General features: G+C 39.2%; 6 protein-coding genes across 7 annotated transcripts; 5 read left to right on the top strand and 1 right to left on the bottom strand.

The window, feature by feature from the left end:
• Positions 1-24,987: 24,987 nt before the first annotated feature.
• On the top strand, positions 24,988-30,854 carry fgf8b (fibroblast growth factor 8b). Its single transcript, XM_084715964.1, has 5 exons — positions 24,988-25,826; positions 25,919-25,955; positions 26,559-26,739; positions 29,357-29,463; positions 29,749-30,854. Exons 1-5 carry the CDS (start codon positions 25,768-25,770, stop codon positions 30,043-30,045), a joined length of 681 nt encoding a protein of 226 aa, XP_084572090.1. The 5' UTR covers positions 24,988-25,767; the 3' UTR covers positions 30,046-30,854.
• Positions 30,855-33,934: 3,080 nt separating this feature from the next.
• dpcd (deleted in primary ciliary dyskinesia homolog (mouse)) lies at positions 33,935-36,441 on the bottom strand. The gene is made up of 6 exons (XM_084713930.1): positions 36,285-36,441; positions 35,566-35,646; positions 35,336-35,460; positions 35,058-35,191; positions 34,796-34,898; positions 33,935-34,312 (listed from the first exon to the last, which is right to left on the bottom strand). The coding sequence occupies exons 1-6, from the start codon at positions 36,346-36,348 to the stop codon at positions 34,208-34,210; spliced, it is 612 nt and encodes a 203-aa protein (XP_084570056.1). The 5' UTR covers positions 36,349-36,441; the 3' UTR covers positions 33,935-34,207.
• A 1,454-nt stretch (positions 36,442-37,895) lies between these two features.
• On the top strand, positions 37,896-45,249 carry poll (polymerase (DNA directed), lambda). Its single transcript, XM_084713918.1, has 8 exons — positions 37,896-38,038; positions 38,196-38,493; positions 39,593-39,710; positions 39,804-40,142; positions 40,320-40,493; positions 41,858-41,986; positions 44,275-44,443; positions 44,546-45,249. The coding sequence occupies exons 1-8, from the start codon at positions 37,924-37,926 to the stop codon at positions 44,905-44,907; spliced, it is 1,704 nt and encodes a 567-aa protein (XP_084570044.1). The 5' UTR covers positions 37,896-37,923; the 3' UTR covers positions 44,908-45,249.
• A 2,644-nt stretch (positions 45,250-47,893) lies between these two features.
• Positions 47,894-69,032, top strand: wbp1lb (WW domain binding protein 1-like b). 2 transcript variants are annotated; one of them, XM_084715961.1, is made up of 4 exons: positions 47,894-48,159; positions 57,636-57,738; positions 65,424-65,585; positions 67,537-69,032. In XM_084715961.1, exons 1-4 carry the CDS (start codon positions 48,073-48,075, stop codon positions 68,379-68,381), a joined length of 1,197 nt encoding a protein of 398 aa, XP_084572087.1. In that variant the 5' UTR covers positions 47,894-48,072; the 3' UTR covers positions 68,382-69,032. The 2 variants fall into 2 exon arrangements, with proteins under 2 accessions (XP_084572087.1, XP_084572089.1); XM_084715963.1 differs by lacking the exon at positions 47,894-48,159 and adding an exon at positions 55,021-55,158.
• Positions 69,033-73,656: 4,624 nt separating this feature from the next.
• as3mt (arsenite methyltransferase) lies at positions 73,657-82,231 on the top strand (the record flags this gene model as incomplete). The annotated part of the gene is made up of 10 exons (XM_084715960.1): positions 73,657-73,701; positions 73,978-74,105; positions 74,917-75,067; positions 76,999-77,135; positions 77,227-77,296; positions 77,414-77,495; positions 77,576-77,707; positions 79,550-79,689; positions 80,864-80,986; positions 82,110-82,231. Coding segments are annotated over 10 exons (1,116 nt in total), but the record flags the coding sequence as incomplete, so codon positions are not given.
• Positions 82,232-84,586: 2,355 nt separating this feature from the next.
• cnnm2b (cyclin and CBS domain divalent metal cation transport mediator 2b) lies at positions 84,587-143,644 on the top strand. The gene is made up of 8 exons (XM_084715959.1): positions 84,587-86,585; positions 128,472-128,615; positions 131,131-131,268; positions 133,409-133,578; positions 135,734-135,827; positions 137,669-137,731; positions 140,949-141,127; positions 142,078-143,644. Exons 1-8 carry the CDS (start codon positions 85,088-85,090, stop codon positions 142,357-142,359), a joined length of 2,568 nt encoding a protein of 855 aa, XP_084572085.1. The 5' UTR covers positions 84,587-85,087; the 3' UTR covers positions 142,360-143,644.
• Positions 143,645-144,179: the final 535 nt, after the last annotated feature.

Raw genomic sequence — 144,179 nt, 5'->3', positions numbered from 1 at the left:
ATATGTGGAAACTAGTTGAGATGAGTTACGAGGCTGGAAACCTATACTTTCTTCTTTTTTTCAGGGACTCCTTGTTAAAAGAGACCTGCTACTCTCCACATGTCACCAGAGGAGAGGTGCTCCTCAGTGACCCACATCACAGATGTTGAAGGTGGAAGAGTCCTTTGTGTGAAGTCTGAGAAAACTGGTGTTTGTGTGTCCTACACCCGCCATAAGGCCTGCATTCTTAGGTGCTTAACACATCGACGACTGTGTCCTTAAACTGAGACGCAGCAAAGCCGGCTGCTGGCTCACAGAGTTAGTGTATGTGTGTTTGTGTGTCTTAGAAGGGGTTTAAAGAGGCGACAAGGAGATAGTGTCGCTGATTGACACGTGAAGAGCGACTAAAAAATGCTCCCCTTTGGAATGCGACAATCTCCCAGCGTCCCATGTTGCTCTGCGTCCGACTGTGAATTGTTAAAAGCATTCCTGGCAGTTGGGGTGAGGGTGAAAAGAGGGTGAAAGGAGATGGTCTGGTGCTAAAAGAGGAGTTTGTTTACCCCTACAGAGGATGAACTGGATCCTAACAGGCCTGTAACATAATAACACACAAAAGATAAAAATGGAGAACAAAAAAGGGATGAATTTTAGCATAATTTTTCACAGCATTTCATTTAAAAAACACAAAAATCTTTGCTTCCATTGCCGCTCATCCTCTCTCTGTTAAAACAAGTCAGCCCCACATTTGGGATTTTACAGAGGACAGGGGTTCAAAAGAGGCTTGGTGGTCTCTGAGCTCCTGTGGTCACATACTCCCCCACCCCAGCGTCCCAAACCCACCCACTGAGGCAGGCGAGGTGATGGTGGTCGCGCCCATGAGTTGAGGTCCTTTTGGGGCGGCAGGTTAAACCGACCACACGACAGTGGCAAAAGGCCCCCGCTTACACGGTCTAATTGGTTCCACAGGTTGCAGACTACAGAGGAAAGAGGGGAACAGGGAAGAAGAGGAGGGTGGGGGGTGAGGGGTAACAGCAGGGAGCGAGAGACAGATAAATGGTAGGAGGAGAGAAAGAGGGATAGAGGAGGGTACAGGAAGGAGAAATCGGGCAGTGGGGGGACATAGAAGACAGAGACAGAAACTGAGATCAGATAGATGGAAAAGACAGAAGAGAAACAAAGCAGGAAGGGGAAGGGAGAGATGAGGAAGAAGGGAGAGATGGAGAGGTGAAATTGGAAGACAGGGAGAGGAGCGGAGGGGTCCAGTTTCCATGATGCAACAGTTGGGTTTTACAGTGACTTTTACTGCAGTATTGAGACTGATTTGGTCAGAGAGAACTGGATGAAGATGGCAGCTTTTAGTCCCAGGTGCATCACCAAAAGACTGATTACATAATATCATATTTCAGATAAACAGATAGCCATGTAATAGGTTAACAGTCAGGTTTCAACAGGTGTTTGCAGGATTTTTTTTATATACGTGTACAATACACAATATTTTTTGAACAAGGCTCAGTGTTACGGTGACCAATCCACTGAATTTAAAGCAACGTGTTCTCATCCCAACTCATGATATACCGATGACAGTTTGTCATCAACCCTCAGTGTGTGACACTGAAGCACAAAGTACACTTTAGCAGCTGTTCCTGACATGGCCAGAAAGCCTTTTTAACATGTGATTAAAACAAAGCCCTTTTAACACGAGTAACGCAAACAGTTGCAGTTTGGGTAGGTTTAGGCACTGAAACTACATGGTTAGGTTTAGGATAAGACCATGTGTGGGGCTGCAAGAACTACATCATTTTACATACATCACGAAAGCAATTCACAAAACAAAAGTTACATGATTAACTGTTTCCCCGCTATAGATATCACGTCATTTTGGACACAAAGCTTCCCCACCACTGACGAGATGTCTGTTCTGTCAATTGCTGTTTTCACTACCAGGCGGTACGGGACACTGTGACGGATCTTCTGACAAAAATTTGTCACTTGAAGAAGAAGAGAACCACTGGACTTCAGCAGCAGCAGAAGATCATGTTATGTAGCATGAAAACACTGGTGCTAGGCTGCTGATCCGTGGGACAGAGAGCACTGTGACCCTGTGTGCAGAGCAGGGCTGCTCGGGCTGCAGTCCTCGGACCTCCACTGCACCTGGAACACAGCAAGGCTGCTAACACTCAGCCCCCTCGGCCAGAGTGTTTCAGCTGGGGGGTTGGGGACACACACAGCTAATGGTAGCCACACTGGTGCCAGTGATGTCACACACATTATATGAAGTGATAAAATAAATAAATAAATAAATAAATAAACACATGAAGTCGACATTCTGCTTAAAAATGTCCTTCACAAAAATGCAGTTTTCTCAGATTTTTTGGTCTAAAAAGTGGACTGGGATCCAACTAGCCAACATTCAAATGCTTATAAAAAATAATGAATGAAGCTAAAACAAAATGTTTTCTTGTGTCTGAAACTAGTGGATCTCCTCTTTGTTTTAATATAGCCCATGTTAACATATTCATAGGACTGAATATTCTGTGGGTGTTTGGTGAATTTTGTCAAAAATGCTAGTGCTAGCTGCCAAAGTTTTTTGAAAACACTGGTGGGGAGTTAAAGTCGTGATGCACATAATGTTGTGTACCTTACAACTTTTAATAATGCTTTAGTTTCACACAGGACACAAAACTCCAGTTTCGTTGCAGTCTGCATTTATTTGAATCATCCATCTACCCCACCTCCTCCATGTGGGATTTTCTTTATGCGACATCAACAGTTCAGGGCATCGCAAACAGCCATGGATGGGTTTACACTGAAGTCACTTAAAAGGCCTGGTGTGTCATGAATGGACAGTATTTTATCTCCTCAGTTAAAATCCTGTGTTTGTTTGAGACATTGAGACATCTATCCACCCCACCTCCTCTGTATGCAGACTTTCTCCCCGGATGGTCTTATATTAAAGTCACTTGAAAGCCTGCTGCGTCTCTTTCAGCCTCTAACGGGTATTGTGTGCATTCCCGAGGGGGTGGTGACAAAACATCGGTGTTTGACGAGTTGGGAATAAGAACGGGCTGTGTCCTTAGACGTGTTCACATGGCCACTATGCCGATCCTGTAGATGCTGATATATTGTGCATGTGTGGAACATGTTCTCCCAGGAGACTCAAGAGAATAACAGAAGTACTACTTGTCCATGGCTGTCCATGTACACATGCATTTGGCAGTACAATCAAGGTTTAAGAGCCAACAGCCATGCTAGCAGCTTTGTGAGGCTGTGCATTGAGCTAAATGCTAAAGTCAGCAACATGCAAATATGTTCACCATGACATTGCTAACATGCTAATCTTTGCCACCATATTCATCATGCTAGTCCAGATTGTTAGCATGCTAACATTTACTAATTAGCTTAGTGTAAGTCAGGACATCACCTACACAATCAATGGATGTGTAGTCTTCCTAATGCATCCTCAGTCTGATACTTTTTATGACAAACTGTGATTTTCTTAACGTGTAAAAGAAACTTTTAAATTAATAAACAGGTTAAAATAACTTAGTTGTTTCTCGCCAGTGACTACTATTTTTTTCCCAAGTAAATGGTGGTCATGGTGGTCCACCGGAAGGGGAGTGACTTGTGGTAAAATGTAGTAATTATGAAATAATGGAGAATTTTTTCCAGTTTGTGAAATAGAAGTGTGTTGAAGCACAAGAGGAGAGTAGAGGGATTATTTTGTTTTATTACGGTACTTTTGATTTGTGCCTTAAAAAACACATCTCTTTTTGTATTCTCCATTACATGTGATGCTGTTTATGCTCCCCTGTCTTGTGTATGTTGTCTAGTTACAATAAGTGAACTGATGAGATTTTTTTGTTATCCCATGTCAATCCCATAAGACGAAATTGTTATTTTAACTTGTTCTGCTCCACAAGGAGGTCAGAGAGCAGGGGGTCAAAAACAGAGCTGCATCCCTGGAGCTAGCAGACCCTCAGGAGGGCAAATACTTGTTGTCATTCATGGACGCTTGAACATGGGCTTCTGGATTGAAAACTAACATGGTCTGAAAATCCATTCTTCCTACATGGCCAAATTTGATCCAATTCCACATTACACCTGTGAGGCTCTGCCTGATGATGATGCCTGTGATTTGATAAATTTATTTAGATATATTGTTCCTAATCCAAGTCATAATTTTGCTTTAATGTGTGTGGTCATGCAAAGCTGTAAGAGCAAAGCCAAGGGGTGATCTTGTCGTTTATTTGGTCTGTCTGCTTATCTCTTCTTCAGTCTATGTGACAATGAACAAGTCAATTCAATGACCAGAGAGCCACAGCACAAAGCCTAAAAGCTGTGATGCCATCGAGACGTAAAATCTGGAACTGTTCAGCAGATGAACGAGTGACTTTGTGAGTCCTCAGAGTATTTATTTCTTTTTATACCCCAACGAGCTTTAGTCTGTATTATTGGTAGTTATGGAGCAGAAAATGGTATTCCCAGAAAAATCACCCTGGGTGCTGTCACACCGCAGGAAATCTTACAAGTCATTTAATCTAGTTAAGGCTCTTAAAATATTATTTTTCTTAAAAAGAAGGTTGAAAAAAAAACTGCCAGTGGGGAGAGTTAATTTAACATACTTTGACTGAAAATACAAATAAAAAATGCTTAAAATTATATCAGGAGTTTTGTTATACGAATGTCTTTGATAGTACTGGAGCATTGTTTTACAGTAGATTGTTTTTCACTTCAGCTAATTATCTGAGACACTTGATACCAAGTGGAATTACCTGATTTTATATTTCACATCTTTTAAGAAAAATATGATTTCCTTGTTATGATATGCCTTTTTTTATTGCAGACACCTTTACCATCTTGCACAGTTCTTTTTTTATGGAGCAAGTCCAGTTTTACATCTCCATGACATCTGTCCTAGACTGTCTAGACCATAGTAATAACACGTATAAATTCCTAAAGTGACTGGCATTCCCATTTGATGTAAAGTGATCTGCTGTGTGCTTGCCAGGACTGAGTGAACAAGATCACTGTTCCTGTTATACAATTTATATGAAGGAGTCACTAAGTTTCAATGTTCGTAATCCTCGTGCTGTAAAAATGTGCACTTTTGTCATTTAAACTTAAAAAGTATATATGGAGCTTTTTTGTTCCCAGCTTTTATCTACTAAAACATCCCATCAGCAGACAACCAATCCAAACTTCTTTTTGTAAATTTGTTATCTCTAAAGCTGTAAAATAAGCCATTTTCCTAGAATGCAAACTTTCAGCCAAGTTACAGCACAGCTGCAGTCAAGTCTTGTCATGAACAAACTATTATGGTCCAGATGTATCGAGTAGTATGTATCACAGATGTGAAATGGTGTGTATTCGTAGATGTGTTATGAATGTGTCAAATATCTAGTAAATCTAAGCCTTTACCACATCTTTTAAATTAAAAAGAACTTGAAATAATGTAAAATCTGGTTTCTCAACTATGTGTCGGGACTTTAAACGGGTTATTGGACTCTACCCTGACACATTTATAGAGCCAAAACCCATCCCGTTCAATTTAACGCAGTAATGAGAGCAACACTGCAACTAGGTTGGCTAGCAAGACAGCTGGCTGTGGCTGAAACTAAGGCTAGCAATCACACATTTAAACATCAAGTCAGTCTGTCTGGTTTAATTCAAAATGCAATAAATCAATTTATATTAGTCTTTAATATGTTATTACGGTACCAGTGTACAATACCTTCGTATTTAGCTGTACTACTTAATGCAGAAAGAAAGTAATTTCACTAGTGAGGCTAATGCTAAATAAAAAATGCAAAATAGATTAACAGCAGGCTAACCACAGCCATCATATACTAGCAAAACTTTAAACTGCATGCAGATGTAGTCTTTCGTTGAGGTTCATCTGGACATTCAGAAGTTTTCTCACCATTTCATCATTGCACAAAATAGGCCTCATACAAACAAATGAGGTAACACCACACACTAACATCAAACAAAGGAGACAACGGTGCACACTCACACTGATGTTACTTGCCAAAAAGTCTGGTTTCACTGTCTACATGACAACACTCAAAACAGTTTGTCAGTGTTTCCAAAAGCTCCATTTTCAGCAACTGAAAACACTGTTTGTGTCTACAGGAAAGCAAAACACTGAAAAAGTGATCTCTTTAAAAGAAATACCTGTATATATGTGGAAAAGACCTTAATTACAGTCATTTGCTTACATGTAATTTGTTACTTCCATTCCTGCTTCTTGGTCATTGAAAGAATAACCGATGAAGCTGAGAAGATTGATTGGCTTACCACCATAAAGTTTGCACAAAAAATATCAAGCTACAGTCAGCAACCACTTAGCTTAGCATAAAGACAAGGTACAGGTCAAACAGCTAGCTCTGTCCAAAAGTACCAAAATCTGGCTTCAGCTCTGCATCTAAAGTGCACTAATTAACATGTTACTTCTTGGTTATTTATTTATTTATTTATTCATTCATTTATTTATTTATTTGACAGAAATACTTCGCTGGTGGTTTTATCTGCCATAAAAGTACAATTTGTTGTTTTTACACTTCAGTTTTTGAATGAAGTTATCAAAAAACAGTTTGATCTTTAGCGTTGGAAACAAGGTGTTTCCCTGTTTCCAGTCTTTATGCTAAGCTAAGTTAACCGACTGCTGGCGGTAGCTTCATATTTAGCATACAGACACAAGAGTGATATCAGTCTATTCTTAACAAGAAAACTAAGTAACAATTTCACAAAATATCTCTTCCACTTGCTTTTGTATGAATAGTTTACATACTGTGATGCTTTACTGTCCTGTTTCCAGTTCAAATTTGTTACACCCACTGGTGAAAAGCAAACTATTCTGCAGGCTGCAAGCAGCAGTCCAGCCTCAGACAGTGATTCATCTTTGTGAGGATGCTTTTCTGGTTTGGACAGGAAATGGTGTGCACAGTCATCAGTTAGCTCAGTTTGACGCTGTGAGACATTTTATCAATCAAAAGTGGATTCAAGGGATGAAAGATGTGCAAAATTGAGAAGAAGTTCGAATTTAACTGTATATACCAAGATAATCTTTGTTGTTAGATATCATCATCCATGCCTTTAAGTCCGATATTCTCTTGGACATGAATATTTGAAGTGTTTCAAGGGTTAAGCCCTCAGCTGGATGGAGGAGATAGGGGCTGAGAGCAGCCCATGAATCCTGCAGTCTCTGCAGGCACAGCATGGTAAAATAATTAAGCTTGCCTTTGAAGGGGACTAAACAAACACAACAGCACTCAACACCAGCCCATCCACTCTCTATACTCTTTTCCTTTCTGCCTTTAAGTGGGCTTTCCTTCTCTGCTTTCTCACTCTGTTACCTGCCACACTGAGCCCCTTGTGTTAACCAGCTGCCCTCCCACCCATATTTCTCATCCCTTCATCTTCCTTTTTTGTTTCACCATTTTTGCGGCTTCGCTCTCAGCGCAGATTCTCCCGGGGAGGAAGGGTGGGGAGGAGGAAGCAGAGAGAGAAGGGCCAGGTGATTCACAGGTCAGTTTTTTACATCTTCTAAAGTTGGCTTTAAACTTAAGGGGGAAAACTGCTGGAGTACTTAACTAGTAATCCATAAGTGTTATGATACTATTAAAGTCCCCTCTGTTAAGTGGCCTTTAAAACACTTAACAATAGGGGAATGGAAAACATGTGACCTGATTCTTCTTGGTATTATAGGTCCTGTTGATGTTGTTTTTACACCACAGAATGGGAATGTCCCTGCTGTCAATGAGTGTGTTTTTGTAGTTTCTGATATTCTGCGCATAAAGAAGCTAATTATTTCTACTTCTGTCTCGTATTTTAAAGGCCAGCGTGCAGAATTTAGTGGCATGTAGCAATGAGCTTGCAGATTGCAAACACTTGGTCTCACTTACCCTCCTTCCGTGTACGGTGGCAGTAAAACTTGCTCAGCAAAGGCCACATCTAGAGCAAGTGTTTGTATTGATATGGCGCACTCTGGAGGAGGACCTGCACCCTCTGCAAACATAAAGGGCTCATTCTAAGGTAACAAAAACACAAAAACAATTTATTTTCAGGCAATTATACAATAATGAAAATATACCTAGGGATATTATCTTTTTATCTTATTATCTTATGACATTTCTGCCATGTTCTGCCACTAAATCTCTACTACTGGACCTTTAAGAAGAACATGATGATCATGATGAATCAGATCTAAGATGCTGCACACTGTATGATTAAGGATATGAACAGCACAGTAGTATAGTCTGTTTCTAAATAATGCTCTTTAAATACCCATGTACCTGCATATCAAGATTGACAGCACTCTCAGGTCTGGACACTAAATATGAAGCTACAACCACCAGCTGTTGGTACTTTAGCATAAATACTGGGAAAAGGGGGAACACCTTGCTTGGCTCTGTCCAAATGTTTTCCACCACCAATCAGTTCACATAATATGTCATTTGTTTACTATATGTAAGAATTGGCCACCTGTAAAATTCATACTCCAAACAAACTGGGAGTGGCACATCACAGAAAGTTGAGGAGTCTACCTCTATCACAAGAAACAAGGAAATGCATAATCCCTCCCACAGGTCTTTCTTCTAACAAACATCCAACTTATCAAACATACAGTTTTAACACCGTTGATAAAGCTGTACAATTAGGTATCTTGATAAGCTATTACTAAATAGCAACATTAGCTTAAACGCGCCAAGAGTCTGTAACGGGCAGTAACAGGACCCATTTGCAGCACACAGGAAACCAGGAACACTTGGTAATGACCTTTATTTTCATACTTGAGGAACAGAGACACCAGCAGATAAGGCAGCACAAAACAGTTCGTCACTCAAGCATGAAGAGAGTCAGTTCAAAGTTTCTGTGAAACCAGAAGTGGGTGTGTGAGTAGTGTTGTGTGCCCACAAACCTAAACAGTTCAGTCTTTTCACAGGTGATGGTACCAGAGAGGAGTAGGCAGGAGACGTGGTCGACGAGGCAGAGGATCCAGAAGAGGGTAAGTAGACAATCCAAGCAGACGAACCGACAGGAAACAGGCAGCAGGTAGGTTGAGGCAAAGCGGTGGATCGAGGAGCTGACAGGTACGTACAAACAGGACGCTCGCATAGGGAGACATGTGGCAACACATGGGGAGAGTCTCTGTGCCACAGGCAGCCACAGTTAAGCAAAACGCAGCGCTCATTGTAGTGTCATTGTTGGACGGTAACACCGGGCAGCCACAGACAAGCAGGAACCAAGGTCGCCGAGGCAGATCTCGTTGTTGGGGACAGAAGGCTGGTGTGTTTACCAGGGGTCAAACAAGACAGGTAGGTCAGTGACTCAGCAATGGGGAATCAGTCTTGCAAGAGTGACAAAGAACAATCTGGCAGAGAGTGACTGGGCAGGAGAGGCTATATACTGGCTTGATTGGTGATGAGCTGCAGCTGCGTGCACAGGTGAGGGCGTGGCTGATGTGGTGGGAGTGGAAAATTACTGTGAGAGGAAGAGCAGGAGACGCAGTACTGTGACAAGTTTTTAATGTTTGAAATTTAACTGCTAAATTCTTACCTCCTTTAAACTGTACAAAAACTGAAGTGAAAAAGTCTCACCTTGTTAATTTCTGTATAAACAAATATATAAAATATCATTATACAAACCCGTGGTGTGAAGTGTTAGCTGTTTCCCCTGGCTTCCATTCTTTATGCTAAGCTAAACTTTCCTAAGGGAAACCATACATGGCTTACATATGATCTTAATTGAAATAAATCATGTATAAAAACACACATGGTAATTGTTAGCTAGGAGGTTCAGCACACCACGCAAAGTCAATCACATGAAATTGAGCGTCTACGTACTTGACTACTCTTATCCCCCCTACACACACACACTGGCCAAAGATAGACGTCCTAAAACTTTAAATTGCCGTAAGTGTGCACTTATGGCAATCTAAAGCAATCATGAAACCAAGTGACTACACCGATTCATCCAAGCAAGTATAACGCTGTCCAATGCAAACAAATCAACTAATAGAGACAGTGCACAGTGTGGCTGGTATGTACAGAGTGGCAACAATAGGATTATAAAGCCTAAAACGGGGCAGTTATAAAACAGAGAAGCTATTTGAGCAGTACCCATGGGGATGGTATGGATTGTCACCAATTGCTCATTTTTTTTATGATATCCACCTCTTGGAGAAGTGTGAGGAATTTTAAAACCAGGACGGTGATCTCACCACAGAGTGGACTGATGGTGATGATGCATGAGGGACATTACGTTCGGCTCCAAAACTCCAGCTCCTCTGTCTTATTTTTCAGAAGCTGAGGCCGAAAAACATTATGCCAGAGAGCAGACATTTGTCCATTAGTCTTTGTTTCATGCTGAAATAATCTCAAATGGATTTATTAAGCAAAGAAATAGCTAATAGGGTGTATATTCCAGCAAGATATACATTTAAATGCTAATTATTTTAGAGCTGCGAATGATTCATCAATGCGCAGAAAATAAAATGATAAAACTGTTATTTTTTTATTAAGAAGCTTTAAACCGGCATGAAAATGGAAACGAGGTAACATCTACAGGGCCAAGCCTACTGAGAATTTAGATTTTAACTTCTTTCAGCCCAATTTCTTTGGTTTTCTGACTTTACATTACATTTATTTTGACAAACCACAGATATCACCTTTTTGATTCTTCTTCCATATCAAAACCTTGTACCTACATCACCCACCATTCAACTTGACCACCATATGCTAGTAGAGCTGTTTTGCTCAAGCAGAGATGAGGAGCAGGCTACAGAGGTCCGGTCTCACTTGTTTGTCACTCCACACCCACAGATTTTTCTTCTAGTCTTCAGACCCAATGTCATCTGAGGTCATTTATCACACTTTGTGCAGCTCCCTCTGGAGCCACAAAAAGCTTTATACAACTTTACTTTTTTTTTTTTTTTTTCAAAGGCCATGCAATTGTACTCCACAAGACTTATAAACCAACTGTGATGTTTTAAAAGGATGTTTTTTTAATGAACAACTCTACAGCTAAGAGCCAAGTATCAAACCACAAACTAAGTGATTAACTGATGACCAACTCAATCCTCTAAAATATTGTAATATAAGCTCTGTTTGCCAGAGTCTCACCACTCTCATCAACCCTCATGTAAAATTGTAGGAAGCTGTTTTCAGTAAATAAGCTCATACAAGCCCACGCGTACATGTTTCCTGTCCAGTACATAGTTGGACAGGTGCAGTTAGTCTGTGCCTTAGCAACAAGGTTCCAACAATGTTGTTTTAAGATAAAAGTCTGAGACAGATTATTTTGTACAGTGTTCACTGTATTAAATATGACCACAATAAGTATTCACTGTTTTTTTTCCCCAGGGCACTGTAATAAGTAACACCAATAAACATTTACCAGCACCTGACCGATTACTGTTGTTATTTAGTTGAGGCTTAATGTTCATGGTTTCTCTTGACTGTCCCTCAACATTACAACATTAGTCCAACATCGTCCCAGCCTGTAGGAGTAGCAACATTAACAACATGCTAACACCTAATTCAATATGATAATCTACAAAATTCACACCTAATGACCACAGCAAAAAGGGACCACAGGTAACCTTGGTCTGTTACCAACCCTAAAATCCATATATTCATTTCCAACAAAAATACTTTGCATAGAACTTTTGTCCTCTGAGGCTGAGGACTATAGTGAATTGTGTTTGTACTTTGACATGGTGTCAGTTAGTTTGGAGCAGAGTAACTTCAGTCAGTACCCTGTCACGCAAAAATAAATTACATCTGGTTTGCATATGTTTCTCCCATCCATAAAAATAATGGATTAAAAAGCACTTCTCTTCTTATGAAAGTAACAACAGTGACTGTCGTCCAATGAGGATTTAGTTGGACAAGAGCATATCGGCCAACCATTCGACCAACTGACCACAAGGTGTCAGCCCTCTCTTAGAAATAAAGGTGCTAACTGGAACCATAAAGGGTTCTTCGGCTTGTCCCCATAGGAGAAGCCTCACTGGTTGCCGGTAGAGCCTTTTCTATAGGTTCCACTGAGAAACTTTCAGAGAGTTACGCATAGAACCCAACATACAAGGTAGAACCATCTGTGAAAGGTTTCATCCAGAACCCCATGAGAGATTCTACAGAGAACCCTTCCATGGTGTAATAGCTCCACCCAGAACCTCTCTGAGGGTTCTGTCCAGAACCTTTCCACATAGGGTGCTCACACAGATCCACTCAGGTTGGTTCTACTGAGGATTTTATCTCGAACATACCCAGGGGGTTCCACCTAGGATGCTGAGAAGAACCCATCCAGGGGGTTCTATCAGGAGCCCTTTTGTATGACAAGGTTTTATCTAGAGCCCACCTAGGGCATTCTACTGGGAACCCTATAATGTTACAAAACCTTTTACAACCCTTGACAAAAGTGTTCCTCGGGGATTTCAACAATCCTTGAAGAACTCTTTGTATTAAAAGGGTTCTTAATGGAACCCTTAGACTCACAAAGCACCATTGACAAACACTTTCTTCAAAACAAAAAGCTCTTGGAAACAAATGGTTCTAGGTAGAACCTCAGAACTTCAGGAAGAATTCGTTTTGAACCCTTACTTGTAAGAGTGTACATAACTAAAACATTTTACCATTTTATTTTGAGGGGAAAATGTCTTAATGCATAATGGCCTCCTTTTGGGGTTGTTTGTTTGTTTGTGTGTTTGTTTACAGATGTTGTGCTCTTCTGAGTTTATGTAAAGCTTTACAGCTTTCTGCTGTGCTGTACATACACTGCTCTGATGGAGCAGGATGCTGATAACTCTGATATCTCTGACATTTTGTTAGTAAAAATCTGTCAAGTGTTTACTTCATAGATCATCCTGCAGACCCACAGTCAATCTGAACCTTTTAGGATGAAATGAAACAGAAAAGAACTAATCTTGCAATCGGCCCACGCTACACCTACACTTTTTTTTCATTTTTGTCAGGTTAGAATATTAAAGTTTAATTTCCTGAATTAAATTTCTCACAGCTGAGCTTGGCCCTGCTCCTGTCCTTCTTTCAGTCCATCACTGACCTTCACTGACGCCCAGAATCTGAGTTTGTTTTCATGCAATTTGATGGTAGTGGCAGTGGTGAAAGGGAGCAAGTGAAACCTGCCTTACTGTGTAACGGACATGTGAATCTAAACCTGAGTTGTTTCAAGTTTGAGAGAGACCAGCAGGGAAACTTTATGGAGATAAGTAAATAAGAAGACTGAATGACAGACTGAGAAGTAGAAGCAGTATCAACTTAATATCGCTTTAAAAAGCAGAGAGATAAAGAAAATGAGAGGGCGATATAGATGGAGAGAAAGAGGGAAGGAGAAAAAGAGCAAGAGAGGCATGGGGAGGTATGATCCCCAGAGGACCACTGAATTTCCTTTCTTTCTTCTCTGTGTTTTTCATGGTCCTCTCACTCCCAGGTCTACACAGCTGTTTCAGGGCCGGGGGCTTCTTTCTCCAGAGCCCAGATGAAAGAGCCGCCCTAAGCAGCCCTGCAGGTAGGTCTGTTAAAGCCATTGCTCTGGCTGTCCACTGCCCAACGCATGAAATAAAAAAGGCAGAGAAGGAGAAAGAGAAAGAGGAGGGAGTGTAGAAGAGGGTGAGAGGGGGGAAAAAAAGAGGATAGGGCTGGAGAGAAACTCAAAGATGAGGGAGAGAAGGAACAGAAGGACAGAGATGACAGACAAGGAGAAAAAGACGGAGATGGAGGGAGACAACAGAGAGGGGAGGGGAGGATACCTGCCCTCAGCCACCCCAGACCTCCTCCTCCTCCTCCTCCTCCTCCTCCTCCTCCTCCTCACCACCCCCTGATACCAGGAATGATGTCTGCTTTTATTGACTTTGTTAAACCGTTTTCAATGCTACTTCCTATGTGTTTACAAGACAGTAAATCACGCTCCATTCGGGGTGGGGGGTTACGGGGTGAAATACGGGGGGAAGCATCCAAGTCGCTGGGAAGGGAGACCACTGCGACGGAGCCAACGACAACTTTGCAGCTTTCTACCTCACTGCCACACACCTTTCCTCACCGGGAATTGATGGGGACGCCACTGCGGGCCTGTTTGTCTTCATCGCTTTCATACGCATCCATTCTGACAAGAGCAAATGAGTAATTTAAGACCTAGTGAACCATAAAATTTGTTGTTGAGACACTTAGAAACAAGCCTACCAGGAGAAACAGCCAAAAAGAACCGCGATACTCAACAGTTGTTAAAGGCTTCAACAGAGAGCCTTACTTAAAATCATGAGGAACACCACTCAAAGTCGTTATGCAAACACATTTGGGTTATGGCGAAATTGGGTCCCCTTAATCACTTCTGCACACCGGGGTCATTCCCAGACAGTCGTTTCATCCAGTTAAAAAGTCATTCAAGCTCTCCGCTCCGCTCAAACACGAGTAAGTACTTCAAACGTCATTCGGTGGCGAGAACTTTGACTTGATTTTCCAAATTTTCTCACAGTTAACAATTTTCTCAGGCACTGGCACTGGGACGCCACCACATACACACACACACTCCTACGCGCAGGAACACACTCACCAAATCATCACTGTGTGACTGAGCTGCTCCGAGTGACTGAAAGGTAGACAGACACCCCCACTCATCCCCACCCTGGTTACCTCATTTTAGTGGCACAGTACAGGACAATTACTGTCCCTCTCACGCTGTCTTTCCATCAGTCCAGATTCATTTCTAAGGTGACAATAAAAAATAAGACTAGAACAGGGATAGTCAACTTGCTTTGCCTGGGGGCCCTCTTCACAAAATCATAGGATGGCAGCGGCCACAAACATAAATAAATATTAAAAGGCTTATAACTTATCTGATTGAAATTCATTATTTTCAAATTAAACGACTTATTAACTGTAAAGGCTAGTTCACCCAAAAATGAAATTTCAGTCATTATCTACTCATCCTCATGCTGATTGAAGGTCGGGTTTAGTTTTTTTAGTCCACAAAACACTGCTGGAGTTTCACAGAAAAACTGCATTGCTTTATTGTTTTATTTTATTGTCTGTTATACACCAAACACCTTATCACAAGACAAATTTAGTTACTCTAGTAGAAACTCTAGAAGAATTTTTCAGTGTAAGGAAGGGAACTCATCAAGGTACCAACACGGAAATTGCTTGTTTTCACTGGATGATTAAAAAAAAAAAAGGTTACCTCATTTGAATAAAACATAATGGGTAATGGGCATTCTAGAAATATGTCAAATAAAACTAATACAAATATGCAACTAAGTTAGGAATTAATTCACTCATTTTTTGTAATCGCTTATTCCCAAAGGGTCGCAGGGGCTGGAGTCTATCCCAGCTGACATTGGGCAAGAGGCGGGGTTCACCCTGGACAAGTCGCCAGTTCATGGCAGGGCTGACACATAGAGACAGACAACCACTCACACTCACACCTACAGGCAATTTAGAGTCACCAATTAACCTAGCATGCATGTCTTTTTATTTCCTGTAAAACTTGCATGCTTCTGTCAGCTTGAACCAGAGAGTTTCAACCAATGATATCATGGCATCCAACTGTCAATCAGTCTTTAGCTTTGAGCTGTGCTGCAGAGCTAAGGCTGAGATTCATTCGTTAGCTAGCAACAATATCGTCGGTGTGTCTTGAAAGATGTTCACCACCTCAAACCTTATCCTGTTTCACCAAAATGGCGTGGTTACAGCCCGCTGGCTAGAACTGATACACTTTGAGGGAGGTGGCGTCTGTGAAAGCCGATTATCTGCAAGACATTTTACAGTGACCTGCTTCAGCAGCTAACATTAGCCTAATGGAGGCTGTGAATAAGTCATCTACATGTTTCAATGGTAATACCTCGTTAATAAGGGCTTTTCTACAATAAGCCAATCTAAGTACAAAGACAAAGCAAGCTGTCCTTATAAACAATTTATTAATAATTTATCAGGTCTACAGTGCAAAACTTTTGTCTCACCCTTCTGGCATTGAGAGTAAAAACAAACACACTCTCGACACATGCTTATGACGTATGCCTCCATTATACTGCTAGTTTCTGTAGCCTGCTCCGTCACTACAGTCGCTCCCTCTTCAGCTCTGGCAAACCAATCATTGCTGGTTGATGTAAAATGCATCATTACTGGTGCACCAGTGCAGGAGTGTCCCCACCATATGTAGACATCGCACTGGCATTAGAATTATACGTCGATGTTGCCACCAAATTTGACAGGGCAAGACTCGCCTGTGAACAAATGCATTTACACAGATAGAGAACTACAGTTACACTGATGAATCGATATATTGTTTAATTACTTATTAATTGGTTATTAAATGAATCAACAACTTGTTTGATAATCGATTAAACGGGTTGAGTAATTTTTAAAGAAAAAAGTCTATTTTCCTCACCACCCCCTGATACCAGTATATTTTCTTTACTCCTCTGTGACAGTAAACTGAAATATGTTTGGTTATGAGTAACACAAAACATTTGAGGACGTCTTGGATTTTGGGAAACGGTGATTGACATTTCACCATTTTCTGACATTATGAAACAAACAACAGTTGGTTAAGTGAGAAAATTACTGACCAATTAATTCAAAATAATCAGTGCAGCCCTATAAAGAGCAATATAATGGACACAATTTTCAACCATTTAAATGGGTAATTTTCATATTCAGGTGTTCATGATCAATATGGAGTAAGTTAGATAAAAACTAAAACTCTCTGTGTGCCTCTGTGGACATGTCAAGTTGCTGTTTACACCATGTCTGTCCAGACTCATTATAATATGTGTACTGACGATTATGAGGGAATTTAATAAAAAGGTATTAAGGGTGTTTTTTGGCCAAATTGAAGTTATCACTATATTGGCATATATGATTTTAATGAGTAGTTTCCCATGGGAAACTGGAAAATGCTGTCTTCACTTAGAGACAGAGGAGGACAGAGGACTGATAGAGAGCTGAATATCATGATATCACAGTGAAGGTGACCTTTACACTTTTGGAAAGAAAATGTCATCACCTCATCATTTTATCCGATTAGTTATTTGTGTGAAATTTTTTCATAATTGGTGAATGAATTTTTGAGTTATGTCCAAGATGTTTTGAGAGGTCACAGTAATCTTGACCTTTTGTCCAGAAAATAGCAGCTCCCCTCTGTGATATGATGGAGATTTTGACGCATCAACAACAGGCTGAATTTGTCAATGCAGTGTCTACATATATATGTCTATGGTCACGACTGCACCAGAACTCCAGCATACTGGGAAATAGAGAGAACTTTACCTGGCAATCCTAAGCTTAATCAGTATTGTGTGAACTTGTTTAACAAGAGCTTGAATATATCACATATGAATCGCACTAAACCCCATATAGCCTATATGACAGAATCTGACAGCATTGACAAAACAAGTCATTATTGAGTAAGTATTCTTAATAGGATTTCAGAGTCTGTCTTTTTCTAAAAGGGTTGATGACACATCTTATACTAAGGGCCATTATTTGCTACATTTGCACTCAATCAAATGCTGTCTTGCTTATGACACAGCAGAGCGTGGAAGAAAAGCACCACTTTACAGCTTTAGTCACTGATTTGGGTGAAACGGAATTGTATTTTATGAGGAAAATATTTTTGGTTTCCCTCTGATGTCCTCCAGCTGCTCTGGTCCAACTCTCCGTTATTTAATTGCAGAGCTTTCCTGATGGACACATGGATTTAGCTTACTTGTTGCTAAAGTAGCCAACCATAACTGTCAGCAGCCATTAGCGGGGAACAGAGCCGGGGTCAGCAGCCCCTCAGTGAACACGACTGATTACAATGACAAACAAAGCCTCAGAGACTGACGAGGAATACAACACTGTGGACCTACCAAAGTGGTGTCCTGTCTGGGTTTGGCTCCCAGCACACCAAGGCTAACTGATCTAATGGCAATTAACGGTTAGCTAACTTTACTTTACTGTATCCTATTACCTGTCACCTCCTTTGGTCTCGGAGGCCATGTTCAGTGGGAGCTCTCAGTCCAGGAGTCTACAGGGCTGCTCTCCCTCATAGTGTTATATGGGCAGCTTTAGCTGCATGGCGGTGGGGAGTAATGTACTGACTTTGACTACTGCAAATGCCAATCAGTGTCTGTGATAAGTCCCTAAAGTCGACTAAATTTAAAAAATGTCATGAGTGTTTTTAAGTCCATCAGTAAGTACCATGTACACCACTAATCCACCAGGTCATCCTGCAAATGCACCTGGAACAAGTTATGTTTTGGGCTTCTTGTCTTTGTTGGACAGGACATCTTAAGAGCAGAGAGGAAAGGGGGTAGAGAGTGGGAGGATGACATGCAGCGAAGGGCCACAGGTGGGAATCGAACCAGCGGCCGAGGACTAACAGTCTCCGTACACGGGGCGGACACTCCACCAACCGAGCCACAGGGCCGCCCCAAACTGTACCTTTCAATGATGTTGAAGTTGAGAGCCAGCACACTCTCGAGCCAATTCAAGGTAAGATACTGGTGTGTGCGTGTGTGTGTGCATGTGTGTGTCTGTGTGTGTGCATGTGTGCGTGTGTGTGTGCATGTGTGTGTCTGTGTGTGTGCGTGTGTGTGTCTGTGTGTGTGTGTTTGTGTGTGGTGATGTGGTCACAGGAACATTATGTGGTTCACGTTGTTGCAACAAAGCAGCAGTGCATAATTACAACAGGTTGATTGAAGAGTTTCTCTTCTAAAAAGCCACTGAGGTTTGGGTGGTGAGCGACAGTGCTACCAGATGACACTGAGAATCACAACATCCCACATATTCTTTCCACCCAAACACACACACACACTCCCTCTCTCATATTCTGTCCGTCTTCCTCTCTGGCTCTGTTTTTTCTCTTCCTCTATGGTGTCTACCTTTCCATTGGCTCTGCCTTATGCAAGAGTGTGTATTTTTATGTCTCACATTAGCTAGAGGGAATAATACCTCTCACTGAATGGTAGTCTGCTCTGGGGCCTTTTCAGACATTCAGTCACTCCTCTTCTAAGAATAACCAATGTGCATCTTTGCCAAAAAGTTCCTCTCTTTTTCACAGCGTCCAATGATTGCTGTTTTTGTACCTCATTCGCTGATACCGGGGCCTTCCTTTAGTTAGCAAACTGTGATCCAAATGAGAAAAGCAGCATTGGGAGACTAAGAGAAAAGGCAAAAGAGTTGGGATCTGGGGCAAAACCTGGACCCCTGTCAACTCTTCGCAAACTCATTAAGAGGCCAGAAAAGCTGGTCACTAGAGATTCTCAGGAGTGAGGCAGCAGACAGTTAGGTATGCAAAAAACGAGAATAAAAAATGATAGCTTTTGATCATGTTTCCGAGGAACCTTTCATGTACAGTCTGGATTATTTTAGCCAAACCTGTATGACAGGTCACCTTAAATAAATCTCATTTATGTTTGCAGAGACAGAATTGTTTCTAAATTGTAAATGGCTGCAGTGAAGTCAAACAGACGAATCAACTGTACAGAGCTAGAGCAAATGTTCTCAGTCAAGTTATTTAAAGAGGTGAAATCTGTGGGGCAGATAGACTGTATGTGAGAATAACCAGTTAAGACTGTAGATGGTGTGGTGAGAGTAATTAAAGGACCAGTATGTAAGATTTTGGGGCATCTGGTCCCCCTCATGTAGGAGGGGGGTTATGAAACTGATGAAAAACAAGAAAGACCCAACACAGAGTCAGTGTTTGGTTTGTTCTGGGCTACTGCAGAAACATGGCAGTGCAACCTGGCGATCTCTGTGGAAAAGGACCTTCGTTATTTCAAATATTTTATCTAAAACCCACCCAAGACGTTCTACCGAGAACCCTTGACTATTCCAAAGTTTTTATGTTGAGAGTTCTACTGAAAACCCTTTTATATTATGGTACAAAGAACCCTTGACAAAGAAGTTCCTCAAGAATTTCATCTATCCTTGAGAAACTCTTCCTTTCAAAAGGACTTTTTAAATGAAAACTTAATGGAACCTTCAGTCTTTGACATAACCCTTTCTAAGAGTGTAGATATAAATTCTTACTCATCTTTCATCTTTGTTCTTCATCTTTCAGATGAATATACACTAATGAAAACACATTTTAAATATGTAATATTCAAATGGACACACTGGTGCTTTAAAGAATTTGTTCAACAATCTATAATACAGTTACACTCTTGCTGTTAGACAGATAGAGTTGGATGAGATCGATGCCACTATATATCTGTATAGCCAGCAGCTGGTTAGGTTAGCTTAGCATAAAAACTGAAAACAGCTACCCTGGCTCTATCATCATCCCCGCTAATACTCACTAATTCACATGTTATGTTTCATTTCTTTAATCCACATAAACTGAGGTGTAAATCAACACTTTGTGGTTTTACTGGGTCTTGACTATTTCAGTGAATTCCTGGAGTCATTTTGAGCTCACCAGGTGACAAGAATAGACTTTTATCAAGGGTACAGATATGACAGTGGGATCGATCTCGTCATCTATCTCAAGCAAGAACGTCATTGGTTTGAATCCGTTTTTTCTGTGTGGAGTTTACATGTTATTCTCATGCACAGAACTGGAGTTGGTCCCTGCAGACTGCACAGCAGCATCCCACTTCTCCTAATTTTAGGAAGGGTTAAATGCAGAGACTGAATATTGTATAATTGTATATGTGACAATAAAGTTGATCTTTACCTTTAACAATAACATATTTCCCAAAATGTAAAACCTTTCCTTACAGAATAAATCAGGTATGGTGTATGAGCAGTACCAATGTGAACTTTCAACAGTCTTCATGTTCAGTTCATGAAATACTCACAAAATTAGATTATTTTCCTGACTCTTAAACCAATCTATTATCCACTGTTATTCTCATGACCACGGTAAAAGCCACACGTAAGAATTTTTTCTTCATCATACATATTTAATATCCATTGCAATAATTTCCTATGTATTTTTTCTCAAGGTATTCCTTATACACTGAGAACGTGGGAAATGAGCAGCTTTCCTAGCAATCAAGACACAGGACTTGTGTCATTGTCTGGTCTTGGCTGACCCAAGGCCATGACAGGAGTAAACAAGGAAGCAAGCTGGCAAGTATCTGAGAGATACTGCATGAAGTTCATCTTGTAGTGAAATACTGCTGTGCTTTTCAGCATATGAGACTCAGCTGCCTGTTTGAAGTGGAAATGTTGACATATTTGAACATTTTAAATCATTTTCATTCAACTGTGTATTTTCAATGAAACAAAACGTCTTGAAATGGCAAAACTTAAAAGAGTTTCAGTGAGCAGAAGGTTCTAACTGATGACATTCATGTTTTCTTAAAGACAGACAACATACATTAATATTATTTCCATCAAAACCCTGTTCTGATAATCGACACTGCACTCTTAGAATTGAGGGTTCCAAAAGGGTTCTTCCTGAAGGGCTACACCATTTGCTTCTAAAGAACCCTTTCTGAAGAAAGAGTTTGTCAAGGTTTATTTGGAAGACTACGGATTCCATTAGGATCTATCCTTTCACCCAAGGAACACTTTTGAAAGAAAGAGCTCTACAGTGATTGTTGTAATAATGGAAGAACTCTTAAAAGAAAACGAAAGTTCTATTCACCATAATATAAAAGGGTTCACAATAGAACCATCTAAGTGAGTTCTAGCCAAAAAACCTTGGAGTATAAAAGGTTCTCAGTAGAATCCCCTCGATAGGTTCTAGATAATACTCTTGAAATATAAAAAGGTCCTTTGGAACATTAAAGGGTTCTCAGTAAAACCCTTGGAATACAAAAAGGTCCTTGGTAGAACCCCCAGATTGTGTGTTCTTAATATAATCCTTGGAATATAAAAAGGTCCTCAGTAGAACCCCCAGAGTGTGTTCTCAATAAAACCCTTGGAATATAAAAAGGGTTCTCCTATGGGGACAAACCAAAGAACCCTTTATGGTAGTGAGCACCTTTGTTTCTAAGGGTGAACTCAGCGATATCACACGAGATCCATTCATCTGAATTTGAATCTGACAGGAGCTGCAGTTTGCTACGTGACTTCAGAGAATTAAGAAGGAACGTTTTTGCTCTTTAACTCCTGAGGAGGAAAGTTAAGTTTGACTTATGTACAGTAGACTGTTACAGTAGGTTTTAAATATACAGAGACCCACCATCCAGACGACTCCACGTTTCCTCTTCTTAATCAAATTTTCTTTAAATGACTCGTGACAGAAGTAATCTGTGGGTTCAGATGGTCAAACGTGCACTTTTGATGAGTCACTGTGTGGTCTTCATGAAACTCGATCTCTTTAATTATCATGCGTGTGGATTTCATATTTGGATGTGTGATCGTTGCTTCGTTGGGGTCAATATATGAAAGAACAAAGCTGAATTGTTCCAGGTGGCAAAATCACTTGTTGCAGTGTCCCGCTGGAACTAATAAGGCAGGTCCATTTTCACCCTCTAAATCCCCTGCATTGGATGAAATGACTGATTTACAGCTAAGACATTGACCAAACTCTCATAATTATATACATATATTGTACTCTTTGTACAGCTGTTCTGTGTGAAGGGTGCAAAAGTTTCCCATACAGAGAACATGGCCTGCAGTTAGGAACACTCACAGGTAAGAGTGGATGGCCAAAAGTTGGTTTTGGCTCATTGGGACAATAATCCGATTTGAGGCTTGAAGTCAGTAAACCTATACTGTAGATTAGCACTTCTGTTCTGATTTAAAGCATGGGTATAGACTCTGACGTCGCCTAGAATTAGTTTCACGGTGTCAGGAGAATATAAATATGCATCAGTGATTTAGAAGGAAGTGCAAGATGTTCGTGCAACATTTTGCGTGTTCAGCAGTCGCCTATACACTCACAGTATTTCACAATTTGTGTTCATGTTTATGTCATCTGAGCATGTAGGAATAGTGGTTAGACAGGGTCTGAATGAAGCATCGGTTCACACTTCCACCCAAATGTCCTCATTTGTTTAAGTCAGTGGATCTCAAACAGGGGTCCAGGGTCCACTTGTGGTCTGTGGCACTTGACCAGGGGGTCTGTGAAATGTTTTTAGATGATATGCATGTGACATAATAGTAGGTGGAGTCACTACAGTGTTAGCTTTCAGCTTGAATGCTGCAAAAACACAAAAAACAATCTAAAATGTGAAAGTTGCACAACTGTGCTAATGACTGTACAAAGACATTCAGTAAGATATTGGAGTCACACTTTTACAGACTGCAAAAGCTAAAGAAAAGAGAAGCGAACAGGCTGCTGCAACTCACAGCAACAACTGGAATCCAGGCACAGAGATGAGGATTTGTGGTTGTCACAAAGAGAGGCAAAGTCCCTCCTCTTCTTGCCTCATGGGACCTTAAGTAAAAAAAAAAAAAATATGAACAGTAGTCAATGGTTAGAGAGAAATAACTTTTTGCTCCTTTTTGAACTGTGTAATGAATTTAACATGTCATGTTTGTCAGTTCAAAAATATTTTACAAGCCAAGAACATTGCAATTTGTGGCACGTTTGTCATAGTTTAGTTTTGTGTGAAACAGCTCAGCAAATTACACCTCTTGTCTCACACCATATAGAACATATATCACATGTGCAATGACGGGTTTTATCCAGCTACTCCTGGTACTTTTATCAGAGAAAAAACGAGCAGACCTGTTGCTTGTTCAACTACATCCTGGTATGAAAACACACAGGCATCATAGCTTCAGTGGCTAATGTTAGCTTTTGGAGAAGGAAAGCCATGATGTCACTTCCATGACTTCCGTATGTGTAGTCTTTCTAATTACATATCTTCACAGTCTGATACAAATCTATGACAAATGACAGCTTCTTCTCTCATATGTGTAATTCATGGCATAATTCAAATGAGATCAAAAAAGTATTTGTCTCTTGCCATTGACTGCTGCACATATATTTTTTTCTGAAGTAAGGTCCTATAGTGGTCCATTGAAAGCAGAGAGACTTCTGACTCACTGAAGTTAAATCAACTTTTAAAATCTCTGTTACAAAACCAAATAGATAGGCAGTTTTCATTTTTAATTTTATCTCAAAGTCAGGGAAGAAGTTTGACATTTTTAACACAGGTGGAGTAAAATGTTATGAATTTGGGGTAGGCATAATCGAAAATAAAGTAGTACTACCGGTATTTCAAATGCAATACTTTATTGGCTGTGAAAATATGTAGCTGTTATTTCAAAACACTTGATTTAAGGAAAAATAGCTACTTCAGAATCTTTATTCACATCAATTTTCTTCTTGTGCTGGATTGAAAAGGGCGTCTACACCAATTGATCAAGCCTGGGGTTTGCTCCTGACAGGCAGAGTTCAAAGTGTCCCATGTTACAACCGCCCCCTTTCTTCCCTATCAGACGAATGTGTAACAGTCACGTCCCCTTGAAGGGAACCCTGCCGCTTTGTTGTCAGAAAGAGTAATTACGATATAATTGCATGATGTAGTGTATGAAACCATGCTGTGAAAGTAGCAGAGTGGCCTAGGACACACTTTGTGAAAATCAAACCAGGATTGTGAAAAGTTATGGAAGAATGATTGTGAGCGAGAGAGCATTTGTATCCAAGGCAAAGGCTTTAGATGTTATGTGAAAACCATTCTGTGTCATGTGTTCACATGGAATACATATTACTTACATATGTAGGATGAAAAAGTACATCAAGGTCCGTCCTGAGGGACCACCAAACAACCTCTAACCTGCAGCCAGGGAATAAGTTAATGTAACTGTAGATTTTCTTAAGTACATGCCAGGGAATTTTTCCATGTGGACATTTCTGCTTATAGAAAACCAAAGTGCACACTGAGATTTTACATGGATGAAGATACACTAATATCATGACATGTGCATGAATGACATTAATGTGAACACATGCTTAGTTAAAAACATGTTGTAAGACAGGCTGATATTAGATATTATGTGTGTGGATCTATATTAAACAACAAATAAGCTCTTCTCTTATTGACATTTTCATCTTAAATGTTTAATTATACATTCAACTTACTGATGGATTCTGTGTTCATAGATTTGTAAGCAAATAGGTGCAGGCAAAGTGTTTTAATAAGTATTCGGTTTCAAATTGGCTCCAGCTTGAACGCTCCGCCTGCTCTCGCCGAGGATATTGACTTTCCCGCAAGTTAAAGTATTTAAATGTGGAGGGAGACAGATGCTGTATGCGGACTGGAGGCGACCACAAGAAATACACGTGTGGGAGGAAAGTTGACGTTGGGAGTTTTACTGTCTGTGCAACCTATAGAGAGGGACAGCTGTGGCATCTTTGCTGTGACTGCACGGAAGACAAATAAAGCCGCGTTGCTACTCGTGGGATTCATTCAACCTTTTTTTTTTTTTTTTTTTAGCTGAATCACTGATTTTCAGGAAATTCACAAGGCGCATCTGAGCGCTGATGTCTAAAGATCCGTGCGTAAAAGTAAAAATAATTGCCACTGCTCTGTCACAGAAAGTCAGAGAGGATTTGGAAACTCAACCGAGACCTTCATGAATGAGAGTGATTGACACGAAGAGGATTTGATGGAGGTGGTTTGGTGACAGCGACACTTTCTGCGGACTTTCAGTTTGGATTGGCACCGCAGCACCTATAAGTCTTCTGGACTTGTATCATTTTATCACAACAGTATTGAGGGGATCCTGTACCTGCATGGGAACGTGACAGTTCGGATCTCTTAATTGTCACGGCTATCGCCTTCTATGTGTAACAAGAGGGGGATAAAACTGAGCTGAAATCCCCATCAGGAGGAACTTTATTTCCGACAGCTTCCAGCACCGAATCAGTGGAGTATTCATGAAGCAATATTTGAACTATTACAAGATGAGGCTGAGAACATCGAGGTTAGGTTATCTGTAAGTAAAGATGTGCCAAGACAATATAGTTAACTGTGGAACTGAATTCGAGCAACAGGTTTTAATTTTTCCTTTTCTTTACCCTGCATCAGGTTAATCCAGTTCACGGCGCTTTGCTTTTACGCACAGGTAACTCACATTTTCACTTCAATAAAAACATTAATGTTGCGTAAAGTTCTATAATTAAGTAAGTAAAAGTTAACAGCGATGCAGGCGCCGTGCTCAGCGGCTTATAGTTCAGCGTCTCTACATCTGCAATGGGCTGCAATAACAATGAAAACATTTTATTATGAGTGCTATGGCAATTGGCAACAATTCAAACATCTTGAAAAGAGGTAAGCTCCAGCCTAAAAAGTGATTGTTAAAACACATGTGGATGGAGAACGGCTGAAATGAGAAAAAAAGAGAAGAAGTCAGGACGGGGTGAAAGATCATCGGTGGTAAAAACAACCTATCAGAGGGAAATGTCATCCCCGAGGGTCCATGAAAGCATCTCCAGAAGAGACACCGTACATGTACAAATAAACGAGAGAAGAAAAAGCAGGATGAACTATTTAAACGTGATGAATGACATAATGAACTGTGGGCCTGGGCCTGGGCTGTTTGACTGGCAAGCTTTAGTCTCCTCACAGCTGACATTTTTCAGGCTTCCGCGACGTTGCAAAGTAAAAATTCGGCGACATTAAAAAGTAATTTCACATTTCATGACATGTGTTTCCTATTGTCCGACAGAACACTGTGCAGTCTCCTCCTAATTTCAAGCACCATGTCACCGAGCAGAGCCGTCTGTCGGACCGCATGAGCCGCAGGTTGACACGGACGTACCAGCTGTACAGCCGCACCAGCGGGAAACACGTCCAGGTCCTGGCCAACAAGAGGGTCAACGCCAACGGGGACGACGGAGCGGTGCACGGTAAGAAAAACCACGACCGGAGGACAAGGCTGGCAGAGGAGAATATTAGTTAGTACTGATTTAAAGAGCTGATAACAACACCTCCAATGACAAAACTATAGTTCAGTGTCCATTTAACCACCAAATCTGTTAACACGGGACGGGAAATGTGCAATTAAGATAATAAATAAGAGAAATATGCAGAATATTGTCATTTTATTTGCACTCTTTAAACATTTTGCGAAATATTTTAGCTAAAAAAAACACCTGAGGTGTATAATTACTGTACATATTTAATCATACTTAAAATATATTTTGTTTTTATTTTGTTGAACAATTCAAATTTATGAGAAAAATGCAAAATATCGCGAGAATACGTGATGCAATTTGTACCCTCTGAACATATATTTTTTTAAATATCACAGATAAACAATCACCTGATGTGGCGTGTGTAATCATATATTTAAACATAGCTTAGTTACATAAATGGCTTGGCCCAGGTCAAATTTAAGAGAGAGAAATGCAAAGTATCACTAGAATACTTCATGTGATTTGCACCTTTTGCTAAATAGCTTAATCCTCACCAAATAGTTTAACCCTCACTATGAGTGGGTGAGTATAATTAGATATTCAAATTTGCTGCAGACATATAATAAAAACCTGAACAGAGGTCAAATTTATCAGAAAAATATGCAAAATATTGCAAGACTGTGTCGTGTAATTTGTACCTTTTGCCCATTTTGCTGAATAACCTAGCCTAACCCTCTCCATGAGGTAGCATGTATAATTACATATTCAAACCTAGTTATGCAATAAATAATTGAACAAAGGAAACATTTGTGTGAGAAATACTCAAAACATCATTAGAGTATATCATGTAATTTTTACCTTTTGAACATTTTGCTGATTAGCCCAGCTAAATAATCAACATGAGTTGATTTGTGCATTCAAATCCTGTTATATAAAAAATAGCAGATCTGAGGTCAAGTTTATGCAAAATATAGTAACAATATGTCATGTGATATCTTTTGAACATTGCGTTAAATGGCCTTATTAAACCCTCACCCTGAGTTGGCATGTACAGTTACATATTCAAACATTTTGAGTTTTTTTATGGTTATTTTTTGAGCTTTTTAGCTTTTATTTGATGGGACAGCTTTAGACAGAATGCAATGGGGGAGAGAGAGAGAGAGAGAGAGAGGGGGGAGAAGACATGCAGCAAAGGGCCACACGCTGGAATTGAACTCATGGCCGCTGCTGAGGACTCATAGCCTCTGTATATGGGGCGTGCGCTCTACCAACTGAACTACCAGGGCACGGGGCCCACATATGTTAATCAATTCAGGCAGAACGCTTTTTATTGTCTCTGAAACGATGAAGCAACTTTACTTGAAGCCCCTGTGTGTTACGACCATGGATGTATAATATGACCAGATGAATCAGAGCCGATGACAGCTAAAGGCCATCGTTTCTTACATTTCAATGTGTTTAAACCTCAGGAAAACAATAAAATAGGAAACATGCTCGACCTCACCAACATGGGAATTGTTTAAATTCAATAGTGCGTGGGGCGGTGCTGAAAAGCGGTATAAATTATGTCGTTCTTGGCGGGCTGTAGGAAAATGTTTGAGCCAGGAGAAACAGTAGTAGCACTTATAAACATCGTTAGTGGCATCAGAGTTGCCATCTTTTATGGCCTCATGAAGATGATTTAATTCTTGAGCCTGTTGGTCATTTAGAAAATCCTTGACACCTGTTATGATGGACTTGAGGGAGAGACTTTGTTCATTGCTTCAAGCAGGGAAAAATTGTCTTTAAACTTAAAGGGAGCAGAATTCCTGTCACCAAAGGATTTTGGTGTGTCTAGCCATCTTTCCACCGCAGCCACCACCATCCATCCACTCTTCTATGCCTGCTGGCTGCTTTTTGGAGGCTCATTTTATGAGGAATTTTCATTGCATTACAACTCAATGTATGACTCAATTTATAAGGAGCGGTGAAGTCAGCATCTTCACTTTATACCTTTTCCTCTCCTTGCCTCTCCTGTGTGCTCTTTTGTCTTTTAAATTTCTCGGCCTACACACACACACACACACACACACACACACGTTTGCACAGAGGGAGAGGGAGAGAGTCAGTCATGCACACATTGGCTACACGTCCTAAGTGGGTGTCACTCTTGTAACCGGCCCAAATCTGACCGCTGCTCTGTGCTTGTGGCTGTGTCCCTGACCGCAGTATTCTCACTCTCCTTTATCCCCAGCCTGAACTGCATCACAGCACGGCATTTACAGACGTTCAACAACAATCGCGCCGTGCAAAATCACTATCATTTGGTGCTATTTTGGACGGCTTGCGTGCCATTGTTAAAGGGTGCTACTGGATCATAAAAGGGTTAAGAAGAAACGAATATCGTCGTCTTCATGATTCTGGTTCACCAATCATGATCATTTCCAAACGATTAAATGTCATTTCATGATGACATGATGTGATTCCACTATACTGTAGTCCACCATACATAAAGAGCACATTCAGAGGAAAGATGTGCCGAGGCCATTTGTCTCACACACTGTAACATCATAATCTGCATGCCTGCACCATGTCATCTCATTATCTGTGATCTGTTTTGTCTGTGCAGCTAAACTGGAGGTGGAGACGGACTCTTTTGGAAGCCGTATTCGCATTAAAGGGGTGAAGACAGGATACTACATATGTATGAACAAGCGAGGGAAGCTGATCGGCAAGGTAATCTGGAATTCATAGTTCTGTGGCCGCGTGTGACTGAAGCAACATCTTGAAGTTTGTTTGTTTCTTGGAAATGTTATTCCAGATTTGCAGCTTATGGCGACACATTGTTGAGACACATTCGCAGCCAGAACAAATTTGATTTTCAGATTGTCTGAGCAGCCCTCTCAAGGTTTCAAAGGGTATTTGATTGTCTGGAAATAAAGACGATCCGCTTTCCGCTTCCTGGAAATTGTCCAAAATACCTCAACCCCCCCCCCCCCTCTTTTTTTTTCTTCCCCCCAGCGGAAAGGACGAGGCAAAGACTGCATCTTCACTGAGATTGTCCTGGAAAACAACTACACGGCGCTCCAGAACGCCAAGTACGAAGGCTGGTACATGGCTTTCACACGCAAGGGACGTCCAAGGAAGGCCTCCAAGACCAAGCAGCACCAGAGGGAGGCCCACTTCATGAAGCGTCTACCCAGGGGGCACTTGCTGAACGAGAGGAGGCCGTTTGATGTCCTTCCTCTCGCCGTCCCCGTGCACCCTTTGAGCAAGCGGACTAAACATTCCCATCAACAGCGCTCAGGGGGCCGCTGACGACTGAAGCCACTGAGGGAGAACTGTGGATGAACCAGCACAGAAAAACCACTACAGAGAGAAAACCAGTGCTCCCCAAGAAATTAACTTTTACAGTCAAGTGTCCATACACTTTTTGCCTCATTTTGTGGACTTGTGTAATTTCTTTGTACTGGACTGTATGTAAACATTGACTATCTAATCTGCTAGTTATTTCCAATTCAGACAGACTTTAGGACAGATTTTTACTTATTAAATCAGGGGGCAATTAAACGCAACGTCAGGAGTGAAAACCTTTGGTTAGGAGTTAGCCAGCTCAGCAACCAAGAATGTTTTAAAGGACAGTTCACCCCAAAATCAGAAATACATATTTTTCCCTGGCCTGTAGTCCTATTTATCCATCGAGATGTTTTTGGTGTGAGCTGCTGAGTTTTGAAAATATCGCCCATAGAGATGTCTGCCTTCTCTCAGATATAATGGTACCAAAGGCACTCGGCTTGTGGTGCCCAAAGCAGCAAAAAAATACATTTGAAAAATTCAAAACCAGTGTCTCTCACCAAAAATAATGACCCAGTTAATAATGACCCAATCCACAGACCTTGTTGTGAGCAGTTTCATGTACTTTCTTTCTAGTAGAAAAGAAAGTAGTTCCGGTAGATTCGACTGCAGAAAGACAGTAGTTGCAACAAGAAACTGCTCACAACAAGATCTGTGGATTATCTTGAGTAACTGGGTCATTATTTCTGGGGAGAGACACTGGTTTTGAATTTTTCAATTGTATTTTTTCGGTGCTTTGAGCACCACGAGCCAAGAGCCATTTAGTCCCATTACACTGGGGAGAGGAAAAACGGCCGATATCTCTGAAAACAAAAGAAATCAGGATGGAAAAAATAGCACTTCAGGCCATAGGAAAATATGTATTTTTCATTTTGGGATGAAGTGTCCCTTTAAAAGAGAAACGAGTACAATGAAGCTAGACATGGCAGCTATCTGTGGATTTTCTTGTGGTTACAGCATTTGAGTCTCAGTCAACATGCTATCTTTCCATTAGGAGGCCTTTCTGGAGAATTTTTAGCCTGTTTTTTTCTACATATATGAATATATTTTTACTGTAAAAATGTAAATGATGTCAAATGATGGAAATATTTATTGTAGAGTGTATATTAAAACCACTAAAGAATCCGTTCACAAGTTGCTTGGCTTTTCTCTCTTGTGGTTGTTTTGGGACGGAAAGCTAGCTTACATTGTTGGTCGCCCCGAAAAACTGTTGTTTTTTTCTTCTTCTTCTTCTTGAAGCTGGAGACCCAGATAACTGAGGGGCAATATCTGTGACAGGCCACTGAATTCAATGTGCTCAGCAAGTGAGACTTGGGCCTGAATGGCCCGAGCTATGCATTAAAAGCGATGAGGTCAGCCCACCATTTTGGGCCAAACAAAGGTTACCACCATGTAGTTGCATTTCTCACGATCGCGCACCGTAACCCTCTGATCAAATGGGCCCTTTGTGAAACCTCATATAAAAGGGCATGTTATACAATAGTGGGTTCGAATAATAACACGAGGAGGGGTCAGTTATCAAAAAGAAGCCAGTCACACAGGGAGGGGTAAGGGGCTGGAGGAAGGGGGGCTCTGCAGAGAGGGGTTGCAGAAAAAGCATCAGGGCCTGTGTGGCAAAATGTGGCATCGGCTGAAAGAGGGGGAATGGCTGGGAAGAGGCATTCGGGAATGAAAGGGAGGCAGAAAAGAAACCCTCTTCCCAGAAGCAGTTGAGCATGACCATCAGAGGCCAAACGACAGGGGAGGAAGAAGACCCTGAACAGAGGGGCTCGGCTGCTCTCACAGTGCATGAGCTGGATGTCCAATTTGTTACTTGGTGTTTGCTGCTGCAGGAATTTGTTTTGACAGCAGCTCCAGTTCCGAAGACTATAAAGCATTAAACTAAATAACGAAAATTAAGACCTCAGAAAGGATGCTGGGTATTTGAGGCGTCTGCTCAGCAGCACAAACCTCTTAAATGATATATTTAAGTACAGGGTTTCCGCACGTTTCAACAGGTTAAATTTAAGACTTTTCAAGATCTTTTAAAGACTATTATAAATGGAGTTTAAGACCTATTTTAGGTCAGTTCTGGCAAACAAGTATGAAGGTTTTGGTGATGTTAGAATCAGGGAAGATGGTTTGAAACCGCTCACCTGTGTCTTTATTGCACAGGAGTTGCAGGAATTAACGTCAGTGCCGTGGGACCATGTTGGTTTTGTTTTGTCACAGCCTGATCAAAACAAATGTTTCCCAAAATCACATTTAAAGTCAAACTGATGTTCATGTAACTTTATAAAAGTAATTAAGAACGCATAGTAATATTTCACAATTATCGACCGATATATTGGCCTATCCAGCTATATTGGTCTATATCAGTGTTGGCATATATATACCAATATCTGATTTGACAGACTGTCAAACCATTTAATTTGAATTCTGGCAAAATAGTCTATAAAAACCAAAGTATATTTGTTACATTTTTTCATGAACTTCACTAGAATAATTAGCTGTACACTTGAAGAGTCAGAACTGTTCTTTATTTTTGTTATAATAGTGATATCAGTGAGATTTGGTTCAGTCAGAGTTGTGGAGTATTAAATCATCCATTTTTACGTACCACCTCTGAGCCTGAACCCCCAGGGACAATATGTGTGACAGGCTACAGATTTTTAAAATACAAAAATATGAAATTATTGGTTATCTTATTGGTATTGGCCATAAGATGGAGGTAATTACTGGTACCAGCTAAGAAGAATCCATATTGTGGATCTCTAAAGTAATGTCAACTTTTTAATCTAATCCATTTTTCAGACCTGTAAAAACAGAATTTCACATTTTAAGGTCAAAAATTCAGATAATTTTATGTCATACTGTGAAAGACTCTTTAGGGACTTGCATGAAATCCTTAAGTAGTACACACCGCCGCCCTTCATAAATCAAACAGGCAAACTCAACCTGATCAAGTATGTATGAATGCATTTTTGTCAAAAGTTAAAAAAACAAAACAAACATCAAGTCCTTCACAAGAATTTGCAAAACAGGACAGGCGGGGTTTAAAATGTTTTCTTGTCTTCCTATTCTTTCCATCTGGAAGAATACAAAGCACAATGGTGAGAGAGACCTGTGGTTTTGTCTCTGCTTTTTGCACTTGCTCTCTGGGTTTGGACAAGTGGTAAAAAATGCAAGGAATCACAAGGTTGAAACAATCTATATTTAAATGCCATTGTCTCTTTTAAACAGCACTGTTCTTTTTTTATCCACTGTCTAAGTATTTCTGGCTGGGCAGGGTTTTTACTTAATTGAACTTGATGAAAAAGTAGACAAACATCCCATGGGGAAGCATGGATTTATATGATTCTTTGTGTTCTGTACATAACATATACATACACACTGACTGTAAAATCCCCAAATGTGAAATACTGTCTTTATATTTGTTAGACAATAATATAAAATCCATTTGGAAGAAATCCCTGCAACAGTTGCACCTTTTTCTCCCTTGTGTCTGTGGAGTTTTAGCTGGAGACCACTGTGTCAGAGTGTCCCCCTGTTGTAACGGGAAACAGTAACACTAGCTTGCTCTGTGACCAGAGTTTCCGTAATGGCTTTCAGGGTGGCCCACTACATGCAAGGAACATGAGGGTATTCAGTTAACACAAATGGGATGTGCTTGTAACAGTGACCCCGGAACGAACGGGCATGAGGCATTGTGTGTTTTGAGTGTTTTACAAGGACATCAATGAAAGGAGGGTGGTAGGTTATGTGACCCCCATGAAAATTGGTCCCAAACAGACAATGTTGTAATACAATTTTAAATTTTTCAACAAACATTTTATGTAAATTCTTTATAAAATATAAATAATTTAGGAAACAATAATGTTTCAGATATAAATTTAATATATTTTACTGCATATATCAGTATCAAATATAAATGGCAGGAAAAATTACATCATTAACTCTAATAAATGGGCCCCAATTAGCGATCACAATTAGGAGAATATAACCATGGACAAGGCACAGTGCAAAGGTTTTCTTAAGGAAGGGACCCACTATAAATTAAGAGCTCACATGTGACTTCAAAAATGACACAGCAAGGCTCTGCTTTGAATCCAACGCAGAATGACTCTCTTGCTCCCACAGTCAGAATTCACTGAGTTTTGCAGTCGACATCCCCTTCAGCGGTCCCCTTCAGTTTCTTCAGCTCCTTCAGTAGTTCCTGTTCAAGGGTTAAGATCTCCTTGGGTTTCTTGTACTGGACGAGTAAGACAAACAAACAAAAAAAAGAAAGTACTTCAACATTCTCCTCATCTCCCTCAAACAAAATCCTTTAATGTAGAAATATGTGTAAAATAGAAAGCAAATATCATAAAAAAGCTATTACTGTTGGCATAACAAACATTGTTTTAATGTAAAAAACAGCACGCAGAGAGAAAACCGGTGAACAAAATCTGAGAAAAAAACATGAGCATCTAATCGTCATGATTTGCATTAAATGCTCTAATAGCCAAAGTTAGAGTTTTCTAATGTAATTAAGGATGATATTTTCTCAGTGATTTTCTTTGGATTTATGTTAAAAATATGTATATTTCTGCAGTTATTCAGACTGCTGACATGATACTTTTCAGGTCTCTGCGTTCAACAAGTGGTAATCCACTCAGCTTTATATTTAAAACATGAGGTAAAATAACATTACAGGTATAGATCCATTATTTTTTCATTGTTGTGCCAGACTTACACTGATAATTAAAGTGTTGTTCGCGTGAGTGAAGCTGAGGGCAGAGCTGTCCAATGGCAGCTGACTGCGGTCTAAATCAACAATACCGAACTTCTTATAATACCTGGGAAGACATGGAGAGGATGTCATGTGTTTGTCAAACCACTGTATAGACAAATTATTGTAAACAGTGCCATCTATAGGGAGGACATGAAGATTACATGCAACAAGTGTACAAGGAGCAGGAATGAAAAAAAAAAACAGTGTTCTCATGCATTTTTACTTTTTGTTTGAAGTTTTTATGATGATGCATCTCTCAGATGGCTCCACAGAAACACTGTAGACATCTTTGGGGTAGGGAAGATTGCGGATTCTCCACTGAAAGCTGGTCTTTGTGTCTTTACGCATGAACACAGGCTGTGGAAACAGAAATCATACAAATCCATTTCACAGGCATGACATTTACTGGTGTTTTTGCATCAAAGTTAACTAAAAAAAAATAAAATAAAAATGCACATTAGAAAATGAAGTGCTTCAAGTGCAATTTTAAAGATAACCCACATTGGAGCAGTTCTCCTTGATCACTTCCGAATCTGAAGAAGTGAGAGGGCCCGCAGGTGGCTCCCCAACCTCTACCTGCCACTGGCCCTGAGCTCCAAGTGTGCTTTTATGTCGCCACTTTCGGACTGAAAAGTACAAAACATTTTATAAGATACATAAACTTATGCCAATGAATTTCACAACCCCAGTAGCTACATGCTGCTGCGTAAAACTCAACACCTGTTGCTTACCAATGAGCTCATCTGTTTTCAAGTCATACTCTTCGGCCATTTCTTTTCCATCTGTAAAGAGGTAGTGAATCTTCCTTTTTCCTGGGGGTGGAATTTGTAAAGATTTATGATACAAGCTAGAAAAACACAACAACAACAACAAAAAAAACCCAAACAGAATACAATAATGTGTTTCTATTTTAACTCAAATATGCCAGCTAGATTCAATACTAACCCAGGCTTACATGTGATAATTCTTCAGAATATTTCTTTTATCCTGTTAACCACAATGAATTGAATGAACTTTTTGCCAAATAAAAACAGTTGTAACTGCTGTAATCAGAAACCAGCATGGATAGATAAAGGGTGCTGCTTTCAGGAATTAGTTAGTGCAAAGTGAGCAGAGATGCTAACAAGAGAGTAGACCAGACATGCTGATTAGAACTAACTAAATGAGATACTACCTAGACTGTAAAGACCACGGTAAAGTGACTGTGATTGCGCCACTTTTTTAGGACACAGGGTTTCTTAATTGTGCTTTACTGGCGACAGTACGTCTATCATGGAATGTGTTTTGTTGTCTATTTATATTAAAATAGAACATGCAAGAACCAGACTAGTAACACTAATATTAGCTGGAAAGCTAGCTAACTCTCTGAATTAACATAGGCTAACGAAACTAGTGTTGGGAAAACGAGATTGACAAAAGCAAATCTTGTTATTTGAAAAACTTTACTCACCGTCGTGTATTAGAGCCGTTTTCTTTGATGATTTTAGGATATCAATCCAGTTTTGCACAGCCATGGTTCTAAAATGTTTGCTGCTCAGGGGCTACATCCGGTCTCAACTCGTAACCACAGCAACCGAGGGAAACGTGAACCCCGGAATAGCGAAACACTCGCGAGATTTGTGCTCTTTTTTCTTAATTATGCACGCTGTGCAAACGAATGATGTTTTATAATACGACAGTGCTGGGAATGACTGTTTATATTTAGGGACACAAAAAATACTTAATTCGCATTAAGAAAGAAAAATTATGGTTCGGGTTAAAATAATCATTCTGCGAGATCTTCTGCTGTTCTGGAGTTCCCATCTAGACGTGACCATAAAACCAAACTAAATATAAAAAGTATATATTGAATGATTAAAACTTTAACATAGTAAAAGCTATTACACACAACCAACGTTTAAATTGTAGTTTTGGTGTATTATTTAGATACAATTTTAAACAAACCTAAGCCAACTAACTGACCCGGAAGTAAAACATTTGAATCTGTTTTAAAGGGTTCTGTGTGGATGGTTCCATCTGAACAGGGGTAAGAGCTAAAGTATTACAGTTTAAAGAGTTTTCTCCCTATAATGAATACGTATATTTGTGTATGTTTGAATGAATTAATGTATAATTGAACTGTTGAGAGGAAATGGTATTAAAAGACCGACTGCTTGCTGTTTCTAACGTTAGCATATGCTAAAAGTACTTAGCTCTAGCTAACACGATAAGGAAAATTGATTTTCAGTTTCTCTTATGAAGCAGCATTTTAAGGGCTGTGTCACCCAGCTTAACAACAGCTGGATATTTGCACTGAGTACAAGCAAAGACAACCCCACTACACTAATGCTGACAGTGCTCAGTAAGTGTGTCTGAAATGTGTTGCACTGTGTTGTAACGTTACTAAATTAAAACGGGTAACAGACGCCAGTACACTTACTTTGTGGTACTTGTGCTTCACTTAGATTTTATACTACTTTATACCGTCATTTCCGCTACATATTAGAGAGAAATATTGTGTTTTTAAAGCAGTACATTTACGTGACAGCTAAAGTTACTTTGAAGATTAATATTTTACTCTCAACACTAATGATTATGTGAGCAATTATAATGTCCTGTTAATATAGATAAAACAATCCAGTAGTTTTTAAAGCAATTAAAAATAGCTCCACTTTGACCAGATAAAACATTAAAATGCAACTTACATATGAATGCATTAGTAAGAAGAAGCTGGTATTATAATATTCAATAATACAACACTTACAGGGGACTTTCTATCTGCTTAATGTGTGGTTTTACCTTTGATACTTCAGATGATGTTTTTACCTAATGAACATTACTTTACAACACATTAACTGAATATTTTTACAGTTTAATATCACTACTGTTAAATTGTAATCTAAAAACTATGTTAGACATCAAATAATAAAAAAGAGATAATAAGAGATTTCCCCTAAAATAACAGGTCTTTCAATTATTTAATACTTGATTTCAGTCTATTTTCCAGTGTGAACCCATAACACACACTGTTTTGTGAATGGATTTTACTCTGTAACTTCACAGTTCTGCTTCATGTCATAGGCCCCTGGTGTCCCCCTTCAAGAACCAAGATGGAACCTCGTCACGGGATCATGAAAGCCTTTCCCAAAGTTAAAAGAGCCAAAGTTTTACCTGGAAAGGATGCACCCCTAGCAAAGAAGAAACCTGATGAATATGATGTCACAGGTTATTACTGTGTTTGTGTGTTGGAGAGAGAGACTGGGTGAAAACTTGTATAGATAGGACCTGAACAAATATATAAAGTGTGCAAGAGAGATAGATGAAGGAAAAATAGATACTGATTGCACCAGTCCTTGTAATGCGTTCCTCTCTTCTGTCCCAGGAAACACTTTTAATGGTGTCACAGTGTACATCCTCCTTGCTGGAATAGGAAATGCCAGATACCAGATCTTCCAAAGACAGATTCAGCAGAATGGAGGACAGACGGAGAGTTCACTGTGTCCCACTGTAACTCATGTTGTTGTTGATGACAACATGGACATGGACAGGGCTCTGCGCCTACTGAAAGTGGACTGTCTGCCCTCTGGAGTCCAACTGGTGAAATGCACGTGGTTGAGCTTGTGCATCAGTGAGAAACAGCTGCTGGATGTTGCCAACTACAGCCTTCTTCTACCCAAAAGGTTAATGAACGTGTAGTACGTTATAAGAATGCCAATGTCTGGAAGCTGTTGTTGCCTGTAGCTGTATCTCATGGTATTCCAGTGTATCACATACAGAGACATGTGCTTGTCAAAGTACAACCCTAATTCCATAAAAGTTGGAATGTTGTGTAAAATGTGAATAAGAAAATAATGCACTTATTTGCAAAAGCCTTTTGACCTATATTCAATTGAATACAGGACAAAGATACATATTTAAAGTTCAAACTGATTAACTTTATTGTTTTTTGTAAATATATACTTAGTCTGAATTTGATGCCTGCATCATGTTCCAAGAAAAATTGGGACTTCCTCAGTAAGCATTTGGGAACTGAGGACACTATATTTTAGTCTCCTCAGTTTTTTGTAAGTTTTGGAAGTGAAATTCTTGCTTGATATACAGTCTGACTTAAGTTGCTCAACCGTCTGTTGTTATATTTTGTGCTTCATAATGTGCCACAAATTTTCAGTGGGAGACAGGTCTGGACTGCAGGCAGGTCAGTCTGTTTTACTGTGAAGCCATGCTTTTGTTACACATGCAGAATGTGTCTTGGTATTGTCTTGCTGAAATAAGCGGGGACGTCTCTGAAAAAGACATCTGGATGGCAGCATATGTTGCTCCAAAACCTGTATGTACCTTTGAACATTAATTGGGCCTTCACACTATGACAGTTACCCATGATGCCATGGGCACTAACACACCCCATACCATCACAGATGCTGGCTTTTGAAGTTGGCCCTTTAATACACAATGACGATACAACCACCTGTTACCTATTCATCTGTTTACCTGTTGAATGTCCTCAACAGTATTTTTAGCATTCCACAACTGTCACCTTCCTTTGTTGCTGCTGTCCCAACTTTTTCAAAATTTGTTGCACACATCTCATAAAAAATGAGTGTTTATTCACAAAAAACAACAAAGTTTACCTGTTAGAACATTAAATATCTTGTCTTTGTTCTGTATTTGATTGAATACAAGTCAACTTTTTGAAATATGGGTTGTATATCTACTTATCACTTAGACACTGCATTTACCATTGAAATTTTAAGTATTTACAAAACTGTTCTCTCCTCTCAGGGAATCTGAAACAAGGCCTGAAAATAATAAAGAAGAGTCGCTGAATGTCAAGCCTGCTGCAGAAACTGTTGTAGAGCCAGTGTCTGGTCAAACCAAGCGAGAGGACACCATTGACGCAGTAGGTTCCCAAGCTCAACCTCGAACACATAAAAACAAAAAGTGTCTGTGTGTTGGATTGTTATTATAGTTTTGCTTTATATTTTACTCTCAGACGGTTCCAGACACTAAAGAGGAAGTGCGAGGAGAGGAAGATGGGGTCTCTCAGAGTGACCTGGAAGCTCTCATCACCGGCCAGAGCCCCACAGAGGAGACTCCTGGCCCCAGTCTCAACCCCGGGCCAGACTCTGCTCCTCAGAAGGTGGTCTTGGGGAAATGGGTCTGTGCCCAGTCCTCTCAGTCTAAAACCAATAACTTCAACAAGCACATCACAGACAAACTAGAAGTACTGGCCAAAGCCTACACGCACCAGGGGGACAAGTGGCGGGCGCTGAGCTACTCCAAGGCTGTTAACGCGCTGAAAAGTCACCACAAGCCTGTTACATCATATCAGGTAACCTAATGCAGTGCTTTTGATATGATGCTGTTGGTAGTGTCAGTAATGTGTATAGTTGTTGGATGGACTGGAGCAAGTACTTTTTCTTGGATGGCTGATAATTTTTAGTTAACTCTACAGGGATTATTTTGCATATATTTATCTTTTAATCAGATGCTTTTTCATTTGTTTTAGGAGGCTTGTCAGATTCCTGGAATTGGGAAGCGCATGGCTGACAAAATTGATGAGATCATGGAGAGCGGTCACCTGCGGAAGCTGGATTATATTGGGGAGGCTGTGCCGGTACTGGAGCTTTTTACTAACATCTGGGGTGCAGGAGCCAAAACTGCACAGCTGTGGTACCAACAGGTAAGGCATACACTAAAGAAATATTACCATTTTTTTTAAAAAGTTTTATTTTCAATACAGTTTAGTAACAGTTAGTTTCCAGAGTGGGTTTGTTCATTTAAGTGAAACAATTAGAAAATACTGTATTATTTCTTTGATTCACTGCTTTGTTCTCACTAACACCACTCCCTCACTTCATTCACTTTCTAACTCTCTCATATATTGAGTATATTCTACCTGTAACAAGTTCAGAATAGGTGTCATTATACAAACAACACTCTAGCAACATATCAGTTTGTGCTGAAAGTAGAGCCTGACTGACATGGTGTTTTTGAGAACGATACTGATTTTAGAGTGACTGAGACGGATAGAGTCACACCGATTACTAATATAGGGAAATAAAAGCAGACCTTTTCTGCGTGGTTTGTGCAATGATTTTGCACCAATATGGCAATGAAAACTCAGATGGCTGTTTTCTTTAGCAAATTGCTTCAATATTCAATATTCTATTTTATTTTATGTAACATTTTAAGTAATATAACATATACAGATGCCAGCCAACTGTGGGAAGGAACACTGTGAAAATAAAGAATAAATTAAAATAAAATCAATTTGTGTGCATTTGTACCTGCTGGGAGCTCCTGTTGTCCTCATAAATCTTCCCCTTTGTGCAAAATCTGAATCACCCACCAGATCATTTTCCTTATTATATGTTATGTAAAAAAAGTTTTCATATCAGTGCATTTTAGTATACTGATATATCCTCTATAATCGTTTATCAGGCCAATATCAGGTTGTGCCCTAACAGAAAGACATGAAGAGGGATACTTAATACTTAATACTGATAAAATATTAACTTATTGTATATTGGTATCTCTGTAAGAAATCACAGTACAGACAAGTACTGACATGTACCACCAAGTCACCAAGAAACAGTGTCTCAATACATAGTTTTTCCACCAGAGGGCGCTTACAGGTTCATTTTCCAACCGTAAAATACCCCACACTAGTAAGCTTGTCAGACCTATTTAAAAAACTATTTCAAGAGATCTTCATCTAAAAAGTTTTATGTTAAAAAATATATGGTATGGTTATTATCAGATTTTGTAAACTCAGAATACCAATATGCAAGTATCGTCAAAAAAATCGATTAATCTATTAAATATCTGTTATTCTGCACAGAAAAGTTAACAATATAAAAACTAGAATGAATGTGTGCAATCTTTATCAGAATCATCAAGGAATAGTAGGTAAGCTGTTGGATATTAAATTTAATCATAATTAAGTTAAAAACAATGGCAAGAAGGGAATGAGAGGCCAATGTTGAATATATAATATTCTGTATTCATGGAAGATTTTTTTTAAAGATTGTATCTGTCTTTTAGGGATTTCGCACATTGGAGGACATCCACACAAAAGCCCACCTAAGTAACATTCAGAAAATAGGACTGAAGCACTACGATGACTTTCTGGACCGAATGCCCAGAGAAGAAGCAGGAGCCATAGAGAAAGTGGTAATGCATCTTCATTTGTGGCGACATCATCTACATGTATCACGATGTGATGACAACTGACATGTGTTTGCATTTTTCACCACTTCAAAAGGTTTAGTCAAGTTTACATCGAGGTGAGATATCTTTGAAAAAGATTCCACCTCCAACCCACAGAAATTTGGAAGCAGAGGGCTTAAAGTAGGAAAAGGTTTGTGTCAGCTTTCTTTTAGTTCCTGATAATGGAAAAACCAGACGGTGTTCTCACAAAGTGGAGCATCCCAAAGGGGAAAACTAATTCTTGAAAGTTGCTGCATCTTAAGTTAAGCCAGATACCTGTTCACTCCAGAGCGTTGAGTACAACGCTAGTTGTTTTCATATTGTATTACTTAGATTTTCTTTTTCCTCAAAAGCTGCCAGATAGAAAGTACACATGAGATAGATGACTAAAGCATGTGTACTCCCCCTGGCTTGTCAAAATAATATGTGATGCTTTAGCGAGTGTACCTCCCAGTAGTTGGCTGGGAACAGGTAAAAACTTACTTGTTTGTCAGCAGGGGGTACAAACAAGTAAGTAAGAAGGTGTGCTTTTCTACTATTCAGCATCTCTTCAGGTCCTTAAAAAGCTCTAAATCCAGTCATCTGAATTTTAGGCCTTAAAATGTCTTGAACAAGAAATCTGTAATATATTTGCTGTTCAGAATCATAATAAATAATCATGATATCTCATTAGAGATGAAAGAAAAATGGTACATGAAATACTCTGTTCTGACAACAACAGCACGCCTTTTCTTTGACCCTTTTCTTCTAAATTCCTATTCCAGCCTGTAACTCGTATTATCGTTTTCTCATGTCACATTAATTAGTGTTCAAATTCATTTTGAACGTTTGCAGAATAAATGAGTGTCTGTTTATGAGTCATAAGTCATAATTAACAATCTTTTAGAGGGAGTAGATGTTTATAGTGGTTCGGTTGCACAACAGGCGGTGACAGGCGGTCACTGAACTCCAACTCCACTGTGTATATTTTCAGAAAAGTGGGCTTTTGTTTTCAGGATAACTGGGCAGCACAGTGGCACAGTGGTTAGCACTGTTATCAAACAGCAAGAAGGTCCTGAGTTCAAATCCCTCAGCCAGCTGGGGTGCTGTAGAGTTTGCGTGTTCTCCTCGTGTCTGTGTGCGTTCTCTCTGGGTACTCCAGCTTCCTGCCACTGTCCAAAGACATACAGCATAATAAGTTGGTGTGAATGTTTGTCTGTCTCTATGTGTCAGCCTTGCGATGAACTGGTGACATGTATAGGGGTATAGGTGTATCCCACCTCACACCCAGTGTCAGCTGAGATAGGCTCCAGCTTCCCCGCGACACCTCAAGGACAAGCAGTTATGGACAGTGAATGAATGAATTAATAACGGACTTAAGTTTATATCAACTGACAACTGACAGTTATAAACAGTGGATCAACTTACAGTGTAGGACTTGTCATTGCTTCTTCTTTTTTTTTTACTTTACAGTTTTTGCGCATGTCCTGCACTCCTGCAGAATTCTTGCAGCCTGAGCTTCCTCATGTCAGGGAAGGAGGGGGTGGAGGAAACAACTTGCTTCAATCACAGATTGTATATTAAATAGGATTTAAACTCATTTATTACAGTGTCTATCGTTCCAACTCGCCATCTGGAATCCAATACTCATTTTTTGATTTGCACTTTTTACATATTGCTCCTTTAACTGTGATTTTGACTTAAGAAGTTAACAATAGCCTTCTTTCACAAAGTGTTCTTGAGGCACACCCAGCTAGTGTGTTGTGCAGCATTTCCTCTCACAGAATAAAAACAGCTACTTCTAGAAATGATGAGGTAAAACTGTTTTTATTAATGTTACTTTCATATAATACAGATAATTGCAAGTTCAGAGATCTGGCTTGAGAACAGTTGATGATACTTGGTTCAAGCCTGTTGAAAATAACAAATTTGAGGTCCACTACACCATGTTCAAGAAAACGCTCAAATCGATCAATTTTGACTATGGCAACATTAAATGTAGAGGTCCTCTGGACTTTGAATAAATTTACTGACTTTGCAAGTAATTCTGGGACTCAGATTTTTCCTCATATCCTTTCCTCCATATCCTTTTTTGCCAGAAGGGATGTGAAAAAGGTCTTAAATTGCATTCATAAAGGTCTTAAAAAGGTCTTAAATTTAACTTGTTGAAACCTGCAGAAACTCTGTTATTGAGAAGCCAGATTTAAAAAAAAAAAAAAAAAAAAAAAAAATTCCATCTTTGCAAGATAAATGACATCTTCTATTCTGTGCAGGTGAGAGATGCTGTCCAGGCTATAGACCCACAGCTGGTGGCGATGGCATGTGGTTCCTATCGTCGGGGAAAGGCCACGTGTGGAGATGTTGACGTGCTCATATCTCATCCTGATGGGAAGTCCCACAAGGGTGTTTTCAAGAAAGTGTTACAGACCCTCCATGACAGTGGTAAGTGCCATCTGTTTGGGGAGGGGGGGATTTTGAAGATTTTCTCACTTGTTCATTTGTTTTTCTTCAGAGAAACTGAAAAAACAACTGTTTATTTCAAAGGTTTTTTGACGGACGACCTGGTGAGCCACGAGGAGAACGGAGAGCAGAAAAAGTACATGGGCGTGTGCCGCTTGCCAGGACCTGGCCACCGCCATCGCAGGCTGGACGTCATTGTGGTGCCTTACAACGAGTTTGCCTGTGCGCTCATGTATTTCACCGGGTCGGCACACTTCAACCGCTCGATGAGAGCCATGGCAAAGACAAGAAACATGAGCTTATCAGAGCACTCACTGAATGAAAATGTGTTGCGGCAGGGTAGTTTGAAGGTGTATGGCGGCACCCCACTCCCTACACCGACAGAGGAGTCTGTTTTTAGTCTTTTAGGCATACCGTATAGACAGCCCCATGAAAGGGACTGGTGATGATTTGCCAAGCACTAAGCCAATCACTAAGCCTTGTCTGGTTTTATAGAAAAATCATGATGACGAGAATGGAAACTGCAATTATGCTCAAAAAACAGTTTTAGGAATGTTTTACTGCTCCACAGATCATGTAAGAGCCCTGTTTGACTTGAATGCTAATTTTATTATACAGATTAAAGGGCAGAGTTCAGTCAAATTTCAAAAACTACATATTTTCTTACTGAACTCTAGTTTTATCTCTCCCTCCAGACTGTTTAAATAGAATGAACCGAGATCTTGAGATATCCAGCTCTGAAAGGTCTGCTGCCAAACGAATACAGTACAATGAATGGGATTTTGTGGCAGAGTCCAGAGCTTTTATTTATTTTTCTTTTAGCATAGGGTAGTTGGATTAAATGGATAGCTTGGATTATTTGATGTGAGGTTATTTGAGGTATTTATCGACAGCCAGTGCCTACAATAGCTATCGGTTAATACTCCCCTGGTCTGTATGAAGCAGGGAGGAGTACCGGCATGGATAGAAGCAGTGAACTCCCATGGAGGGAGTCACCAACAAAGAGTATTTTATAAAGAAAAAAACAATATCAGTTTAATCAGTAAATCGATTTCAGTCTATAGTTAGAATGCTTATGTTACTTAGCCACCAGACAGCCTTCCCTGATGGGAAAGTGCTGTTATACAAGCTAAATATCACTCTCTCCAAAACAACCAGACTTTTTTTGCTTTAATAGGTTAGTTTGTTTGTGTTATTGTGCGAGTTTGGTGAATCATAACTATCCTTTTAAAACACTGAAGTAACACATAACACAAACAAACTAACAGAATGAGGCAGTGTCAGACCAGCAACCTCTGTGTTCTGTGAGGTCAAATTGCTGATTTCACTTTTGGAGTTTGGATGGTTTGGAGAGATTTCTCATCAGAAAAGGCTGTCTGACATCAACATAAAGCAGTGAATATTGATTTTTTTTTTGTAGGTGACCCTTTTTTAAGTGACTAGAGTACTTGACTCTGTCCACAGCAGTTATTCACTTCAATGCTCTCTTCCATGCTCGTCCTCCTCTCCGCCTTTCCAAACTGAGGGTGTGTTGACCAGCATCTACTGTAGGTAATACACTGATTATTGATAAATACCTCATACAACCCAACTTGAAATAATCTGAATTATCCCTTTAAGCTGAGTAACTACAAATATTGTTAAAAGATAAATTTCTGTTAAGTTTTACAAATGTTAATTACTAAAACTTGACATTTATATAAGAAAAAAAAAACAAATATCAATTGGCAAAACTTTGATTGTGCAAGGTTGACAGTGAAATGTTTCGATGGTGAATATCTCAAAACTTGAACAGGTGAATCCAAAACTGTCTGCAAGGCTAGATACCACCAGAGGAAAGAGGAAAAATATGTGATTTTGCAAGGTGGCTGAACTGGACCTTTAAAGACATTTTACTTGGATATGCTTGACAGCACTGCATTTTTATGAAAGATGAGTTATGATAATAAAGCGTACTAAAGGGTAGGGGTGTAAGTATCAAATAACTCATTATTTTCTCATGTCTGTAATTTACTTATTGTTAAGTTTGCATTACACTCTGGGATTTTAAAATCATATACATGAAGAAAGTCTGTCCATTTATTAGTTTCTGGCTCAGGGAAAGTGGCAAAACAGTCAAATTGGCCAAAGCTACTGTGGATAACTATTATCATAGGTAATGTAATAATGTAATATATTTTCATTTCCATTCACTTATGTTCCCTGAATCATAATTCACGACTGAGTAGGCCTACAATTTGAATAAACCTCTCAAACCTTTGAAACCTTTCATCTGCATTTTTGTAGCCAATAAGTTTAGCCAGTCACGCACAGGCCAATGAAAAACATACGGATGAAACAAAACAAAACTCTGCAGCAGGCACAGTTTTGGAGAGATGACTGTGACCCCTGAGCAGAACAGCGTAGGGATTACAACAAGACTCCCATTATAAATGGTTTATAGTTTGGTTAATTAGGTTGGAAACGCTTTATAAATCATTATTGCGCTGTTACAGCACAATAGATAAAGAGGGCACCAGTGACCTGTTGCTTGTCAAATAGTGAGTCCACATTTATTTGTGCTGTTATGCTTCAGATCTCAGACTTGATTTGTCTTCTCCATCACCATCATTTATACCTGTCAGCTTCATCACATTTTGTTCATAAGTTACTAATATTTAACCACCACCAGCACATCTTTTTTTTATTTAAAAAGTGTGATTAATATATCAATTTCATGGCAGCTTCATATACTGAGTCTTTGGCAGAACTGTTCACCTTGACATGTTCAGCTGCATCATTTTACCTGCGCCCTGCCTCCTTTGTCAGCTAATTAATAGGAAGCAATAACTAGATCTTTAGAGAGTCCCACGTTGATGTTTGAAAACTGCTATAACTTGTTTATAATCTTTATTAATCATTTCTAAAGGGTTTTAAACCTAATTAATAACTTAGTATAAAACAGTTATACGTAATTTATAAGGGTGTGCTGTAAAGCAGTACCCCAGTGCTCTAAGTAGTTTTTGAAAATAATACTGTGGACTTTTATTTAAGTATTTTAAGACTAGTAGTTTTACTTGTGGTTGAGTAATATTTCGGTAATGTACTTGCACTTGAGTACAGATTTTCTCCCCACCACAGCTACAGAGTAATGTCAAGACTGAACATGTGTTCCCATAAACCAGGGAACAGGAACACAGGAAGATAACAAGGCCATGCACCGGAGACGCACCAATCAGTGATTGGTCAGCCTCTCCCGAGCTGGCCCGGGCTGTCCAATCACAGGTCAGTCCGCAAAACCAGTGGCGATCCACTCGCCTGAACGCCCATCACGTTGCGCACATGGATCGGGTCGAGGTGACCACGCCACACCCAGCGGAGCGAGGCAGAGTGGCTGCGCTGGAGGAGCGGCTTGTGTAACAGCTGTACGAGCCAGTGGCACCGACAGCAGCAGCAGCAGCAGCAGCACCGTGCCTTGTTGAAATGTCCAGTACGCAGAGGAGGCGGTGCATGCAACGGCCTCTCAGCGCGACGGGGGCCGAGAAATAGTTGCGGATATTCGCACACAGTTTGTGAACAACAGTGTTTACATGCGTGTGTTTCTGCCGTAGCTGTAGCCACTTTTTGGAGGAATGAGCGGCGTGTGTTCGGCTCTGAAAATGGGATTGTTTTTGCACGCTGTCGGCTCTGTCACCCCCACCGAGTCCGCAGCAGAAAGGGTAAGGTTGAGCAGTCAAAAACAAGCCTCTCTGTCTCACACACAGGGCTGTTAGCTAGCTAGTTATCCGGCTGAGTTAGAAAACTGTACAGCTACACTCTTACTGACTTGTTACACAACAAATCCAAGCATTACTGCTGCGTATTAAATGTGTTGTCGTTAAATATTGTGTTGCTTTAACTTGTACTGTGCTGTCAGGAAACATGTTAGCATGCCTGCTATGTTCGGTTGCTAGCTGTGATAGCTAACGTAGTTAGCCTTGTGGAAGTAAAGGGACAGTGGTGAGTGAGGGCCTCGCTAATGTTGTGTTTATGGTTAAGGCTTGACCTTTTAGCCACAAGAGAGTTGCATAAACAACAAAAGCAGTTCTTCAGGTATGAATGCAGCCACACCGGTGGACATAACAACCAGCACTTATTGATACACGAGCTTTGTAATAATGTTAACCAACAATACAGGAAAAAAGAGCCCTCATTAGTAAATTCATCTAATGGCTGTCAAAGATCATGTAATTTCAGATGTAGCTAATTTTCAGTGTGTCGACAATGTCAGCGTTATAAACTTCCGTCAGAAGACCCATTCATCAGGTTGTCTGGCAGCTTTATCCTCTATAGCAATTAATATGCTTTAAAGATAATTATCGCTGTATTACTAATGGACTAAACAATATATCGAATATATAATAAAAAGCGTCTAATTCCCACACGGGACTGATGATATGATATGATATCTACCCTCGATATTACATCAGGGCTCAACAATAAGGATTGTTTTCTTTGCCTGGGGCAAGTAAAATGCCATGTTGAGTTAGTAATTTGAGCAACTAAAAGAAGTAAGCCTATTTTGATGATTGAGTTACCATTAAAGTATGTTTTCCATCCAAAAAAGGCAGAAAATGCTGTTTTCAGCCACTCTAACATGGAGATTTCTGGCTTATCTCTATTTACTATTATATGAAATTGAATATCTTTGATTATGGACTGACAAAACAAGACATCTAAAGGCATTACATTGGACTAGGATGGACATTTTTCATTATTCTGAGACATCTTTTAAACCTCACAGCCCTAGATTCATCATGACACTAATGTCAACTATCGTCTTTGTTGTTATTTGATAACTGGTAATAAATATGCCAGTTTGTACAGGGGCATGTAAAAATTGATTTCAGCAAGTAGGTTTATAACACTGAACCCTCTACATGATTTTTTTTTTACATTTGCTTTATTACTTTATAAAAGAGACTGACACTGACTGCTGCATTGTTTTTCTATTTTGCAGTTGTACACACTAGAGTTAGTTTTGTTAGTTTAATTTTGTATTTTTCATTTTCAGTTATTTCCTTTTTAACTTTTGTTTCTAAGTTTAGTCTTTATTGTTTAAATTCTTTTTAGTTTGGTTTTCATTAGTTTCCTTACTAGCTTGAGTGTTAAGGCCCAATAGACCTCTGAGGAGTATTTGCCTCACAAACACAACAAACAATTGACATGATAAACATGCAGCAATGCCTCCTCATGCTTGTTGTGTGGACTAATTTGACCAAACTGGCAAAGACTAAAGTGACTTCCTGTGTATTTTCATTTTAGTTTAGTTTCATACATTCACAATATTGTTTCAGTTAGTTTTCATTTTTTCCAGAATTCATTCCTTTTTTATTTCAACTATGTTTTCTCACACGTCATATAGTTTTTAGTTTAGTTTTCGTTAACTGTAATAACCAGTACAATACATACCTAATTCAAGCATTCTTTGCCAAAGACAAGTCATGCAATTTTTTGTGCATGCTTATGTTATGGCAGGCTACTTTTATTTGATTTTGTTAGGGAAGCAAAGCAGAAGCACTTAAAGTTAAAGGAAAAATGAATTTTAGGCTACAGGAACAAAAGATTCATATCAGATTTACACCTTGATAAAGGACTTTTTTTTCATTTTTCTTTGTTTTTTAAAATCACACAACAAATATTTTATTGTGGGCTTTTTATTGTACTGTTGTACCTTGATTTTGCTCTTGATCTACACCTGCACAGATAATGTTTGGGTGTTGTTGTGACTGTAATAGCAATCATGATTACTTGCATAGGATCAGAATACAACTTGTAATTCTGAATCGATTGTACTACAGTTAGTTTGTAATACAAAGAAAAGCCCACAAGTCACTGTTCCAGTTTGAATGTATTCACATTATAACCTATAACCTGATGAGTTGGAAATTAAAAGTCAGCAGGTTTTTATATATTGTTGTTTTTTGTTATAAGTGGACTAAGGCATGTATAATTGAGTGGGTGGGTTTATGTAATTAGTCAGCATCCGGTACTCTTCCTTATCAGCATTTGAATTTCACATAGTATTGGGTGTATTTCGTCAGCCATTGTTCTTGATCATATGGGTGTTCAGTGAAAACATAAAGACTGTGCACAGGACACTGAGATGCACTAAAATTGAGGGGTACAGTGATGTTTTTGATGTGGTAATGGAGCACAATCCAGCTTTTAAAAATCATACAAAGTAAAGCATTGAGTGAAGACACTAGCATCATGGGGAATTTTGAGTATGAAATCATCAACTTGCCAGCTACCAAGTACAACTTATAACTTTGTGGATGAACAGCAGACTTGACTTGTAGTGGGGCTGAACACTTTTGAAAAAATATGCAGTTATTTTGACTGATATTGCAATTGTGCAATGATTTGTGACATCAGAGGAAATTATATTTTTACATTATTACTCTCATTTTCATTGGGAAGACGTATGAAAAGGTAATTATGGTGTGATTTTTGCAGATATCTATGTACTATGTACCAAACAGATTTTTTTCTTAAGTCTGTAGAATCTGATGTGTAGGCCAGGACATCTCTGCAGCACAGAAACATTGAAAGCCTGTGTAAAGGAAATTTAAAGGTTTACTTCTGAACATGTTATACTCGATAGAAAATAGTAGCTGTAAAGATAAATAGATACGATAAGATAAATAGATAGATAAGCTAAAAGACTGAGAACTGTGTTGCACTGAATTGCTGAGTTAAACTATTAAACTGATTGTTTTTGGGGCAGACCTGAAAAATGGCATGGTGATGTAACAGAGCCATGGTCCCTTAACATTATGTTTTGAAAACTGCAGTAGCCTATGTTGTGATTTCATTCAAATTTAGATTAATAATTGAGCTACCTTTAAGTATCCAGTGTGAAGAGATGTGGCAACAACATTCTGCATTGTAGATCTGCATTTTTTGCTGATTACTGGATGTATAAAATTACTTTTCTGTGAGCTAGCATAAATAGAAATTATCATCTGATACAAAATTCCCAAGATTTTCATAGTAATCTAGGTTTAGGCCATCATTGGCGTCCCCATCACTGCTGTTCTCCTTTGATCAAAAGAAAGTACATCTATAAAGCAATGATTAATATGCTATGGAGCTTGTGGTGCTGTTACTGTAAATATGAACTATTTGTCAGTTAATTTGTTGTGAGAAAGTAGTAAAGACCTATCAGTTATCACCCATATCAGGATTTGAGCAGTCCTTTCATGCAAGACATCACTCTGTGTTTTATCAGTAGCTAATGTGCTAAAACATCTCTGAAGGTTCACATAAGGGCTGAGGGTTTAGGCTCCTCTGCTGTCTAAGAGTCCTGCTCAGATATCACAGCACAAGGGTCACAAACTGATGGACGAAGTCGGGTTTGTACTTTTTTTTCGTGTATTGTTATCAGCTGGTGTCACGTGCAGTGTCTGTATCTGTTTGTTATCAGTGCATGTATGTGTGCATAAAGCATTTAAGCTGTAAAACAGCACATTTGCAGGCAGGCAGTATTTACTGTTAATTCAAGAAGTTTGCAAACAGAGGTTTGTCATTCATTGGTGTATTTAAAGTTGTTGGTCCTTGGCTACGGGGAGACAATAGTTGCATGATCACATGCAACACAGTCAGCTGTATCCCAGGATTATCGTATCCAGTGAAGACATGTTACTGTCAGACATTATGACTGACATTTCTCTTTAGCTCTGTTCTAATCAGCAGTCAATGGCATAAAATTTTCCACTCTTTTATACAGTCTAATATTTGTTCACTCTGATGTGTTCATGAGCTGTTGTTTCATTACACAGTTGGCTATAGTAAAGAACAAAAGACTATAAAGCCAAATACATTATGTATTGACTAAGAGCTTGTAAAGCAGAGACAGCTACTGCAGTCACATGATGTTATGGGGTAAAATAAAGCTAGGTGACAATATAAGCCATGAACCCATCACCACACACACACACCTTAAACTCATAAATGCTGTTTAGTTTTTCCTCAGGGAAATGTCGATCATCATCTCCTAACCTCTGTGACCCTTAGTCCAAACTCACCAGTCTTCAAAAGAGTTCAAAAAGTCTCCCTTAATGATGGAAAGCTTCTCAAAGGATCTGCATCTTAAATGCATCAAACGTCTTAATATTTATAATACATTAGGGCTGTCACAATACCAGATTTTCACTACACAATCATTGTGTAGTGAGAATTCAATATAATGATATAATGCCATATCTGTAGAAAATATGAAAAATTAAAACTACTTGTCAAATTTAGGGCTGCCTGCTGAAATCCCTGAGATTCAGTCAAGCTAAAATGCACGAGGAGAACATTTCAATGAGGAATTATAAATATATTTAAAGACAACATGGTGACAACATGCACTGGTGGTTAACTGATGAGAAAAGATTAAACAAGTGGCTGGTAAACACGTTTCTGCTCTTGTTTTTTAGCTGTGGCATGGTACACAGAGTAATGCAACAGCATGACAGCTGCAAACTTTAGAAACTGACTCTTCTAACAGAGTAAGCTACATTTTGTTTAAAAAACTGTTTGAAAAACATCATCGTCCACTTCATTCAAACTCGAGAGAAACTAAATAAAACTCACCAAAAACACCTTGGTTCATCTTTGCACTATTCCAATGATCACCAACCCTGGTTTTGTTGAAATAAAATCTTAATTGATGTTGTGAAAGAGCGCTGAGCAGCTGCAGAGGCAGCTCTGTGAGGAGAGAAGCTCTGTGGTGCACTGGGATTTTACACCTGAACTACAGGAGAATGGATGTTTCTACTTTCTCTGACTGTAGAAATCTGATGTTTTGTCATCACAGATGATGACTAAAAGTATTAAAACCTAAGTGTTACTGATAAAACATACTAATGGTGTATGTCATAGGAGTTAAGTGTGGTAAACACTAAAATCGTCAAATATTCATACTGAAGAGCCAAACCTGATTCAGCTAAAATATTTCTGAGTTGGGTGCAGCCCTAAAATTCATCTTTAACTTTGTTTATTGTGCATTTTGTCTCTTTTTTGGATTTACAATCAAAATAGGAGTGTTGGGAGGTGGAGAGAGTCCGTAACTATAACTGTACTATATGTACAGTCACACTCAATGGATAGTGAAAAGGTGTTTGGGGACATACTGCCTGTTCTAACTTCTAGATAAAATTAGTCAGCTGAAGTTTGTTGAACTGACCGTCCTCAGCCGTTGACATTTGGAAGACATTCTTCAGGGGAATGTCCGGTATTAACGGTTGCTAGAAATGCATCAACAGTGTTTTGTTCTGCGTAACCTTGATGACTATGAAAGAGCACCTTTCTTTGTTGCAGGACAGAGTAATAAATAAGGGGTCAACGAGGTCTTTATGTGCATCAGCTAACTTGCCAAGTCCTACAGGCCTGTGCTAAGTGGATCAACTCTGACTGTGCAGTCAAGAATGAACTAAGACCTGCAGCCACTTATCTCTGGGAACAGCATTCGATAGTCTGCTCATTTCAACAGCTTCTCATTATTAAGGTTGATTATTTTCTAATGCAGCAATAATTTCTGGGACGGTAACCAAATCTGCCTTTAATCTGGTGGTATAGCATGAGAGAGGTAGATTGTTTCATTGTTGCCTCTTTGGATGGGGGACACAGGAATCTAGTCTGTCCAGATTCTTTTCTCGGTCACTGTCTGTCTCACAGAACCAATAAAAAAAACGACAGGTACTGTTCGCGGAGATGTTCTCAGATGACCCAGATTTTTTCAGGTTAAGCTGTTGGATTGATATATTGCCTAATTTTTCCTACCACACAAGTTTGTTTAATGTTGTGGACTCGCATAAATCTCCAAAATTAGATGGAGCACTTTAATTTTCCAAAATCCTGACCTGCTTCAGTGCTCAGCTATCTGTGTGCAACAAAGGCTGAAGACCCAAACAAACTAGATAGTTATCGGTATCAAGTTGCAAAAAGTGCTCAGCCTGCCAAAGCAGACAGCATATGGTGGAGAGGAGCTGGTGAGTCAGTGCAAACAGCTGAAGTTATCAGAGACAAAGTGGAGGAACAGAACATTGTGTGTTTATTACACAGAGAATTAAATCCCGCTGTTTGGCTGGCTTTTTTAAAATAATGTCATGTTGATAAGGCTGCTGAGAAATGACTAATCTATCAGGCCACACTCAAAGTCAGCAGTTTGGTTTGTGCTGATTTGGTGCGTCGTGTGTGACGAATCATTCCTGTGTTACCGCTCTGTGTCTGGCTTTCTCATTGCTTTTCTTGCTGTTCTCACAGCCTCACATTTTGCACACACAAACACGCTCACACACACACACACACACACACACACACACACACACCCCTCTCACCGCTCAGTATGCCTTATTATCATGCAGCGGCCCAGCTAGGAGCTCAGTCTGCGCTGCTGCTTGGAAATTTCCGTAGAGCAATCCTTGTCCACTGTTTGGGCCTGGATTGGAGTGGGGTGAGGGAGTCTGTGGGCGTGTGTGTGTGTATGTGTGCATGTGTGTTGGTTTGAGGGGTGGCGGTGGGTGGGGTGGGGGTTCGGGTGGACAGAGAAAGAGAGGGAGAGAGTGAGAGTATGTTTGAGAGCTGTTTCATGTTTTTCTTCTGTGGGATAATGACCCATGAGGTGGAGGGACTTGTCTGGGATTTTTGGACCCTGGATCATCATGCCTCACAATCTGGGACCTGCACCGGTAATCTATAAAGAGAAAACTCTCCTTACATACTTTGACTAGCTAATCATTAAGCTAATCTAGAAGAAAATATCTGAGGGACCATTCCTGGAAAAATCCATAGACCTTTCTCATGAGAGGAATGTGATTACAGTGCTCCCTTGTCTTTTGGCACTTCACAGATCTATCAGATATAATTATCATCGTGACCTTTCACATCCTAACTTTTTTACGGCTGCGACGGATATGCTTAGTCAGGTTAACGTTTGATCAGGGAAGGCTGTTATTCTTGCTTTATTGACAGTTGCTGAAGTGGAGACAAATGCCTCATTGATTTTGATGAAAATGGACTGTTGTATCAAAAACTGTCGGACATTTTCCAAGTTCTGATCGTAGTGAGGGGTTTTGTGCTGGCTGTGATTCAAACATTTGCACTTGATAGGGGCCTTAAACAGTGATGAAATTCAAGTAGCTTACAAGCACAAGTTGTACATGTTAACTCCAGATTCATAGCTAAGTATAAATGTTGCCTACTACTGTAGATATCTGCAGTGATATGTATTATCATTTTAATGAAAGATCAGGGCCACGCATGTAAAAAAAAATCACTGCAACCCAATTCAGTAGTGCAAAGGATGCACTGCATATTATAAAGATTAGGGTTAATTTTTTGCATTTTCCTCATCCAATAGTCGAACTTTTTAATAACTGATAAATAATTAGAAATTAATCAAATACAAAACACACATCTTTTTCTCTGTTTAAGTTTTATTTAAACAATTCTAGCAGCACATTATTTACGTGAAAGATTAATATTACCATTTAAACGGAGTACAAGGAGTTTTTAACTGGTTATGAAAGTGTCTCTATACACAAAACATCAAATACATTTTTAATTGGACGAATTCTTAACAGCAATTAATTGATTTTATAATTATTGATAATAACTGATTTATAATTATAAATCATTAATATTCCTGACAAAGACTATAGTATACGCTTTACAGTATACTTTTTTGTTGTTAGTATGTTAGAAATCAACATACTCAATATTTCAGAACTTAACAGGAAATATTTTAAGAGTGAAACAAATACACCACCTGGACTATCTAATAGCAGCTTTTCACACCCTTTACCAAATGATTTCAGATTTTTGCAGCTTTGAGTTTAATCTCCATTTTTTTATGTGCATTGCCTTCTAATTTGGTAATGTACACCACCAGTTCACTCAAATAAATCAAGTGTGCATGCATAACTTTCTTTGAGTATACCGTGCTTTGCCTTTTTTCCCCCAGTGTGTACACACTACATGCCATGCCACTTCAAACCTGTTTAGAAATATGCATTTATGTAACTGGGACACAGGGCATGTTTCAGTAAAAGTACATGATGAACTAGCTCCAGACCATTCAAAATCAGAAATAACCCAGACATTTTGACATGTCACAGTAGGACATGGACAAGTGTAAATTATCAAATCAGTAATGGCCAAATTCCATTTAACTTCTTCAGTTTCAGAGTGAAGTTACTGTGCATGCTGGATCACTGTCCACTGTCATGGCTTGAATAGAACAGAGATGTTGTTAATGTTATCTGCCATCAGTTGTAAGAATTGTTTTTACCACAGTGTGACATAAGTTTTAGTCCACATGATGCTCCAACAGTGACAGTTAGTTCAAACCTCTGGTTCAGTGGGCTGTAAGGAGTGACAAGGGCTGTAGTTCAGGCTGAGCAAATATATTGAAATTATATCAATATCACGACTAGATATCATCTGAGATTTATGATATCATTCAGTGATATTGCATCATATTTGCCGTCTTTTCCTGCTTTTAAAGGTTGTAGTACAGTGAAGTGATGCAATTTTTGTAACTATTTTCCAGACTGTTCCAGTTGTTCTATTATTTGCCTTTACCCACTCAGTCATTATACACACATTATTGATCATTATTGATCAAATCTCATTGTTTAATATTTTGTGAAAGCGCCAGTAGTCATCCCTACAATATGTTGTTTTTGCAAAAATATGATATTTGATTTTGTCCATATTGTCCAGCCCTTCTTTATATATTGTTTGGTAGTAGTATCTACAGTAGTCCATCACATTCTATAAGATCAACCCCCCCCCACCCTCCCCCCCAAAAGAAAAGTAATATACTCCACAAATACTCTAAAAACACAAAGCCATTAGCCCAGCTCAGTGAATCCTCAACAGGGCTGTGTATTTAGAGGCTAAAAGTAACATAACAACATGCTACATGTAACCTAAAATCACTTTTCACTCACACTGTTTATTACACACTCTTGTTGTGTAACTGCACTTTGGTACAAAAAAAACAGCTTCTGTTGATCTGAGTAAAACACTGAACAAATGTAATTCCAGCCTGTGTGAGTCAAAAAATAAAACATGAAACATGGTGGGGGGCACGGTCGTGATGACGTTTTATTTTTTGGAAACTTGAGATGTTGATAATACTTTGCTTGCTTCTCTCTTGCAGAGCCTACTGCACTGTGAAGGTGTTAACAACCAGAGCTACATCTGTGAGTCTGGTCACTGCTGCGGGGAGTCTCAGTGCTGCAGCTACTACTATGAGCTCTGGTGTAAGTATCCTACTTTTCCTTCAGTTTTCTATTTTCTTCAATCTATCTCACATCCCCTCTCTGTATCCACAATATTCATAGCCGCCGTAATTCTTTGTCTGTATTGCGCAAGCAACCTTCAGTAAGTCCATCACTAGAATTAGCAGTATGCTACAGCTTCAGTCCATTTTCAGAGAACTTTTGGATAATAAATTATGGAAGAACACCACTTGTCACACCTTAAACATGATATTGTAATCATATATCTGCCTTATACTATCGAGGGATGGGAGGACAACCAGTCAAGAAGGAGCAGGGACACAAAGCAGACAGTCTCCTCATCACTGGATTAACTGACTGATGCTGCCCCTTAGTTGCTAGACTGCAAACTGACAGCCTATCAAGGCTAATTATTATTCAATTAGTTCCCTCCGCCTGGCTCACAGTATTTAAACTGTTAGTTATTTGCACATAAGTTCAGTGACTGTATAAACCTGCCCTGTATGAAGCACAGACCTACAGGAACAGATATCACTGTCAGCTCACATAACTGCAAACATCACAGCAACTGATGCAAGACACACATCTGTGGCTTTGCTGGATTTGGCTTGTCTGTTTATGGTCAGAATTTTGTTTATCATTGGTTTTAGTCTGATTATATAATACACTGTTACTGTTTTTGGGAAGTGTTTGTTGGACCTTTTGTGACATAACAAGTTGTCGTCAATTGAGGTACTTGACCCGTCTCTCCTCTGCTCTTTGAGTGTGTGTCAAACCCCAACTTTTGGTGAAGCACAGGGCATAGGAGAGAAAGTGCAGCACTTCAGTATGATAGCAAAACACAGTAAAGGCTCTCACACTCAGCTGAAATGAAATGAGTGAGGTAAATAATGTAATGCTAAGTAAAATATTTTGTTTCTATAAGGGGGACGAGGCAGTGGAAGGGGAAACACTGGTTTTAGTTACAACATGAGGTGAAAAACAAACAGCAGGGTGCTCATGTATTGAAGGATGAGAATGGTCTTACAGCCACACAGCTTCAGTGCTGTGGAAGGCAAAACAGGTCTGCTCTGATTACTTGTGTATTTTTTTTTCCCAGTGCATGCAATCTTTGTGAATGCATATGACATACAACTGCTGAGTGTAGTTTATGATTGCTGTTTTTTAATGTAGGTTGAGAATGGTGAAAGACAGGGATATCATATACTGATGTGCAGAGGAAGTGTAATACACACACAGAGAAGAATATAGAGCTGAAAAAGATGAAGCACATAAGGTGTCCTATTTATCTAGAACATCAACGCCTGACTGCATGAACTCTTCAAAACTTTCTAAGGATCACACAGAATTTGGTGTGGCACCTCATACAGAACATGCTACAGTGCTAAGGAGTATGTATGCAAAGTTTTTAAGTGTTTTGTATCGTATAGTCTTCTTAATGATGTGTTTATAGTGTTAAAGTGTTGTAACTGAGCATCCTGTATTCACCTAAACTTAATAAGGAAATAATTAACGGGGCAGTAAATCCGTTTTGGTTTTTTTTGGTTTTTTCATAAAATTTTGTTATTTATTCAGAACATTACAACCAGGTAGCTTTACAACAATATAATCTGCAAATGATATTATATTGTAAATCCACATTTTTGGAGAAACCAACAAAAGCTGAAATTCTGAATAATTCTCACTTGATTTTACTCATTCATAGATCAGAGCCTATATGTCCCAGTAGAAGTTGTGGCTGTTCAGAAAGTTGGTGTTTGCTGATTAGATCAATCCTAGTAATTGAATTTAATTCCAACAAGGATAGGTAAAGGTCAACTTTATTGTGATCATAGAATCCTACAGAGGACTAGGGCTGCACAATATGGTAATAAGTCATGTTGGAATTGAAATTGCATGTGATACAATTAGTGGGAATGATTGTTTCTCAATTTTTGTTTTTACTGAAAAACAAAACTATTAAAATCATGACGATATGACATTTGTTGGGTCTTTATGAAACAAACATGTTTTCTTTCACTTGGAGAGCACGGCTTTTAGGCTAGGATATCTGTACCTTATTATAATGCTGTTTTGTCACACGTTTTTCCTTTTTCAAAAATTGTGATTTAGTTTTAGTTCTGCAATTTTGATATTGCACTTGGCCATATTGCGATTTCAATAATATACTGATTAATTGTGCAGCCCTACAGAGAACCCACTCCAGTTCTAAGCCAGCATTTTGGTCAGGGGTACAGACTGGAGAATTACTGTACATGTTCTTGATAGCAGAGAAAATACCTGGTGGAAACCCATGCAGGCATGGGGGGAACATGTAAACTCCTCACAGAAAGAAATTATGATCAGTTTCTGATGTTTATAACAAACCAAATTTAATGATTTTGTAGTAAAGTCTAGACCTCTCAATACACAGTGTGTATGTTCACTGGTGGATGTAGACCATACCAATATGGCGACTGTGCAGACACATAGCCGCGGCATACAGCAGGGATTTATTCATCTCATATCGTGCCTCACAGTTAATGGATCATATTATAGTTGGTAAAATAGGTTTTTCAAAAATGGTGAATCACAGCAACCACGAGAGGCTGTTGAGCATGCAGTCAAAAATATGCACAAAAATATTGATGGGTCCAGCAGTATGTGATATGGTTGGACTACTACACTTGGCAGAGATGACCAATAAGAAGTGTCTGACTTTTGGGGTGTCCCTGTAGCTCAGTCAGTAGAGCATGTGCCCCATATTATCAGGTTGTCAGTCATCTGCAGTGGCCTCTGCGGCCCATTTGCTGTCACCCCCTCTCTCTCCGCCCCCTTTCCTGTCATATCTTCAGCTGTCCCTATTACATAAAGGCAGAAATGCCCAAAAAAGAAGTGTCTGACTTTTAAAGAGACCTGCGTCAGACCAAGCAGTGTCCAGGTAAATTGATGAGACTGAGGTGCATCACAACTGTGACATGACGACTACCAGCACAGCAAAAGAGGGTCCCCAGACGGAGCCCTACTAACCCACATTAAATTCTGAATGAGCACTTGCACTCGAGATTAAGTGTCCCATCCAGAGTGCCATGTCACTTGAAGAGATTCTTTGGCGGCCAAATGAGGATATCAAATGCTTGAGTGATGGACTGTGTCACATTTTCTAATGGGCAGAGCTGATTCTACAGTACCTCCAGGTGGGTGAAAAACATGTTGACCCACAAGTTAGCAGTGTTTGAACTCATGTGGCAGATTTTTATGAACATCAGAAAAAAGAAATTGAAATTGGACGGTTTATGTAACCGAGTGTACATAGATGTACATATCCACAAAATGTTAATTTTTCACACATGCTTCCTAGATTAGCAAATGATTTTGCTGCAAGGAGGATGAAGCTTTGCCCAAGGCTAATTTCCTTTTGGTTAAAAATAAGCCTTAAGCATAAAATGAGACTACTTTAATCCAAAGAAATTTTAGTCATACTCTGGACTACCATAACATAGTTACCTACAAGAAATTTCTTTTGGCGGGGGTTCAAGTGTCCCAGTTCCTATACTACTGCTATATACAGCTCTTTACTTGTTGAATGTTATATATTAGCTGTGCCTCCAGGTTTTGAAGACATTCAACAGAGAAACTTAAACAACCACCTTCAGCAGATAAATGTGAAAACAGTCTTCTGCTGTCAGATCTGCTCATACAGCATTCACACAGTGAAGCTCAAACATGTGAAAGTGAAAGAAGAACAACCAAAACACATTTCTGAGTCAAGGCAGACTTGGAAGCATGTTAAAGGGATGATTTTGATTTGAAGCGGGGTTCTATGAGTTACATATCAATAGACAGTATTGGCTACAGTAGATGCTGGTTGGCACACCACCAGGTGGGAGAAGCAGTGAGAAGTACCAGCATGGAAGCTAAGCAGTGAACCACTGTGAACAAAGTTAGCAGCAAAAGGTACTTTATCCACTTCAAAAGAAAAATCAGTATTGGTTTCATTTTATGCTATTCCTAGAATACTTTCACTGCTTTACTTTGCCGTCAGACAGCCTTTTCTGATGGGAAATCGCTGTTATACAAGCCAAATATCAAACCATAGGCAAAATCAGTCATTTTACCTCACAGCACACAGGAGTTGCTGGTCTGCTGCTGCCTCGACTTGTTAGTTTCTTTGTGTTATTGTGTAACTTCGGTGTTATAAAAGGATAGTTTGAATTCAACAAAGTTACACATTAAAACAAACAAACTGTGTGGCTAAATACCTTTGTTGCTGACCCCTTCCACAGCAGCTCATTGCATAGCTTCCGTGCCAGTACGTCTCTGCTTCTCCAAACTGCAGGTAATACACTCGCTATTGATAAGTACCTCATATGACCCCACTTCAGATAATTCAAACTATCTGCTACATCATATGAATTGTAGAGTACAGGTATGTTATGTTTGAGCTGTATGTCAGCATGTTTTTAAATGCAGTATTAAATGTTTTAAATTCACTTAACTGGCACACATTGAGTATTTTATCTGTTTTTGGGACCAAGCTAATGAGCACGTTTGTCAAAATAATCTTGCACCGTCAAACGGCTCATTGCTCGACAGACATGAGTGTAGGAACAAGCAGTGGGCCGTGTGTGAGTTACGTATTTCACTGGTCAGCTGGCATCCATTCCATGTGAATGCAGTCATGATCAAGCTGACTTCGTATGCTCCTCCATCAACTGTGACACCGCGGTCCCCTATCACTTCATGTCCAACAGGAAAAACAGTCCAGAAACTCTGAGCTTTGTGTAATGTAGCTATCACTACATTTACCACCAAGCATCTGAAATGAACATTATAATTCCAGAGGGAGAAATGGCCTCTAAATATTTAACTGAGTTGTTGGCGTTGTAATGACTAAAGGATTTGCTGGCTTTCTGCAAAATGCCTTTCTAACACCATACAAGACACAAGGTTTAGTGTCAAAGAGTGGAATCTCTGTACATGTACGATAGTCTGCATCAGTTTCTGCTACAAGGGTGTTTGAATAGTGCCGTAATCATGCTACATGTTCTTAACGGGCTCTTTGGAGTAGGCGTGGTGCTTCCTTAGTGGCTCCAAACACAATGTTTGAGCAGTAGCAGGGTGTAAAGCAGAGTGTCGCCGACATCAGTCTCATCAAGGCCACCTGATGGCAAAAAGGGAAAATTAAAGGGAAAATCTGCCACTTTTAATATGGATATCCAATCAATGTTGATGGTAAATGTAATCACTTGAGGCAATAAATTCCTCAGTGTCTGCCACATTGACCAAGAAAGCGGAGTCCTCCTGCTTGCGGAGCCGTGCATACCTACACGAACAGGGGAGAATTGCCTGCAAGCTTCTGACATCCGTATCCATGTTGTGTTTATTACCACTTCACTATCACTTTATTGGCCAAAACATAGTTTTAGGTGACAAAAATACTCATCTAGCCCCCTGGCTCCCCAGAGGCTGAAACTAGGAATTCAAACTGAAATAGCCTCTAGTTCTTTTTTAATACCAACTACATCACTGCTTTCACAGTTTTCTTGGTCAGTATAGCACACACTGAGGAATTTATCGCTTCAGTTGACTACTTTTACCTTCAGCACACTGACTGGACATCCACATGAAATGTGGAAAAGTGAATTTTCCCTTTAACATTTATTATCACAGAAATTCTATTATTCCAGGTGCATAATGAACTCCTCTTGCACATTTAAAAAAGTTTTTTGTACAAGCAGATAACCTTTAGCTTATTAGATAGCACTTATACTATGAATACTCATACTAAAACAAAACACAAGCTTAAATGCATAACTTCTGATGATGTAATTCAAGAAATGATTTATCAGAAATTCCTGTTTCATAAAAAATTATAAAACGATCAAGTCACTTAGAGTTTTTGTAGAAGTTACCATTAATAGAGGCTTATTGTCTCCACCAGGCGTAAGTGTAAGTCAGTTGTGTCTGTGCATGTTTGTGTCCGTGTGTGCATGACTGTTTGAGTGTCTGTCTGCAGCTAATCTCGCACACTACTGCACCCTTAAGCCTAAATTCTTTTGTGCATATTTATGACTGTATGCTTTTTGAAAAAAATTGAAAAACCCATATCAAACCTATGCCATGTGCTGACTCCTCTGAACCAACCAGTAAGGGCTGTAAGTAATCAACAACTGCTAGGATAAAGCAAGGCTTACATGCTAGCAGTGTTGGGGAGTAACTTGTTAATAAAATTACTAATTTGTAATTAAATTACAAAATAAATCTTAAATGTAATCTGTTACAGTTACTGAGAAAAAAATAATTAAATTACCGTTACAAAGGGGTTACATCTAAATATTTTTGACCAAAATGCAAGTAGAGCAGGACATTGTCAGTGATCTCTTGGATACAAACTATTTAATAGTTAGACTGTTTTAAATTCCTTCAGACAGTCAGTTTTACAGTTCTGAACAGCACTGTCTTGCTATTTATCAGCCAACATGTACACTGATATAATATATCTGCAGTAATTTAAAATCAATCGATTTAGTGGTCTGGCTAACCCTGGTGTCATTTTTTTGCCACTGCATTCTGTTTGTTGTTTGCCAGTCGGCCATTAAATGTTGATAATCAACTAAAATGATTAAGTGGCTAGAACAAAAGAAGACATATTTCATGTTACAATCTCTATCCAGTCACTAGTATACAGTATAGAGGCATCTTGATGTGGAAAAGGTTGGTAATGAAACTCTTAACATGCTGATTTTTATTTCTTGATGACTGTACAGCACCAACAGAGATACACTGCCCTATTGCACAGTTTACGCTCTTATTCCCTGTAGTCTTTGAAGTGAAGTTCCCACATCTTTTAGTGTCGATGTAGTGGCGTCCCACTTATTTCAAAAACACAAACTGGGGCATTTTTTAAGCCTCACTCAGTTTTTGTTCCCTGCTGCTGTTTAGACTGGATTCTAGATAGTACAGTTCCACAAATAATCCCTTTGTAGAAAATTAGGACCTCATGCCGTATTGAAAAAGCACAGATTGTTCTTAAACAAACACATGTTGGGTTGGGTTGTTTTTGTCACAGTGTTTATGCCAAAGAAGAACAAATGAGATTTCTCTAATTGTGTTTTATACTGTTGTCTTCCCAGAAAGTCAACATTTTGAAATTATGGGCGTCCGTTATTTTTTTGCTATTTATTTTCTGTGAAGTTGCACCATAATATTTCAGACAACATTTACAAATATGCCTCCCAAAGTAAAAAAATCTGGAGAAGTGTCAGAGTTCAGCGTGTGATACAGCTGTGGTGTCAAATATGGAGTTGCTCCATAGAGAAAGAATTGGGAAAGCCTGTAAATTTGTCAGTGATTTGTCTAGAGACAAGAACAAACTTGGAGCTCTCAGTGATAACTGAATTAATTTTATTCCATGAAATTCGTAATGCAACACATACAATGCTTACAGTATACAGGCATGTGAGTGTTTCTCTGTGTTAGAACCAGATATCGACAGTGTTTGATCTGCAGTGTTATGTTTGTTTTAGCAGCAGCATCACCACAAGCTGCTAGTTTAGTGAAACAGAATGGATGTTATACAGCGCAGTATTTGCTATTCAAACCTATTCATCAACATGAGTTTATTTTAAAATATCAAGCAAACAATCACATTAAGGTTTTATCCATTTTGTTTGACTCCCACTGTAAACGTAACATGACCGTGTTGATCTTTCCTCTCGCTGCAGGGTTTTGGTTGGTTTGGGCCATCATCTTTATTTTGAGCTGCTGCTGTGTGTGTCATCATCGCCGCACCAAACACCGGCTGCAGCAGCAACAACGGCAGCATGAGATCAACCTCATCGCTTACCGCGAAGCACACAACTACCCCTCTGTGCCCTTCTACTTCAGTAAGAGCTTCCACTCAAACACACACAACATGATGATGTGTTATGCAACTTTTTGGGGTTGTATAAATTTCATTTATCAATATGAATTCTATCGATGATTGATGACAACATAGAGGTGATATGAATACTGACTACTTAAAGCTGCACTAATCAACATTTTCATATTAACAGTGGACATAATGACTGTATAAAGCGTGAGAGGGTTTCTTGTAGTGACACAGTTCTGCTCTGCTCTTTCAGCTCATTGGGTCTCACATAAGAACATTTTCATATTCCGATCTTAAATTTCTCAGCCCGTATGAACACATCAGATTGAACACTTCTAACTTCAGGTAACTGTGTAAAGGATCTGCCTGTGCGTACTGGAGTGCATTTTTGAGGATGTTTCCCTGGACAGCAACTTGTATAAACTCGCATGTGAAGATACCGGCTGACAGTAGGTTATGGCCAATTTGAATTAATGGTGAAATGTAGTTAGGCTATATGCATAATTTTGAATTATATTATTATTCAGAATTCAGTGAAAGAGGATAGTGTCGACATAATTATGAAGTCTGATTTATTTTTCAAGCTCAAAATGTCTTCAAATGAACAAAATATGCAATCAGTGAAACACTTTTTGTGTACAAATCTTTTTGTACGAGTGGTTCTTGAGGCCGATTGTTTTGGTTTTCCATCCTGTGACATAACTGTTTTGTTTCAGCCTCACAGGTAAAACGTTCTGAACAAACACTGAGAGGTACCTGCCCAGTACCAAACAGCAAACAGACTAAGATATCAACTACATGGTTAATATAGTGGAGCATTTAGCTGCTAAAGAGTCAGATCTTGTTGTCAGGAAATTGTGGAGACCAAAAGAGAACCTGGACTGGGAGCTAAAAACCGATGTGGAGAGCATGGCTATCTAGTAGTAGCGGTCAGCTACTTTAGCAAGAATTAACGATACCTAACCATCACATACCCTGTAAATCACTGAGATTTAAGCAGCAACATCAGAGGGAAAACCAGAAAACATATAACTTTCCTTCAGAACTGAAAAATCACTGTCTATGAGACATACTGAATGTGAAGACAGTCCTGAGCAGAGTGGTCGAAGTGGGTGGACGTGCTGTGAAAGAAGAAATCCATGAAGACTTGACATCAACTCGTCTGTGAATAAATAAAAAAATAAACATAGAGCAGTCTGAAATCTGAGCATGTTGTACACAAAAATTACTTTGACATATGTTCACCTCATTATTTGAAACTTTGGCCACATTGAATGTGAACATCAAGCAGTGTAACGTTATATATGTGACATAAAATAAGGGAAAGCATAATAGGTCCCCTTTAATGCACAGTAAATACGTTTTTGTATACATATTTATTACTTGACCCCATTACTAGACCTGCCAGCTGCAGTGTATGACTTACACCTACGTCAGTTCTCCTGTAGTTATTTATTAGTTGAGGTAGTCCAGTTACATCAAGCCGAGGAATTTCAAACTAGTGACAAGAAAAGCAGTGATTCCTGATTCAGAGCAGTGGTGCCTGACTCAGATGTAATGTTTGCACTGAGAAGTATCCCTGGTTTCACACAGCGTCAGAACCTTCTCTGTTTGCATGCCCCAGTTTTCAGGAAACAGCACGCATTGCTCTCTGGTACCTTGCCAGCGTTGCAACACCATCCCAGTGCTGCAACAGCCCTCAGCACAGAATTGACCCAGAAATGAGCTTGTTTTGTCACATTTCTCCCCCTATTGCTTGGGAATGCTTGAATAGTAATCTGGGAAGTTCAATAAGGTCACACTGAATTTTTTAGGGGTCAGACAGTGTTGTTTATTTAAAGTAAGTAAGTACTAACACATATAAATGTTGCTTACCATGCTAAATGTTACTACTTCTTTCAGTGCATATGTAAATGTGTACTTCTTTTCTACTCAAAACTATTTTTCCATCTTTTTCTCTTTAGGGTTTCTGCCAAACTACCTCCTGCCCGACTATGAAGAGGTGGTCAACAGACCGCCAACTCCCCCCCCTCCCTACAGTGCCTTACACACAGGCCCGACCTCAGTGGCTTCTAGTCCTCTGGCTCCTGAGCAGCAGGAGGGACACTGTCCAAGCATCCAGCCCACTCCGGTTGCCCCGGTCTCTGACAGTCTGTGTTGCAGACCAAGCATAGAGGAACCACAGCCCCCCACCTTAGACTTTAGGCCAAAGCCTGACAACAAGCCCACACAGACAACACAAGATTCAGGCGTCATACTGCTGTCAGACGGGCTCAACAGGGAGGGACTTTGCAGCCTGGAGAAAAGAAGTGGAAGTGGAGACAACTCCTGCAAAGACCCCCTCCTGAAGGACCTGTCAGAGGGTGGTGCTGAGGAGAAAGATCGACTCCCCAATGGAAGGAGGAGGCGGTTCACAGGGGACTCTGGGATTGAGGTGTGCGTGTGCGGCACGCGTGGGAGCGGCGGTTTAAGTGGCGCTGGAGGGACAGGCCAGGAAGGCAAGGAGCTGAGGGAGCTGGAGAGCCTGCTGCGGCGCGAGGGAGATGACGAGGAAGACGAGGAGGAGGAGGCAGAGGACGAAGTGGGCGACTTCTGCGAGAGCTGCGGTCACCGAGCCTCCTTCAGCGTGGAGGAGGAGCAGGCGTTGGGTGGGCTGGAGAGGCGGGTGGCACGTGGGCCGTCGGGACCCCCTCAGCCGGCTCACCAGACAAGCAGCGCCTCGCTCCACCCTCCGGTGTGCCTCCTCCTCCACACCATCAACGAGCAGGAGGGGCCACACCACAGCAGCAGCACTGAGCCACAAGGCTGAAACACAGTAACACACCTTTGTGTCAAAGAGGGAAGGAGGAGCACTCGACACAGAGCATGGAGGCGTATGCCTTTGTATCAGTTTTATGTCTAAATACTTTCTGAGTGAGTATTTTTATGAATGTGTGCATCTTAGACAAAAGAGATGTGGCAACAGGAAGGAATCTTTGAGATCCAAAGATTGAGACAGCCTGCTCCTCCCCACACTGGAACAGTGGCCTTAACCTGTGTATTTTGGGCGCTGATGCCCTTTTGACAGCCTGTGGCGATTGAGACTTCTCACACTGCACACATGCACACACATATAGCTGAAGCTGTTGTCAGGACAGGACAATCACTGCCCAGGATGGACGCAGCTCTCCTCAACAGGTGCTTGCAACAAGTCTGTAAAGCCGTTCTCTGCAGGCAGGAAACCACGTAGTAAAAAAAAACAAAAACAAAAACAACAAAACACACAAAGGAGGAACATTTTGGATGAGTGTGATGTGGAGTTACCACAGTTTGTGCTTATGAAAGCTGATACTGTACAGGGACACTACAACAAGACTGATTGGGATGTCCCGGTTTAAATACCGCTCTGCCTTGTGTCTGTTTTTCTTTTTTTGTTGCTCTCTATCTGCCCCGCTAGTGATAGAGAAATATAAGTGCATTAACAAATCTTCATGTGAGCAGTTCCTATTTTGCACAAAATGTATTTATCTTTATAAATGAAGCATTTAGCTAAAAAATCAAAACAGAAAATGCTTACTTTGATTAACTCAGTCTTAAATTGCAGTACATGATTATTCTCTTAGGGTTTTGTTGCGATGTCTAAGAAATGGAAATCTGTGAATTGTTAGAGAATGCAACAGATTTGCTTCATACACAATCATTTTTTAGAATTAATTTAATTAATTTCATGAATGTTTGTAGTATGTGCCTACCCAAAACAGTGCAGAATTTTATGAACAATGATAAGCTGCAGTGAAGCTGAGAGACCACGGGTATGCAGGTACCAAAAACCAAGGAAAGAATATTAAGCTTCTTAGAGATTATAACGAGATGGGCAACGTCAGACCTCAAACCTTTGTGTCAGTCACTTCAGATCACCACCTTCACCAGCTCTATGGTATAAATACATAAACATTTACACTCTTTGTATTGGATTTTCCTATTAGCACAATTTTACCAAGCTTTTGTTGTGGTATTCAATCATAAAACATTTTTCACTAAGGCTGATTTCAGCCAATGTGGCTTTCACCAAAATATGGCTTGTTAACTGTTTTTCACCAGTAGATGACCCTGCCAGTGTTCTGCATTTGTGCTTTTCAATCTTTTATGGGAAAAAAAAACAACCTTAAAACAGTTTTTTGGGTGTGTGTAATGGTTGTGATTTAAAGGAGCAATATGTAAAGAACCTACGGTTAAAAAATTAGTACAACAGTCCAAATGTTGTGTCGGGGCCATAGCCTGTATATTAAACAGGTTGAATCCCTGTTTAATGTACGATCTATGGTTCAGTCTGTTTCCCCTCATCCCCTCCTCTCCAGACTCACATTTCAGTCAGGTTGCCTGCAGGCTGCAGGGACACTGAACCTACAGGAGTATAAGACGGGCACAACTTTATTATTAGACAATAACAAGCGAGGACGAGCCCCACAAGCCCGTTATCCTGAAAACAAAAGCCCACTGCTCTGAAAATACACACTCTGGAGTTGGAATACCGGTGCTACTGCCTGCCAGACGCCATTAACATATTGCTCACTTTAATCGTTATACACATCTCCTCCTTCTAAAAGATTTTTGATGATTTATTGTGATCATAAACAGACACCTACTCATTAGGTGAACATTCAGCATTTAAAAAAAATAAAACTCTAATAAACATGAAAACATCAAAAACAGTTGTATTGCACCAGAATGGAAAGTTGCTGTAGTGTTGTTGACAGAGAAACCAGTATTTCAACTCACCACATTTCCCTAAGCTCTGATGATATATTGTAGTCTTTTTATGATTTAGTTAGGGATGCACAATAAATTATCGGCGGCGATACTGGTCTGTTCAGCTGATTTGACAGATTATGTCAAAGCATTTCATTTGATTTATTAAGTAAATGCTCTGTAAAAGCTTAAGTATATTTGTGAAGTTTTTTTTGAGGAACTTTACTAAAAAAAACACTAACTGAACATTTTAAGAGTCAGAACTGCTCTTTATTTTTGTTGTCATAGAGGTTATTGGTTATCTTATCAGTATTGCCCTTGAGAAGCAGTTGATCATTGGTGTCGGCTAAAAAAAGAATCCATATTGTGAATTCCTAGATTTAGTACACTAAATATATTACATATAATCCCATAATATCCATCATTGTGTAGCAACTGGCCACAATTTACACACACATTATTTGTAAAAGAAGTATTTAACTCAACAGGCAATTTTAGAATAAAATGTTATTAACGGTTGTGGCCTGTAGTTTAGGTAGACAATGAACCAAAACATTAAAAGCAAAGACAATAAATAAAATAAAATAGCAGTCTGAGAGTTGCCCTTGATCAGTCTTAATATCTGAATATCTGTGAAAAAGAAGCATGTGCTTTTTATGTTGGACAAATACTTTAAGTTAACAAGCAATATTTATAATGCTGCACTGCAGATACAAAACAAAAATGACATGGAAAATGTCTGGGATAATAAAGTAATAAAAACAATTAAAGTTATCAGTTCCATTAATGTATCTTCTCTGGAAGATTCATCAGTCTGAACTGCCTTTAAGAGTCTGAACGTTTCAAATTTAACCTTTTAATCCACAGTTCACAAGAGCTGTCATACAGTCGATGTTTATTCTCGATGGACATGACTTGAAAAATGCCACTGATTATACAATGAACATGTTGTGTTAAACCTTGCTGGCCCACTCTCTGATATTAACTGGAACTGATGCTGTTGTCATGAAAATTGTGCATTTTTTCAGACTTTCCTTGAACACCCTCAGAAATGCACATCGAAATGTCTGCAAAGCACAAACATTTCAGCTGTTGGTCTCAGATTTATGTACACCCACTCAAACAATCCAACAGAAGATGCCTCCCAGAATTTCTAGCACAAGTTTAAATTTTAACGTGAACTTTCTGTATTAACGGTAAGATGACTGAATTTTATCATTAATGCCTGAACACAATCTAAAGTGCTTTATATGTTAATGCTTTTTGTGAGCTAGAGAGTAATATTGTGTAATTATGGTACATGTAGTACCAAGATGAGCTATTTTTCATATCAGCTGAATCCTTAAAAAAATTATTGGAACCACTTTATATTTGCAGATTGTATATAATATTCTGTAACATGTTTATGAACCAAATAGTTGCTTTCATAATTTTTATGAAATCATTAGCTTTATTGTTATGGACAGATTATTTTCGTCATTATGGGTATTTTTTTTTTTTTTTCTGTTGAGAAACGATTGAGCTTCTTTTGAGACTTATCCTGAAGTTTTGTGAAGGGTACGTTTGACTAACAATACAGTAGATATAACTTGTAACACCATCAGGGGCCTCTTGCCAAAGACATGTTTTCTTTCTTCACCAGTGTGTGTAAGGTGGATTTGCACATATTCTTTGAATGTTCTGATCATAAGCCATTTATTACAACAACCGAGATGGATGTATGTTCAATAAACATGCCCTTTTAAATTGACGCTGATTCTTTTGTTGTCAGCACTGAGTGAAGTTTTATGTTTTGGGTGGAAAACTATACCATCACAAGATTTACATTAAATTAAAAATATATGTAACATGCAACATACTCTTTGGACTATTGACTATGGAAGCCCATTTCCACCAATATGATGGATAAAAGATCCTGCAAGTCACTTTAATGAGAAACTAACATTATTTTAATGTACTAAGTCATTATTTTGACATACTAACTAATTATCATTATTTTGAGATGTGAAGTCATTATTTTGAGACACTAAATGAAGTTTTATAACTATATTCAGGAACAGGACCACACCACTCTTTAACAAAAACTCTTATCACCTGCATCTCTCTACTCCAGTCACCTGTGCATACCTGTATAAGGTCCAACCTCATCGGTTCCAGGTTTCCTCCACGGTGAGTTCACATATCTTCCCTGCATCCACTTGGGTCTCTGCCAGGAACCTTTGGGTACAGAGCAACAGAGCTCATTGAGACATGCCCCCACCCTGAGTCTTACCGCTCTAGCTGCAGGGTTAGGGTTCCTAGCCCTGCAACTCAATGACAAACTGACCCCCTGCATCCCTCTTCTTAACCCCCTCATCCCTCATCTCGACCCTTCATCCCTCATCCCTCACCTTGATCCTCTCATCCCTCATTTCGACCCTTCATTCTGCACCTCTCATCCCTCACCTCCACCCCCTCATCCCTCAAACCACTCTTCCCACATCCCTCTCCTCATCCCTCTCCTCGACCCCTACCATCCTTCCACACATGACCTTCTTCCCATCTCAAGCAACTCTGTCACCATCCAATAAACTACCTTTTATACCAAACATATGGTGTGATCTTCGTTAGTGAAGGTAGTATTTTGAGATACTAAGTCATTATCATTATTTTGAGATGCTAGATAGGTAAGTCATAATTCTGAGGAAGTTTCGAATTATTTTGACATAATATTTTGAGATATTTTGAGAAAGTAAGTAATTATATCAAGAAAGTTTCTCATTATTTGAATATAATAAACCATTGTTTTAATATATTAAATAATTATTTTGAGAAAGTGTCTTATAATAATGAGTTAGTGGATGTCCATCACATTGACAGTGTGAGGGTTGAGCAGCTGTGGGTGCACACAGTGAGGGACAGGGGGTGCTGTTGAGCAGGAAGTGAACTGTACACACTGATTGACCGTGATGTTGATGTTGTTCAGAGAGCAAACCTCTCCTGGACATTTCCTGTACAGGTCGTGTCAGCACTGAACACAATGTCTGAAGAGAAGAGGTAAGAGCAGCCTGAAAACATGCCTCATATCTTATCTCATTTTCATGTAACGTTAGCATTATAAACCGAGGGAGTACTGTGTGTCTGTCACATTTAAACGTACACATATATTAAAGTGAGACGCTAACAGTTGTTGTATAGTGTCCTCAGTAAACCTACGAAGTAATATTTATGTATTGAATTATGACTTGTAACTGTTAACTTGTGGAATATGGCTTTTTATTAGCTAACCTGCTATCTGAGTTAGCAGTTAGCAGTTAGCTAACAGTGACTGTAACTTACATGTCATTTGAAGTTAACGTATTAAAACTTCTTCTTCAAGTGCAAAAGGCTTCGCTGACAGCTCCATTCACGTGGACGTCAAGGTAATAACTGTCATTTACGGCACTGTTTATGTCTAAATGATCGCTAGCTTAGCTCTAGGGTTTTAATTAGCTAAACCCTTTTTTAAATTAAACACATTTAAACAGCGCTGTTGTTCAATAATACTCCAGTGTTAATGTGTAATCACTGATCAGAGTACAGTTTCAAAGCAGCCTGTTGATATCGACAGTCGGTTTTTAACCCACCTGCCATGTTTGAATGAACTGATAACAATCTGCTGTATCATAATGACACGCAGCTTCTCTGCCTTCATACAGGATTACTATGGCAAAGTGCTGAAAAACTCCTCAGACCTGAAGAGCAATGCCTGTGTGGCTCCAACCAAGCCGGTCCCAGCCTTCATCCGCCAGGCTCTGAAAAAAGTCCACCCTGAAGTCACTGACAGGCAATATATTGATATTATATTTATATTGTGATAGGAGACTAGAATTTTGGATCATTATAGCCATATCAAAAAGAGTTATATGATATGGTATATACGTGTTTTCTTTTCTTGGTTTTAAAGGCTGCATTATGGAAAAATAATGTCATTTTCTTAACTTATCAGACTGTTATAGCTGCTCCATTATTTGTCTTTACCAACTTAGGCACTATATCAACAACATTACAAATAGAGAGGATTTGAAACAAAAAAACAAACAGTTCCCTGCATTTTGATGACTTTGAAACAATGAAAATAACACAATAAAAAGCAGACTGCTACAGCATTTTATGTTAAATACTTTTAATTTTACTTTTAATTCTTAGGGAAGAAGACAGAAAGTTTCCCCTCTGGCATGAACTTGTGTAAATCTCGCATAAACAAATATTCATCAGTTTTCTTATATTATTTTTTTTTTTTACCACTAAAAGAAAATTGATGTGGCTGATTTTACAAAAGACAGAAATGTAAATGGTTGAAACTATAGACCGGCACAAAAATCACTGAAATCACTTCAACATTAACCACTATGGTCTGAACAGACAGAAACACTGACAAAATGTAGTACTTATATTTTGTAACAGAAAATAACAAACCTAACAAACTACTCAGCCCAGCAAGGATGAGGGCTGTATTTTAGACTGGGGACTGTTTTTTACATTGCATCGCCTCTACCAGTGATATAATATGAGTTTGACAGTCTGAAGCCATATCACTCAGCCCTACTTCATATGTATTCACACTAGTCCACAATGTGGGTGTCTTTCTCCCTCAGGTACTATGGCTGCGGTCTGGTGGTGCCAGAGTGCTTGGAGGGCTGCAGAATACTGGACCTGGGCAGTGGGAGTGGGAGAGACTGCTACATGCTGAGTCAGCTAGTGGGCGAGAAGGGTCACGTCACTGGGATTGACATGACCGAGGACCAGGTACTGTACATCAGCATCACAGTGAGGCTACATTGCACAGTAAAATATCGATAATGTATACAGACGACTAAAAATGGCTCCCCGGGACTCTGTGACTCTGTCAATGTGATGTAAACAACAGCTTTCCCCGTCTGGATTTTGAACGACAAAATCTTGCTCCCCACTATATATCAACTGCTCAAAAGGACAGTATACCCCCAAATCAAAAAAAAAAAAAAAAATCCTTTCTTATTTATCCATCTAGATACTTTTGGTGTGAGTTGTTGAGTTTTTGAGATATCAGCCATAGAAAGTCTGCTCTGACTCAAACATAATGGAACTAGACGGCACACAGCTTGAGGTGCTCAAAGCCCTAAAATAATCTATTTACTCGTCTGTGAGTAGATGCAGGCTTCTTTCTGTGCTGTGATACAGTTGATGGGTGTAGTGAAGTAGAAAGAAAGTAGTTCCTACATGAAACTGCTTAAAACAATGTCTGGGGATTATCTTAAGAAATCTGCTCATAATTTCTGAAAAGAGACATTGCTGTTGATTTTTGCAAATGTATTTTTTGGAGCAGTTATGATTTGGTCACTGGAACTTAGTTTTAATTTTAGGCAATGTTTTGGTCATCATTTTCTCAGAGTTTCATGATACTGTAAAGAACCTTGCTAAAATTTCTCCTGGCTGTAAAAATTGCAGTGAGAGGTAAGCATACCCTCATGTATTTAGTCATCTAGGCTGACAATGTTTTACTTATAGATTATTTCATATCATAGAAAAAATAAATGCATGAGTCATTACTGATGCATGATTACTGCCCTTCAGACGCTGATAATGTTTATTACCACAATCAACTTACATAACTGATACTTACCTGGGCATCAGACACTGCTGTGTGTCTGAAAGGGATAGTTCTCCCAAAAATGAAAATTCAGTCATTATCTACTCACCCTCATGCTGATTGAAGGTCAGGTTTAGTTTTTAGTCCACAAAACACTGCTTTGAGTTTTGCCGGAAAACAGCATTGCAGAATCTCCCAAACAGTAGAAGTGAACGGTGACCAGTTTTCAAATCTAAAAAAGTAGCAGAATAAAAACATGAAACACCTCCATACTGATCGTCTGGGGGTCTCAGATAACGGATTAGTAGTTGTCTGCCTATAAAATATCAGAAAATGGTGAAAAATTTTGATCAGTGTTTCCAAAATCCCAAAATGATATCCTCAAATGTCTTGTTTTGCCCACAACCCAAAGATATTCAGTTTATTGTCATATAGGAGTAAAAAAAAATACAAAATAATATTCACACTTAAGAACCTGAAATCAGAGAATTTTGACTTTAATTCTTAAAAATGTATTCAAACCAATTAATTGATAATTGAAATAGGTAATAGGTGATTAATTTGATAATCAATTAATAATCAATTAATAGATTAAACACTGCGTCTCTAATGGATAATTGCTGTGATTTAACTTAGGTTGACTGTCAGAACAGAGCCAGCTATTTCATCACATCACATCCTGTCTTTACTCATCAGTGCATAATGAATAGAGATTTCCTCACATTTGTTCAAGTTGTCATCACTATTAAATCATGAAATAAAAGAACATCAACAAAATACTGATCACCAAAGTTTTTGTTGACAACATCAGCAGTGTTTTGGAGCTTTGAGCAGCCCAAGCTGAGTGCCTGAGAGAGAGAGGATATCTCTGTGGTTGACATCTCCAAAATTCAGCGGCTCACATCAAAGATGGATAAATAGCACTACAGGCCAGGGAAAAAATGTGTATTTTTGATTTGGGGTTAACTATCCCGTCAAGACCAATATATCAAATTCAGCTTCAAATGCAACCAAATATTAATGACTCCAGATAAAAGCACTGCATGATCCTCAAAATTAGATGTGTGCCCAACAGAGAGACTTAATACCAGTCTGTTTTCTCTTGTAGCTTGAAGTGGCTCGGACATATGTGGACCATCACATGAAAGAGTTTGGTTACAAGAAGCCCAATGTCAATTTTGTCCAGGGCTACATTGAGGCTCTAAGAGAAGCGGGTCTGGAGAAAAGCTCATTTGATATCATTATGTAAGAAGTCTCTCTTGTCTCTCTTTGCTTTGTGCTTGAATTCTGTGTAATTCTGAGGAAACTGTGTTGAAATGTTGATTCTCTCCCCTAGTTCCAACTGTGTGGTGAATCTCTCTCCAGACAAGAGGCGAGTGCTGGCTGAAGCCTACAGTGTGCTCAAGGTACACTGCTTTTGATTATGGTCTCACTTTCCAATCACATTTTACAAACATGTTCAGTCATTAAGCCTACATAGTTTGCCTTGATCTTCACTTTATACACTGTTGTATACACCATAGGATGGTGGTGAGCTGTACTTCAGTGACGTCTACAGCAGCGGAAGACTAACTGAGGAAATAAAAAAACACAAAGTCCTGTGGGGTGCGTGAAATTGATATCCTGCTGCCATAAATCCTCGCAGACATGTGCCAGAATATTACAGTGTAAGTTTACCTTGGCAGGTGAGTGTATTGGTGGAGCGCTCTGGTGGAAGGATCTGCTGCAGTTGGCTGAAGAAGTGGGCTTCAGCCTACCACGACTGGTTACAGCCAGTGTCATCACTGTCGACAACAAAGAACTGCAGGATGTTCTGGGTTTGACACAGTTTCCTTTTTTATTTGTCACTCATTATATTTACAGTATATGCTTTTATATGTATACATATTTACTGTATTATAATGTTTTGTTTTAGCATAGGCTGATCTAAAAACTCAATTTCTCAAGTATTAACACTTATTCTTGCCAGTTAGATTTCTGCTCAGTTTGAAGAGATTGGAAAATAGACCTTTGTCACAGCAGCAATATTAACATGACATAGTAAGGTAAACACAGGTGAGCCAACATGAACAATAGCAGCATGCTGACTCTGTTATTATCATTATTATACCTGTGTTTACACTACTCTTTCAAGAAAAATGGCTGCTGCAGAAAAGGTCTATTTTCCAACCTGAGCAGAAAGCTACAGTAATTGGCAGATGTCAATCAAGCACAGTTTGCCCACACAGATGTATATTTTTTAAGTAAAAACACCTGAGTGAATGAACCACGGGTGTATAAAAGTTTGAAAAGAGCCATATGTAACAATGGACTAGTTGCACAGTAGACCTTTTGATATATCGTACTAGAGAAGGTGTATTAATGACTGCAACATGCCACTTAGGGGAGGTGCATGCTGGTCCATTGTCACTGTTACTGGGACACCTAATGGAACTAAGCCTTACTTACTGTTATTAACTCCACCTTTCTTTTTCCTCGGCTGACAAGTCCAGATGTCTGCTGTGCAACCAGTCCAGTGCACATCCAAAAAAAGAGTACTGCAGCCCAAGTAGCGAGTTGGAGCCATAGATGGTATATTAAAGAAGTTGAAATCCTATTTAATATACAATCAATGGTTGAAGCAATTTGTTCACACAAGTTAAAGACATAATGGGGGTTTCAAAGGAGGACACTGTGGCTGTATTGTGAATTTCCGAGTTTGTGTACTCTTTCTGTCAGTCATTAACCCCATTTTTAATTGTCAAGCAAGTTTTAAGCAAACTTTTTAAATGCCCTGAAAAGCAGAATTTAGTGAATTAGGTATGTTTCCATCAACTGGTTTGACGCACACTGTAGTTTCGTCAGAAGTTGGTAGCATAGGTTATGTTATGCAAGGCTGTAACAAACAGCTTTTATTTTGAGAAGGTGTTTCCATCTCCAAATAACTCTTTTTTTAAAAAAGGCCAAATCTTTTAATTTTGCCATGTTCATCAACCTTTTCTGATGCAATATCTCAAAATGCCCATAAAAACATTAATAGAAAACATGATTATCTTTATTTAGATTCATGACAGCAATGCTTTCTGACCAAATATCTACCAGCCCCTGTGTTTTCTCAGAAGAGTCTCATACTCAAGAAAATGTTGCATAGAACGGTTTTGTATTTAACGGGAAATGACAAAATGTGAATCAATGAACAGTCAAACTGAGTTTATTTATTTGGTCTTAGAGATTTACTTAGACCATTAACAATCACATCAGCTGTGAACATTTCCACAGGTTGCTGGATTTTGGGACAGCACTAACAACACTAAATGCATTTTGATATTTTAAATTAGACTTCAAATTGTGTTTGTCTCAGTGAGAATGACGTAGATACTAAAATTATCTTAGTTTTCTTTAACTTTTTTTTTTAAATTAGTGACTGTTCTCTTGGTTTAGGTAGATAGATTGAGGTTTTCATAATTTAGATTTACACAGCTGGGGTTGGATTTAATTAGTGCTGCACAACTCTGGTTAATGTTTAACATACATTAGACTGGACTCTGCTAAACTTTTGCTGCTAATTGTATCGGTGCAACTTTAGGGTCAGTTGTTAATTGTTCAATGAATGTATCACACAAGGCATTACAGATTGCTGCATTTCAAGTTGACTCTGATGCATTTATTGATTTTCTCAGGTGACTTCAAGTTTGTCTCTGCCACATACCGCCTGTTCAAGGTCCCTAAAGGCGACACCAAGCCCAGTCAGGTCATATATAACGGGGACATCACAGGAGTAGAGAGCAGCTTCCCGTTTGACTGTCAGTACACATTCAAGGTCTGTAGATCCTGCAGTACAAGAACAGCATAATTAGGGCAATATATCAATATTATATTGATTTTATGATATGAGACTAGATATCGTCTTGGATATCATGATATGTCTTTTATAAGCGTTGCATTACAGTAAAGTGATGTTATCTGAACTTATCAGACTGTTGTAGCTGTTTTATGATTTGCCTTTACCCACTTAGACATTATATCAGTATTACTTATGATTGTTTATATTTTGTGAAAGCACCAAGAGTAGTCCCTACAATATTCTTGTAATATAAAGATATTTGGTCAAAATATTGTGATATTTGGTTTTGTTGATATTGTCCAGCCCTAACAGTATGTTATTTTAGAGAAATTGTGTATATTAGAACAGGGTTCAACGTTAATGTTCTTTTTTTTACTTGCTGTGTTGGGCGAGTCAACTTTTACTTTCCCCTGTACACATTTTTATTAGTGATTGTGAAATAACAACAAAGAATAAAGTTAATTGTTGTGTTTAATCTAGGGCTGCAACATCTAAAAAAAAATCTATAAAATCATCATCTATCATCTATAAAATTGTTCATCTCAGTTTTTCAAAATCTAAGTCTTTAAATGTTGTGTTTTTTCAGTCCAAAACCAAAGACAATCAGTTTAATATGGTAGTAAACAATGAAAAGCTGGAAATTCTCTACCATTTCACATGAAAAATAACAAATTATTCATTAATTATCAACATAGTTTAACTCTTTTTTTACCACTTGCCTTGTCGGTTTAGTTTTAGTTCAGTTTTTATTTTTACACAATAAAAAAATACACATAAAAAAGGCAAAGAGGACAAAAAATATGCAGTTGAGAGAGAGGCAAAAAGCCCAGAGGGTTTATTTGACGCCTCTACCTAAATAAAAATTTCCCCAAGTTATTAAGATCTTCAACATACAGAACAATACAAAAATAGTACAAGTGATGGCAAGTGAGTTGCCAGATTTACTTGCCCAGCATGGCATTTTACTTGCCTCGTCGCAAGCAACCAATCATTATTGCTGAGCCCTGTCAAAGTATATATCATATATTGCAGGACAGCTTAAAAAAACATTGTAATGTATTATTTATGAGCCGTATGGCCCAGCCTTAAATCAGTGTCTTCTGCTCCTGCACTGTACGCAAATGATGTCAGACGTGGGCGTGTTTCGCAGGTCAACGAGCCGGTGGCGGTTGATGGAGAGCTGGCCGCCGTCCTGTCCCAGTCCAGATTTAAGGAGGACTTCACTTTCCAGCCACCGGGAGGCCCCTCTGAGCCCTGCGGAGTCAAACCTCAGGTCAGTGTCACAGTGAAATTCCTGGATGTGAGAGTGTCTCTGCCTGATTCATCTCTGAGCTCTAGAGGTCAGTGTGTTTGTGGTATCAGCTTCAAGTGTGTGACACGCCCAGAGAGCCCCACTGTCTGTAACTGTGCACATACTCACACACCAGGACGCATGCCGCAAGTTCTTACGCACACACTCGCAACATACCCGCTCAAACATACATACGCACACGTTCACACGCACAAGGTCAAGCAGCTGTCTTGGAGTCATAACCAGACTGTGGAGTCATGCTGGGGAACCTTGAACAGGCAGGAATGTTCTCTTCTCAGCTAATGGAATACCATCTTATCAGCTCTCATGGTCATTCTGTTAATACACACACACACACACACACACACACACACACATCTAGAAAACACCACTCTACATTTTTCAATCACTACCCCGATCCTTTAATCACTTGTTTTACACATTTTCTTGTGTTTGCTGTGTATATTATCTGTCAATTCTGTACTTTTTTTTTAGTCTTTGCTATTTTTTATATTGTTTTTTAAGAATCTGTTTTTAATTGATGTTAAGCACTTTGTGATGTTGTATCTTTGAAAGGTGTTATACAAATAAACCTTACTTACTTGCTTTTTACTCTGCTATTGAGGGGTTTCCATTTTGTTTCTAAGCAGCAAAGAAGTAAATTGAAAATGTGTCCCTTTGTGTTTAACCTTTGGACTGCCCGTCTGAAGTGAAATCAGGTCCGAGATATTTTTCTCTAATCAATCTGGCCAGATGGTGATAATAGTAATAAAAAGCCTTTGATCTTGTTTTTGAAAGCACAGCTACTGTGGAACGTTGATTTAATGAACAACCAGTGTCTGATAAAAGAGATGCTGAGAGACGTACATCAGGAGTAAACATGCATTTCAAAGCTCAGTGTACAACAGCCTTTTATTCTGCTATTATGTAGAATTTTCAGCACAATGCATAGTGTTTAATGCCAGACAATAAGAAAAAGTGGGAATTCAATTCAAACTTTTATACATTCTTTGCATTTGTCTTTGATGAATCACTGTTCTTATATAATACTTGGGTGTAAGTTGTAATCTCCTACTGGTTTCTACCATGTGAACTGTTGGTACAGGCAGCTGTTGTGGATCCTTTCGAGCTGGCCTCTCAGCTGGAGAAACAACGTCCCGGTTCAGCCACAGGGGGATGCTGCAGCACAAAGTCTGCTACCTGCTGCAAATGATGGTGGGAAATACAGGCCCAGCACCAGACTGTGCCTGCATAATAACAGTAATTCAGATTTATTGACTTGATTATGGTTGATGCTGCGTTGTTATTTGTGTCTGATTAATACTTCTAATTGTTTTTTCAGCTATTTAAATGAATCCTTTTTTGATGTTTCTGCCCACACTTATTCCAGTAATCTTCCCTTGTGGAAAAACAGACTCAAGGCAAAATCTAATAATCCACAAATTGTAAGCTTGTTTATTATTTTGAACAGTATTGGACACTGCAAAATACTTGCAGGGTCATTTTTTCATTTGTGTGCATATGAATTTCATGTCCATACCATTCACACCTGCATCATGACTTTTCCCACCTTTGCCTTAACAAATGACATGATTTCTTTTATAATACCTCCTAATTTCATTAATTTGTTTAGTCAGTATATCAACAGGTTTTGCATTAGTGTGAGCTTTGCAGTAGCATCATCATGATGTTAGTAATGATGTCTGATCTGTTATAAAACAGTAAATATTTTTTTAATCAATTGTCCATCTATTTTTATTTTTGCATATATCACGTAGTGGGTTCTTTACACCAGTATTGTCTGAGGTGCTTTTATAGGTAGAATAAGAAGGATTTGCCAGTTGCTGTTTGTAAATGCACCAGAAAGATGGTTGATAATTGAGTCTCATTCAAATATCGATGTTTTGGTTTAGTCAAGCCTCTGAAGCACAGCAAAATAATGAGAAAATAAAAAGCTATAATTGGAGGATGAGATCTCTGCAGATGCATTATTGAGAGGGGCTATTTTTCTATGAGTCTGTATTGTTATTTGTAAAAAAAAAAAAATCCTGCATAGTTTGCCTTTCAGCAAGTCATCAGAGGAATGGTAGGTGCATCGCTGGTTTGAAATGGACACCCGCTCTGAAACAACAGCAGGTGCAACAGCTCATGGGGTCCAAAGATCAATTTGAGGGATCAAATTTACATAAAACTGTCCTTTTTTTTTTTTTTTTTTGAAACATTTCTCTGATCTCCCTTTTTTCCCCTCAAACACAGAATAGTTTTACCTCTTCAGACCTCTTAAAGTCCTTAAAATAACCATTTGAGAAGGAAAAAATACTCTGGTTGATCTGCCTATAACTCACATCCACATTAAGGCCCCGACCTGTGATGGAAGGTCACAACTTTATTTTAAGAGATCACCAGTCAAAAAGTTGGGAAACTACTTTAAGAGACAGTTTTGTGTTAATGTGGGGGAATTAAGTTGGGCTGCACATACAACAACAATTATTTTCATCATCAGTTGATCCATCAATCATTTTCTTGATTAATCGATTTCTTGTTTGGTCCATAAAATGTCCCAAATGTTTGAAAAATATTGTTAATTGTTTCCCAAAACCCAAGGTGACATCCTCAAATGTCTGCAACCCAAATTTATCCAGTTTACTGTAGCAGAGGACTAAAGAAAATATAAAGTATTCACATTTGAGAAGCTGAAATCAGAAAATGTGGAAAGTTTTCTTAAAAAATAACTCAAAACAATGAATCCTTTATCAAAATATTTGCCAATTAATTTATTAGTTGACAACTAATTGATTAATTGACTAATCATTGTGCATTGTAATGTAATGCAATATAGATAAATTAAGTACCACAAAAAAGCAGCATATAATTGAATCAATCTCAGTGTAAATGTAACACTTACACTTCAGTATTGTGTTGTCATATAACCACTCACAGTTACAATGCTGCCACCAAAGATATTGCACATGTACATACAAATTCTCTATGCATGTATGTGAAGTATGTATACCTGAGAGACACTGCACATCTATTTGTTGTATACAGCAGGGGTTCCCAGACTGTCTCATGTCAAGAACCCACACAGCAGACAGTAGACCACTGACTCCTAACTTGAGAGGGTTTTGAATTATGAAATTCCCTCTGAGTATGTTTTTATTTTTGGATTTGAAGAAGATAAAGTCTTCATATAGACCTTGACCGGTACATCAGTTGACTGATGTTATTGGCCTGGCTTAAAGAGCAGAAGTTTACATATATTTGATCCTTTTTCTTACTTAATATAAATGTATTTTTGCTCTGTTGGTTGGTTTTTATTTATGGTTATTTATAATCATCAGAAATATCAGTGAAAGTTTTACTGTTTCAGTGCCCTGGTATGATTTTGGACCATAACATTTATTGTTAAACTGGAAAATATCCTGCCTCCATTACATGTCCTTGTTACAAGTTGTAACAAGTTTTGAGGGATCATTGCAAAGAAAAAAAAGTGTATGTATTTTATATTCTGTATAAAAATATATGATATATCAATATCAAAATTTACTTTTTTTTAATTTATTTTATTATATTGTTTTTTGTGTGTTTTTTTTTGTTTTTTTTACCACATTTCCCTTATGCTGCTGTATCAGATTGAATTTCTCCTCTGGGTGATCTATACAGGTACAGGCAGGTGTCCATATTTTTTTTATTGATGTGTCTTTTTAACTAATACATTTTAAATACATAAGTTATCTCCTGTAGTAGGATATATGTCAAAAAAGTCACGAGTAGAGTCCTGTCTGTCTCCTAACATGAGGTGCACTTGTTTTGGAATTTGATTCGCCAAGGAGGCTGCGGACGCCCCGCCCCCTGGTCAGCGGCGCCTGCTGATTGGTCGTCGCCGTCGCCTGTCTCGGGGACATCAGGGGAGGCACGAGTTGGCCCATAAGCCTGCGCTCGAGAGTCATCAGTGTCGGACACGTAGTGGGAACGAGCAGGTCCCGATGCACAAGTCGCGGCAACCCTCGGCGGAGAGATGAAGGCGGACTCCGACTGGCTCTGATTTTTAAAAGCCCTTTTCATTCAGGAGGTTGGTTGCCAATGGTTATCAATATGGCAGAGCCGTTATCCCGAGCGCCCACCGCTGCAAAAATGGCGTCACTTAACCGGGTCCGAGCTTTGGCGATGATTTTCTTAACTGTCACTGGCTGTTGTGTCACCCCGACAAGTGGCAAGGAAGGGTCCGAGGAGACCGTCATCATAGGGCTCCGACTGGAGGACACGGACGACATTTCTTTCATGGATAAGGGCTACTTGCGGGTGAGTGAGCGCTCTCGGGTGAAATTAAGGGTGTACGGGCAGAACATCAACAACGAGACCTGGTCCAAGATCGCCTTCACGGAACATGAGCGGAGCCGGACGGTGGGGAGCCTTGACAGCTCTTCGGGGGATAACCAGAGCCAGGAGGACTCGTCCGGCTTGCATCCCTGCGGTATTAGGACTTCGGATATAATTATATTGCCCAACATCATCCTGAACCGAAAGACGTCGGGAATAGTTGAAATTGAGGTCAAACCCTTGCGGAAGACGGAGAGGAGTAAAGCGTATTACCTTTGCATCGCCACCGCGACGCCGGCCGTGCCCGGGATGCACGACCCGTGGACGGAGAACACCTGGATCTACCACGACGGGGATGACACCAAAGTGATAGTGGTGGAGGAGAAAAAGTTTCTGCTGCCTTTCTGGCTCCAGGTCATCTTCATCTCCATGTTGCTCTGCCTGTCGGGCATGTTCAGCGGGTTGAACCTGGGGCTCATGGCTCTGGACCCCATGGAGCTCCAGATCGTCCAGAACTGCGGCACGGAGAAGGAGAAGAATTACGCCAAAAAGATAGAGCCGGTCCGCAGTCAAGGGAATTACTTGCTTTGCTCGCTTCTGCTCGGGAACGTGCTGGTGAACACCACGCTGACCATCCTGCTGGATGATATCGCCGGCTCCGGGTTGATCGCGGTGGTCATGTCCACCATCGGAATAGTGATTTTTGGAGAGATCGTGCCCCAGGCCATCTGCTCCAGGCACGGCCTGGCTGTGGGCGCCAACACCATCTTTCTCACCAAGTTCTTCATGCTGCTCACCTTCCCCGCGTCCTACCCGGTGAGCAAGCTGCTGGACTACCTTCTGGGACAGGAGATAGGAACCGTGTACAACCGGGAGAAGCTGCTGGAGATGCTGCGCGTCACGGACCCCTACAACGACCTGGTGAAGGAGGAGCTGAACATCATCCAGGGCGCGCTGGAGCTCAGGACTAAGACCGTGGAGGACGTGATGACGCCGCTCAGAGATTGCTTCATGATCCCCGGGGACGCCACCCTCGACTTCAACACCATGTCCGAGATCATGAAGAGCGGCTACACCCGCATCCCGGTGTACGAGGGCGAGAGATCCAACATAGTGGACCTGCTCTTTGTCAAGGACCTGGCGTTCGTGGACCCGGATGATTGCACCCCGCTCAAAACCATCACAAAGTTTTACAGCCACCCCTTACATTTTGTGTTCAATGACACCAAGCTGGACGCCATGCTGGAGGAGTTCAAAAAAGGTGAGACAGCTACTGTACATAGAGCACTGGTTTTCAAACTGAGGTCCGGGGACCAACAGGGGTCCTTGGGTGGGTTGTAGGGGGTCCCCACTCAAGGGAGGAATTTAATATTTTAATTTATTTTATTGTTTTATTTATTTATTTTTTGAAGTTGGAACTAGTGCCCGACAGATATTAGTGAGTAAGACAATGATCATATTGTTATATTGGTTGATATTCTTTATACAGAATGATGATAAACAGTTTTATTGCAATAATCTTTCAAAAATGGTTAAAACTTGATGCTTTCACTTTCACTGCTATTTTTTATTAATCATAAGTGAAAAGACAAACAGAGCAAAATGTGTATATATTAAATAGAGTTGCAACCATTATTAGTAATTGACTGTTAAATGACTCACCAACTATTTGATAATCGATTAATTGTTTTCAATCATTTTTAAAGAAATGTCTAAATTCTCTGATTCCATCTTCTTAAATGTGAATATTTTCTAGATTTTCTAGTGGACTGTGACAGTCCACAGTGACAGTTTGGGTTGTGAACAAAACAAAGACATCTCAGAATATCATCTGGGGCTTTGGAAAGCAGTGATCAGTATTTTCAGGACCAAACAACTAATCAATTAATCAAGAAAATAACTGACAGATTATTTAATAAGGAAATTAGTAATAATGATGTTAATTGCAGCCCTAATATTACACCTGAATTAAGAGAAAGGATGTAATATGCATAAATGCTGCCTATAAAGCAAATAAAAACAATCTGCATTATATTCAGTTCAACATATCAGGCAGCATTTGCACAATTACCAATACTTACTGACTGATGTAGCTGTCAACTGATTTATCAGTTTGCCTCTGATTGGAACAACAAGAGAAGAAATAGGTTTGGCTGCTTTGATTGATTGTAATGTATAGTGATCTTAGCTTGATTATTGATTATGTGAAGACTTCATTGTATTCAAATCTAAGAATTAATATAAAGTACTCAGAGGGAATCCTTAAGACAAAATCCTCTCAAATTGTTTTTTTTATTTGGAAGATAATGAAGTTTTAATAATCAATCAATGATCAAACAAGGATCACTATAAATTACAATCAATGAAAACAGACAACCTTGTATCTTATCTTGTTGTTCCAACTTCAGAAAAATATGATGAAAGATAAAATATTCTATTCCTTCTTTTCCTGGGCCCCCTGCAGCCATTTCAAGGAACCCTGTTGGTCTGTGGACCCTATTTTGAAAACCATTGCACTAGATAAAAGGTGTCAGAGAACTTCTTCATTTTCAGCTTAATCTCTCTTGACCCTCCAGTTACAAAGGTCATTGCACAAACAGGTTGGCCTTTCACCTGTCCACCCTCCCTCCCCTTCTCAGACGAGGGAGGTGTTGAACAGGTGAGTTATGTAATAGGATCTCTCAGGTGAAATAATACAAGAAGCAAGATTCAAGAGATGTGTTGGTACAAGGCAGTACAGGTTAGGGCTGCAACTGGTGATTATTTTCATAGTCAGTTAATCTGTTGATCATTTTCTTGATTAATCAATTAGGTGTTTGGTCTATAAAATGTCACAAAATGGTGAAAAATGTCAATCACAGTTTCCCAAAGCTCAAACGAATGTCTTTAAATGTCTTGTTTTCTCCACCATTCAAAGATATTTAGTTTACAGTCATAGAGGACTGAAGAAACATTTTTTCTTTAAAAAAAATGACTGAAAATGATTAATAAGAGCTGGCGAATAATTTTGTAGCTGACAACTAATCGATCAAGGTCAAATTTGTTTAAAAAAAGGGGGCAGAGAAAGCACAGTAGGAAAGAAATAAATGCAAAAAGCACACATCTATCTAAATACACAAACACACATAAAAAATATTTGCTGAGGATGTTAATGATTAATCAATTAGTCATCATTAGGAATTTAACTGATTAAAAATATAGAAATGGCAGTAATTCTGACTCTGGCAAAGCCATTTGTTGAATAAGGAAACCTAAACTTCAACTTCAAATGAGAAAAAAATGAGTAGAAAAACAAGAGGAAATTCAAAAAATGAGGGGGGAAAAGTAAGTGTGTTTTGTATCTTGTAATTATTAATGATTATTCAGCTTTTAGCATTTTCAAATGTCGGTAAAGGAAAATGCATAAAATTTGCAACCCTAAATACAAACTTGAGGGGTGTGAGTGAATCATAAATGTTTAAAACCTGATTTTCAGGAACTAAAGTGGGAGGAGAATTCCTGTCTTCTTTAAAGATTTCACAAGAACTTCCAGGTAGTGAAGGAAAAAAGTGAAGGTGGAGGAGAACGGGGCTTTTCTCACAGAGCAGTGGAGCAGCCACATCAGTCGTGAGGTGCACTTGCCACAACCTCACTGGTCACTTCCTGCAAATGGGAAGAGGAAGAGGAGGAGGAGGTGCCGTTATCTCTCTCCATCGCTTCCATTCACTGTTAATGTTCACACAGCTTCTTTCTCTTTCTCTCTCCTCCTGCTCTTTCTTCCTCTCACCTTGCCCTCTCATTCAACCCTCCCCCCTCCTCCCTCTGTCTGATTTGTGAATGCAGTAGGACATGTGGGAATGGTGCAACGGCGGTGCTAAGGTTATCAGGTGGGGGCATCTTGTTTGAGAACCTGCTTAAATCCCTCTCTACCTCTCGTGTGCTTGCCTCTGAATGATGGTGGCGATAACTCCTTTTGTCCAGCCCTGGAATGCAGTCGTGTGGATAATGAATAACAGCCTCTAACACCCTCGAGCCCCCCATGTGTTTTGTGTGTGTACGCGCATGGCGTTTGAGAAAGATGTTTACCTCACCCCACGGTTTACCTGATGTTTTGCATAGCAATCCCCCTCTCTGTTGTTGCCTCAGACTGAGTTATTCCTGGCACTGTTTGTAGTCTGTTCTGTTTTTAGGCCCAAATCCGCGCCTATAGGAGTGAGCGACCCAGTGATACACCTGCTCATCAGCTGTTTTATCAATACTTCAAATGTGACGGGAAAAGTGTGATTGATGCATTGCGTGCTCATTAGAGTATTCACTTTACTTTAAGAGGATTAATCGGGAGAGGAAAAACAGAACAAATCATTGAGCTCCATTACCAGAAATTAGGTGTAGCTCTCCATGCCAAATTAGCATTGCATAATATACTAGCTGAGGGGGGTTTGTTTGTTTTCATCACAGTTGACTATTTGCAGACATGTACCAGCAGCAGAATCCATCAGTTCCCTTGACCTTGTTGATTATTTTTCTGGCAGAATTCAACAGAATATACACAGTGATACACAGAGTCTGGTTCTGCTACAATATTATATTAACAAAATTATTAAATATGTCCATCGCCATATCTCTCACTTCACCAGTTACACTACTCCAGTGTTGGAATGTAAACAAGTACATTTACTCAAGTACTGTGCTTGTTAGTAGTACAGTAGTACTACTTGAGTACTTGAGTATTTCCATTTTCTGCCACTTCTTACTTCTGTTCACTTCAAAGAAGCGCAGTGTAGCTTATGTGCTATTATATTATATTACTACCATATAGAAGATCTTTTTGAAGAAGAATTTGAATATGTAAATGACAGTTGTCAGGGCATAAAACCAATGATATGTTGATCTTTTCAAATCAAGACTCGATAGTTGATCAGTGGCATAGCCATCAGTGCTAAAAAAATGTTTAAATAAAAAAAATCAGATCAAATTTTGACCTTATAAGTCAAATCAAACCATGGATTTGGAGGATTGTGACACCCTAATTCCACTACATCTCAGAGGGAAATATTGTTCTTTTTACTCCATGACACTCTGATATTGATATATCAGCCAGAATTTTATACAGAGTATAATATACAGAAAACAGATTATATACGTAAACACATATTTTATTCAATGATCCCTCAAAAGTGGTTACAGCTCGTGACAAATATGAAAAATGGAGGCAGCATAATTTACAATTTAACAATAAACTTTATTGTCCAACATTATATCAAGGCTCTGAAACAATAACCTTTCATTAGTATTTTTAATAATTATAAAAAACCTATAAAGAGAAAAGCACAAATAGAGCAAAATAAATCTATATATTAAACCCGAAGTAAGAAAAGTGCAAAAATATACAGAGGATGCTGCATATAAAGCTACCAAATCAAAACAGTCTCCATTATGTTATGTTAAAAAAAGTTTTCATACAGGCACATATCAGATAACATGTAGGCCGATACTGATATACACCTTTGTTAGGCCAGTATTGGTCCAATAATATCAGTCAACCGATATATCAGTCAGGCTCTGCTACATTTATCTGACAGCTTTAGTTAATAATTACTTTACAAATTAAGAGATTTTACACACAAACATACAAAAAGTTTATTAAAGATGAGATGCTGTTAAAATAACTACCCAACAGTCAATAAGAGTACAGCTGAAATGATTAGTCAATTGATCAATTAATTACTCCACTGACATAAAATTCATTGGAAATTGTTTTAATAATTGTTGAAGTAATTATTCATGTGAACATGTCTCATGTTTCCAGCTTCACAAATCTTAAGACTTGCTGCTTTTCCTTTTAATTATTTTGATAGTTTTGTATAATAATGTTGAGGTTTGGACTGTTGGTTGGACAAAACAAACATTGTAAAGGTGTCACTTTGGGACCGCAGTACTTTTCCTGGTGACAGAGTATTTTCACAGTGTGGTATTAGTACTTTCACTTCAGTAAATGAATCCTTCCTCCATCACTGCTCTGGTCTGTGGATATCTGCTGGCTCAGATGTTCTTTTTTAAGTATTTTGACCTGTGATTGTTCTTGACCTGTGAGTCTCTGTGTCGGCTAAGGTGGCGCTGACAATTAAACAGATAGGTTGTCACGCTATGTTACACATTCAGACATCCAGCCACTAAAATCAAAAGTAACACAGCAGTGTTTGCTCTCATAGAAACTTTGAATAAGTGTTTGTGACTAGAAGCAGTGACGTTGTTGATTGCAGATGCAAAATTTGCTTTGCTGATGCAGGATCAGTGACCAGTCACAGTTTACTACAGCTTTATCATTAATTTTGATCAGAAAACACCCATTCTGACTCTAAGATCATGCCACAATACATGGTTCTGTTGTCTAAAGTATTAAAACTTGTACCGAATTAAGTATTGAATTAAGTGGCGTAGTAGTAGTATGGGATGATATTTGAAGATAGTTTTATAGGGGACTATGAGGGTGCTCTGAGTGCACACATACAGTATGAGATCACTTTATTTAATACATGTCAAATATGAAGGTATACAGAATTCATGTTTCCAATAATTTGTATTTTTGACCTCACACCAATGTGCATGGTAATCAATAGTGATATCAGAACACAAGCCCCCCAACTGAGTAGATTTTTGTTGTTGGACATAATTTAGTCCATCTAAATGTCAATTTAACCTATTTTAGCACTGTTTCATTGTACATATTTCTACTGTAATGTTTTGATGGTCAAATTGTGAATTTATCAACAGTTAGGCGAAAGTCAATTGAAAATCTGTAGGGAAGTCTAGTTATAGATGTAACCATGGCAGCAGTGCAAGGAGTAAAAATCTGTATATAAAGTGTATATAAATCAATTTTCATTGAAAAAAAATCAGACATTACAGTCAGTCGCTTGTATGTTTAATTTTGGGGTTCAGGCAAATATTTGGTTAATAACCAGCTTTTTACGTTATGGTTTGGCTAGTTTGTTCAAGTTATGAGACGACCCAGTGTGAGCCAACCAGAGTGCACATCAGGCACACAACACTTGGCCTTTTCCACCAACATGGAACCGGCCCTGTTCCAGTTCCTGCACCTAATTTTGAACCCTTCTGAGCATCCACCAAAAACAAGCAGGAACCAAAAAATAACAGGATTTCCTTGAGAACCAAAGCGGGCATGTCATATTCCACAGTTGTTGTTTATTGTACATCATTGGCTGATGACCTCCTTGATTATGATTGTCCACTCAAAACTGGGTGAAATACCAAGTTGTTGTTTTTTTTGAGTGCCAGTCTCGTAAACATTGTGGTGGAACTCAATACAACTACGCAATGATCTTTTTTTAGTAACACTCCTCCACTCCTCAGTCTTCATCGAATAATATAATCTAAGTGTTTATCTATATTATTATTTTGCACAGTATTGTATGGTAATGTATTGATCAGGGCTCCACCTTCCACTGTCAATTAATCTGTTGATTATTTCCTCACTTAAGTAGTGTAGTAGTTGTTTGGCCCATAAAATATTTTATTTATTATTCATTTATAAGATTATTGATGGATTGTGGGCTCAGGTGTGTCTGTTAACTCAAACTAGTGATATATTTTGAACTCTGTTTGTTTGCCCCCACTAAAAGACAAAACGCATCACGTTCACATTATGTTTTAACATAGTTCATCACATAGGTCACGTTGTGGTGTGTTGTGGCAGACTGTGTCTACGTCTGGCCCTGCGCCAGAGGGAATTCGCCTTCAGCCTCTCATGGAAGTCATAAGCAACTGTTGTGGGGAGGGCTGCAGGGTCAAAGTTTCCCGTCAATCTGGCTCTATTCGCAGTGCACACTCAGTTCAAAGTGCTTTGTATTGTAAGTCATTGTTAATTAATTTGATGCCGCTTGTGGAGCTGCATAGTCATCTGAAGTCTAACAAAAACGGAAAAAAACATGCTCATATTAGAGACTGTGTTGCAGCATTGGATATAAACTTCGTGGCAGGGTGGTTTCTGTTTGTTGTTGGGGGATTTATAGGAGATGCTTTTACACTCACATTCTTATACTCACTTTTATTACAACCCCAATTCCAAAAATGTTGTGACATTGCAAAAAATTTCAACCTATATTCAGTTGAATACAGAACAAAACAATTTAATGTTCAAACTATCTAACTTTATTGTTTTTTGTAAATATACACTCATTCTGAATTTGATGCCTGCAACATGTTCCAGAAAACAGGAGCAGGAGCCTGTTTACTACTGATACATCACGTCTTCGTTTAACAACACTAGTAAGCATTTGAGGACACTAATTGTTGAAGTTTTGAAAGTGACATTCTTTGCTTGATATATGACTTCAACAGTACGGGGCATCTGTTGTATTTTGCGCTTCATAATGCATCACACATTTTCAAGAGTCTAGTTCTTGGACTCCTTTACTACACGTGGCACTTACTGAAATAAGTAGCGATGTCTCTGAAAATGCACTAACACACCCACATACCATCACAGATGCTGGCTTTTGAAGTTTGTGCTGGTAACAATCTGGATGGTCCTTTTCCTCTTTAGCCCAGAGGTCACAGCATCCATGATTTCTGACAACAATCTGAAATGTGGACTCACCAGACCACTTTTGCACTTTGCATCAGTCCATGTCAGATGGGCTTGGGCCCAGGGAAATCAGCAGCATTTCTGGATGTTGTTGATATATGGCTTTCACTTTACATAATAGAGTCTTAACTTTCATTTGTAGATGCAGCGACAAACTGTGTTTACTGACAACAGTTTTCCTAGTGTGTTTCCTAAATAGGTGTGGAATATAAATCCCTTAATTTCTTTTAGTTTTTTGTTGAGAAATGTTGTTATTAAAGTCACACACTTGCACAGTTTTTCACAAAGTGGTGACACTCAACCCATCCGTGCTTGTGAACAGCTGAGCCTTTTGAGGATGATCCTTTAATACCCAGTCATGCCACTGTCACCTGTTACCAGTTTACCTGTTTACCACCAAACAGGTGTTTTTGAGCAGTCCACAACTTTCCCAGTGTTTTGTTGCTCCTGTCCCAACTTTTTTTGAATCATGTCGTAGGCATCAAATTCAGAATGAGCGTATATGTGCCAAAAAAACAATTAAGTTAATCAGAGATAGTGCTTTAAATATTGAATTTGCTCAACATTTTCTTGGTAGTGAAAATAAAGTCTCCCACATGCACGTGTTTCACCCGGGTCGACCCAGGCTCCCTAGGTTAGGGGTTCATGCGGGAGCTTTTTAATTCAGGCAGACACCCCTCTGGAAACTTCTGACCCCTTCATTAATTGCTCTCCGTCTGCGATTGCAACAATTACTGTCATCCAGGGGCTGCTTGTCAAGCTGCGGGTTTACCGCTTAATGAGTGGGTCAGTGTGTGCCATTTGGGACCAAACCAAGTGGTTGAGTCAGAAACAGGAATTTAGCTGCCCTTCTGACTTTGAGTTATGTGTGATATTCCTGAAAGTGAAAGCGCTCACTCACATGCGGCGTAACCGGCCTTGTGAAGGAAGGAAGGGATCTGCTGTATGGATGTTTGGAGAGCTCAATTCAGGTTATGCACAGGTAGTCTTTGTGCTTTCTGCCCCTGGGGAAGGCAGGCCACTTGCCTAACTTGAATATGGGAGTCCACAGGGGGACTGGGACTTGACCCAACTGAGGCCAGGGAAACTTTTTTTTTTTTCTCCTGTTGTCTCCCTGCCTTGCTAACAACAGAAGCACACTCTCAGTTTTTCTTATATCCAACTTGTAAACTTGATTTGTATGTTGATTAAGTTTTTCCACTGCTTATCAGTATTTCATGTTCAGTGTTTTTACCAGTCTATAAGGAAAGGTGATGAAAGTGCACACAGTCTTTACACAAGTAGAAGTACAGATACTTGCATAAAAAATACTAAAAAGTAGAAGTACTGATTCAACTTCTTTACTCAAGTAAAAGCGAAAAAGTACAGGCTCTGAAATTAAATGCAAAATGTAAAAATAAAGAGTGTCCCTGTGAAGGACATTTCTACCAGCTGGTTCTGTTCAAAGGTAACCAAACCCCACATTTTCTCGGCAGCAGAGTTTTTCTCTCTTGTCTGTTTTGTTTTGTTATGTCTTGTGTGTTGTTTTCGTCTTGTTATGTCTGTCCTGTGTGATATGCCCTGATGGCCACACTAAGGAATTGTCTTTTCATTTTGTTGCTGTCCCATCCATGTAGGCAACACGCAGTGATGCAAAATAAAAATGATCAATAATTCCCCTCAAATGCATTAAAACTAAAGTAACAAGCCAGCAAGCAAGTTTGAGCTCCAAAAAGATTTTTCTTCTTTGTAATACCCCCAGGTGGACTTCATCATCATTTACTAATAAACATATTTTGTTGGAAATTTTGTAATCCTGACCTTTTTGGTAAGGTTACTTACTCTCAGTGGAACAAGTTGGCTTTGATTTTGAATGAATTGTCCAGAAAAAATAGAAACTTTTTCCCTGCTTCTGCAATTTCATTGCAAAAAAACCTAAAAATAACAAAACAGGCATAATTTTTTAAAAAAAAGGCTGCAATGAAATCAGGTGTTTTAGGCTGCAACAATCCCCCCAAAAAAGCTGTTGAAATCCTGGAGGGATGGAAAAGTAAAAATGACGCCTGAAAGTTCCCCACAGCATTGCATTTAAAAGCTATCAACTTTACATATTTTTTTATTAATGTTCCCACCTCATTTGAAAACCTGTCATTGACCAATATTTCTCTGCCTGTTTTGAGATCTCATGTTGAGCCAGCGTCTCGCAGCTCCGGGTGTAGATGCTTCACAGTTAGAGAGTAAGGTCCCCTGTGTGACAGAGCCTACATGAGGCCTGGCACGTCTTGAACTAGTTCCCCGATTGCCGCAATATAGGCCAATCTATGCTTAATTCAGATTCAACAGCCTTCACGGTCTCTTTGCTCAGTACTTTGTCTTAAAGTGAAACTCGTTTTTTTCCTCTCTGTCGCTCTCGGTCTTAGTACTGACAGGAGTTTTGTGGTTTGCTTCACATGCTTTTATTCTGTCTGGGTGTTTGTGTGGAGCGTATCATAGCAAATGTCGAGAAAAAGTGTGTGTTTGCCTGGTAACCCTTGGTGTTAATGCTGCAACAAGTGTTGAGATTAAATGGCATCATGTTGGTAAGAACACTTAATGTTTCCTGATGAGGGACACCCCTTTGAACTCAGCAAGACTTCTCCTGCCAGCCGCTCACTTTATCAGAACTAATTACCTCGAATCAAAGGTTGTCTGCATTTCACTATACTTGTGTTACCGGAGACGGCATTAGGAGTACATTTTTTTTTCTTGTATGGAATGTGATTTTGATAGAAACACCTTAGTAAATGCATGTGCTAAATACATGTTACAAACAGCACAACATAGTGTGTTAACACATTACCATGTGCTGTTAATTTAAAAAGCATGATATCTTTTTTTTTTAGATAAATACTTCACTTTGTCCTTCTCATTTGTCCAGTCACCTGTTTTTTTTGGGACATAAGCCTCTCTACATAGTTTATGAAATGTTTTGGTGAGCATTTTCCTCACTATAATTAGCTTCTGTCTGTCATTTAACTGAGTGTTTGAGTTTTCACCAATGCAACGCCTTTGGCAGTCACTGTAAGAGAAAAGGCAAAAACTGCTGTTGTAGAAACCCGTTGAATGGTAACTTTTCCTCTATTGTACTCTTGACTCTTCTTTTAAGAGACCACAATCTGTTTTGCATGTTTTAGCCCACTCTTCTACAAATCATGAATACTTTACATTACTGCCAACAGTTTTTCCAAAGCAGAGTTTTGCAGAGACTTGTAAGGTGATCCATCACAGTTCAGATTTCGTTGTCTTCGCTCTTTTTCACACATAGACTAATGTCGTGTGGTAATGTATTTTGCCATCTGGCAGTAGTGGAACCAACTGAAAACAACATGAGCATATTATCACCCTATAAAGTTGTTGTAAACATGTTAGCAAATGTAAGTCAATATTCTCCTCTCTATATAATCTCCTTTCAAAACTCTTTTGCTTCCACCAGCTATGTGAGGAAAAATATCTAAATGCTACACACAAGTAGTGTACAGTGGGTTTATCTGAGCTTTCTAACTGAAAACAGTCATCTGCTGCTGCTGGAAACACAACCCTAACCCAGAAAGCAAAAACGTTAAGCTCAAAGTCGCTAAAATGCTCTGTAGGACTGCAGATTGAACATCTTAGTGGGTTTTTCACTACTGGCGAGTAGAGTTGGGTACCAAACTTCGTAGTTTTAAGAGTATTAGTGGAATTACATTGGTTTTACTGAGTACCAATCCATGTTGAATCACTCTGTGCCAAATTTCACTACCTGAGAGCACATCTGGGAATGAGAGTAGAGTAGAACAGAAGGAGACTCACCTCTCTCAGAGACAGTGAGTCGGGGTATTGATGAGCCAAAAGTGGTCGAAAGTATGGTTGCACTTGACGCAGAGAACATTTGCCGCAATATTTGTAATGTGAAATGCAAAGCTGGCGAGGGCAACGTTTCTAACCTGATGAAACACCTCGTCAAACACAAAACATGTCTTAAAAATGTTTGATAGCCTGAAAGTCAAGGCCCTCACAGCAGCTGCAGCTAACATTAGCACGTCTGCAGCCACTGCCAAAGTTTTGAGAGGCTTTCAGACACAACGTGACATGTCATAGCTTGTCACAGCACCCAAAGTTCAACTAGGCTGAACTGCGCCGAATCCAGCAAGTGCAGCTCAAATCACATTGAGTCTGAAAGGGCCTCAAGCCTCCATACACAACGAAACTTTAAATGAGGCATCAACAACTTCATCAAAATCTTCAGGTGATTAGCTTGTTGGATAAGTTGTTGTGATAGATAACTGACCTTTTTTCACTGTCTTGGGTGATTTGTTTTTATTTTTATTAGTGTAAGCCATCCACTGCATTAACACCGCCCATTTGGCTGCTCTTTAAGAGAAAAAAGATTATTGTAGAAACCTTTTGAATAGTAACTTTTCCTCTATTCTACTCTTCCTCATGATATTTAGCAGGCTAAAACAGAATTTAAGATTTATTAGTTCAAACCTATAGTATGAAACAAATAGAATGTGAATTGTATACTGTTTACTGTGAAATATACAGTAAGCAAGCACTGTGGTAGTGATAGTAACAACAACAATACACAAAGGATACTGATAAAAAGTTGGGAACTGGTACTGAAGGTCCAGGTCCCGGTACCATATTGGTTTAAATTTAAATGGTACCAAACCCCAATAGTGACTCCTCCACATTACTGATAGTACTTTGACTGGTCATTTATATAATAATAATATTGAAAAGTGCAGCTTTAAAGATGTTGAGAGGTTTCTAGGATTTCAGACTTATTTGCTTAGCTTCATCTGAAAACAACCAACTAAATATACAATGTGTTCGCAACATGTTTGCTTATTGTTTGTCTTCTGGGTTTGATTTTTACCAAAACATAGCTCAGGATGTCGGACTGTCCCTGTGTGTACAACCAAGAAGAGATTTGACTTAACAGTGATGAAATGCTTACTGCGATGGACTGTGTCTACAAATTCAGTTTCTCTATAATGAATGGAAACCATTGATGGGTTTGTAAAATTGAAAACATTGTTGAGTATACTTTAGGAAATCCTCAGAGTCAAAAATATGTTTTTCTTCTTGTAAGTACAGTTGAATGCTTGAGATTCACTGCACGGACTGATGTACGGACACAAGAAGGATGTTTTCACATTCATCTGCTGAAAGTGGAAAGCTTTTTTGTGCTCTTTGAAAATCCCATTTTCAAGAGTGGGCCTACCTTGAAGCCTCTAGTGCACAGACACTGAGAATAGACTTCAGGGTGAAGTAGGAAACACCTGTCGTACAGCAGATCAACCTCTTTACACATTCTGGATGTTTAATGATGGAGGAGTAAGTATCATTTCAAAGATTTTAACAAGATACTTCACCTTTTTTTGTGAAAAGGACATATCAGATACAAATTATTACAGACTTCTTTAGGCCTATATAAACTCTTAAATGTCTTAAATCCACTCATCTCAATTTTAAGCTTTATAATATCCTAAATACGACTTTGACAGGTCTTAAAAACATTACCTTTAGTCTATGCTTGTCAAATTTCAACTTTTCAACTGGTGAAGTTAAATAGCCTATTAATATTACATTTTAAATCAATTATTTAACCATATGACCCTCTTTTGGTACATTCCAAAAAAACTAAAGCAGTTATATCACACTTGATTTATAACCCACCTACTTAAGTCTCACTTTTAAACATTTTTTTTCTTCATATTCGTAGTACTTTTTTTCCAGCATGGATGTGAAATAGATCCTAAATTGCATTCATCGTGGTCTTAAAGGGTCGTAAATTTAACTTCAGAAAATTTATTCAGACAAATTATTATCCCAAGTGGGAAGCTTGACTTGCAGTCAGGACACAAGGTAGAAAACAGCACAAATAAAAACAACAACATTACATGTGCAAATTTTGCAGGGTTATTGCACGAAGGACAAAGGAGTTTTTAGTCTTGTTTCACTTGAACCGGAGAACTAAGTCTACAGCCTGTGGGAAGGGTCACAAACTCATCATGGGGAGGGTGATTTTTGCAGTCTAATATGGACCTGGGCTTGCGGAGACACTGCTAGTCAAAATATTTGCCAAGGAAGTCTGCAGGACAATTATCACCCTGCCAACCACCGTAACAATATGGCTCAGGTGATTTATTTACATGTTGAAACCTGCAGAAACTCTGTAATAATTAAAGTAAAGCAATTTATATATATGTTAAAACAGTCTGTAGGAGATCTCTAAGCTATTTGTAGTAATATATGAATGTAGGATACAGATGTGTGGAACATACTGACATTGCATAAATTCCACATGTGATGTAATATTTATTTAAAAAAATGTGAATTGTTGATTTCATTGTAAAATACAAATGACTGAATACATGATTGACTTTTGGTGATTTAGATATTGTCTGGATTGAACTCTCGAGTTTGTTGTGTTAAAAGTCTGGCTTTTGAATTGGCCTACATTCTTCAGATTCTGGTACAACATGGAGTGTAGGCTTTTAAGACCCGATTAGTACAACCGTTGAGGAGTGTGAATCTAGGCGCAGTGCATTCCCAAAGCCTGTCTGATCTGGCATTATGACTTTTACTTTACATTTATTTTCTACTGGGCACCCCATGCTACGTATTTAACACAAACGCACTAATGCAGTCTGCAGCGCTTTGGATTTGCTGCTCAGCCATGTGTATCCTCAGGTGAGAAGGTAAAATGTTGGCTTTTGTGTGTAGTTAAGTCCTCAGGTAGGCTGTGGCATTATGTGGTACTGCTCTACAACTCCTGCTTTCATTGGTCACCAAACAAACACTCGTGTCAGTGTCAGCTTGCTACTGTATCTTTGGCAATAGTTGGAAAATGCTTTAGCCTCCAAATCGCCCCACTTGGCAAACCTGTGTGCAACCAACAAAAGGTGCAATAGAAAATAGAACGTGCTGCTGTCTAAAAAAAAAAAGAAAAATTCACAACAAGGTCCCTGTTATGAAACCTCACTTTGAAGAGCAAATTGTGTGAAGTTCTTTCATTGAAGACTTTTGATCTAAACCTCTGTGATCCAGCCTCCTCGCCTCTGTATGGATTTATGTGATGTATCAAAAGACTGCTTATAGCAGAGGGACAATGGCTGCTATTAATGTCTATTAAAGGGACAGTTCAGATTATTTTATGTGGGGCTGTATGAGGAACTCATCAGTAGACATTTTACTGTACTACCTTTAATAGATGGCTGTCAACATGCCTGCAGTATTGAAAAGCAGAGAGGAGAACCAGCACAGAAGCTCAAGCAGTGTACTCCTGTAGGTAGAGTCAGCAGCCAAATGTATTTTAGCCACTTCAAAAAAGAAAAGGCAGCCTTTTCAAACATGAAAACACTCTTAAATAAGTCAGAAGATTGCTCTCTCTTGTGCACAACCAGACTCCATCGGCAAAAACTCACACAGCACAGGAGTTGCTTGTCTACCACTGCCTTGATTGGTTAGTTTGTTTGTGTGACTGTGGTGAATCTGAATTATCCTTTTAAAACAGCAAAGCCACACAACAGCAAACTAACTAACCAACTGAACCATTGGAGTCTGGCTGATTTGGAGAAAACAATATTTTGCTTATTCCTGTCAGAAAAGGCTGTCTTGCAGCAAGATAAAATGGTGAGAATATTACAAAACATGCACTTCAACTGATATTGATTATTTTAGGTGATTAAAATATGTTTTGCTGCTGATCCTGTTCACAGCAGTACATCGCTTAGCTTCCTACACCAGTAATTCCTGCTACTTCTCCAAACTGGAGGCGCATCATCTGCCATCCACTGTTAAAAATACACTGACTATTAAGTACCTCATACATACCCACTTAAAATAATCCAAACTCTCCCTTTAAGATTGAGCCAGTTAAGAATAAGTCCCATGTTGTACCAAAGGATAAATCTGAGGCACCTGTTGTAACAGATATAGAGGTCTCTATGTGTCGTGTTGTTTTGGTCAGAATTTCCTCCATGGAAATCATAACGGTGTAACATTTATTGTCTCAAGTGATCCAAATACCTGCACAGCAGAACAGCTACGGTTGTTGTTTTGTTTTTCTGCACAGTTCTACATGTTTCTTCACATCTTCTTAATTGCTTGAGCATAGAGTCATTAGTGACTCATTTTTGGTAACTTCTGATAATGGCTATAATTTTGTGAAGAAATGCTTTGGTAGTTTTGTGTTGTGGATGTAGTTAAGGAGCTGAGTCTGCTTCCAGCACGTGTTGCCAGGGATCTGTAGCCATGCACTACTGAGGAAAATTTGTTATTACGCAATCCAGAATGCAGACACCCCCACGTTCCTTTTAATAAGCTGTTTCCCAAAACAGAGAGCTGTGTGTGTGTGTGTGTTTTTTTTCTTTTGGAAGGGCCAAGGTGTTCACAGATTATTTAGACTTTAGAACTGACATGATAGGAGCGTTATTACAATAACAGCTGAGTAAGACTGAGAAACACTGCATATGCTTGTAGTGGAACAAGTTGGCATTTCATTTGTAACAACTTACTGCATTGTTTTAAGGCAGATGCTATTTGCAACAGGGTTGGAGGAGCCTATGTGACTATTTGCACAGGATTGAAAGAGCCATTGTGGCTATCAGGCTGAAATAGCCCATGTGGCTATCTGCACCTGGGTGGATATTGCCTGGCATGGCAGAGACAAGCACCCAGATATCCGTAGCCAACACATAGCCATATTGGCTATTCATACCCACATGGCAGAGACAAACCATGATCCTTTCTCAAACCTAATCGGTAGTTTTGTGGCCTAAACCTAAACAAAATATGAATTTAAAAGTATTTAATTGATCCCAGGAACAAGTAGGCACCTGGCAGCTATTTGACTATTCACACCTGATCCCCTTATTTTAGCTATAAAGAGCAACAAATTCACTGTTGGTAAGAGGAATGCATTAAGCACAAGGCTCTCCTGTGAGAAAGTGGGTCTGAGTCCCACTAAGATTTGACAGTAGTGTGAAATTACATGTCAGTTGCAGTTTGGTTAAGTTAAGGCAACAAAACTACTTGGTCAGGTTGAGGGAGAGATCATGGTTTGTCTGTGCCATGCAGGTATAAAAAAGCCATTTTGTGTACCTTTTTAACAATAGGCCTATATGACAAAAATACAAGAAAATACATTTCTTTGTATATTATATCAAAATCCAATTCTGTCTTCTTCATGTAAAACAAATTATGTGTGCTTACGTCAACCAATCAGTTTCAACCAATAATATAATGACATCCACCCATCAATCAGTCTGCAAATTTAAGTGGCAAGGAGCTAAGATCTCAACTTATCCTGTTTCACTCAGTAATATGTCACAGTATGGAAGCTAAACACTCTGGAAATTCAATCAACATCAAAAACTCTCTTCCAAAGCTAAAAAGCACAAAAACATGAATGTATTTTGTAAGGTCATCAAGACAAGACAACTGATTTTCATTCAGCGACAGGTGTCACCTTAGTAGAGGAAATAAAATAAAGAATTGTAGCTGGGATAGGTGTTTTATTTTTGGCTTCATTGGGCAAAAGTTCCATAATAACGCTCAAGCATAAAATAATTTAAATCTACCAATCACAGGTTGGTAATATATTTCATTGTTGAGTCTCATTCCCCAAATGTCAGCAACCTGTCTGTCTATCACAGAATCACTTAGTGCATCTTTAATTCAGATTTTATAAAAACTATTTCATGCTGTCCTTAGGGAAAAGCCATGCTCTTTTTGTTTCTGGCCAGAGGAAAACGTCACAGAAAAACGTTTGTTTTGACTGCAGTTTATATCTTTAAGATATTATCATGGTAATTTGGGTGTTGTGCTTTATGTCATTCTTATGAAATGAAGGGAAATTGCTGCTATTAGTGTCGCTGTGAGATGATTTGGAGGAGGAGAAGAATGATGATGATGTGCTGCAGTATCATCATGTCTTATCAGCAGAGGCTGAGATGTGCAAATCTGTAAAGCTGCCTCTTACTGTGCTGTGAAAATCAGGCCCATTTCCCTCACAGCAGCAGTCTGGTACACTGGTTCAACTATTGAGCTCCAGAGGTACAGTGCAGTGATACCTTACATTATGAAAGTCATTCATTTAGATTTCCTGGCTTCTCTTTCACATCCTCTGAGTGATGAAAACTAAAGCTGCTACCAAACAGTGTCTCCTTGTACAGTGTAGATCTGTCAGTTTCTTTTTTAAACCAAGCACTCCGTTCCTCCCACAGTTACTTGTCTCTGCATTTGCACTTATGTCTATGTGTGCACAACTATATCTTTATATTGTTTCTGTCTAACTTTAACTTGAGCAAAAGGAAAAATAAGAGCCATTCAGGCTGTGCCTTCGAGAGGGACAGAAAGCCCTCCAGCTTGGTCAGCCTAGTAACCAGGCTCTGTGCAGCACACTCAGGGAAGCAGAGCCACTTGCTTGTGCAGCAAGTCCCATCCCCCTCCTCCCACATTCCCTCTCTCCCTCTTCTCTCCATATTGTCCTCTTGCCCATTTCCCTCAGTGTTATAAATTACAAACGACACAAACCTCCAGGCCTAATGCCCTGCCATGGACGCCTTCCAAGCTGCACTTTTTGGAGAGCCAAGAGGCTGGCTTCATTGATAACACCGGGCACACTGTCCGTCTCTCCATTTGCTGGCAGGAGGAAAAGCCCAAGACGGGCCCTTCACAGGCCCGAAAGACACCAGCGCTTTTTACAATCAGCTGATGGAGCCTATACTTTTCTGAGACTTCAGCATTGGTAGTGTTTCATTTCAGCTGGCCATGTAAAACAAGTCAATAATGATTAAAACAACATCTTTATGTATACTTGTACATGATGCCTTACTATTTAATAAGGCTTTATTCAATTCACTTTACATTGAGATACAAAATATAATGTATAGGCATAAACATGAGAAATTAGGTTACAGAAGCAACATGACTATTAGAATATAAGCAGGAGTAAAATGCAGAAAATGAATCAGAGAGGCCCAACATATATCAAACATACCACATGGTAATAAAATCTCAAAAACATCAACATTATCAAATAGAAAATCTATCAAATAGTCACAGCTGTAACCAACTGTTTGATAAACATGAAAGAAGAAAGTGAAAGTTTATCAAATGTCTGTGGGAAACTAATCAAAGTCATTTTGGGGGACATTTAGAAAATTCTCACATCACTGTTTTTGGTTTCTGAGAAATTGGCACTCGGGGAGCATTTATTAGCAAAAGCCAATGAGCCATAAAGTTTGATTCTGAACTAAACAACTACAGTAAAACATCTCTATGTTCAGAATAAATGCCCTGCATCTTTTCCACAAAGAATATAGAGATTAATTAATAGACAAAAAGTGGCACCTCATATTGGTTGAATAGAAAGTAGCTCTTTCTGCCACCTTACAAAACACTGATATTGCAGGCATTACAAGAGGTTCTCCTGCTGCTTTCGTTTTACAAATTGCAATAGTTCCACTCTGAACTCAAACCTTCACCGGGTAGTTTAGGGCAGTTTTTTCCAAACTTTTTCTGGCATTCCCCCTTTCAGAAGCTGAAAGAAGTTCATCCCCCCCAACCCCCACAAATTTATTATCAATCATTGATGAAGCAACTGACAAAAAAGGATTAGGAAATAAAGATCAGCATGATGACATCAGCAAACTCTTGTTTATTTCCCCTACATACATAAATCATGTCATTTAACTTTGTTTTAGTCTTTATTTCTCTCCTCTCTCCTTTTTGGTTCAGAACTCACTATAGCAGGTGCTTCTGTGTGAGTTAGTGAAAGTAGTTTGTTGTATTGCTTCTTTTGCTGTTACAGTTTTCTTGCACTTCTTACATATTACAGTGGTTTGTTATATATCTGGTCTCTTGTAACTGTTTCCACACTACTGAAGTTGCTTCCCTTTTTAGAACTAACTCCTTCAACATAATGTTGCCATTATCATTATATAATTTTTTTTTTTACCATGAATAAAATTCTAACTATATATCATGAATGATATGATACAACACACTTCTAGGTCCCTATGAAATCTGTGTAATGGTTTTTCTCAATTCCAAGATTCCAGTCCTGTTTATGTTATCACAGAAACTCCAGGGCTCTACCTTAATGCTGCCATCAGTCTGTGGCTGGCCCTCGTCAGGCCCCCGTCAAAAAAGAGACTTGGCCGCCAGCCCCTGTCAAAAGATACTTGCCACCAGGCCTAACAACTTTGCTGGGGGAAACACTGTTTGTAACAGCTCACATGAAAACTGTTGCTCAGAGTGTCAGTCGTCAGTTAAAATATAAGTTAAGTTAAATATAAGTGTGACATTGCCATCTTTTATACCACCTGGTGAAAAAAAGGCCTAATTCAGATTTTTGTCTCATGTGTGATGTGACACAGATGAGATGTGTATTATGTACTGTCAGTGTAAACAGATAAAACAGTTGTAATACAGTGTCTTCAGATGTTTTTTGCACCATATCTGTCTGCAGAAATACACCATGTAGCTTTGCTGTAAATGCACAGATGCATTTTTAGGTCATTCAGTTCTCTTAGTATGCCTTTTTGCCTCTCTGGTGTCTCCCATCTAACAGCTAGGGGGGAAACTGCTAGTAGAGCCCCACTATGGTCTGCAGGCCCCTGCCACTGCTCGAACTGACCCCCTTTAGACCCAGATCCAGGCTCTAAGCTTTAACCCCATCCACAGCTGACGCTCCAGCATGAATTATTATTCCTGTCCTGCTTGCATCTATTGCAGATGGTGGTTTTGTTGTATGCTTGTGCTGTGCTCATATAGTATTTTTGTGAGTTCAAGCTTTGGTGTCCTGATTTGTTGTTAGTGTTGGTAGATATTCACTTTACTGTTCAAAATCATTGTTTTAACAATTCTATTTTAGCATGTTTTTTTCCTTCACGGATAAGATTTGTAACACTTTTGAAGCAACTGATTATTTTTATGAATAATGATATGGACTTAATATTGAGAGATAGCGATTTCAGAGTTACATGGTGTTGGTTGACACTCAGTAACTCAGCAGTATTTTAATTAACACAAACTAACAGCAGTAAAATAATGAACAATTGGTAGGATTTCTTCCACCCTTAAAATGTAAATATATTTCTAATGTGGCTTTAAAGGAGCTGTACGTGGCAATTGCACCTCCTAAAGTGAGCACTGCAGTCCAAACAGCAAGTTGGAGCCACAGATTGTAGATTAAATAGGTTGAAATCCTATTTCATACATGGTCTATGGTTAAAGTGAGTTGTTTTCCCCTGCTCCGCAGGCTGCAGGAGCACCGTTGCAGTGCAGGATGCTCACACCATCATAAATTGACAATAACAAGCAACGACAAGTCCGACACTGTAAATTGATCAGCTGTTTATGGCTGTCAAATATCAATGTAAAGTTAAGCCTGAAAATACACACTCCCACTACACACTGGAGTTTGAGTTAAGTGGCTGTTTGTCTTACTGTCTGCCAGACTCCATTAACATATTGCTCAGTGTAACAGTTATAAACCTCTATGCCTTCTACAAGATTATTGATGATTTCTTATGACTCGTACACAGACACTTACTCATTTTGCAAACATTCTGCATTAATTTGGACTCTTAATTAATGTGAAATGGACACACTAAAACAGATATTCCAGCTCAGAATAGAAATGTCAAAGGAGGACACTGCAGCTGCAGTGTTGATGTCAGATAAATGAGTATTTCAACTGAACATGTTTCTTTAATCCTTTGTGATATATCATGGTCAGTTTTTTATTTATTACAGTAAATATATTACAAGCTAGAGTTATTAAAGGTGTAAACTAAAATATCAGTAAGTCTACAGCCATACACCATTAAAAAAAAAGTCATTTGAACTGGGAGTGGATGAGATGTAATCAGGATACTGTGAAGTTTTTACCAAAATTATATCAAGTGTTAAAAACCTTCCACTGGTGTGCAAAACATGTTCATATTATTCTTAACCTGACAATTTATGTAACCAGGTTTTAGAATAAATGTCAATAATCACTATTGGCAGCAGACTGATGATTCTGTGTGGATGGGTGTTGTAATAAAAACAACGCAGGATGCAGGACGTTCTTGCAGGTTTCATGTTTTCCTCAACAACCCACATTCTCAAAGCTTATTGCACAAAGCACGGGAGCTTTTTTATCGAGTACTTAGCTCATTCTAGCTTTAAGGATTTCGCCCGGCTAATTGTTTTTATTGAGGTATTAATTATGAGTTTTAAAGCTCCAAGTACGCTGTGCCAAAAATGCGTGTTTTCAGGTGTTTAATTAGCTCACTCTTTCTGTGTTACAAGTGCATAAAGTGTTCTGGTTGCAGTAGTGATGGTGCTATGTGACATATTATTGCTGCTAATTTCGGGGATATTCATTCTGTAGGTGTATAGTAAGAAGTATTTTAAAAAATGTTTTAATCATGTCAGTGATTTATTGCACAGTTGTTTTCATATAGTATCACCATTTACTGTATGAGTTTGTAAAAAAAGTGACTTAATAAGTTATATATATACAGTACATATATATTTACCACTGTTGTTTGAATTGTTGAAGTTGAGAAATTCTTTCTCATTCCTGCTTGATATACGACTTCAGGTGCTCAACAGTCTGGGGTCTTTGTTGTCATGTTTTGTGCTTCATAATGCTCCACACATTTTCAGTGTGAGACAGGTCTGGACTGCAGGCAGGTCAGTCTAGTACCTGAACTCTTTTACAGTAAAGTGACACTGTTGTAATACAAGCAGAATGTGACTTTACAAGTGATGGAATGTAACTAGTTACAAATACTCAAATCATTGTAATTAAGTAGTTTTTTGGGGTACTTGTACTTTTAGGAGTAGATTTTTAAGCTGTACTCTTACTTGTATTTAAGCATGCATTACACCATGTAATGTATGTAGTTACTTTTAAAATCCCAACTGAGTACTGTGTACAATCTGAATTAATATCCAAACATTTCATCTACATTTTTGTAATTAATATTTGTAATTAATATCATGATCTGATCACTAACAGGCTAATGAAAACAACTGCAAATGAAAATCGCGAATGAAAAAACATGCAAAAACACTGCACTGAAAACACTGCAGCAGCACAATTTTGGAGTAAGTAATCATTAATCAATTAATCACCATTAATAATGTAACCAATTAAGAATGTATTAATCAATATTTAATCAATAGCATAAGTATGTCAGTAATTGCGTCATATTTATCTTTGTTTTGTCAGGCGGAGCCATTTGAAAATAAGAAACCTTAAAAACTTAAAAAATGACAAAAGAAAAACAGAATAAAGTTAAATGAGAATAAAATAGATGTTAGAAGATTTGGATAAACAGATTGAATGCTGCTGCTGATAAGGCATTCAACATCAGCGGTTAAAAAGTAACTAATACTCTAAGTAGTTTTTTGGAAGAATATGCTATACTTTTGCTGAAGTATTTTTCTAGCACTAGTACTTATACTTGTAATGGAGTAATATTTTAGTCATGTAAGAGTACTTGTTCTTGGGGACAGATTTCCAATTGTCTTTCCATCGTCTTTTCATTGTCTTGCTGAAATAAGAAGGGATGTCTCTGAAAAAGATGGATGGATGGCAGCATATGTTGCTCCAAAATCTGTATGTACCTTTCAGCATTAATGGGGCCTTCACAAATGTGACAGTTACCCATGATGCCATGGGCACTAACGCACACCCATACCATCACAGATACTGGCTTTTGGGTCACGATGTCCAGGATTTACAAAACTTGTCAGACCACAACACACGTTATCCTACATGTTCCTGAGCCCATGTAGTACCCTTTATACAATTATTTGAGGTTGTAATGCTGTTTTTAATGCTGCTTGGCCTAAGGGGTCAAAGGTCACAGACATACAACGTCACATGCAGAGATTTCTCTGGATTCTCTGAATCTCAGATATTATGGATTGCAGATGGTTTCGTGTCGATAAACGTTTTTTAACTGTTGGACTGTTTGCCCACAGTTTTTCACAGAGTGGTGAACCTCAACCCATCCATGCTTGTGAACGACTGAGCCTTTCAAGGCTGCCCCTTCAATCATGACACTATTAATGTTACCAATTAACCCGTTTACACGTTACCTGTAGCATTTCACAACTTTCCCAGTCTTTTGTTGACCCTCTCCCAACTTTTTGAAACACGTTGTAGGTATGAAATTCAGAATGAGTGTGTATTTAGAAAAAGTAATAAAGTTAATCCATTTGAACATTAAGTATTTTGCCTTTGTTCAAATCATTGCATTCTGTGTTGTTGTTTTTTTAATTTACATTTTACACAACATCCCAAGATTTTTGGAATAGGGGTTTGTAAAAACGAAATTGATTTCAACCACAGGTTAGGTAGTCAAACAAATCATAACTTTTTAAATCAATTTATGTAAAAGCCCTAAAGTCCACGATGTTTTCCAGGAAAAGAGTGATGAAAAATGATTGACAGGTTTACTATTTAGCAAGAAACAGTGGAACAATAAATATAGGGCCAGAAGATTACAACTTCTTTCATGTCTTAAAAGAAATAATTCAGTATTTTGAGAATTACACCTTCTTATTTTCATTCTGACAATGACGTTAGAGTGTTGATATCACTGTGTTTTGTGTGTTAAGGTGAGGCTGTGTAACTTTTACTGAACAGCAACAAATTTCTCTTCTTATACAAACTGAACAAATGAGAGATGAATCACATAAGAGGATACAACTTGAGGTGTTGGTAGGCTTTCTTACCCTTTGGACTGAGAGAGGCTAACTTTTCTCCTTTGTCCAGTCTGTGTGCTAAGCATTTTTTATATAATAAATGATAGTGTGAAAGCAATATTACCATTCCATGTGTTATTTGACTCAGTGTTATCCCTAACCACTAGAAAACGCACACCTTATTTTAAGTGCGACAGATTGCAGTTCTGACCCGCTCTCTAGGATGTTGCACCAACTTAGCGCATAGAGTTATAAATATGTAATTGTCAAAGAAAGTATGTAAATGCCTGCTAGAGTACACACATCCTATACAATATGTAAGCAGCTAAACTCAGAAATCAATCTCGTGATGATTGAAACATGTTCATTTAAGCCCTGACAAACAGTTTGCTGATGTTTATGAGACCACAGTTTTGTTTTAATCAGAAATTTTAAAAAAAATCTAACGGACACAGTTATACTTTCATGTGTTTTGTTACTTTAAAACACCCCCCGTTCCTGTCATCTTTGTGTGACGTGCTCACCATTCAGCAGTTGCAACACTCACATAACAGAGCAGCACCTGACCACAGGCCCATTCATTTATCCCCACTGGTTTCCCATTGATGCCTCTCCTTATGACTGAGGCCCAAAGGAATCTCCACCCAGGGGACCTTTCAACAACAAACGCAGCCAGCTACGACAGCAAGCTGCTTCTCTGAATGAACAACAATGTCATTCCAGCAGTGTGCGTGTGTGTGGCTGTACTGTATGTGTGTGCGTGTGTGTATGTGTGTGTGTGTGTGTGTAGTGAAACACCACTGGCTAGTAGCAGCAGAGTGATCTTGTGACCAAGGCCCCTTAATGACGGTTAGGAGCTGTGAGCAGACTTAACTTCTCTGCATTACCCTGATTAGTCCGTATCTTGCTAACTGTATTGTTTGACCCAAAGGCCAACCGAGGCAAAGGGACCAAAGCATCAGTGAGTGAACCCAGACCACAGGCTGCTTTACGTCTCACAGAAATAAGCCTGCTTTATGTTAGTGCACTTAAGCTGCTCAGAGTTAAAATGAAGTTTTACAAAAGGTTAAAATAAGTGAGCAGGCACCACACACAATGAACTTTCTGTTGTCTGAGTGACTTGTCTTTCTGTGCACCAGGGCTGTGTTTGTAACTATTGGACCACCTGGAACCCGGTTCCTATACTTGTATATATATATACTGATTTTGGTGCCTCATTTCGGTGCCACATGCCTGAGCAGTGGTCCTGTAGTGGGGACATTACAGATAACAGATCATCACCAGTTAACATCATGGCAGCAAGTAGTCTTCTGGTAGCTACTCGTAGGACTGGGCATAATATTACGATACCAGTACCATTACCAGTATAAGATAATATCAATACTAATGGAGTACTTCATTCATAACAGTTAACCTTTTTTCAAATGTCTTTCTTTATGAAGAACGCCGATGTTGATTGGCTTTCTAGATCTGGGTACGAAAAGGGTCGCCCAGAGGTAAGACAGGAGTTTGACAGGAGAGGTTCCACTAGTACTTGTTACTGGGTTATTTCAATCAATACCTTAGAGGTATTGAGTACCAATAGCCAGCCCAAGCTAGTAGCTAACTGAAACATGGTTAAACAAGTGTGTTAAAGGGAGGACACATCTGGCAATGCACAATTTGCACTTGTGAGCAGAGGGATGCGTCATGCTTGACTGCATGTTTTACCCCATGCCAAACACTTCCACTGGCAGTGTGGGTGTCACGAAGGAGAGCATAGACACTAAATGTGACATGTCATAATGGCTTGACATTTATACCTATGATGGGGAGACCACCGATGGTGATGACAGCAGCCTTTCCCCAGGTTAGCAGATATGGTCATATTTTTGAAGTTTGAAGTTGGAGTTTGTAGAATACCAAGAAAACCAACCCACCAAGTATATTTAAATCTGTTATACTGTTCAGTTTCAAGTTTTCAAGTCCAAATTAGCCTTAGCAATTTAAAAAAAAAGTTCTTTAAAAGTTCTTTAATGTAAGTGACCATCATTTTGGGCTTTTATTTTATTTTATTTTTAAGTATCAGTACAGACACCATTTAAGCATCAGAAACATTTTTAAAAGTATCGTTTAAGCACCAGTAAAAAAAAACAAAAACAAATGCCCAGCCCTATAAAGCAATCTCCCTTTATGCTGTTAATTGTTAAATTGTTTGACAAACCTGACATTCTAATATTAGTGTAAGGGCTGATAGCTGCCATCTGTTTCTTTCTTTTTTATGTTAATACACTAGATAAATCTTAATCATTTCATGATTAATTAATTTGTTTGGTCCATAAATCGACAGAAAATGAAAAAAAATTAAAAATGTTGATCAGCCTAAGATGACATCCTCAAATTCCTAGTTTTGTCCACAACACAAGATATAATTTTTAATTTACTGACATAAATGGAAAAGAAACCATGAAATACTCACATTCAAGAAGCTGAATCAAAGAATTTTAACTTTTTTTCTCTTAAAGAATTACTCAAACCGATTGATCGATTATCATAACAGCTGGCTAATTAATTTGATTGTTACAGGACTTCTGGTGTGTACCATCCTTCAGTCCATCAGGGATTACAGTTAACAACAGGCCCTCTTAGGCCAGCAGTAGTCATTTCAGTCTCAATGTTGAATATTTCACACACACATTTGATTTGCGGGCAGTAAAATATTACAGGTACACGTACTGTACATTATAAATCTGATAGTAATAGTTAGATATAGGAATGTAATGACACAAGACATAAATATACCTTTGGTTTGTCATCTGCAGGCTAATTCTTTGTGTCTGCTTATCAAAGAGTGTTTAGTTTGGTTAATCTTTTTTGTCTTTGTTTGAACTGTGTGAGTAAGAAAGACAGAGAGAAAGAAAGAGTGTGATTGTGTGCAAATTCATCTAATGTCTGTTTCCCAGCTGTCAAGCTAGATGGTCTGTGAAGTACAGACCATCCCTCAGTGACTGAGAATAATGGTCAGTGCTCATCTCTATCCCGAGACCAAGAAACTCTTCTTGTTTTATGTTAGTAAGAACATGAAATGCTGTGCTTTTAGACACAAGACTCTGTTTCCTCATCATGTTTACCATTACTCTGCATTCTGCATAGGTTGGAAAATAATGACTATTGATACAATCTAAGCTCTAGAGCAATTTGTAAGAGTTGGTGTGAAGGGGAAAAAACAGCTACTGTAACACAAATGTTAGCATGCCAGTGTTTGTTGGCATAATGGATAAAACTAATGATCAGGGGTATGTAGTATCTACCTATCTATCCCTTTCCCTATACTACCAAACTGATAGAAAAACACAATTTCTCACAACTTCACCCAGAAGCACGGTGCATAAAGAAGAGAGGCTGTCTTAAAGTATATATGCTTCAGCAACATTTTTAATATTGAGAAACACTTAAAGGTCCAGTGTGTAAGACTTACAGTGGTTCATTGTATTTTTTAGTGTATAATTACCTAAAAATCATAATCATTATGTTTTTGTTTATATTTATGGAGGGAGCAGGTCCTCTTGGGGTTCAGTAGCCCAGAAAGGACAAAGTAAAAAGTAAAAAGTAGCTCTAGAAGGGGCCTGTCATTCCTTTATTTCACTGCCACCATAAGGTCTATTTTGGGGACATTATGTTTATTAAAAAAACAACAAAGATTTACATTTAAATGCAAACTTGGGGAAACAGGAAAAATATTTGTGGAACACACCACTCAGCCATTTTGTTATATTATTTTTCCTGATCTTAAATATCCTGATATCTTGACGTCACATTTTTTCCATGAGGTTTCTTAAAAAGCATCTAGGGAGAAAATGCCTGCCTGTTTTCTGACTTCCTCTTCTTTGTAGAATGACGTCTGTTGCTGCTGAGCTGCTGTTAATGCTCACCATGTTGCCATTGTGTAGTGTTTCTGTTCTGAGTGATACCAACCAACCACTAAGACTGAAATTACAGTTCTTCAAATGTGAACAGGCCTACCATGTTAAACAAGCCGACTGGTTGATTTGACTTAAAAATATATTTATGTTTGTCGAAGTATAAACAGCCACGGCACGTTCATTTACCTGCAGCCTGTAGAGGCGTGTTACAGCTGTGTTTCATACATGTTGCGTGTGGTGTCCAAATAAGGCTGAATTGCAATGTTTCAACATGTTTTAGCTTGTATTAGCATTAGCATGTTTTAATATTTGTTACCCATGTCTTATTAAGTATTGGTAACAGTCAGAGTAAACACCAGCTTCTCCTAAACTCTTTAAGCTTTTCCTTTCAAACTTTCATCTCATCAGGTAACAATTTCACACACAGTTCTCACATACAAAATTAACACGTGTAAGATTGAAAAAATCATGACTCAGAGCATGCTGAGACTTTATATTAACATGCCTCCTGGGTGATCCAATCACAAGTGGACACCTCTAGTACACAACTTCACACCTGGCACTACGATGTGTGTCCACATGCATCTTGAGTGACCACTTGTCATCAGTTCTCACTTCCCCCTGCTTTATATGCAAATAAATACGAGGGGAGTTTTGTCCATTACTCTCCATTTGGCTGTTCAGTAGGAAGATTCTGCTATTTGTTTCTTCTTCTTTTTTTTTAGTTTAGCAGCACACAGGAGAGAAACTCTGTGGTGCATTGGGATTTTATACCTGAACTATGAAAGGGACACACTACTTTTTCATACTCTGTGGAAATAATAACAATAATAACAAAATGTAACAATAATAAATGTTAAACAGGCAAACAAAACAGACGTTCCAGAGCAGAGTGGAAAATTTCATGCCGGTTGTAGCGTTGTTGTCTGAGAAGCCCCTGGTATTTTCCACTGAGCATGTTTCCTTAATCTCTGATGACATATCATGGTCATTTTATGATTAAGTAAGTAAATATATTGGACATTGCTCCTTTAATATATTGCATTCCATGCCTAATTTTGTTGAAGGAAGTCTGGAGATACTGCATTTACTTGTGTGATCACAAACATCTGCTGAAGGTAAGACAGCCCAAAGCTGTCCACTTGTGAATGTATCACCCAGGATGCATTTTAATAGCAGGTCTGATCAGAGTGACCCAAAGAATCCTTTAAAGCCCTTAAATTGTTTGAGTGACGTCACTTGTAGGATTTCCTCTTAATTTTACAAAAAACTCAATAGAGCAGCAGCTGTAGTTCCCCTTTAAGGGCATGATTAAGATTAATTTGTTCCCTTATTTACATTAATGTTATGAATGCCTCACAAGGCATTTCATTTATCTGTTTTATCTACAATACTTGTGGAGGAAGTACAGACACTTAAACACACAAACACACACACAGACACATTCCACTTATGTCTCCAGATAACCCAAGCCGAGACACAGAATCATGTTATTTTATTGCATGTGTATTCAGGCTAAATGTTTATGTAAATGAAGCTTTAAATAGCCGACATGTTACCGGCTTCAGGGTAAAAAGGTTTGCCCATGTTAATGGAAAAATGGGTCAGAATGACTGGAAACTTTCACTGGAGGTAGATTTAGAAGAAAGACTATCCAATGGGTTCCCATCACCCTCACATTGCACTATATTTGTCAGTGCTCAAATATTTGGAAAAATAGGGGGAGAGCAAGACAAGGAGGCAGGCAATGATGAGTGTCCACAACAGATACTGACCCCTCATACTCCCACCCCAACTCTCTGAGCCTTATGTGCCTATTTATAGGGGAAAATTGCGCTATGGAAAAATATGACAAAGCTGCATTCCATAAATAAGCTGGGAATGGTGGAAAAGAGCACACGGCTCGGTCTCTGAAGGCCTGAGTGGAGGTTCTCAGGCTTGGCTTTGGATTATGGATGAATGGATGGATAGACAGATGGATAGATAGATAGATGGATTGTTGGTTTGGCCCGGTGCAGCTATCAGGAGTTGGAGGGCTTTTAATTTGGGCTGTTGTCAGTCTACAGGGTGAAATGAGCCTGCTGAACATATTGTTGTATCCACAGTTGAGTATTTTCCACAGTATTTATTACTGCATTGACACTTTGGCACACTGGTCATTACAAGTTGTTATGTTGATTTATACTTTTAACTATTATTTTCCCCTGGTTCTCATTTCTTCTTCAACAATTGCACGCCACATATTAAACCTGTGCCTGTGTTTGTGTGTGAGTGTATGGAGTAGCAGGGCAATGGCACCACTGGATACAGGGCATGTTCTATAAGGACATAGTAACTTAAAATGGTATATAACTTTATTTCTAATCAATCAGTTGTTACAATCAATTGTTCATTTTAATGTCAGGGGCTTTCACATTAATAACTGGGTGCAAAATGAAACCGTCAAAAAGTGTCCTGATGTTCACAGCTTGGTAAAGCCCATAACATCTGTTTTTGCAAGGACAAAAGTCTTGCTGTGTCTTTAAATTATTCAACCAATCACAGATTAGGGCTTCACCTGTGACAAATGCTGTAATTAACACATTCCCAGGTGTGTATAAAAAGAACCCCAGCACACCAGACCTTCATGTGAAGTGCAACCTGACCTCTGACAACATGCCAAAGATTCAACCACAGACAAAAGTGCTGATCATCAAGAGCCTGAAGACCAAGTCTGCTGCTGAGGTGGCAGACATCTTTAATGTATCCAAATGTCAAGTGGAGAGGATAAGAAAAAGATTTGAAGAAACTGGTGACTTTCATGACAAGTCCAGGTCAGGCTGACCCCATTAGACAACTGTTCGAGAGGACCGTTTGTTGCTTCGACAGTCCAGGACCAGCCCTTTTTAAACTGCAGCGGAGCTACATGAGAACTGGTCACCAGAAACCCCTGTATCTACAAGAACAGTTTGTCAAATTCTCTCACGCAGTGGCCTCCATGGAAGTAGTGTTCAGAAACCAGCTTTAAACAGAAGACAACAAAAAAATCTTGTTGCATTTGCCAAGGCCCACAGCTTGCAGAAAGGATGGACAGTGGAAAAGTAGCAGAAGGTTGATTTTTCTGATGAATCATCCATTGAACTGCATCCCAATCGTCGCAAATACTGCAGAAGACCTGTTGGAACCCACATGGACCCAAGATTCACCCAGAAAACAGTCAAGTTTGGTGGAGGAAAAATCATGGTTTGGGGTTACGTCCAGTATGGGGGTGTGCGAGAGATCTGCAGAGTGGATGGCAACATCAACAGCCTGAAGTATCAAGAAATTCTTGCTGCCCATTACATTCCAAACCACAAGAGAGGGCAAATTCTGCAGCAGGATGGCGCTCCTTCTCGTACTTCAGCCTCCACATCGAAGTTCCTGAAAGCGAAGAAGGTCAAGGTGCTCCAGGATTGGCCAGCCCAGTCACCAGACATGAACATTATTGAGCATGTCTTGGGTAAGATGAAGGAGGAGGCTTGGAAGATGAAACCAAAGAATCTTGATGAACTCTGGGAGTCCTGCAAGACAACTTTCTCTGCCATTCCAGATGACTTCATCAATAAGTTATTTGAGTCCTTGCTGAGACGCATGGATGCAGTCCTCCAAGTTCATGGGAGTCATACATGATATTAATTCTTTTTTCCAAGGCACCATGACTTTATGTTCTGATGTTATTGTAGCATGTCTGTGTATTCAAAATAAAGTATATGTATAATTTCAACTATTTTTGTAAGCGACAAGACTTTTGTCCAAGCAAAATCAGACCTTTCTGTCCTAATTAAATGATAAAACTCAATGAATGATACAAAACTTTATTTTGGTATAATAAGCATAATCTTGAGGGCTTTGCTTTTCATATAAGCCATTTCTGATTCCAGTTGGTCAACTACAAGTCAAGTTATTATTTGTTGTTCCTGCGACTAGGATAAGTGACAAGACTTTTGTAAGGGACTGTATGTTTCTTCTTGGGAATTAAGGGGCCTGAAGTCCAGTTTAAATTTTATAATTCAAAGTTATATGCTTGGATTTTGAAGGCTTTCACATGTGTGGCTTTAGGAATGGCAGCATTGGTCCATCAATTGATCGATCCACCAATTTAGTCCAGACTGAAATATTTCACATGGATTTCCATAAAATTTTGTACAGACATTCATGGTCTCCAGAGGATGACACCTGCTGACTTTTTATGTAGCGCCACCAGCAGATTTGTATTTTTGGTGAAAAGTCTTGACACCAACTGGATGGATTTCAATGAAATTACTGTCATCACCTTTCTATCTAGTGTCATTTTTAGGGTTTGGACATCGAGAACTGATTCCAAAATTAAATTCCAAAGAAATCATGAAGAAATTTTAGTTTTGATTGTGCTTATCGATTCCTACACAAATTTCATTTGTGGTCATTTCAAATTAAACCGTGTGGTGCAAACACCTACCGTATATTGAGCGGGCTGTCTGCCTGTGGCTATAGACGTGCGTGTCTTCCTATCTATCTGTCTTATTAAATCATGACTCAAGCATTACTCGTAGTTAACCTACTCAGCCATTGCTAAGTTGTTTGACTGTCAGGTGAGGACACTCAAAGAATTGGAATCAAGAATTGTTGAGAACCGAAATCAAGAATCAGAATCAGAAACAAAATCCAAACAACACCCTATCCTATCCAATGCTTTACAACTAGATACTTGAAAAATTAACATTTCCTTTGATCTCAGCTGTTTTGTTTTGTGGTAATAGGTGTTAGCATATTAACACTTATAACTAATATGATGAACATGGTAAACATTATATCTACTTAATGTCAGCATGTTAGCATTATTACAGAGAGCATGTTAGCATGCTGCAATTAGCATTTAGCTCAAAGCATTGAGAAAAGCTTTACAGAGCCACTAGCATCTAATTTGAATATTTACAGGGCAAGAAAAAATTCAACAATTGAACAAATATCTGTTTTTCCTGAAAGGAAAAATAAAGGTCTTACAAACCCAGTGTTCAAAATGAACTTTTTTGTCCACTGGCCGAATGGCAAGTGAATGTTCAACTAACAGCTGGACAAAACATCAATCATATACTGATGTTATGATATTAGACTAGATATTGACTTTTGGATATTGTGACATGGGATAAACATTGTCTTTACCTGGTTACAGGCTGTGTTACAGTTAAGTGTTACCAGACTGTTCTAGCTGTTCTGTTACTTGCCTTTACCCACTTAGTCATTATATCCACAGTAAATTGTAATCCCTACAGTATTGTCACAATATTGATATCAAGGAGTTTGGTAAAAAAAATATTGTAATGTTTGATTTTGTCCATATTGCCCATCCCTAAGGGTATTACTTTAGAAAACTGTGTATATCAAAATATAGACTATATTATATATCACTGAATAACCTAAAAATGTCATTTATAGGCCATATTACCCAGACCTAGTTCAGATTTCAACCTCTCAATAAATTACCATTTTTTTGGGCTGCTAAGTGAAGCAAATCTACCAGCCACTTGCATATTTTACCAGCATGTGGCTGGTGGCTGGTGCTAATTTTGGACCATATACAAACTTGAAAGAATCATGTAAGGACATTCAGTTTTTTCATACAGTTTTAATTAATAAAAAACAAACAAAATATAAAATAAGGAGGAAAAAAGGAAAATAGCATCTAAATATGAAATAAATATCACAGTTAACGAGGCTATGGCCCTGTGGAGTAGATCGTCTTCATCCTGTCACAGACAGTGTTTTAACGTACAAAACTGAACAAATGTGTAGTGGTCCCTGACGCTCTCCCCAGTGAGATTAAGCACTTCCTGGTACCTTAGTCATCTGCTGCTTTGTTGTTAAGGGAAACCAAATAATCCTGTGTGTATGTGTGTGTGTGTGTGTGTCTTAACTTCACCCAATTACAAATGTAAACTGGAACTGCCATTTACAGGTGATGACACAGCCTTCATTCCCAGACGTATTTTAGGAATTTCAAACACACGTCTCGTAATGACTAAAGCATTTTATTTTTTTGACCCATGAAAACATGCTTCCTTAATGGATCAAATTGAAAGTGAATTGACCCCCGACCCTGATGTGTGCAGTGTGCCTGTGTGCTGGACTACCCAGCATGCATTCAGGCTCAGCCCAGCTAGACAGCCCCAGATGTCAGGCAGCAGTGGTGGCTTATAGGACCCCAGACGACTGGTCTTCGCAAGGACACGCTCTCCCTGTGGCCTGCTTCCAAGTTCCAGGCTCCAGAGGGGCCAGAGGGTCAGCCTCCCTGCTCTACCTCCACTCCCCCCTCACAAAACCCACCGCCATAACAGCAGCTAAGGAGCTATGAATAAACAGGCTGTCATTGTCTCATAATATATTTATGGAAGACAGAAGCTGCATTTTTTCTGTCGCTTGTGTGGTATTTTGTCTTTGTGGGAAACTAGAAAGTATGCACCATCTTGTGGGACAGAGAGACAAAATGATACAGAGTGGAGCTACTGTGTGAAAGACCAGTGTGTGTGCGTGTTCACGTATGTGTGTGTGTGAGTGTGTGTGACCCTGAGGGAGACTGAAATAGGCTTTAGATAGACTGTAGACAATAACATCAGAAGGAGAGGGCTTTTCATGGATTCAGCACTCATAAATTGTTCACTTTTAGATTACGTACGTAAAACAGTCAATCTTGACACTACTATCATTTCAGAATAACAGCTGTGGTCAGAGTTTGAATATTGGAGTTTCAGCACACTATGTGAGTAACTTCAGGCAAACGTGTCACCAAATAAATTTTATGCATTTAGAGCAAGAATGCAAAGCTGTTTATCCCTCGATGAACCTGAAAAGTTTGTCAGTTGGACAAAAACTCAACAATTTACTACTGGATAGGGGTGGGAATCTTTGGGCACCTGCCGATTCGATTACGATTACGATTCAGGGGCTACGATTCGATTATAAAACGATTATTGATGCATCTTTATGTATATTGATGCACTTTTTCACAAACACATTTCTTTTTGTCTCACTGAATAAGCATTCGTCACTTGCAATTTTTAAAAACAGCGCATTTGTAATAAGAATTCATTTCGATTATATTTTATTAAACTATTGGAAATATGTGCAAACTGGAAAGTACCAACAGTAGCCACTAGTAGCCGCAGCAACAGCAGCCTGCCGTCTCCCCGACTCCTCCGTCGGGTGGAATCGAGTTACGGCTTCTCATGTTTGTTGTGTTGCCAAAGTATTTTATTTTAGCTCGACACAGCTTACATATAACGTGGCTCTTGTCCAGTTCGCTTCCGCCGTCGACGTTGTAGAAGCCGAAGTGTTTCCACACGGCTGCTTTTAAATTAGAAGGAGCTGTTCGGACCTCATGGCGAGGTGGCTGCCGGTCGGCAATGTTTGTTTTCGGCTGTGCGCGTGTCGCTCCAGGTGCGCGTCCCAAAGTGTCCCGGCGATGACGCGTACCGCGCTTCTTAGTTCCACATTATTTAGAAGCTTCTGTATCACTTTAATTAACAGATTTAAATAATCGAAATTTGGACGTTTGTGAATCGATTCAGATTCGTCCACGTCCGAATCGCGATGCATCTAAGAATCGGAAATTTCCCCCACCCCTACTACTGGATATCATCTCTAATGTCTGTTCTTCTCAATATAACCAATATTCAAAATATATCCTCCAGTCATTAGTTGACAGTTATATTGCTCAGTTGCCCCTGGAAAATATTAGATTACACATAAAACTGACCAACATAAATTAGAAAACGGAAGTTGACGAATCTGGTCATATGTCTGTCTGTCTGTCTATTTGTCAGGTCCGCCATCGCCGCATCCTTGGATTAGCACTGCCAAAGGTGATTGTGATTGGTTTAGAGAAATACAAATAAGCCAGGGTGTTGTTTCCCTATAGCAGAATGATGATTTGTGGAGCCAGATCTTTCTCCAGCACTGAGCGGGGTAATTTTTACCCTGGTCACCATCTTAATTTACCATGTTAGCTTGCTTAACATATGTTAATTAACACTGAATACAAAGTACAGCAGAGGCTGATGTTATTAGTTTTGCAGGTTTTTGGCTCAAATCTGACCAAACGATGGCACTAGATGGGGATTACTAAAGTAATTACAATTCATTCTGTGAAGGATGTGGATGAATGTGTGTATGAAGTTTCATTGAAACTCATCCAGTAGCTGACGAGACATTTCACTCTGAACAAAAAATGTCATTCTCATGGGAAACATGAATGAACCTCTTTGTTGTAATTAACAATCATGTTACTATATAATCATGAATGTCTGTACCAAACTTTGTGCTAATCCATGCAGAGGGTCATCCGAATATATTTTACAGGATACACAATATATGATCTAATGGTGGCCTTAAAAAAAAAATAAAGTAGTGGTTGAGATATTTCATTCTGGAACAAAAAGGGATGCGTGATATGGATTTTTTCTAGCCGATACTAAAACAGACAGTTACCTGCTTCTCATGGCTGAAACTGATAACTGGTAATTTCACATTTTTTTATTTTAAAAAGTTCATATAACCTGCAGTTTCTGCACACCTATGTGTAAGAAAGGCTAAGATGAAGTGAGTAAAGATGGATGATTTAATTAATATTCCATAGCTTTGACCGAACCTGACCGAAATCACGGCTAACTGAGATAACAGCAATTAGCCGTTAGCTAAGTTAGTTTAGCAACAAATAAAGCTATCTTTCCATCAGAAAACTTTTAAAACAACCTTGCCGCTGTATGTATTAACTGTTGGTTTCGACAGACTGTTCATCTTGGTGACTCATGTTCACTGAGAGGCTGCTGAGTCCAGTTCTGTTGCCTGTTGTCAACAGCTAACAGCTATGATTAGCTAGCTAACTGAGTAAGGTAAAGCCACCTGTGCAAGCGCTGTAATTAAATCACAAGCAAATATTTTCTCCATAAAATATGATCCAGTTTCACCTATATCAGTGAATACAGTTAAGTTGTAGTTTTGTACAGTGAGACCCCCAGAAACACTGCAGTCCGCTCCAGTCAGTGGTTGTATTCTCCTTCCATGCTCTGCTGCGTCATATGCAAGAAAGCGTGTGTGCCCGGAGTACAGAATGAGTCATCAACATTTTTAAATAATTTTCCAGAAAAAGCAAACTCTGACATACCATTAAAAATATGAGACAATATCCACAAAACATTTTTGACTTAATGGTCACTGTAATTGTATATATAGCCTGATTTCCACAGAAAATATCTGAAATAGTACAAAGGGAAGAGTGGGTGTTTGATTTTCCCTTTTCCGTCTTTTCCAAGGAATTGATAAAATTTCTTTCTCCTTACATTGTATCCCGTGGGACCAACTCTAGAATAAACACTATTAAGGCTGCATAAACATGCTTTTCTCTGTCATTTCTACTGAATAGCTTCCCATTCAGTTTTTTTCCCTTTGAGTCATTCTTTTCTCTTTTTAACTAATGACCTAAGCTGCCTCTGTTAAAGCTCTTACTTTGTAATTGTTAACCCTGAGTAAACTCCTCTGTAGATGGAGGTGATGGAAAGTGTTTTTGATGTGATCAAACATCCTGATGGGATTAGTTTGACTTGTCAAACAAGTGACTTGCCCTGTTAAGTTTGTGTGTTTAGCGTGTGCGAGCACATGGCCGCACGAAGAGCAGACCAGATTGTGTGTTGATCTCAGCGATGTCCTCCACCTCTTATCAGCTGGCTCACATAAAGGGCCTCGGTTTGTGTCAGAAAGGTGAGGTTATGTTGACACACGTTCCCATTGGTTGTTATGTTTCTTCTGATAAAGCCGAGCCTGTCATTTCCATACATGAGGGATGAAATAATTCGTCAGTTTTAAAATATATTCGGTAAAATACAGCATCCCCTAAAATATTCTTGAATGAATTATAACAATGTTCACTTTTTATTTATACTGTGTCGGAGAGGTGTTGAACATTTAATTGTTGAGGTTGTGGTGTGTGGTTACGTTGGACTACATCATCTTGTACAGTAAAGGTTCCTGTTCGTTTGTCCACTAGTCTTGTCAAAAACATGAATATATTGATAAATGTCGATACCAAATATTTTAAATGCATTCTGTACTCTTTTTCCGCAGTATTGATACTCAGATACTAGCTTCACTTTATCGCTCTCTCTTCTCTCTGATAATGAGTTGACACACACCGCTGCAGTGTCCATAGAGTCCCGCCTCCTCTCACTAACTTGGGGTGCTGTCTTCTTGTCATCACTCATCTCATTTAATCCGCTTGAATATTAATTGTCATGTTGTAGCCGTGTATATGTTTATCTTTCTATGTAATCTAAGATTTTATGTGCTCAATGTTAATGGGGCTGAAATAGTACTAATAATTAGTTTATATTCATAGGGGAAATATATGTTGAATTGTCTTGAACTGTCTTTCTTTCAATATTGAATGTTCATTGGGCCTTAGATTTTGTTTGTGACTGACTCAGATTTTTGTCAGTCAAATCGTATTTGGCTGTTCAATATGAATATTCAACAGTTACTCCTTTTTTCCATCTAGACTATCAAAAAGCGCTTTATTGACGTGCCAGATTTTTTGAAAAGAGTTTGGTGAGATATTTAGAGTGACCAAAACATACATGTATTAGTAGTCATGTTAGCCCTCCAGGCTTATGTGTGTTAACTTTGGTAATGAGCAACATTTTCTTCTGACCTTACGTACTGAACAAAAGCCTGAGATTATATCAAATAAAGTTGCTGTGACCTGAAAATTCACCACTTCAGCCTCTGGACAGCTCTTTAAATTATTAAGCGTCTGTGTTGTCTGCAGCTGTCAGTATATGCTTGTATGTATGGGAGTATAATCCAGGCTTCATCCAGACTCACCCTGGATCCGGTCAGTTCCACAGCTGCCTGCACCTGTCGTAAACACTGAGTGGACAGGACAACTTGACATAGTGGACTGATCATTGAGAGCAAAAAAGCCAAAAGAAAAAGAAAAGCAACTGCTCAGCTTGAAGAATCTCGGTGGACTGAGGGGTCTCCAAATGACAATTTGACTCTGTGACTTTCAGGGCGCAGCCCTAGCTTACATATTGTTTAAAGCTACAGTAGATTCTTGAGCATTTAAGTTCATTCTTGACCACTGGGATAATCAACAATGATAGTAATTAAGGTTCTGTTTCACTGAGTGCAGCAGAATCTTTCCAGTGAGCCAACATGCACAACAGCAGCACCCTGACTCTGTTTGACCTGAATGTAACACAACTTTAATTAGTATTACATCTGTATTTACTCTACTATTTCATGTCGAAATGTCTGCTGTTAACAAGGTCTGTTAACATGTTATATCTTGTTTGTTTATTTAGTCCCTGGGGTCTTAAAATCACAATATGTTCTTTTACACGTTGGTTCTTTTTACAAAAAAACAAAAACAAACAAGATATAACATGCTAATTATTGAGCTTTAGAGAAGCTGTTATATGTGTATTGTTATGTTTGGACAGAAAAAGGTAACTGTTTCCCACTGTTACCAGTCTTTATGCTAAGCTAAGCTTGTTAGCTGCTGACATATACCATACATACAGAAATGTGGTATAGATCTTATAGTCTAACTAAGCAAGAAAGAGAATTAGTGTATTTTCCAAAGTGTCAAACTATTCCTTTAAATTATTAGCAACAAATACAGGAAGCTGATGATAGTTTGTACAAAAAAATCTTGAAATAAGTTAATTTGTGATGAAAGCAAAATAATTTTATAGGTTTCAACAAAAAACTGTGGCCTGTGGCTACAAAACATTAGTCTTCTTTGCACCTTTTTCAGTTCAGCATTCTACAGAAATAACAAACAGTGCTCACTGCTGGGTAGCTACTGATATGTCGGAGCAACTGAAGTCTGAAGTTTACTGAGCCTACTCAAACTGCTAATGTGATCCTCACAGAAGACCCAGAAACACAAAAGACGGACTATGAAAAAGCGAAATTGGAGCAAAAATTTAGGAGTGAATGAAAGCAGGAGTTTAAGTTTCTAGAATATGAAACATTTCAGTATTGCGGTGTGTGCCACCCGTTACCTCCAGTAGATGATAGGTCTAGTTTGTTTTTCATTGCAAACACTAAACCACAATTCATGGGGAAATTGGATAACACAAATGAGGGAAGCTGATGAAGGCTGTGATAAGTTGCATTAAATTGGCTTTTCTGTGTGGTTTTTATGCAAGTTCATATTTGGGCTATCAAAATTGCACTTTGGCCACCAAATTTAGGGGTGTGGTGACCCTTGGTGCCATTGCTTGAAACTATTAGCTTCCATACCTGAATTTTAAAATTAAACGAACTAATTTCACTGGCACATTTTCTGAATTTTCATGTTAAGTTCATTTCAGTTCACACTTTCTATGTCAAAGTGACATCTGGATCGGCATTCTTTTCCTGGAAACCTAAATTTGTAAGCTTTGTTTATAAACCTGACACGAGTGGAGTGGATGCCATTAAAGAGAAGGAAGTGAGCATTGATCTGTTCCACCGTGCTGTGCTGTGCTGGCCACTCCATTTGCCTTTCCCTCTCTGGGCAGTTTAGAGTAATTGCTTGCTCAAGGACTTTAGAGGCCTGATTGTCGTAACCCACTGAGGCTCCATTTGTGTTTGTCCTAGTTAAACCCAACCCTCAGTGATAAAGACACATGTTCAAGATGTCATTGACATCTTAATAGAAATATGAAGACTCTGCTGTTTTTGGAAAAGAAGAAAATAAGACTAAGAATGTTACCTGCTATTTGCAGACTCTCTGTGATGGTGGATTTCTGGTGTTTACATTATTAATATCTCTCCCTACCAACCTATTAGCTGTAACCTGAGTATATTTCTCGAAAGCATCAGTTCTGCATCTAATGCTCACAACATTCTCACATTCAGACTCTGTGGCTCTGCACCCTGCACATCAGCGTGCTGTCATAGCGCTGTGAGGAGGCAGTGAGCTGCAGTGCAATAAAACACTCTCAGTGATCAGTCCCTTCACTCTGTGCTCGCCTGCACCAAAGCAGCCAACATTAGCTGAAACAGCATCTGAGCACTGACTCGGTGACGTACCGCTGTTGTCCAGAAATAAACACACACACATGCTCTCGCGCACCCATACATTCGTGCACTCAGACACATGTGCATGCACACACAAGCACACTGACGTCCTCCATTATTTACACCCAGGTGTATCTGCATGCAAACGGCCCATTTCGAGACAATCTGATCACACAGCGGAGGCTTCGCCCGGTCTGTTCCTTCGCTCGGTGAGAATATCGCCGGGGCGGAATGGAAACTTCATTTTGCAGGGGCTAATATTAGCCTGGGCCTCTGGAAAATTCCTTTTAAATGATCACAAGCTGAGAAAAGGCAAAGAATTTGTTTAGCGTTTTGCTTGACAGTATTCTCTGCATACACTGCAGTTTGTTTCTTTCTGGGTTTTTTTCAGATGGTACAGCTCGCAGGAGGGTCCTGGGAACACAGATGTGGAGGGAGGGAGGGCTAAAGGGACTCATATGATGAAATTTAGGACTGTTTGACTGTCTGTCATTCTGTCCCTCTGGCTATTTGAGTTTCTGCTGGCATTGTTAAACTACCATGTCCTGCATCCCTGGACATTTACCTGAAACAGAGAGCAGTTACTCCTTCAGATCACTTTGTGTCAGACTGCTGTAATCCAGGCTACAGCCTCAGTGTTATGACTGCCACAACACAACTTGACTCAAGTGATTTATTGTTTCTGTTCCACTGTATAAAATACCAAAGAATTTATATGTGATACACGTTAAATGTATGCACAGTAAAATTGATCAAAATAGAAGTAGCTGTGTGTGTCCCTGCCCGTTTATTTCCCCATTACTGCCTGACCTATATTTGCCTCTCTTTATCATTATATGACTCTAACTTTATAACCTGTATCCGTATGTTTTTCTAGGAAAATCCCACCTGGCCATAGTTCAAAGGGTGAACAATGAGGGTGAGGGAGACCCTTTCTATGAGGTTCTGGGTATCGTCACCCTGGAGGACGTTATTGAGGAAATCATCAAATCAGAGATCCTGGACGAGACAGACTTGTACAGTAAGTTCCTCTCTTTAAGTTCATACCCCTATAAGACCTCAAGGCATCTCCAGCCCTTCACAGTAAGAGCACCCGTCTAAAATCCATAACATCCTGGCTGCTATAAAATGATCCAAGCCCAGCGGCTGGGCTGTAAAAAATAGCTCTGTTATATTTGATGTGTATCTAATTCATGCAGCATAAACATCTAAAGATACATTTTTGTAAACTTTCCAAGGCTTTCAAATAAGAACTACTGTTGCTAAGGCATTAACAAACATTATACGGTATTAAGGGGTATAACAGTATATGATAGCACAATATGTCATGTACAAAAATATGTCAACGATGCACTGAAAATGTACTTAAGTTTTTGCTAAATTTGATCAGTTGTCAAATGACAAATCTGTACTATATTTACTGTACTAAATCGTAAAATGACCATGATATGTCATCAGAGATTAAGGAAAAATGCTACTTTGAAATTTCTTCTCTGCCATGGAACATCCATTTTTCACATTTATTCACTTCACGTGTTCAAATGAATGCTGAATGTTCACAGAATGAGTAAGGGTCTGTTTATGATTCATAAGAAATAATCAATAATCTTTTAGAAGGAGAAGATGATTTTAACAGTTAAATTGAGCAATATGTTAATGGAGTCTGGCAGACAGTAAGGCAGGGACTCACTGAACTTAAACTCCAGAGTGTGTATTTTCAGAGCAGTGGGCTTTTGTTTTCAGGATAGCAGGCTGAACTTTACATCGACTGCAACTGACAGTTATAAACAGCTGATCAGCTTACAGAGTAGGACTTGTCGTGGCTTGTTATTGTCAAAGTATAATGCTGCAACCAGCTTGAGCTTTGACTCTGGAGAGGAAGGGACGAGGGAAATAACTTATAACTCACCATTTGGGCTGTAGTACTCATTTTTGAACTCCAGTGCCATACATATTGTGCCTTTAATTCTAAATGGTTCTCATACATTAAATGGAAATTCAAGTGTATAATTAAAGCTGCATTAATCAGTACCTTTATATCAACAAAGGACTACACGACATGTAAAAGGTGTCGCCTGTGGTGATGAACACAGAGAATTATCACCTGATCCTGTAGGTTCCCTCAGCGCTGTGGAGTGTTTTGGCTTCTTTCATGGCTTTGTCTTGATTTTAAGGCCCTCAAATTCTGCTTTCATCGCAGCAGGCAGCGGTTTTCAGTGAAAAAGCTCTGATGTAAACTGTTCACTACCTGCGCAGCACCAAATAGCAGAGAGACAAAATTAATGTCTAGCTGGTGAACACAGTGGAACATTTAGAAAATTAAGTTTTGCATCTCCATGTCTTGTCCACTACTTGTTTGATATGGACAAAAAAGAAAATCAATTAATGCCACTTTAAATTGTCCTCCATCAACAATCAACCGTCAAACATTAATTTGAAATTGTGTTGTGAACTGAGTAAGCAGGGAACAGTTTACAGTACAGTGAGAGATGTGATTTGGGCTGGATATCGGTACTTGATAACTTCATCATCCAAAATAACCTCGTACCAAGTATCATTTTTGTATTGTTTTAATTGCAGCCAATCACTGGAAGCATTCTTTGATTTAATGTGACGCGTGATTGGCCCACTACCACAGCCGCTAGAATCTGACTGTGGTGCGGTGAAGTCGAGTGCGATGTATCTGACCAAGCTGGAAGTTCAGTGTGCTGAGATGCCGCCAAAAAAAACAAAACAATGAGCTGAAAGATGCTAAAAGAGGAAGAGCCGACAGGGATGATGAATTAATCGCTACAAGTGACCTCTTTCAGATTACACATAGATCATTGTTTACAAAAAAATATTGATCATAGCAGCTTTAAAAGTATCCTCATCCTCCACCATAAATGCAAAATAAGATTGTTTCACAACGTTTCAGTTTAGTTTTCTGGTTATCTGAGAATATGACATATATGTATCTTTTTATTCTTCAGTTCTCTGTAGACTTTTCATTCATGAGATTATCTTATTTGTGGTTGTGCACCAAAACCTGCAACATAGCACCTTTTTTTTGAGAAAGTATTCACAGTAAAAGTTTAGTAGTTTGTTTGTTTGTTTGTTTGTTTGTTTACATTTTACAACCAGGGAGTGTCAAAATGATTTTGCTTCTTAACAGTTTTTTTCCTGTCAACCTGTCTCATGTATTATATCAAACTATGAGCTGATTACACAGTTACACCTCTGTCAGTGAAGGCCTGCAGACATGGAGTACATGCCAGTCTATTTGTTACCCTAATGCATACAGTATTGCTTTAAGTAATGCTAAGAATGTGGTAAGCTAACAGTGTAGCCCCCTATAGCTCTCTTTTAGTTCTGAGAAGAACGCCACAGCTACATTTCCGGAAAAAGCAATAAGCTTTGGGTAACTCAAGTTTAGTCACCCTCTGACCCGGGGGGACTCGCTCGATATCTGTGGAGTGGCGTGGATGGTCCTTTTCCTGATTCAGAAAAAGTTTTAGCTTGTGTCTTACGCTCAACTTTTCATTTTCCCTCCTCAGCTGACAACAAGACGAAGAAGAAAATCACCCATCGGGAAAGGAAGCAGGATTTCTCGGCCTTCAAGCCTACCGACAATGAAATGAAGGTTAAAATATCACCTCAGCTTCTGCTGGCTACCCTGCGTTTCCTAGCAACAGGCAAGTGGGCTGCGTTGCTGCTTGACTTCCCCCAGTGTGCCCTCAGCCCCTCACTGTGGGGAAAGTGTGTGTGTGTGTGTGTGTGTGTGTGTGAGCTGTTTGTGTGTGTGCATGTGCCCGTATGGGCTTTGAGTTTTGGGCAAGTGGGTGCAGGGAGGAGTGAGTATGTGTGTAGAATGAGTATCTGTTGTTTGTGTGTGTGAGGGAATGAGTTGTGTGAGGACTCACAACAAGGGTGTGTGTGTGTGTGTTTGTATGAGTGTGTGAGTGTGTGTGTGTGTGTGTGTGTGTGTGTGTGTGTGTGTGTGTGTGTGTGTGTGTGTGTGTGAAGAGGTGGAAGGCCTCTCGGGAGCGCGGCACGGGATGTCTGTGCAGACTGCAGGCGGATCCAAAAAAACGCAGGCATCTATTTGCTTGCGTGTCATGCACTGAAGGTTGCATGTTGGGATCTGAGCTCACAGCTTTAAAAACACCACCCTGTTTGCTTACGCTCGTTCCTCAGTGACATCACGTCCAGCATTTTTGGCCTATGATCGGAGTTCTCACACAAGTCGACATACTTAGTGTAAAATGTGAAATATTTCACCCGCTTTCCCTGGGGAAATGGATTTCTGAACAGGCTGCAGAGTATCCCAGTACTACTACAGCAGCAGCAGCAGCAGCAGCGGTTCACTATAGCCTCATTGCAGATGGATTTGCTTTAGAACTTTGACCTAGCAGCTAAGCGTTGATTAAGTTCCTCTAAAGGCTATTAGGGAGTTTAGTTCCTGGTGGTGGAGCCAGCAGCCAGCTGACACATATCACCGCTGCTGAGTTGAAGGAGCTGATTGGCTCATTAGGTGGTTGAAGCAGACCAGTCACAATCTGGATACAGTGTTTAAAAGTTTTAAATCAGATTTTGGTCAGATTTGTATATCAGACAGATGCAGTAAAAGCTTAAAACAAGGGGTGTAACTAAAGATTTATTTATTTTTCAAGTTATTCAAGTCAAGTTATTTCCTTTTATTTATCCTACACTGCCTACTACATGATATAAATGGTTTGTAATTAGGTTGTAAACACTTTATAACTCATTAGTAAACAAGTTTTAATACGGTTATAATACATTGATGTGGGCTCACTATTTGACAAGATCCAGTTACTGCGTATATCAACAAACTCAGTATTGTCTGTATATCTCTGTCTTTTCTCTGTACCTTGCTTTCATTGGAGGAATAATTTCACTGAATGACCAGGAGTGAAAAACTGATATTTGCAGCTGTTTGATTGAACCCCCAGGTGAGATCATCATATAACCTAAAAGAGATCAAGGCCAGGCCTTTCAGAGTTTAGTTACTCTTTAGTTTAGTTACTCTTACAGTAAATCTGGACAAATTAGCAGCTGTAATCTTGGAAAAATGTTACTGAGTTTCAGGATCCAAGAGTTTTCCAGTTCGTTACATCTGTATCTACTTTTGTCTTCTTAAAGACTTGGATTTGAAGTTCAGCAACTTATAAAAACTTAGTTCTGGGTTCTTAAACTTGTTGGTAGCGAATCCCGCAAAGCAGCAGTTTTTAAACATTTCTGTTATTTCCTAACAGACGGAAATGACAAGAGGTACTTTTGCAATACAAAGTCAATAGAGAGTCATAGATTGTTTTCCCTTCTGGTTTGAGCGATGCATAAATACACTCTGTCTCTATAAATAATGAATAAAATGACATAAAATATAGACTATAAGTAGATATATGGATCAGAATTTCTAGGTTCTCCTGTAGGTTTGGAAGGGAAAGTCAGTCGAGGTGCAATTTGCAAGCTCACCGCTAGATGCCGCTAAATTCTACACACTGGTCCTTTAAGTCAAATGAGTGTCTGTCTGAACCACAATTGTATGACAGGCCTGGACAACTGGAAAATTTTGCTCTTTGTGCCATGAAAAAATCTGTGAATGAGAAGCATTTTTTGATTAGTGTTTAGCTTATAAGATGTCAGAAATTAGCAACAAAATTTTAACTTCAGTGTCATTCATTTGTTATTTAAACAAATGATTAAAGGCCAATATATCACTAGATTTTTTCAAACTGTTAAATATTGATATTAGTGTCTTGTATCAGTTGGGCTGTTGTTTACGTCTCTCTCTGTCCCTCTGTGTTTCCTCAGAGGTCGAACCGTTTGCACCGGTACAAATGTCAGAAAAGATTCTGCTGCGCTTGTTGAAGCATCCCAACGTCATCCAGGAGCTGAAATACGATGAGAAGAACAAGCGGGCGGCAGAGCACTACCTCTTCCACAGGAACAAGCCCGTGGATTATTTCATCCTCATACTGCAGGTGAGTGGACACACGGAGGTCAAAAGTGAAGACAAGTCAGGTTTATTTGTATAAAACATTTCAACAAAAAGGACAATTCAATGTCCTTTACATAAAAGATAAAAATCATGGAGACAAAGTGTAAAAGGAACGTAAAAGCAATAAAAAAAAGACATTTCAGCACAATTAAAAGAGTTAAATAGACAATAAAAAAATAAGATAAAACAGGAAAGTAAAAGTTACAGTCCTGTACAGGCAAACAGAATAGTTTTCAGTCTTGATTTAAAAGAACTGAGAGTTGTAGCAGACCTGCAGTTTGTTCCAGATATGTGGTGCGTGAAAACTGGACATTTAGTTTTGACTTTAGAGACAGAAAGTAGACCTGTCCCAGACGACCTGAGAGGTCTAGATGGTTCATAATGAAGGACGTATCGCGAGTTTTGGACACATGACTGGAGTTTAAAATTATTTATTGCACATCATTATTTTGCGTCAGTCCCTAAAGAACAATTATAACGGCATCGGTACCCTAAATCAGCAGTTCTCAAACAGGGGTCCGGGGACCCTCAGAGGTCTGTAGCACTCCAGGAGGGTGTGGCTTCATACTTCAACGAAGATTATTTCTTTCATGTCAGGCAAATGCTAATATTTAATACTGAAGTCTTTACTGGCCACTACAGATGACATGCAGGAAGATATTATCATGCATCCCTACTATGCACTTTTTCTCTTTTTGTATTTTTTCTTTTTTTACTTTCATTTTTGTTTTTTTCTTATCTTTACGTCTACATTCTAATCTAACAAACTGTTACTTTTAATAAAGATATATGCAGATCTTCCTCCTGCCAGTCCTTATCTGAGAAAAAATTGACAACCTCTGCACTAAACAAACTTCACTACATGTTCCATTATAATAAAGATATTTAAGACAGGAGCATACTGCTGTTAGCACTACAAGCTATTGTTTTACTCGGTCCTCCAGTTTTTCACAGTAAAGTCATCCTTTTAACAGAGCTGCACCGCAGGTTTGTTCCCACAGGGGCCACGCATCCTGAAAAGGTATGCATGGTATGATTGTACTGCGGGCAGTTTGGATTAAAGCAGGCAACAATACTACAGATAAACAGCTCATTAGTGATACGAATGTCTGGCTGAAAAGATACAACACTTATATACTACAAATGAAACAAAGAAAATGATCTACTGCACTGACTGAACACTTTTCCCAGTTTTATTTATGTCACTGTTTTCAAGACATAAATGAACCAAATGTCCTGCCACTGTACAGACTTCACATTGTAAAGGCAGTAGTGTACCAGTGGTGCTGCACACCCGTCCCTCTTCTTCTGTCCCTGACACTGTCACTTTGCAGACACCTAAACGAAATCCTGCTATAGAGTTACAATTATTTATTCAAAAGCGGATCAAAACAAGTGCTGCTGACCTTCATGTAGCCTTACAGTTTGAAAACTGGTCTGAACATCTGCTTCGTCTCTGAGTGTGTTACCGGTGTCAACACACAGTCTTCCTCTGTGGTGTTAGAAAGAGTACCAGGTCTTTAAAAAGGACCAAAATCACTGGTGCGTCAGTGGAGTTTTGCGTCAGAGTCTATCATTTTTTTGAAAATACTACAAATACAAAATACAGTAGTCAAATCTGAAGCCACACTTCTTTTTTCAAAAATATTGACATTCACATAGTTTGTATATTTCTCCTATCAGTCCACTGAGTCAATACTGCAGCTCTGGATCAACTGAGGTCCAGGTAGGAGTAGAGTGAGGTCAGTGGCCTTGAGAGATCTGGTTTTAGGAGCAGATTGGGAGTTATTAAACAGATTTTCTACAAGTAGTAAAAAGGAAATGAGAGAGGGAATGGAGGTGGATTTGTTCTAAACTCACGGGCAGAATGAATAAATATATTTGAGCAGGAATAGTGGCAGATTTTGAAAAGGGAGAAAGTGTAACTGCAAAGCCGTAGTGGAAGTCCAACAAAGCACAGGAAGCATACAATTAGAAATGAAAGAAGTGTAAAAACAAGTCTACAGTCTGAAAGGATAAAAAAGTCATCCAATGCAAAGTTGCAAATGTTCTCGGTTTGGACAAAGTGGTATTTGAAATATAACGGGTTGTTTAAGTAACACTTTGTTTCTCGTCATCTCTGGATCTTTCTGTCTCAGGGGAAAGTGGAGGTGGAGGCAGGAAAAGAGGGGATGAAGTTTGAGGCGGGGCCATTCTCCTTCTATGGGATGATGGCTCTGACAGCCTCGCCAGGTAAGATCCCTGACCGACACACACACACACACACACACACACACACACACACACACACACACACACACACACACACACACACACACACAGACCTGCAAAGATTTTTGTCAGTTTTAACTTTCAGAAAATCTCCCATTTATTGAAACACTGTTACTTATGTTTGAGTAAATCTTAAAAATGCAGCGTAGGTGTCAGGTGTTCTAGGCCAGTCGTATTGAGACCTACTGCAGCGTCTGTCCAATACAAAGAAGTCCCCACTAGGGCTGCTGCTTTGTTGGTACTGGCTGAAATGTGTCCATAGCGCCAAGTACTAGAAGTTTGCTTTGAACGGCTTAATCATGGCTAAATCATAATTTTAGCTTCTGTTTCTTTGAAGCAGAGCAATTTTACAGCTGCCTCTGCTTATGACAATGTTTAACATTTGAGGGTGTTAATAATTCCCAAATCCAAGATTCAGTTTGACTTTCTGTTTTGTTGTTGTTGTTGTTTTGCACTGACAGCTATGCCGTTGTTATAATATTGAGTTTTGATTTGCAATTCCTATATCAGACCTGTAAATTTAGGAATTTAAATGCTTAAAATAATGTGCCCCCCCTCATTTTTTAAAATTTATTATTATTATTTTTTTTTTTTACAAAACTGCAAGAAAAACAAAGCACCTTTTCATATTCTGTGATTTGTGCTTTACAACAGAAACAACCAAATGAATGGGCTGATTAACCCACTAATAAAATGGTGATCCTCTAATAAACACCATAAACTTAAAAATGATTAGAGGGATGTCTTTAGGTCATTCAAGGGCCAGATTCAGCTCATGGGCTGCCAGTTGAACAGGACTGTCTATATGGTATCAAGCGTGATGTAACGGTTGTGTCGTCTCTAAAGTGTTGTTTGTTTCTTCGGACACATGCTGGACAACACAAGCAGGCTGGACTGGATGAATCACTCTTTCTAATATTGAAGATGAAAGCTGATTTTGATTGATTTTTGATTTAAAATTGAAACTGTGATGCCCCTTATTGAGAATTTTGCCTGATAAAAGGATTTTGTAGAGCAACATGTTTATATTCATTGGAGTATAAAATTAAAAAAGAGTGTTTTTGTATTGCATCAACACTCATATTGAAAAGGTTTCAACAATATTCAGCTGCAGTCACACTCAACACTCTCATTATGCTTATAGCACAATACATTATATGTCTTATATAATGTGTTGTTCTAACTTCAAGATCAAGATTTTACCAGCAATATACATCAAATCTGCACATATCTCACAAGCAATGTTTTATTGAAAGTTAATCTGAAATCAGTGTCAACTCTATGTTCTAAACATTTATTAAATAGTCCACAAGTTTACTTTCACGTTGTCCTCCCTATGACCTGTGTCAGTAGCCCGGTTGTGTCACAGACAGATCAGTTCAGGATCCTCTGTGATTAAGAGCCTAAATTTGTTTCTGATCGTAAGACTGATGAGGCTGTCCTGCAGTGACATCACGAGAGAGCGTCACAGTTCATTCATAAACTGCAGTACTATTCTCAGCCTTTTCCAGCTATTCTGACTCACATGGGTGGTGGGATCTGAGAGACACCTACTGGTGAAATAGGAGAATGACCGTTCTGGCCTGTGTGCAGCCACTCAGCGGCAAGAAATCAGATTCTTTATGATTAGACATGATGGTGTAGCAGCAGTGCATTGTCTCTGACTTCATCTTTAGCTGTGCCATAGCAGTGAAACTGACCAAATTTAGTATTTGTGTATAATATGCATTGATTATTTCTCAACTTTGACAGGCTCTCCTTTCTCTTTATTCCTCTCTTGTACCTCCCCTCCCTCCCCCAAGTGCCCCTGTCCCTGTCTCGTACATTTGTGGTCAGTAGGGCTGAATCACTAGCAGGATCTCCAGGTACAGTGGCCTTTTCTGTCTACACACACACACACACACACACACACACACACACACACACACACACACACACACACACACACACACACACACACACACTAATATCATCCCATTGACTAATTAGATGTTTTTCAAAAGTTGCATAGATGATTGTTTAACCTGCATGCTTTGTGTAAGCTTACATGAATGTTTTTTGAGCCTCACCTTTTGTTTTCTGTGACTTTGTTTGTGGTATCTGAAAGTCTGATTGTACCTGAATGCACCATGTACTGTACTGTATATCCATGCAAGTGAAAGAAAAGAGCGAGAGAGGAAAACAGAGTCAGACTGAGACTTAACACCCTCGTCCCCTAAGCCATTAGTCAAGTGGCTGAATGGTGTTGGAGACTGGAGGCCCCAGAGTGTTCCCAGGCTCCGCCCCGCTCGCCCCTAACCTTTAACCCTCTGACTACATAAACAAGACCTACAGCTACAGCCCCCTGCCGGACACCACTGAGTGCACATACAAAGACATTCACGTACACATATGTTCACATGCACGGGCACACGGACACGGAGCGCACACATAACCACGGACATGCAGCCACGAACACAAACACACCCACATGTACCCGGAAATGCAGTTGAACAAATACACTCTCTTTCTGTCTTTAGTAGTGACCTGCAGTGCACCTCATAACGTGTTTTTTTTTCACTCAGTGCGGCGCCCCGCCGCCACACGTTTGAGTGTGCGTCTGCTCGTACATACATGCATTATGTGTGTATTCTTGACACACACCGCCGTTTTCTGTATTGACCTGGCCCCTGCGGCCCCTAGAAAGTGGAGTACTAATCCACAAGAGTTCACATGCCAGGTCTTTGGCCCACTGCGTTCGGTCCGCACACACACACACACGCACACACACATATTCCTACATGGGATTACATACATTCCAGTCGGCGTAGTAGCATTAGCGTTGGCCAAGCCGTTTCCACTTTGTTGTGTGTGATTTTCACTAGGCTTCTTTAAGAAGTGGAAAACATAATCTGGCTTTAATTAAAAATTTTAAAAAAATAACACACACAAAAAAAAAAACACAGAACAAGTCGTCTGTGCAGTGGCACATAGAAAGAAGCAGCATCACTGGAGACCACCGACTCAATACCTGCTATATGAAACTCCCCTCACCCAAAGACTTATGGAGAAATTAGATTTCCACGCATCACAGCAAGCGTCTGTGCTAATATTTAACATTTGACCTGGAAAAATGTCACCAACACACACAATCCTGAGTGCTGATGAAGCTGCTGGGCAGCTCGAGCGGTTTCAGAGAACATTATGAGTTAGAACAGGTACATCACAGGACTGTTTGCAAATTCTGCCGAATATGTCCAAATAGACAATGTTCTGTGCTGATAACTGTAATGATTTACAGGTTCAGACTGTAGAGAGCACCTAAACAGACCACATCAATCAGTAGCTAATATCATATAAACTCAAAGGTATGTTGGAGTAGAGCAGTAGGGATGTGAAAGGCTATCAAGTGCTTGATGAGTGGAACCTCTGTTTATTAGCAAAACCCAGACGCTAGCATCTGTTAGGCTATACTTAGGTACAGCGGTGCTTTGAGCTAAATGCTAACATCAGCATGCTAACATGCCACAATGCTAACATGCTGATGCTACGAAGGTGTGAAGTTTAGTATGTTCACAGTCTCAGTTTGGCAGCTAATCAGCACTAAACTCATGATGGAAATGTAACTGGTTTTACAGGTATTTGTCAGACATATCAGTATCAGTTGTTATAGGGGAAAGTAAGAATGTGTTGTTGTCCCGGGGACAATACAAATAGCACCTAGCACACAAAGATACAGTGTCTGGGAGAATTCTTGGACAGTAGAAAAAAAATTGTCATTACATATAGAATTATTACATTTATACTGTACACTGTATCACACGTAAGTTTAGACACTGGCATGGGATTTAAAGGAAAATTAGATGTTTGTTTACTATGATGTATGTTCAAAGTGTGCATATGTAAATATCCGTGGCCAATCAAAAACAGATTTGTATTTGCACTGCAGTTTGCAGTGATGCAACAGAAATAAACAAGAAACAATACCTCAATCTATGAAGATTAAATTAAATTAAATCGGGTGGTCTTGATGTTTTATTCAGATATAAGCTACGAGCAGTGATGCGACTTACTGAAACATAGTTACTAAACTACATTTCTTATGTAGAATGAAAAAAAGAGCTTCAATTTGGGACAATGGTTGGGACAGTCTGTCTGGAACAGTTGAAAGTAGAATTGGGGACAGTTGCAGGACGGGGGGTACATCTGTACCAAATTCATTGCAAAGACGTTACTTGTCAAACCACAAATTTAAACCTTGTGGTGACACTGCATGAAAAAAGATCAGAGGATCAACAAGGTCATTAGAATTTATTGTTGCTTGTTGGAATATGACTTTGGCCCAGTCAATAAGGAAGTGATTTATGATAGTAATTTTCCAATCAGGGCTTTATAAATGAATGGAAACCATTGTCTGTCACATCTTACTGTTAACCATGTCCACCCGACCTTTTCATACAGGATGCAGTGGTGTGTAGAATAACTGTCACTGGTGATAAATCTCAGGGTGGAGTGATAAACTGAGTCTGCTGATTTGAGAGTCCATCTAATAGATGAGATGTTTCTGGTGGTCCTAGAGGAAAAATCAGCACCGTGACTATGATTGATCCTAGTCAACGCAAATGTCAGTGCAGACTTTAATGGCAGCGGACAGACCAGCTGACCAGCAGGCAGACATCGCCATCACCTGTGTCATGTTTTCATTTCTGATTTGAAAGAAATATACAGTCAGTGACAAAACAATCTGTGTTGCTGTGTGTGCTTCTGCGGCTCCCTGTGGCTTTGACAAAAAAATTATATGGAAATGAATAAGTGTAAGATTTTCATTTTCATTTATTATTATTTTAGACCACTTTACATTCTCATATTGTAAAGATCATGGCAGCCTATACACCAAATGATGTACATTTTTTTCAGCTGAACTAAAATCCTACATTTACGGCTTAATGCCTTTTCCTCTAAATTTTGCCAGTGGCCAGTTTTGAGTCTCCCTAAGATAGCCAAGTCCAGTTTTGTTGCTCTGTATCCAGACTTGGTCTTTCATGTGTATGTTACAAGTTTCTGGGATTTAAATGTGTCTCCTCTCACATCTCCTCCTCATAGAAAATAAATCTCCTCCACGGCCGTTTGGACTCAACCACTCAGACTCTCTGAACAGGAGTGATCGTATAGACGCCATCACCCCGACTCTCGGCAGCAGCAACAACCAGCTCAACTCCTTCCTGCAGATCTACGTACCTGACTACTCGGTCAGAGCGCGCTCAGACCTGCAGTTTATAAAGGTGAGAACGACACACAGGTGAGCAAGAAATACAAACTGAAGCTCACATGTGTATAAATGACCTTACTGTTTTGACCAGTCTGTTTGTTTAATACCAACACATGGATGCTGGTGTTGAACCTGCTGATTATTGGGATCCTGAGGATTCCTGCTTATCATTACTTGACAGTTTGCTAATAGATTAGTAGGAGAATTGAAAAAGGGATTCATAACAATGTCTAATGTGAAAAAACAATAATTTAATTCTTCAAAAATATATCAAATTTTAAAGCAGTTCATTAATATTTACTTGCACAATAAAATAGAGGATTTATAAACTTCTCAATATATTAACAGATATTTATTAATGATTAAAGTTAATTTATTTCCACAATAAATATATTATTATTATATTATATTTTGATGCTGCTTTAAGATATTTAAGTAAAAAAAATAGCTGTTTTACCAGTTTGTGTTTTGTGTCTCACGATTCACCAGATCCACAATTTGATTTGACTTTTGATTTTGGGGTCCTGATTCGAGACGAATTTTTGATTTAAACTTAACTTTAAGAGAAACTGAAAGCTCATTTTGACCGAAGTTCAATTTAATATTGAAATTGTGACACCTTTATTTTGTTTTAACCAGATGGTTCTTGATGCAGACACCCGTCTGGAGCCCTGCTGTGGCAAAACTAGAGTTCTGATTGGCTCAGACCTGACATGGTTTTCTTTGTGCACTTTAGAAACTTTCAAGAACGCAAAAATGTGTAATTTGATCAGTAATGATGTATGACTTTATTAATTTGTTAAAATAAAAATGTATTCTTGTCTATGTTGAAAAATCTTTTTTAAAAAAACCCTCTCGTTAGACACTGAAACACTTTACTGAACCAAATCCTTTTTGGCTAGCACCTCATGTTACTTCATGTCATTAGTAACTGATCATGGCTCCATCCTCTCTGTTTCCTAGGTAACACGCCAACAATACCAGAACGCCATAATGGCGTCAAGGATGGACAAAACTCCCCAATCGACAGACAGTGAGTTCACTAAGATAGAGCTCACGCTGACGGAGCTCCATGACGGAGTGGAGACCCCGACCGTCGTCACCACCACAGCAAGCACCACGAGCACCACCCCGGCCGTGTCCGTAGTCGTGGCCAACGAGACGTCCCACCTGCTCAACCAGCAGCAGAACTGTGTGGGCCTCAGCAGGAGCAACCATAGCGCCCACAACGAGGGACCCATCTAGCCCCCGCCGAGCCCAGGTGGAGACCCCGGACCCTCCACCCTGTCTCGTGGACACACGCGGAGCGGTGGCGTAGATGAAGATGAGGGAAAGTGGGGAAGCGGAGGCGGGTGGAGTGAGGGTTCTGCTCCAACCAGTAGCCCCCAGTCAGTCAGTCAGTCAGTGAGACCCTTTCACGGAGGGGCAGTGGGGAAGATGGGCGCTGCGTCGCCCTGAACACCCCCACCTGAACGCTGTCAGAATCCCTGCTGTACTACACCCTCGCACAGAGGGTGCACTCGGACAGTTCCTGAGACTGAGCTTCTATTTTGGGACAATCTGACACTTTCATAGCGGTGACTTGGACTAGAGGACGACAGAGTGCATGCAAACCCTGTGCCCCTGTCCCCTACACACACACACATACATGTACACACACACACACACACACACACACACACACACACACACACACACAAACACACACATATAAGCATACTACCTAAACACAACACCTGCTGTATTTTGTCCTCAGGCCAAAGACTTTGGTCCACCCTTTCTTACACTGGACTGTTTTTGCACACACACACATTTTCAAACAGTCACATTCCCCCTACAAACACACACACACGCACGCACACACACGCACACACACACAAATGCCACTCCCCCACCCGTCCATCTTTCAGGGAGGCTCAGTCGACTGTTGATCCCATCAGCAAGGACTCAAACCCAAACTAGCAGAGAGCGACGGTTGGTCAAAGACTGCACCAAAAACCGCTTTGAAAGAAACCGTTAAACCACGAACCAAGAATGTTTTCCTGTATTTATTTATTTTATAATATTGTATGTATATATGTAGGCGTGGAGACGTGATATGACATAAACTGGCATACGAGCATGCACAAGCATGTACACAAAGGTGTGCGTGGGGCACACGTGTCATATCAAACAGGACATGCTACATATATGGAGACGAACATCCATTCATGTATATGAGGAGGTGAGGGTATTTTACAGATACAGTATGTATATTACAGATCTTGTTATTTTTACTATTATCCTAAATCAGGCTTAAGGTACACTATCTTTTTCACCTTTAAAAAAATCACACTATTGCCTTTAAGAGAAATCATATAATTAATTATTTTAACAAAGTGCAATGAACCGCAATTTATTTAAGAGATGATTATGAATAAAAAAGAATCACTGTATTATAAATTGACAGATATATTTGTATGTATGTACTGTATGTATATGTATATTTGTTTTTTGAAAAATGCTAAAGTGCAGCCATCCACAAGCGAAATTGTCCTTAGTCAGTCTCTCTTTCTCTTTGTCTCTTTCATGTGTTTTGCATCCTTTGACCTCAAACACAACGTCTGCTATACGTTCACATTGGAGTCATGATGCCGAGACTATTCGCCACACTGACGGGGGGGTGGGGGTGGGGGGACTACCGGGTGGCAGGTTGTGTCAAAGTGCCAACACGGCGCCTGTGCCTGTGGAGGTTATGTGTCTTTTTTTTTTTTCTTTTTTTTTTTTTTGCCAATTTTACGCATAATCAAACTTGATAATTGCACAGTATTAATGACCTCATCTAACATGTTGAGCATCATCAACGTCACAAAAAGTAACCTCGACATTAAACATGTCCATGAACGATACACACCTATGCTTTTCCACTGTTTATGTGTGTGTGTTTGTTTGTTTGTTTGTTTTTTGCATGTGTGGTATTTGCATGTTTGTGTCTACAAAACATAGCCCGGTGGTTCAGTTCACAAAGGCTAAGTGAATGTGAAAGAGACTAGACTTTACTTGTTTTGGCTCCCCACAGAATGTAG

Source organism: Lutjanus erythropterus, chromosome 3, assembly GCF_056507025.1.
Source record: "Lutjanus erythropterus isolate fLutEry1 chromosome 3, fLutEry1.hap2, whole genome shotgun sequence".
Lineage (NCBI taxonomy): Eukaryota > Metazoa > Chordata > Actinopteri > Lutjaniformes > Lutjanidae > Lutjanus > Lutjanus erythropterus.
The sequence above is the reverse complement of the archived record's forward strand: the minus strand, read 5'-3'. Positions and strand labels throughout refer to the sequence as shown.

Excerpts from the sequence above, each read along its gene's own strand:
- fgf8b (XM_084715964.1), top strand. The coding sequence starts at position 25,768 with ATGAAGCAATATTTGAACTATTACAAGATGAGGCTGAGAACATCGAGG. Across the intron at positions 25,827-25,918 it reads ACATCGAGGTTAGGTTATCT|GTTAATCCAGTTCACGGCGC; the intron begins GTAAGTAAAGAT and ends ACCCTGCATCAG. Across the intron at positions 25,956-26,558 it reads CGCTTTGCTTTTACGCACAG|AACACTGTGCAGTCTCCTCC; the intron begins GTAACTCACATT and ends ATTGTCCGACAG.
- dpcd (XM_084713930.1), bottom strand. The coding sequence starts at position 36,348 with ATGGCTGTGCAAAACTGGATTGATATCCTAAAATCATCAAAGAAAACG. Across the intron at positions 35,461-35,565 it reads GAAAACAGATGAGCTCATTG|TCCGAAAGTGGCGACATAAA; the intron begins GTAAGCAACAGG and ends TGTACTTTTCAG. Across the intron at positions 35,192-35,335 it reads TCAAGGAGAACTGCTCCAAT|CCTGTGTTCATGCGTAAAGA; the intron begins GTGGGTTATCTT and ends CTGTTTCCACAG.
- poll (XM_084713918.1), top strand. The coding sequence starts at position 37,924 with ATGGAACCTCGTCACGGGATCATGAAAGCCTTTCCCAAAGTTAAAAGA. Across the intron at positions 38,039-38,195 it reads TGATGAATATGATGTCACAG|GAAACACTTTTAATGGTGTC; the intron begins GTTATTACTGTG and ends CTTCTGTCCCAG. Across the intron at positions 41,987-44,274 it reads CAGGAGCCATAGAGAAAGTG|GTGAGAGATGCTGTCCAGGC; the intron begins GTAATGCATCTT and ends TATTCTGTGCAG.
- wbp1lb (XM_084715961.1), top strand. The coding sequence starts at position 48,073 with ATGAGCGGCGTGTGTTCGGCTCTGAAAATGGGATTGTTTTTGCACGCT. Across the intron at positions 48,160-57,635 it reads CCGAGTCCGCAGCAGAAAGG|AGCCTACTGCACTGTGAAGG; the intron begins GTAAGGTTGAGC and ends TCTCTCTTGCAG. Across the intron at positions 57,739-65,423 it reads CTACTACTATGAGCTCTGGT|GGTTTTGGTTGGTTTGGGCC; the intron begins GTAAGTATCCTA and ends CTCTCGCTGCAG.
- cnnm2b (XM_084715959.1), top strand. The coding sequence starts at position 85,088 with ATGGTTATCAATATGGCAGAGCCGTTATCCCGAGCGCCCACCGCTGCA. Across the intron at positions 86,586-128,471 it reads GCTGGAGGAGTTCAAAAAAG|GAAAATCCCACCTGGCCATA; the intron begins GTGAGACAGCTA and ends ATGTTTTTCTAG. Across the intron at positions 135,828-137,668 it reads GGCTCTGACAGCCTCGCCAG|TGCCCCTGTCCCTGTCTCGT; the intron begins GTAAGATCCCTG and ends CCCTCCCCCAAG.